At 45.4% G+C, this 144,179-nt stretch overlaps 1 protein-coding gene across 1 annotated transcript; it reads left to right on the forward strand.

Moving 5' to 3' along the window:
• The first annotated feature begins 50,182 nt into the window (after positions 1–50,182).
• Positions 50,183–117,318, forward strand: LOC136573467 (vomeronasal type-2 receptor 26-like). The gene is made up of 4 exons (XM_066574758.1): positions 50,183–50,221; positions 70,197–71,213; positions 72,464–72,587; positions 116,387–117,318. Exons 1-4 carry the CDS (start codon positions 50,183–50,185, stop codon positions 117,316–117,318), a joined length of 2,112 nt encoding a protein of 703 aa, XP_066430855.1.
• The last annotated feature ends 26,861 nt before the right edge of the window (positions 117,319–144,179 follow it).

Here is a 144,179-nt window from a genome sequence, read left to right on the forward strand (position 1 = left end):
CATGGATACCTGAAAAACATAGCCCGGGGGGATCCATGTCCTCCTTCTGAGGTGAGGTAGGGATTACACTCATCCTAAGAGTAGGGCCTTGCGGGCGACGGGGAAGCTAGAGGGATGACCAAGGAGTAGGTCTTGGGCAGAGCTGTCATGAGAGTAAACTAGCTACGTTCTCCCTAAAAATCCTGTCTCTCTGTCTCTTCCATTCTGTGTTAGAGAAAGGAGGGGCTGTCATGGGAGGGGGAATTTAAAAAAAAGGAAGTTCTATAAAGAGAAATCATTAGTACTACAGCGCCCAGCCAGGGTGGATAAACTAGCAGATAGAATAAGATCACATAGATTACAGATATTAACCTGAGGAGCTAAGAATTGGAAACAAGCCAAGTAGCAATAGGGGCCGGCGGGCATGCGATCTAGTAGGGGAGAGGGAAGGGAAGCACTGCTCTAGTAAATGGACCCAGTTAAGCACAGTAGGTGGCTGGGAGCCCAGCCCTGGTGGGCGGTTACAAGCGGAACGGTGGGGGGTCTTGATAAAGGACAAGCGAGGAATGCTACAAGACAAAAATTTACTCTCCGCTGCAGAAGGCTGGTATCGCGTAGCTAGGACTATGCTCAAGGATGGCTGGGTAGAAGAGGAGAGGGTTTGTGAAAAATATAAATGTTATGTGTATCATGCAAATTCTGTGAACCCACTCCTTAAGTCCCCGTCAGCACCTCCCCTACACCCAGGAAGCTTAGCATATTGGATGTGCCTAGTCTGTCGTGTGCAGAACCCGGAGCAAAGGGAAACATGCCTGAGCTGTGGTGCTCCTCGCCCACGGGGTGATGTGAATGAGCTCACACTTCCTGTATTCAATGCAGAACAGGCGTTTCCAACATCCGGAGCTGCCTTGCGTTCTAACACTGCAGTTTCCTGTGATTATGTCACAGGAACTACTGGGCGTTCCAATATGCGTTCCACAGCCACTTCCTCAATGGCCACTTCCTCTGGTGGCCATCTTAATACACCCCAGAGGCCTAGTGCACAGTCATCCACTCCCTACGGTGTCCATCTTGGTACACCCCAAAGGCCTAGTACTCAGCCGTCCACTCATAAAGGCAGCCATATTGCTACACCTCAGAGGCACAATACACCTGCCATATCTCCACTATATCCAGTGATAGATCCTCACATGTTACGGGCACAAAGACAAGCTGTTCCCCTGTTCCCAGATTAACCAATCGCAGGGGATCAACCAATTACAGGGGATCAGCTAATCGCAGGACCTATAGAATGTGAGGGTGGAGCTCAGGGGGGCCTTGATCTACCCCCACCCAGGGAGGAAGATGAAGATCAATGGGAAAACAGTGATGAAGATGGGGGAACAGGAGTCACCAGGTCTGGAGAAAAGTTCTGAGGCCGACCACCTCCTCAGAAACCAGTGCGCCGCCGGGATACTGGCATTTTAGCTGAAAAGAAATATGGTGCAAGGCCAAAGCAACCCCCAGCAGTGACCTCAGGGGGGGGGGGGAGCAGTAGAACAGTTCTCACTGATGAAGCCCAGCTTACGTAAGAGCCAAGCAGCTTGCACAAGTATACAAGAACAACTTAACTTTGCACCTCCCAATATGTCTACCCCCAAGGTCCATTTCATGTCTCCACAAGAAGATGACCCTTATGGATCTCAAGACTCCCTCACACCAGATGAACACCAATCCCTGGCACCCCAAATCACACCTCAGCTGGCACCGCACAGGATGCCTTTTGTGGCGGCAGACGCCCCACTCCTATTCGTCAGCTTCACTCCAAGCCAAGCCACCACCCTCCAGGCCGGACTGCCAGATCCAGAAAAACAACCCATGCCTTTCTTCCGGAAGTTGGTCCAGTACCAGCGTAATTATTCGGCCACCTGGAAGGATTTACAAGCCTTGACAGAAGTAACGGCAGGAGATACGTACTGGCCAGTCATCCAGAAATCCCTTGACCCGGCTAATGCCAATGCTACTCCAGAAACAACCTATGCTTCTGGAAGGGAATTCTGCAGACAAGTGAGAGCCTGGGCACAAGACAGGCTGGCGGATCAAGCTATCACACTGCAGGATGTGACTCAAGAAAAAGGGGAATCCGTAGACAAATTCTACGGTCGCCTCATTCAACTCTTTGACGATCTCAGATTCTCCTCACAAATCAGGACACATCAACTGATGCTTTCCGCTGCTTTTGTTTCTGGTTTACGGGACCCAATCAGAAAGGGACTGATGGCCGCAAAACCTAAATACAAAATCTTGACTATCGACATCCTGCTGCCCGTCGCAAAGGGAGTAGCAGGCAACGGACCTACCCGGGTCATGGTAGCGATGGGAGCTCCACATAATCATATTCAGGATGAGCCTGCACCAAGAAGGTGTTATAAATGTAACAGAATAGGGCACTTCGAGAAGGATTGCAACGTGGACAATTAAATCAGACCAGAACACTAACCAAACCAACCATTTCTGATGGCTTTCTGCCTCCACCTCCACCACCTCCAATATCTTACCATGGCCCATCCCACTAGGATACTGGCAAGCCGATGTCCAGTATGGCCTCTTTCCAGCAGAATCCTGCAGTGGATAATACTGGACCTCAGGCCCAAGTGACTCTTTCCATCGCAGGGAAACCAACTACCTTTCTACTGGACACCAGTGCAGCCTGGAGCATCATTTGTGCTGATAATTTTCCTTTAAAACACCTGCTGGATGATAAGACCATACTGACTGTAGGAGTAGGTGGAAGGCCCTCTGAAAACACACTAAGCAAGCCACTTCCTGTCGGCATACAGAATATCCTGGCTAGATTTGTGATCCACAAGACTTCACCTCTCAAGCTATTGGGAGCAGACCTTCTATCAAGACTTCAAGCTACAATTTCCTACACTGAAGATGGTGGCATAACGGTTACCTCTCCTCTATCCGAAGACGACCAGATGACACTTGCCTCAGAACCATTCCTCATGGCCTGCCAAGAAGTGCAGAAGACAATACCTGAGGAAGTGAAAGCAAGAATCCCTGATACGCTATGGTTAAAAGGACCTGAGGACATTGGTCGTCGCGAGTTCCCCCAGTGATGGTGAAGATGAAGCCCGGAATGCCGTTCCCAAGAAGACCACAGTATCCACTAAAACACTCAGTCTCAATAGCCATTGATGACCAGATCAAGACGTTGGTCCAGAATGGAGCCCTTTTCCCTTGTGAATCACCATGCAACACCCCCTTGTTCCCAGTCAAGAAGAAGACACCAAAGGGCGAGCCAAGCAAATACCGTATGGTTCAATACCTCCGGGCAGTGAACCAGGCTACCATAATGGAGACTCCTTTGGTGTCGAATCCACACACTCTACTGTCTGGAATTCCACCCACAGCGAAGTACTTCACAGTCGTTGATTTGACAAACTCTTTTTTCAGCATTCCGCTAGACCCATCATGCCAGTTCCTGTTCGCCTTCACGCACAATGGAGGCCAACTCACATGGACTGTAATGCCTCAAGGTGCACAGAATTCACCCAGCCAGTTTGCCAAGACAATGTCTCTAATTTTAAACCCATGGATGGAGGGGCACCCCACAGTTGTCTTTCTCCAATACGTGGATGACCTGTTACTTTGTGCAGATGATCAGGACACGGCCTTCTCCTCCTCCGAAAATCTTCTGTGCTATCTGGCGGATCAGGGATGTAAAGTCTCAGAAACCAAATTGCAGTGGTGCTGCACCACTGTCATCTTCCTTGGCCACTGCATTTCCCAAGGAGTACGACACTTGACAGAAGACCGAATTGCAGCCATTCAACGAGTACCTCTTCCTCGGACTGAGATGGCTCTACAGGCTTTCCTGGTACTAATCTCATACTGCAGAGTCTAGATTCCAGAGGCTTCTTTGTTGATGCAGCCCCTTTAAGAGGATGTTAGAAGAATCAGCGAAGAAGGCAGGAAGGCCAAGGCCTCTTGTACGCTCTCAGAAGACTTGACAAGAGAGTTCAGTACGCTCAAGGCCCTGATCTCTAAAGCACCTGCATTAGGACTGCCAGACTACGACAAACCATTTGCTCTATTTGTGTCTGAAAATCAGGGACACGCATCCGGTGTCCTTATGCAGAAACATGCTGGAAAATCGCGGCCCATCGGCTATTTCTCGGCCAGGCTCGATCCAGTGGCCAGAGCGGAGCCTTCTTGCCTACGAGCAGTCTTTGCAGCCCATGTCTTGCTGGACAAAACTTCAGATCTCGTGTTGGGCTACCCTCTGACTGTCCTAGCTCCTCATGATATTGCTGCCGTACTCAACCAGACTCAGCCGAAACACCTGTCAGCAACAAGACATCTACATTTGCAATGCTCACTACTGATTCCAGATAATGTCACGCTGCAGCGTTGTAATGTCCTCAAGCATTCCACCCTCTTACCAATTCTTCAGGGGGGGTGTGGGGATGAAGAGGAAGATGATGCTGAGGAGAAGCCAAATGGTTCTGACTCCTACTACAACATTCCACGTCCTTCACATGACTGCGTCAAGATGATGCAACAGGAAATCTCTCATCTACCATCAGTCTATGACAAACCACTGGAACCTGTAGACTACACACTGTTCGTGGACGGCTCCAGATTTGCCGATGAGATGGGTCGGTACCATACCAGTTACGCAGTTACCACCGCCACAAAGATAATCCAAGGACAACAACTCCCTCCCACCATATCAGCACAGGAAGCCGAACTACAGGCCCTCACATGGGCATGTGAGGTGGCCCAGGATCGTACAGCCAACATCTACACAGATTCACGGTACACCCATGGAGTGGCACACAACTTCGGGATGATCTGGAAAGTTAGAGGATTCCTCACAGCTGCAGGCACCCCAGTCAAGCATCATCAAGCCATCAGGCTGGATGCCCTCCAACTGCCACGGAAGGTGACCTTACTGAAGGTGAAAGCTCATAGCAATAAGAACACGGAAGAAGCCGTTGGTAATCACACAGGGGACCAGGCAGCAAAAAGAGCTGCAAGGGGGGAGTTTGGAAGAATTGGAATTCAGGTGGAATCGCAACCGGTAGGTGTGGAATCAGCAGAGAAGCCAGACCCGTCCATGATGGTCAGTGTGGATGAGAAAATACAACCAGACTACCTTACAGAAGCACAGAAGAGAGCAAGCAAGGAAGAAAAAGAAGAATGGACAAAGAAGGGAGCAAAAAAGGACGAACAAGGACTGTTCACAGTGACAGGCCGCCCATGTTTTCCTAGAAGCTTTTACCCAGCAGTGGTACAGTGGGCACATGGCCCAACCCATTTGTCCAAAATGCTCATGAACTCGTTGATCCAGAAATATTATCTGGCGCCTGGCATCTCAACATTGGTGGACAAGTACTGCAAATCCTGCGCTATTTGCGCCCAATGTAATCCAGGAAAAATGGAGGAGACACCTGGAAAACACCTGGCCAAGCCACTGTATCCATTTCAACGTATTCAGATTGACCACATCCCAATGCCAAAATCAGGATGTTTCAAATACGCCCTAATAGTGGCAGATCTGTTCTCGGGGTGGCCAGAAGGATACCCTAGTACTAATATGACTGCCAAAAGTACAGCCAAGAAACTCATGACCGAGTTGGTTTGCCGTTTTGGAATACCAGAAGTCATTGAAAGTGATCAAGGCCCAGCGTTTACCGCCAATGTCACCAAGGAGATATGGCAGGCGTTAGGCAGCAGTCTTTTGTTTCACACACCCTATCACCCCCAGTGTAGTGGTAAGGTGGAAAGATTAAATGGTACCTTGAAAGCATGTCACGATGTCACGAGAAACTAGAATGCCCTAGGCAGAAATCCTTCCCATATAACTGTATAGCGTGAGGTACATGCCAAGGGGAAAGCCTCAATTACCACCTTATGAGATTCTTTTTGGGATCGCCCCCAGACTAGGGTGTTATTTTCCTCAACAGTTACAGTTGCATTCAGATGTTCTGACCAAGTATGTTATGTCTCTTGCAAAAGAAATAACTAAAGTCCATGCACAAGTGTTCTCTTTCATTCCAGATCCAGACCAAGACACAGGCACCCATTCCATACAACCCGGGGATTGGGTAAACATAAGAAGTTCCTGAGGAAGCACACTCTTGAGCCCAGATTTGACGGTCCATTCCAGGTGTTGTTGACTACCGCCACCTCAGTGAAGTTAGAGGTTTTTCAACAGAGCTGCCTCCAGGCTCTGTTACAAATTAAGCAACAGTGAGCTGGATCTTTAAAAAAATGTTTATGGGTTTCACCTGCCCTCTCGGTTGATAAATTTTTCTGAGGTACACTTGCACTTTTGGTACACTTATTTTTTGGGCCCACGCTTACATTCTTATCAAACTGATTTTTCCGGCCTTCGCCTTTGCTCATGGTATCCCAATGTTTCAGAGGTTGGCCTATACTATTACAACAAAAATTTTGCTGGGGTCTGCCTGCCTATACTTCTGCTACAAGAAAGTTACAGTGGTCTGCCTATACTGCTGCCACTTACATGTTACAGGGGTCTGCCTATACTGCTGCCACTTAAATGTTACAGGGGTCTGCTATACTTCTGCCACGTAAATGTCACAGGGGTATGCTTATACTGCTGCCACAAGGATGTTACTGAGGTCTGCCTATACTTCTGCTACAGAAATGTTACTGGGATCTATCTATACTGTTACTACAGGAATGGTACTGGGGTCTGCCTATACTTCTGCTACAAAAATGGTACTGGGGTCTGCCATTGCTTCTGCTACATAAATGCTTCAGGGGTCTGCTTATACTACTGCTACAGAAATGTTACTTGGGTCTGCCTATACTCCTACAACAGACATGTTACAGGAGTCTGCCTATACTGCTGCTACATAAATGTTACTCGGCTCTGTCTATACTATTACTACAGAAATGTTACTGGGGTCTGTCTATACTGTTACTACTGAAATGTTACAAATACTGGGCTCTACCGGTACTGCTGCTACACAAATGTTACAGGGGTCTGCCTATACTGCTGCTACAGAAATGTTACAGGTGTCTGCCTATACTTATGCTAATGAAATGTTACTAGGGGGTCTGCGTATACTTCTGCTACTAAAATGTTACTGGGGTCTGCCTATACTTCTGGCACGTAAATGTTATAGGGGTCTGTCTATACTTCTGCTACAGAAATGTTACAGGGGTCTGCCTATACTTCTGCTAATGAAATGTTACTGGGGTCTGTCTATATTGTTACTACAGAAATGTTACTGGGGTGTCCCTAGACTTCTGCAACATAACTGTTACTGGGGTCAGCTTATACCTTTGCTACAGGAATATTACAGGGGTGTTCTACCTATCTCCCCCCTCCCCCCAAAAGCCCTGACTGACTAGGGCATGGATTGTGGGCCGAGGCCAACATGTATTTTCTCTCACGTTACCACAGCTATCCGGGGCACTGCGATGGAATTTCTTTATGTACCGTCTGTGGGTTCCTGCTAGCCACCCATGCTGTGGTTGCGCACAGACTTGCCATAGCGGAGTTGTACCTGCCTGGCACTTAAAAAAAAACCCAGACTGACTAGGGCATGGAGTGTGGGCTGAAGCCAACATGTATTTTCTCTCACGTTACTTCAGCTATCTGGGGCACTGCAATGGGATTTCTTTATGTACTGTCTGTGGGTTCCTGCTAGCCATCCATGCTGTGGGTGCACAAAGACTTCCCATTAAGGTGTTTTAACTGTCCGTCCCCAAAACACTGACAGACTTGGGGAGGGTGCAGAGTGCAGATGGTTTACCCCTTGTGTTGTTAATGAGTAGAGATGAGCGAACGTACTCGTCCGAGCTTGATACTCGTTCGAGTATTAGCGTGTTCGAGATGCTCGTTACTAGAGGCGAGCACCACGCGATGTTCGAGTTACTTTCACTTTCATCTCTGATACGTTAGCGCGCTTTTCTGGCCAATAGAAAGACAGGGAAGGCATTACAACTTCCCCCTGCGATGTTCAAGCCCTATACCACCCCCCTGCAGTGAGTGGCTGGCGAGATCAGGTGTCACCCGAGTATATAAATCAGCCCCTCCCGCGGCTCGCCACAGATGCATTCTGACATAGTTCAGGGAAAGTGCTGTCTTGCTGGAGTTGCTATAGGGAGAGTGTTAGGAGTTATTTTAGGCTTCAAGAACCCCAACGGTCCTTCTTAGGGCCACATCTGACCGTGTGCAGTACTGTTGAAGCTGCTTTTTGCAGTGTTGCACTTTTTTTTTTTTTTGTATATCGGCCGTGCAGAGCATTGCGTCCTCAGTCTGCAGTAATCTTACATAGTATAGGGCCAGTAGTGCTGAGCCAGGGACAGTGAAAAAGGTGAAAGACATATACTGTCTATACAGGCAGTGGGCTTTTCCAAAAAAATTTGGGAAAAAACATTCTATTTGGGCTGCCTGTGACTGTCCTGAGTGTACTGCGTCTCTGCTGGGGGTAGTAGTCCTAATTAATACGCAGCCAGCTAAGTGTTACAGCAGGCTTGCGCAAAATTCTTTCCTGGCTCTGCGTTGGCCGTTACATCACCGCTGTCTTCCTGTCCAGAGGGAAACAGTCTGCAGTAATTTTACATAGTCCAGGGCCAGTAGTGGTGAGGCAGGGACAGTGAAAGAGATATACTGTCTATATAGGCAGTGGGCTTTTCCAAAAAAATTTGGGAAAAAACATTCTATTTGGGCTGCCTGTGACCGTCCTGAGTGTACTGCGTCTCTGTTGGGGGTAGTAGTCCTAATTATTACGCAGCCAGCTAAGTGTTACAGCAGGCTTGCGCAAAATTCTTTCCTGGCTTTGCGTTGGCCGTTACATCACCGCTGTCATCCTGTCCAGAGGGAAACAGTCTGCAGTAATTTTACATAGTCCAGGGCCAGTAGTGGTGAGGCAGGGACAGTGAAAGAGATATACTGTCTATATAGGCAGTGGGCTTTTCCAAAAAAATTTGGGAAAAAACATTCTATTTGGGCTGCCTGTGACCGTCCTGAGTGTACTGCGTCTTTGCTGGGGGTAGTAGTCCTAATAATTACGCAGCCAGCTAAGTGTTACAGCAGGCTTGCGCAAAATTCTTTCCTGGCTCTGCGTTGCCCGTTACATCACCGCTGTCTTCCTGTCCAGAGGGAAACAGTCTGCAGTAATTTTACATAGTCCAGGGCCAGTAGTGGTGAGGCAGGGACAGTGAAAGAGATATACTGTCTATATAGGCAGTGGGCTTTTCCAAAAAAATTTGGGAAAAAACATTCTATTTGGGCTGCCTGTGACTGTCCTGAGTGTACTGCGTCTCTGCTGGGGGTAGTAGTCCTAATTAATACGCAGCCAGCTAAGTGTTACAGCAGGCTTGCGCAAAATTCTTTCCTGGCACTGCGTTGGCCGTTACATCACCGCTGTCTTCCTGTCCAGAGGGAAACAGTCTGCAGTAATTTTACATAGTCCAGGGCCAGTAGTGGTGAGGCAGGGACAGTGAAAGAGATATACTGTCTATATAGGCAGTGGGCTTTTCCAAAAAAATTTGGGAAAAAACATTCTATTTGGGCTGCCTGTGACCGTCCTGAGTGTACTGCGTCTCTGCTGGGGGTAGTAGTCCTAATTAATACGCAGCCAGCTAAGTGTTACAGCAGGCTTGCGCAAAATTCTTTCCTGGCTCTGCGTTGCCCGTTACATCACCGCTGTCATCCTGTCCAGAGGGAAACAGTCTGCAGTAATTTTACATAGTATAGGGCCAGTAGTGCTGAGGCAGGGACAGTGAAAAAGGTGAAAGACGTATACTGTCTATATAGGCAGTGGGCTTTTCCAAAAAAATTTGGGAAAAAACATTCTATTTGGGCTGCCTGTGACCGTCCTGAGTGTACTGCGTCTCTGCTGGGGGTAGTTGTCCTAATAAATACGCAGCCAGCTAAGTGTTACAGCAGGCTTGCGCAAAATTCTTTCTGGCTCTGCTGTGCGTTCCGTAAGCGAAGTCAGCCTCCAACCACAGGCCAATAAGCGGTAAATTTAATTACAGCGTTCTGTTTCTGCACTACTGGTAATACACCATGCTGAGGGGTTGGGGTAGGCCTAGAGGACGTGGACGCGGGCGAGGACGCGGAGGCCCAAGTCAGGGTGCGGCCACAGGCCGAGCTCCTGATCCAGGTGTATCGCAGCCGACTGCTGTGGGATTAGGAGAGAGGCACGTTTCTGGCGTCCCCAGATTAATCTCACAATTAATGGGTCCATGCGGTAGACCTTTTTTAGAAAATAAGCAGTGTGAGCAGGTCCTGTCGTGGATGGCAGAAAGTGCATCCAGCAATCTATCGACCACCCAGAGTTCTGCGCCGTCCACTGCTGCAACTCTGAATCCTCTGGCTGCTGCTCCTCCCTCCTCCCAGCCTCCTCACTCCATTACAATGACACATTCTGAGGAGCAGGCAGACTCCCAGGAACTGTTCTCGGGCCCCTGCCCAGAATGGGCAGCAATGGTTCCGAATCCTCTCCAACTGGAGGAGTTTGTCGTGACCGATGCCCAACCTTTGGAAAGTTCCCGGGGTCCAGGGGATGAGGCTGGGGACTTCCGGCAACTGTCTCAAGAGCTTTCAGTGGGTGAGGAGGACGATGACGATGAGACACAGTTGTCTATCACTCAGGTAGTAGTAATTGGAGTAAGTCCGGGGGAGGAGCGCACAGAGGATTCGGAGGAAGAGCAGCAGGACGATGAGGTGACTGACCCCACCTGGTTTGCTACGCCTACTGAGAACAGGTCTTCAGAGAGGGAGGCAAGTGCAGCAGCAGGGCAGTTTGGAAGAGGCAGTGCGGTGGCCAGGGGTAGAGGCAGGGCCAGACCGAATAATACACCAACTGTTTCCCAAAGCGCCCCCTCACGCCATGCCACCCTGCAGAGGCTGAGGTGCTCAAAGGTCTGGCAGTTTTTCACTGAGAGTGCAGACGACCGACGAACAGTGGTGTGCAACCTTTGTCGCGCCAAAATCAGCCAGGGAGCCACCACCACCAGACTCACCACCACCAGCATGCGCAGACATATGATGGCCAAGCACCCCACAAGGTGGGACGAAGGCCGTTCACCGCCTCCGGTTTGCACCGCTGCCTCTCCCCCTGTGCCCCAACCTGCCACTGAGATCCAACCCCCCTCTCAGGACACAGGCACGACCGTCTCCCGGCCTGCACCCACACCCTCACCTCCGCTGTCCTCGGCCCCATCCACCAATGTCTCTCAGCGCACCGTCCAGCCGTCGCTAGCGCAAGTGTAGGAGCGCAAGCGCAAGTACGCCGCCACGCACCCGCACGCTCAAGCATTAAACGTGCACATAGCCAAATTTATCAGCCTGGAGATGCTGCCGTATAGGGTTGTGGAAACGGAGGCTTTCAAAGGTATGATGGCGGCGGCGGCCCCGCGCTACTCAGTTCCCAGTCGCCACTACTTTTCCCGATGTGCCGTCCCAGCCCTGCACGACCACGTCTCCCGCAACATTGTACGCGCCCTCACCAACGCGGTTACTGCCAAGGTCCACTTAACAACGGACACGTGGACAAGAACAGGCGGGCAGGGCCACTATATCTCCCTGACGGCACATTGGGTGAATTTAGTGGAGGCTGGGACAGCTGCTGCTGCTGGGTAGGACAGAGCAGACCCACCTCTGGCTTTTGCCGCTGAGCCTCCAACCGGGCATGGTCGTGTGTGACAACGGCCGTAACCTGGTGGCGGCTCTGCAGCTCGGCAGCCTCACGCACGTGCCATGCCTGGCCCACGTCTTTAATTTGGTGGTTCAGCGCTTTCTGAAAAGCTACCCACGCTTGTCAGACCTGCTCGGAAAGGTGCGTCGGCTCTGCGCATATTTCCACAAGTCCCACACGGACGCTGCCACCCTGCGCACCCTGCAACATCAGTTTAATCTGCCAGTGCACCGACTGCTGTGCGACGTGCCCACACGGTGGAACTCTACGCTCCACATGTTGGCCAGGCTCTATGAGCAACGTAGAGCTATAGTGGAATACCAACTCCAACATGGGCGGCGCAGTGGGAGTCAGCCTCCTCAATTCTTTACAGAAGAGTAGGCCTGGCTGCCAGGTCCTTGGAAACTTTGAGGAGTCTACCCAGATGGTGAGCGGCGATGCTGCAATCATTAGTGTCACCATTACTCTGCTATGCCTCTTGAGAAGTTCCCTGCAAAGCATAAAGGCAGACGCTTTGCGCTCGGAAACGGAGGCGGGGGAAGACAGTATGTCGCTGGATAGTCAGAGCACCCTCCTGTCTATATCTCAGCGCGTTGAGGAGGAGGAGGAGGAGGGGAAAGAGACAGCTTGGCCCACTGCTGAGGGTACCCATGCAGCTTGCCTGTCATCCTTTCAGCGTGTATGGCCTGAGGAGGAGGAGGAGGATCCTGAAAGTGATCTCCCTAGTGAGGACAGCCATGTGTTGCATACAGGTACCCTGGCACACATGGATGGCTTCATGATAGGATGCCTTTCTCGTGACCCTCACGTTACACGCATTCTGGCCACTACGGATTACTGGGTGTACACACTGCTCGACCCACGGTATAAGGAGAACCTTTCCACTCTCATACCCGAAGAGGAAAGGGGTTCGAGAGTAATGCTATACCACAGGACCCTGGCGGACAAACTGATGGTAAAATTCCCATCCGACAGCGCTAGTGGCCGAAGGCGCAGTTCCGAGGGCCAGGTAGCAGGGGAGGCGCGGAGATCAGGCAGCATGTACAGCACAGGCAGGGGAACACTCTCTAAGGCCTTTGACAGCTTTCTGGCTCCCCAGCAAGACTGTGTCACCGCTCCCCAGTCAAGGCTGAGTCGGCGGGAGCACTCTAAAAGGATGGTGAGGGAGTACATAGCCGATCGCACGACCGTCCTCCGTGACGCCTCTGCCCCCTACAACTACTGGGTGTCGAAGCTGGACACGTGGACTGAACTCGCGCTGTATGCCCTGGAGGTGCTTGCTTGTCCTGCGGCTAGCGTCTTGTCAGAGAGGGTGTTTAGTGCGGCTGGGGGAATCATCACGGATAAGCGTACCCGCCTGTCAACCGACAGTGCCAACAGGCTTACACTCATCAAGATGAACAAAGCCTGGATTTCCCCAGACTTCTCTTCTCCACCAGCGGACAGCAGCGATACCTAAACAATACGTAGGCTGCACCCGCGGATGGAAGCATCGTTCTCTATCACCATCAAAAACGGGGACCTTTTAGCTTCATCAATCTGTGTATTCTATTCATCCTGCTCCTCCTCCTGAAACCTCACGTAATCACGCCGAACGGGCAATTTTTCTTAGGCCCACAAGGCTCAGTCATATAATTTTTGTAAACAATTTTTATACGTTTCAATGCTCATTAAAGCGTTGAAACTTGCACCTGAACCAATTTTTATTTTAACTGGGCTGCCTCCAGGCCTAGTTAAAAATTAAGCCACATTAACCAAAGCGATTAATGGGATTCACCCACCCTCTTGGTTGGGCATGGGCAATTTTTCTGAGGTACATTAGTACTGTTGGTACACCAATTTTTTGGGCCCTTGCCTACAGTGTAATCCTAGTAATTTTTAGCCCACCTGCATTAAAGCTGACGTTACCTCAGCTGTGCTGGGCACTGCAATGGGATATATTTATGTACCGCCGGTGGGTTCCAGGGAGCCACCCATGCTGTGGGTCCACAGGGAGTTGTAACTCCATGTGTCCACTTCTAAAGAACCCCAGTCTGACTGGGGCATGCAGTGTGGGCCGAAGCCCACCTGCATTAAACCTGACATTACCTCAGCTGTGATGGGCACTGCAATGGGATATATTTATGTACCACCGGTAGCTTCCTGGGACCCACTCATGCTGTCCGTCCACACGGAGTTGTAACTCCATGTGTCCACTTCTAAAGAACCCCAGTCTGACTGGGGCATGCAGTGTGGGCCGAAGCCCACCTGCATTAAACCTGACGTTACCTCAGCTGTGATGGGCAATGCAATGGGATATATTTATGTACCGCCGGTGGCTTCCTTGGATCCACCCATGTTGTCGGTCCACACAGAGTTGTAACTCCATGTGTCCACTTCTAAAGAACCCCAGTCTGACTGGGGCATGCAGTGTGGGCCGAAGCCCACCTGCATTAAACCTGACGTTACCTCAGCTGTGATGGGCACTGCAATGGGATATATTTATGTACCGCCGCTGGGTTCTAGGGAGCCACCCATGCTGTGGGTCCAAAGGGACTTCACATTAGGGATTTGTACCTGCCAGTGTCTATGTATTAAAAACCCCGGTCAGACTGGGGCATGCAGTGTGGGCCGAAGCCCACCTGCATTAAACCTGACGTTACCTCAGCTGTGATGGGCAATGCAATGGGATATATTTATCTACCGCCGGTGGCTTCCTGGGACCCACCCATGCTGTCGGTCCACACGGACTTGTAGTTCCATGTGTCCACTTCTAAAGAACCCCAGTCTGACTGGGGCATGCAGTGTGGGCCGAAGCCCACCTGCATTAAACCTGACGCTACCTCAGCTGTGATGGGCAATGCAATGGGATATATTTATGTACCGCCGGTGGCTTCCTGGGACCCACTCATGCTGTCGGTCCACACGGAGTTGTAGTTCCATGTGTCCACTTCTAAAGAACCCCGGTCTGACTGGGGCATGCAGTGTGGGCTGAAGCCCACCTGCATTAATCCTGACGTTACCTCAGCTGTGATGGGCACTGCAATGGGATATATTTATGTACCGCCGCTGGGTTCCAGGGAGCCACCCATGCTGTGGGTCCACAGGGACTTCACATTAGGGATTTGTACCTGCCAGTGTCTATGTATTAAAAACCCTGGTCAGACTAGGGCATGCAGTGTGGGCCAAAGCCCACCTGCATTAAAACTGACGTTACCTCAGCTGTGATGGGCAATGCAATGGGATATATTTATGTACCGCCGGTGGCTTCCTGGGACCCACCCATGCTGTCGGTCCACACGGAGTTGTAACTCCATGTGTCCACTTCTAAAGAACCCCAGTCTGACTGGGGCATGCAGTGTGGGCCGAAGCCCACCTGCATTAAACCTGATGTTACCTCAGCTGTGATGGGCAATGCAATGGGATATATTTTTGTACTGCCGGTGGCTTCCAGGGAGCCACCCATGCTGTGTGTCCACAGGGACTTCACATTAGGGATTTGTACCTGCTAGTGTTTATGCATTAAAAACCCCGGTCAGACTGGGGCATGCAGTGTGGGCCGAAGCCCACCTGCATTTAATTGGACGGTACCTCAGCTGTGCTGGGCACTGCAACGGGATACATTTATTTACAGCCGGTGGGTTCCAGGGAGCCACCCATGCTGTGGGTGCACACGGAATTCCCATTGTGGAGTTGTACCTGCCTGTGACTTTTTATAAAAAACCCTGGTCTGACTGGGGCATGCAGACACCTTGACAGAATGACTAGTGTGTGGCACATGGGTTCCCCATTGCTATGGCCACGTTTGCAGCTCCTGATGGAGGTGGCACAGAATTGGATTTCTCATTGCTTCTGTACAGCATTATGGGCTATTGCCCCGCCCCTTTTAAAGAGGGTCGCTGCCTGGCCATGCCAACCCTCTGCAGTGTGTGCCTGCGGTTCCTCCTCATGGCAGACGCACTTATAAATAGACATGAGGGTGGTGTGGCTATGAGGCCAGTGTGTGGCATGAGGGCAGCTGAAGGCTGCGCAGGGACACTTTGGTGTGCGCTGTGGACACTGGGTCGTGCGCGCGCGGGGGGGGGGGCAGCATGTAACCCAGGAGAAGTGGCAGCGGAGTGTGATGCAGGCAGTGATTGTACTTTGTTGGAGGTAGTGTGGTGCTTAGCTAAGGTATGCCTTGCTAATGAGGGTTTTTCAGAAGTAAAAATTGTTGGGAGGGGGGGGGCACTCTTGCCGCTATTGTGGCTTAATAGTGGGACCTGGGAACTTGAGATGCAGCCCAGCATGTAGCCCCTCGCCTGCCCTATCCGTTGCTGTGTCGTTCCCATCACTTTCTTGAATTGCCCAGATTTTCACAAATGAAATCCTTAGCGAGCATCGGGGATATACAAAAATGCTCGAGTCGCCCATTGACTTCAATGGGGTTCGTTACTCGAAACGAACCCTCGAGCATCGCGAAAATTTTGTCTCGAGTAACGAGCACCCGAGCATTTTGGTGCTCACTCATCTCTAATAATTTGCCCAGCTGGAAGAAGATACTAAATATTATGTTATAATTGTAAGTTCTATAGAAGGTGTATTTAAGCTGGCAAAAGCTCTTATCTCTTACTGTTTTATTAATTGACACTTTTTTATGCCATAATTGTTGCAGAGGAAATAATCTAACCATTTTCTCCCACTTTCCCTTTCCCCAGCTACAAATAAAGATTTGTTAAAAAAAAAAAAGAAAAGAGAGTGCCCAAACATGGGAGAGTTTCACCCCGTCCAGGACCTCGGCCCACACTTTTGCCCGAGTTAATCCCCGTATTTGTGCCAGATAGGTAAAACACTGCAATGGGAAAGCTGTCTGCACCCTACCCAATCAGTAAGTGTATTTGTGCCAGACAGGTAAAACACCGCAAGGGGAAGTCTTTGTGCATCCACAGCATAGACGAGCCCAAGGAACTCAAAGACGGTATTACACATAAAGAAATCAGAGTACCAAAACATGGCAGAGTTTCACCCAGCCCAGGACCTCGGCCCACACTTCTGTCCTAGTCAGTCAGTGTATTTGTGCCAGAAAGGTAAAACACCGCAATGGGAAAGCCATCTGCACCCTACCCAAGTCAGTCAGTGTATTTCTGCCAGATAGGTAAAACACCGCAATGGGAAGTCTTTGTGCACCCACAGCATAGGCAAGCCCATGAATGTCCAAGATGGTATTACACATAAAGAAATCAGAGTGCCCAAACATATCAGAGTTTATACACGCCCAAGACCACGGCCCACACTTCTGTCCTAGTCAGTCAGTGTATTTGTACCAGATAGGTAAAACATCGGAAGGGGAAGTCTTTGGGCACCCACAGCATAGGCAAGCCCATGAATGTCAAAGACGGTATTACACATAAAAAAATCAGAGTGCCCAAACATTGCAGAGTTTCCCCCGCCAAGGACCTTGGCTTCGGCCCACACCGTCAGTAATCGTGGGCATAAAGCGGACTCAGATGCTAGTACAGCTGTGAACGTCTCAATAAATCATTTACGGTTGCTTTCATCACTCCAAAGACTGGATGAACCACCAAGAAGTTCCACAGGCCAAACCTGGCGCAGTTGATTCTTCTCCCCCAGGAACTGGGCCTCTGCCCACAACCACAGTAATCGTGGGCCAAAAGCGGACTCGGATGCTAGTACAGCTGTAAACGTCTCATTAATTCAGTAACGTTCCTTCTGTTTGGCCCAAACCAGTGTCTCAAATAACTTTAGTAACACGAGAGAAAATACATGTTGCCCAGTGCTGATCCCCAGACCCCAAGCAGGAAGACGACATGGCATAATAAGCCGGAGAAACCATGACCAAGGTAGGACCCGCAATACTCTGTGTGGGAAGTACGTGACCCAAGGTGCCGTGAGTTACATAGCTATGGGAAATCCATGTGTCCCCACACACTTGAGTCTGTGTGTCAGGAAGCTGAACACCGCTATGGGAAACCTTTGTGCATTCACTGTATAGGCGGACCCCTAAAACTTTTTGGTTGCAAGAGTATAGGCGAACCCCTCAAACCTTTCTTTAGCAAGTGTATAGTCGAAACCCTGTAACATTTATGTAGAAAAACTGTAGGCAAACACCTCAAACCTTACAGTAGCAAGTGTATAGGCGGACCCCAGTAACATTTATGTAGCAAGAGAATAGGCGGACCCCTGTAATATTTATGTAGCAAGAGTATAGGCGGACCCCTGTAACATGTATGTAGCAAGAGAATAGGCGAATCCCAGTAACATTTCTGAAGCAAGAGTATAGGCGGACCGCAGGAACATTTATGTAGCAAGAGTATAGGCGAGCCCCTCAAACCTTTCAGTAGCAAGTGTATAGGCGGACCCCTGTAACATTTATGTAGCAAGAGTATAGGTGGACCCCTGTAACATTTATGTAGCAAGAGAATAGGCGAATCCCAATTACATTTCTGAAGCAAGAGTATAGGCGGACCCCAGCAACATTTATGTAGCAAGAGTATAGTCGAACCCCTCAAACCTTTCAGTAGCAAGTCTACAGGCGGACTCCAGTAACATTTATGTAGAAAGAGTATAGGCGGACCCCAGCAACAATTATGTAGCAAGAGTATAGGCGGACCCTAGTAACATTTCTGTAGCAAGAGTATAGGCGGACCCCAGCAACATTTATGTAGCAAGAGTATAGGCGGACCCCAGCAACATTTCTGTAGCAAGAGTATAGACGAACCCCTCAAACCATTCAGTAGCAAGAGTATAGGTGGACCCCAGCAACATTTATGTAGCAAGAGTATAGGCGGTTACCAAGAGTGTAAGCGAAGGCTGGAAAAATTAGTTAGATAACAGTATAGGCAAGGGCCTGAAAAATTGGTGTACCAAGAGTACAAGTGTACCCCTGAAAAATTGCTCAACCGCGAGGGCAGGTGAACCCCATAACAGCTCGCTGTTGCTTAATTTGTAACAGAGAATAGAGACGGCGCTCCGAAATACATGGTTGCAGTTAAAGTACACAAACTTTTGAAACCTTTAGGAATTGTAAAAAACTTTTAAACAGAGCCTTTTGGGCCGCAGAAAAATTGGCAGTTCAGCGTGATGACATGCGGTTTTAGGAGGAGGAGGAGTAATAATATCCGAGAGGGATTGACAAGCTAATCCCCCCTTTTGTGGTGATAGAGGATGCATTTTTCTCCTGTTGCAGCGAAAAGAATTATTAGGTTCTGCTGCTTTCCGCTGGTGGAGAAGAGAAGTCGGGGGAAATCCAGCCTTAGTTCATCTTAATCAGTGTAAGCATGACGGCATTGGGAGTTGACAGGCAGGTACGCTTATCCGTGATGATTCCCTAGCTGCACATTGCTTCCTCCGACTCAGCCTTGACTGGTGAGTAGTCACACAGTCTTGCTGGGAAGCCATAAAACGGCAAAGGCCTTGGAGAGTGTTCCCCTGCCTGCGCTGGACATGCTGCCTGATCCCCTGTGCCTCACCTGCCAGTTGGCCCTCGGAACTGCATCTTCTGCCGCTATCATTGTCAGATGGGAACCTTAGCATCACTTTTTTCACCAGGGCCCTCTGCTATTGCATCATTCTCTAACCCCTTTCCTCTTCGGGAATGAGAGTGGAAAGGTTCTCCTTATACCGTGGGTCTAGAAGGGTGTACACCCAGTAATCTGTGTTGACCAGAATGCGTCTAACGCAAGGGTCATGGGAAAGGCAGCCTAACATCATGTCAGCCATGTGTGCCAGGCTCCCAGTACGCAACACATCGCTGTCCTCACTAGGAGGATGACTTTCAGGATCCTCCACTTCAGCCCATACACACTGAACAGATGAGAGGCAAGCAGCATGGGTACCCTCTGCAGTGTGGCCAGCAGTCTCTTTCCCCTCCTCCTCCTTCTCCTCCTTCAAAACGCGCTAAGATATAGACATGAGGGTGGTCCGGCTAGCAAGCGTCATACTGTCTTCCCCCATCTCCTGTTCTAACCGCAAGGCGTCGGCCTTAATGCAAAGCAGCGGGATGGTAACGCTAATGATGGCCGCTCACCATTTGGGTTGACTCCTCAAAGTTTCCGAGGACCTGGCAGATCTCTGCCATCCATGTCCACTACTCAATAAAGAATTGCGGAGGCTGACTACCACTCCGCCGCCCATGTTGCAGCTGATATTCCACAATTGCTTTTTGCTGCTCGTACTCCCTGGCCAACATGTGCAGCGAAGAATTCCAGTGTGTGAACACGTCGCACAGGAGTCGGTGCTCCGGCAGCTGAAACCAACGTTGCAGGGTCCTGAGGGTGGCAGCGTCCGTGGTGGACTTGCGGAAATGTGCGCAGACGCGGCGCACCTTGCCGAGCAGGTTAGACAGTATTTTTTCAGAAACCACTGAACCACCAGATTGAAGACATGGGCCAGGCATGGCACGTGTGTGAGGATGCCGAGCTGCAGAGCCGCCACCAGGTTACGGCCGTTGTCACACACGACCATGGTCGGTTGGAGGCTCAGCAGTGAAAGCCAGAGGTCGGACTGCTCTGTCAGACCCTGCAACAGCTCGGGGGCCATGTGCCTATTGTCACCTAAGCTGATTAGTTTCAGCACGGCTTGCTGACGCTTGCCCACCGCTGTGCTACCGCGCACTACCGACTGCTGCCGACTTGCTCATACTTCTTAATTGAGAGGTGGAGGTGGCGGAGGAGAAGGATGGGGGGTTTGGAGGAGGTGGCATAAAACACTGCAGATACCAGCACCAAGGAAGGACCCGCTATTCTGGGTGTGGGTAGAACGTGCGCAGTCCGAGACTTTGGCTCGGTCCCAGCCTCCACCAAGTTCACCCATTGTGCCGTTAGTTAAGTGCACCTTCCCAGTAACCATGTTAATGAGGGCACACTTTATGTTGCAGGAATCGTGCTGGTGTAGGGCAGGGACTGCACAGCGGGAAAAATAGTGGTGATTGGGGACCGAGTAGCGCGGGACAGCCGCCGCCATTATGTTTTTGAAAGCCTCCGTTTTCACAAGCCTGTACGGCAGCATCTCCAGACTGATTAATTTGGCAATGTGCACATTAAAAGCTTGTGCATGCAGGTGGGTGGCTGCGTATTTGTGCTTTTGCTCCAATGCTTGTGTTAGCGACAGCTGAACGCTGCGCTGAGAGACATTGCTGGATGGAGAGGAGGACCGTGGAGGTGAGGGTGTGGGTGCAGGCCACAAGGCGCTTGTGCCTGCATCCTGGGAGGGGGATTGGATCTGTGTGGCAGGTTGTAGCACAGGGGAAGAGGCAGTGGTGTGACCCAGAGGCAGGGAATATCCTTCGTCCCACTTTGTGGGGTGCTTGGCTATCATATGCCTGCGCATGCTGGTGGTGGTGAGGCTGGCAGTGGTAGCTCCCCGGCTGATCTGGGTGCGACACAGTTTGCACACCACTGTCCATCAGTCGTCCACGCTCTCACTAAAAAATATCCACACCTTTGAAGACCTAGCCCTCTGCACAGAGGCTTGCCACGAGGGGGTGCTTTGGGAAACAGTTGGGATATTCTTCGCTCTGGCCCTGCCTCTACCCCTGGCCACTCCGCTGCCTCTTCCAACCTGTCCTGCTGCTACACCTGCCTCCCCCTCTGAAGTCCTATCTTCAATAGGCTTAGCAAGCCAGGTGGGGTCAGTCACCTCATCGTACAGCAGCTCTTCCTCCGAATCCTCTGTGCGCTCCTCCCTCGGACTTACTTCCCCTTACTACTACCTCACTGACAGACAACTGTGTCTCATCATCCTCATCCACAAAAAGCTCTTGAGACAGTTGCCAGAAGTCCCCAGCCTCATCACCTGGACTCCTGGAACTTTCCAAAGGTTGGGCATCAGTCAGGACAAACTCCTCAGGTGAGAGAGGAAAAGTTTTTTCCCACTCAGGGCAGAGACCCGAGAACAGTTCCTGGGAGTCTGCCTGCTCAGAATATGTCATTTTCATGGAGTGAGGAGGATGGGAGGAAAAAGGAGCAGCCAGAGAATTCAGAGTTGCAATCCCTAGGCCGGGAGTAGTGGACTGCGTAGAAGACTGGGTGGTCGATACACTCTGGACGCGTTTTCTGCCATCCATGACAGGACCTGCTCACACTGCTCTGTTTGTAATAAAGGTCTACCACGTGGCCACAAATTGTGATATGAAGCAGGGGAGCCCAGAAACTTGCCTCTCTCCTAATCCCTCCATAGCCGGCTGTGATTCACCACGCCCAGGAACTCGGACTGTGCCCACACCCTCACTTGGATGCCTGCATCCGCGTCCTCGACCTTTACCCCAACTCCTCATCATGGCGGATTAAGGATAGAGCAGGGCCTAAATAAATTACCCCAGTGTACAGCGCTGACAACTGTGGCTAATTCACCGCATACAGAGACTTGGAGATAGCAGAGGCTCTATGCTGTGACTTGAAAAAATTAACTTGCTGTCTTGCGCTGATACCTAGGGGTAATTTACCACTCACAGAGACTTGTAGATAAGAGAGGCTGTATGTAGTGGGAGAAAACTCTAAAGCCAGTGGATAGTGCTAGTAACTGCGGCTATCTCAATCCCCCAAGGCAAGGGTATTGTGAGATGCTCTGCACAGTGGCAGAGCTGAAATACTTTGCAGTGGCATAGGAAATATTAGAGTACTGTTTTACATTGAGACCTCGGTCTAATGCACTGCAGACATATAACGGTATAACTGAAAGGCTTTACAGTGGCCTAGTAAATATTAGAGTACTGTTTAGCGGTGAGACCTCTGTCTAATGCACTGCAGACATAGAATGATATAACTGAAATAGTTCGCAGTGGCCCAGGAAATATTAGAGTACTGTTTAGCTGTGAAACTTCTGTCTAATGCACTGCAGACATAGAACAGTATAACTGAAAGGCTTTGCAGTGGCCTAGGAAATATTACAGTACTGTTTTGCGGTGAGACCTCAGTCTAATGCACTGCAGACTGCACGCAGTGAGAAGTAGCCCTAAGAAGGACCGTTGGGGTTCTTGTAGAGAGGATCACAACTGTAAAACTTCCCCTATCTTAGCAGCTCTGTCCCTAAACTCTGCCTAGTGCACTGCAGACTGAGATTGCTATAGCTGAAATAGCCTGCACAGCCCTAGATGATAAAAAAAAAAATTGGTGCATTACTGCTCCCAGCCAGCCGCAACTGTAATGCACACAATGAGGAGTAGCCCTAAGAAGGACTGTTGGGGTTTTTGACAAGATGATCCTACGCTAACACTATCCCTGTATAAGCATCAGCACTTTCCCTAGCCACTGCCAGCATGCATCTGAGGCAAATCACGGGCGGTACCAGTTTAATTACTCGGCGGTCACCTGATCGGCCCAGCCACTCACTGCTGTTGGTGGGCAGAGGGCTGGCACGTCACAGCAGGAAGTGTTAATGCCTACCCCGCATGTTTATTGGCTAGAAAATGGCACTAAACATGCAGGGAAGGGAAATGCAATTGACTTGAGTACTGCGTGGTGTTCGTCTCGAGTAACGAGCATCTCGAGTACCCTAATACTCGAACGAGTAGCAAGATCAGAAAAGCATGCTCGCTCATGTCTATTAAAAAGTATATTTGAGAAGCAAAAATCTAGGGAGGTCATCTCCAACCTAGAAACTTCTAGAAATGTATGTTTTTTTTTGTTTACAAATATATAAAACATAAAAAAGTTTCTTTAAAGATTTCTTATAAACCTGAGAAATTTGCTACTCTTGTCTCTATACGCTGGGGTCCAGGTACTTACATTTGACCAAGTGTAACATCTACAAGGAAATTACTTGGGTTTTTCCAGGTTTTCCAGTTTATTCCCCACCCCCCACTCCCCAAATCCACAGACTTCCTGAGAGGTTAAAGGGTTTTTCCAGTTAGCAAACAACCTCCCTTTACACTGCAGCCCCGCTGTGATTCTGATGGTAGTTGTAAATGTTCCCCTTTACCTGAAGTCAGGTGACTGCTGCAGCCAATGAGAGGCTGCAGTGGACCACTAATTATTTGGGCATTAGTGCTCACATCCTGGGCACCATGATGCCAGAAGTTATGGAACGTGGTGCTACAGCCTCTGATAGGCTGCAGCAGTCACCTGATTTCCTGTAACATCTTCTGTCACAGCAAACTCTCAGATCAAAGTGGGACTCCAGCACTGTATCCCGATGGTGGTGGAGGCATAGGTTTAGCTTAGTTTTTTTTTATTTTAATACAGGCAGCCCTACTGAGGGGAAAGAATGTGTTATAACTAGAGATGAGCGAGCATTCTCGTCCGAGCTTGATGCTCGTTCGAGTATGAGGGTGCTTGAGATGCTCGTTACTCAAGATGAGCACCACGCGGTACTCGTCTCGATTAAACAAGCATTGACCATTGATTTCAATGGAGCTGCCGGCGATCTCAGGATGAATTTTCGGGAAGGGCTTAAAAATATAAGCCCTTACCTGAAAATCATCCTAAAATGTGTAAAAATAAAAAAAAATGTATACTCACCTTTCCGCTGCAGCCGGAGTTCAGCCGCGTCTGGCCGGCAGTTCTCCTGAACTGCTTTCTGTAGTATTCAGCAGGTGGGGATTTAAAATCCCCGTCTGCTGAATGAGCTGCCTCTGATTGGTCACTGCCTCACCAATCAGAGGCAGCTCTCACTCACACCCATTTATGAATTCATGAATGGGTGAGTGCTGCCTCTAATTGGCTCAGCGCAGGGACCAATCAGGGGCAGCTCTCAGCTGTCAATCAGAGGCAGCACTCACCCATTCATGAATTCATGAATGGGTGTGAGTGAGAGCTGCCTCTGATTGGTGAGGCTGTGACCAATCAGAGGCAGCTCATTCAGCAGGCGGGGATTTTAAATCCCCGGCTGCTGAATACTACAGAGAGCAGTTCAGGAGAACTGCTGGCCAGGCGCGGCTGAACTCCGGCTTCAGCGGAAAGGTGAGTATACATTTTTTTTTTTTTTTTTTTACACATTTTAGGATGATTTTCAGGTAAGGGCTTATATTTTTAAGCCCTTCCCAAAAATTCATCCCGCGCTCGCCGGCAGCCCATTGCTTTCAATGGAGCCGGCTGTATTGCCAGCTCCATTAAATTGAATGGGCTAACATCGTTCTTCTCTGCCACAGCTGTTACAGCTGTGGCAGAGGAGAACAATCTTTATGCTGACAGTGCGGGGGGGGGGGGCACTCTTGCCGCTATTGTGGCTTAATAGTGGGACTTGGGAACTTGAGATGCAGCCCAACATGTAGCCCCTCGCCTGCCCTATCCGTTTCTGTGTCGTTCCCATCACTTTCGTGAATTTCCGAGATTTTTTCAAATGAAAACCTTAGCGAGCATCGGCGATATACAAAAATGCTCGAGTCGCCCATTGACTTTAATGGGGTTCGTTACTCGAAACGAACCTTCAAGCATCGCGGAAAGCTCGACTCGAGTAACGAGCACTCGAGCATTTTGGTGCTCGCTCATCTCTAGTTATAACCAGATAACCACTTTATTTGTCTTTTTCTAAAATTACCCCGATGTGTGTGTGTCCTTTTAAATGAACATTAGATTGTCAGCTTCACCGGTTAATGTGTTAGTGAGTTAATGGGATTGATGACAATCTTTATACAACACTGCAAAATATATGTGATAAAGTTACAGGAAAGAAATAAATCTGTATAACACAAGGACGGCTGACTGGTTGTTTCTATTTCTTTATCTTGTTCTGTAATTCTCTAATGTAAAGCCGGTTCAGGCCACAATCATCGGGGAGCGGATCCCGAATGATGTGTGATGAGAGCAGACAATGTAAAATATATCCCATCATACTGTATAAAAAGAGGGGAGATGATAGCAGTCAGCATAATGTCACTGATCCTGTGAGCTCTCTGTGTCGCTGCTGTTCTTGCTGCTTCCATTCATCATGTATTACTTATAATACTATATACTCATCACCATCCCATTCCTACAAGGAGATGTTGAGTTTTCTCATTGTATTGATTCTTCCATGGCTTCCTGTAACACAATTATTCTGTGATCTCAAGATAAGAGAATTTCATCAGACAACCTTAAAACCTTACCAGGATGGAGACCTCATCATTGGTGGCTTGTTGACACAGGTCAAAAATGCAAAACGTGTAAAATATCCAGGGGACAATACCACGGTTATACAGTGTGCATAGTAAGTCAGTTTCATCTACATATTCTTCATGAGAAGAGGGGGGAGCATAGTGTGACCGCTGCAGACATCACTTCACCGATCTACTGATACAGTACAAGCTTCTGTGTATGCTATTCCCAGTAATGGTGACTACCCACTGCAGTGCTTTTTCACTGCAAAATATGCAGCATTTTTTTTTTTCCAGGTGTCTATGGGACTTGGTAATGTTAAAATCGCATCGTGCATAATTGCAATTTCACGGTAAATTGCGATGTTGCCGCGATGCGTTTTTAACATTAGAAAGTCCCATAGACACCTGGAAAAAAAAAACGCAGCAAATTCGCAAACGCTAGTGGGTAGTTACCCTAATGAATGATGAGGATTATGGGCGTCCAGAATTGATAAATATCTGTAAATTACTAGAAAATGCAAAAAATAGAGACTTTTAAGTGCTCTTAAAAAACTGATGTATCTATGATTTATTAGAAGCTAGAGGATTAGAGATGAGCGAGCGTACTCGGTTCGGGTGTTTTTGCACTCGAGCACTGCTTTTTCCGAGTAACTGACTCCTCAGATGAAAAGATTCGGGGGGCATCGGGGGTGAGCGGGGGGTTGCAGAGGAAAGTGGTGGGGGGGGAGGGGAAGAGAGCGTGCTACCCCCCGCTCCACCACGCCACCCCTCCCCCCCCCCCCCGAATCTTTTCGTCCGAGTAGTCAGTTACTCAGAAAAAGCAGTGCTCGAGTGCAGAAACACCCGAACCGAGTACGCTCGCTCATCTCTACAGAGGATCTTGTGCCGGTTATTGTGATTACTATCATATTAGAGGTCATAGTAAATGCTGCTGATGTATTCATATCACTATTCTGAGCCATAGAAACATATCTATATATATAAAGACGAAAGCCCTCACTGACTGACTCACTCACTCACTCACTCACTCACTGACTGACTCGCCAAAGGTTCTCCAACTTCCCGATATCGTAGACACATTTTTTTTTCACGAGCATAGAATATCTCCAAAATAGGAAAAGTAATTGGGTCCCAACTCCATTATTCAATTCTAGTCCAAAAGAATTAGCGTTGAAATTTAACGTACATAATCTAAATCTCTCACTTCCTAATGCCATAGAAAATTAAAATTTGGCACGGCATTGAATATGTCATAAATAGGAAAAGTTAATGGGTCCCAACTCGATTATTCAATTCTATGCGCAAAAGAATTAGCGTCCAAATTTTACGTACGGAATGTATTTTTCTTACTTTTCAGTGTCATAGAAATGTGAAATTTGGCACGAGCATTGATTATATCATAAATAGGAAAAGCTAATGGGTCCCAACTTGATTATTCAATTCTATGCGCAAAAGAATTAACATCCAAATTTTACGTACGGAATGTATTTTTCTCACTTTCCGGTATCATAGAAACGTGAAGTTTGGCACGAGCATTGATTATGTCATAAATAGGAAAAGCTAATAGGTCCCAAATCCATTATTCAATTCTATGCGCAAAAGAATTAGCGTCCAAATTTTACGTACGGAATGTAATTTTCCCATTTTCCGGTGTCATAGAACCATGACATTTGACACGAGCATTATGTCATAAATAGAAAAAGTTAATGGGTCCCAACTCGATTATTCAATTCTAGCTCAAAAGAATTAGCGTTGAAATTTAACGTACATATCTATATCTCCCACTTCCTGATGTCATAGAAACTTAAAATTTGGCAGGGGCATTGAATATGTCATAAATAGGAAAAGCTAATGGCTCCCAACTCGATTATTCAATTCTATGCGCAAAAGAATTAGCGTCCAAATTTTATGTACGGAATGTAATTTTCTCACATAGAAACTTAAAATTTGGCAGGGGCATTGAATATGTCATAAATAGGAAAAGTTAATGGGTCCCAACTCGATTGTTCAATTCTATGCGCAAAAGAATTAGCGTCCAAATTTTACGTACGGAATGTAATTTTCTCACTTTCCAGTGTCATAGAACCATGACATTTGACAAGAGCATTGATTATGTCATAAATAGGAAAAGCTAATGGGTCTCAACTCGATTATTCAATTCTAGCTCAAAAGAATTAGCGTTGAAATTTAACGTACATAATCTAAATCTCTTACTTCCTAATGCCATAGAAACTTAACATTTGGCACGGGCATTGAATATGTCATAAATAGGAAAAGTTAATAGGTCCAAACTCGATTATTCCATTCTATGCGCAAAAGTATTACCGTCCAAATTTTACGTACGGAATGTAATTTTCTCACTTTCCGGTGTCATAGAAACAGGAAATTTGGCACGAGCATTGAATATGTCATAAATAGGAAAAGTTAATGGGTCCCAACTCGATTGTTCAATTCTATGCGCAAAAGAATTAACGTCCAAATTTTACGTACGGAATGTAATTTTCTCACTTTCCGGTGTCATATAAATGTGAAATTTGGCACGAGCATTGATTATGTCATAAATAGGAAAAGCTAATGGTTCCCAACTTGAATATTCAATTCTATGCACAAAAAAATTTGCGTCCAACTTCTATGTACGGAATGTAATTTTCTCACTTTCCGGTGTCATAGAAACGTGACATTTCGCACGAGCATTGATTATGTCATAAATAGGAAAAGCTAATGGGTCCCAACTCGATTATTCAATTCTATGCGGAAAGAATTAGCTATCAAATTTTACGTACGGAATGTAATTTTCTTATTTTACGGTGTCATGGAAACGTGAAATTTGGCACGAGCATTGATTATGTCATAAATAGGAAAAGCTAATGGGTCCTATCTCGAATATTCAATTCTAGCGCAAAAGAATTAGCGTCCAAATTTTATGTACGGAATGTAATTTTCTCACTTTCCGGTGTCATAGAAATGTGAAATTTGGCAGAAGCATTGATAATGTCATAAATAGGAAAAGCTAATGGGTCCCAACTCGATTATTCAATTCTGTGCACAAAAGAATTAGTGTACAAATTTTATGTGCGTAATGTAATTTTCTCACTTTCCGGTGTCATAGAAACGTGAAATTCGGCACAAGCATTGATTATGTCATAAATAGGAAAAGTTAATGGGTCCCAACTCGATTATTTAATTCTATGCGCAAAAGAATTAGCGTCCAAATTTTACATACGGAATGTAATTTTCTCACTTTCCGGTGTCATAGAAACGTGAAATTTGTCAGGAGCATTGATCTATATATATAAAGACGAAAGCCCTCACTGACTCACTCACTCACTCACTCACTCACTGACTCGCCAAAAGTTCTCGAACTTCCCGATGTCGTAGAAGCATGAAATGTGGCACACGCATAGATTATCTCCAAAATAGGAAAAGTAATTGGGTCCCAACTCGATTATTCAATTGTAGCGCAAAAGAATTGTCTTCGATATTTTACGTACGTATTCTAAATCTGTCACTTTCCAATGTCATAGAAACTTAAAATTTGGCCCGAGCATTGATTATGTCATAAATGGGAAAAGTTAATGGGTCCCAACACGATTATTCAATTCTATGCGCAAAAGAATTAGCGTCCAAATTTTACGTACGGAATCTTATTCTCTCACTTCCCGGTGTTATAGAAACTCGAAATTTGGCAGGAGCATTGATTATGCCATAATTAGGAAAAGTTAATGGGTCCGAACTCGATTATTCAATTCTATGCGCAAAAGGATTAGCGTCCAAATTTTACGTACGGAATCTAATTTTCTCACTTCCCGATGTCATAGAAACAGGAAATTTGGCACAAGCATTGATTATGTCATAAATAGGAAAAGCTAATGGGTCCCAACTCGATTATTCAATTCTAGCGCAAAAGAATTGACATCAAAATTTTACGTGCGGAATATAATTTTTTCACTTTCCGGTGTCATAGAAATGGGAGATTTGGCACGAGCATTGATTATGTCATTAATAGGAAAAGCTAATGGGTCCCAACTCGATTATTCAAGTCTAAGCACAAAAGAATGGGCGTCGAAATTTTACGTACGGAATCTAATTTTCTCACTTTCCGGTGTCATAGAAATGTGAAATTTAGCAGGAGCATTGATAATGTCATAAATAGGAAAAGCTAATGGGTCCCAACTCGATTATTCAATTATGTGCACAAAAGAATTAGTGTCCAAATTTTATGTGTGGAATGTAATTTTCTCACTTTCCGGTGTCATAGAAACGTGAAATTCGGCACGAGCATTGATTATGTCATAAATAGGAAAAGCTAATTGGTCCCAACTCCATTATTCAATTCTATGCGCAAAAGAATTAGCGGCCAAATTTTACGTACGGAATGTAATTTACTCACTTTCCGGTGTCATAGAAACATGAAATTTGTCAGGAGCATTGATCTATATATATAAAGACGAAAGCCCTCACTGACTCAATGACTCACTGTCTCACTCACTGACTGACTGACTCACCAAAAGTTCTCCAACTTCCAGATGTTGTAGAAACATGAAATTTGGCACACGCATAGATTATCTCCAAAATAGGAAAAGTAATTGGGTCCCAACTTGATTATTCAATTCTAGCGCAAAAGAATTGGCGTCGAAATTTTATGTAAGTAATCTAAATCTGTCACTTTCCAATGTCATAAAAACTTAAAATTTGGCCCGAGCATTGATTATGTCATAAATAGGAAAAGTTAATGGGTTCCAACACGATTATTCCATTCTATGCGCAAAAGAATTAGCGTCCAAATTTTACGTACGGAATCTAATTATCTCACTTTCCGGTGTCATAGAAACGTGAAATTTGGCACGAGCATTGATTATGTCATAAATAGGAAACGCTAATGGGTCCCAACTCCATTATTTAATTCTATGTGCAAAAGAATTAGCGTCCAAATTTTACGTGCGGAATGCAATTTTTTCACTTTCCGGTGTCATAGAAACGGGAGATTTGGCACGAGCATTGATTATGTCATAAATAGGAAAAGTTCATAGGTCCCAACTCGATTATTCAATTCTAGCGCAAAAGAATTAGCGTCCAAATTTTACGTGCAGAATGTAATTTCTTCACTTTCCGGTGTCATAGAAATAGGAAATTTGGCAGGAGCATTGATTATGCCATAAATAGGGAAAGCTAATGGGTCCTATCTCGAATATTCAATTCTAGCGCAAAAGAATTAGCGTCCAAATTTAATGTACGGAATGTAATTTTCTCACTTTCCGGTATCATACAAATGTGAAATTTGGCAGGAGCATTGATAATGTCATAAATAGGAAAAGCTAATGGGTCCCAACTCGATTATTCAATTATGTGCACAAAAGAATTAGTGTCCAAATTTTATGTGCGGAATGTAATTTTTTCACTTTCCGGTGTCATAGAAACGTGAAATTTGGCACGAGCATTGATTATGTCATAAATAGAAAAAGTTAATGGGTCTCAACTTGATTATTCAATTCTATGCGCAAAAGAATTAATGTCCAAATTTTATGTACGAAATCTAATTCTCTCACTTCCTGATGTCATCTATATATATATAAAGACGAAAGCCCTCACTGACTGACTCACTCACTCACTCACTCACTGACTCGCCAAAAGTTCTCCAACTTCCCGATGTCGTAGAAACATTAAATTTGGCACAAGCATAGATTATCTCCAAAATAGGAAAAGTAATTGGGTCCCAACTCGATTATTCAATTCTAGCGCAAAAGAAATTTTACGTACATAATCTAAATCTGTCACTTCCCAATGTCATAGAAACTTAAAACTTGGCAGGAGCATTGACTATGTCATAAATGGGAAAAGTTAATGGGTTCCAACTCGATTATTCAATACTATGCGCAAAAGAATTAGCGTCCAAATTTACGTACGGAATCTAATTATTTCACTTTCCGGTGTCATAGAAACGTGAAATTTGGCACGCGCATTGATTATGTCATAAATAGGAAAAGCTAATGGGTCCCAACTCGATTATTCAATTGTATGCGCAAAAGAATTAGCGTCCAAATTTTACGTACGTAATCTAATTTTCTCACTTTCCGGTATCATAGAAACGTGAAATCTGGCACGAGCATTGATTATGTCATATATAGGAAAAGTTCTTAGGTCCCAACTCGATTATTCAATTCTAGCGCAAAAGAATTGGCGTCGAAATTTTACGTACGAAATGTAATTTTCTCACTTCCCAATGTCATAGAAGCATGAAATTTGGCACAAGCATTGATTGTGTCCTAAGTATAAAAAGTTAATGGTTCCCAACTCGATTATTCAATTCTAAGCGCAAAAGAATTAGTGTCCAAATTTTATGTACGTAATCTAATTCTCTCACTTCCTGATGTCATTTTATATAAAGGAAACGTTGCATGGTTGCCTCCACGTGGGGTGTCCTGGGTAACGCAGAGAACTATGCAAAATGGTGAACATATGTTTTTCCTCAGTATCTCTAAAGTAACCACGACTTCATAAGATTTTCCGTGTGAACACCAGATAAACACCAATACCAAATTAACTCGGGCGAAGCCGGGTATATCAGCTAGTTTTATAGAAAGTAAACGTCACATGTTTACCTCCACATGGTGTTTCCTGGGTAACGCAGAGAATTATGCAAAATGGTGAACATATGTTTTTCCGGTATCTCTAAAGTAAACACAACTTCATAAGATTTTCCGTGTGAACACCAGATAAACACCAGTACCAAATTAACTCGGGCGAAGCCGGGTTTATCAGCTAGTTATGTCATAAATAGGAAAAGCTAATAGGTCCAAACTCGATTATTTAATTGTAGCGCAAAAGAATTAGGGTCGAAATTTTACATACATAATCTAAATCTGTCACTTCCCAATGTCATAGAAACATGAAATTTGCCATAAGCATTGAATATGTCATAAATAGGAAAACCTAATGTGTCCCAACTCGATTATTCAATTCTAGCATAAAAGAACTAGCGTCCAAATTTTACGTTCGGAATCTAATTCTCTCACTTCTTGGTTTTATAGAAACATGAAATATGGAACGGGCATTGATTATGTCATAATTAGGAAAAGTTAATGGGTCCCACCTCGATTGTTCAATTCTAAGCCCAAAAGAACTAGCGTCCCCATTTTACGTGTGAAATCTAATTCTTTCACTTCCCGATGTCATAGAAACTTGAAATTTGGCACGGGCATTGATTATGTCATAAATAGGAAACGTTAATGGGTCCCAACTAGAGATGAGCGAGCACCAAAATGCTCGGGTGCTCGTTACTTGAGTCGAACTTCCCGCAATGCTCGAGGGTTCGTTTCGAGTAACGAACCCCATTGAAGTCAATGGGCGACACAAGCATTTTTGTATATCGCCGATGCTCGCTAAGGTTTTCATTTGTGAAAATCTGGGAAATTCAAGAAAGTGATGGGAGCGACACAGAAATGGATAGGGCAGGCGAGGTGCTACATGTTGGGCTGCATCTCAAGTTCCCAGGTCCCACTATTAAGCCACAATAGTGGCAAGAGTGCCCCCCCCCAACAATTTTTACTTCTGAAAAACCCTCATTAGCAAGGCATACCTTAGCTAAGCACAACATTACCTCCAACAAAGCACAATCACTGCCTGCATGACACTCCGCTGCCACTTCTCCTGGGTAACATGCTGCCCAGCCGCCCATTTCAGTAATAGTAGCAGTCAAGACAGGCCCCAGTAACAATTCTAAAGCAGCAGAATAGGGGGAGCACAGTATTAGTTCCATTTCAGTAGTAGTTGCAGTCTAGACAGGCCCCGGTAACATATCACTAGCAGCAGTATAGGGGGAGCACAGTATTAGTTCCATTTCAGTAGTAGTAGCAGTCAAGACAGGCCACAGTAACATTCCCGTTGCAGCAGTTTAGGGAGATAACAGTCTCTTTCACATTTCAGTAGCTGCAGTATAGACAAGGCCCCAGTTACATTTATATAGCAAAAGCGTAGGCCAACCCCACACACCTTGCTGTACCATGAGTGCAGGCGAAGCCCATAAAAATTACTAGGATTACACTGTAGGCGAAGGCCCAAAAAATTGGTGTACCAACAGTACTAATGTACCTTAGAAAAATTGCCCATGCCCAACCAAGAGGGCAGGTGAAACTCATTAATCGCTTAGCGTACTGTGGCTTAATTTGTAACTTAGCATGGAGGCAGCCCAGTTAAAATAAAAATTGGTTCAGGTGCAAGTTTCAACGCTTAAATGAGAATTGAAACATATAAACATTGTTTACAAAAGTAATATGACTGAGCCTTGTGGGCCTAAGAAAAATTGCCTGTTCGGCGTGATTACGTGAGGTTTCAGGAGGAGGAGCAGGAGGAGGAGGATGAATATAATACACAGATTGATGAAGCAAAAAGGTCCCCATTTTTTAATGGTGATAGAGAACGATGCTTCCATCCGCGGGTGCAGCCTACGTATTGTTTAGGTACCGCTGCTGTCCGCTGGTGGAGAAGAGAAGTCAGGGGAAATCCAGGCTTTGTTCATCTTTATGAGTGTAAGCCTGTCGGCACTGTCGGTTGACAGGCGGGTACGCTTATCCGTGATGATTCCCCCAGCCGTACTAAACAAGACGCTAGCCGCAGGGCAAGCAAGCACCTCCAGAGCATACAGTGCGAGTTCAGGCCACGTGTCCAGCTTCGACACCCAGTAGTTGTAGGGGGCAGAGGCGTCACGGAGGACAGTCGTGCGATCGGCTACGTACTCCCTCACCATCCTTTTACAGTGCTCCCGCCAACTCAGCCTTGACTGGGGAGCGGTGACACGGTCTTGCTGGGGAGCCATAAAGCTGTCAAAGGCCTTGGACAGTGTTCCCCTGCCTGTGCTGTACATGCTGCCTGATCTCCGCACCTCCCCTGCTACCTGGCCCTCGGAACTGCGCCTTCTGCCACTAACGCTGTCGGATGGGAATTTTACTATCAGTTTGTCCGCCAGGGTCCTGTGGTATAGCATCACTCTCGAACCCCTTTCCTCTTCGGGTATGAGAGTGGAAAGGTTCTCCTTATACCGTGGGTCAAGCAGTGTGTACACCCAGTAATCCGTAGTGGCCAGAATGCGTGTAACGCGTGGGTCACGAGAAAGGCATCCTAACATGAAGTCAGCCATGTGTGCCAGGGTACCTGTACGCAACACATGGCTGTCTTCACTAGGAAGATCACTTTCAGGATCCTCCTCCCCCTCCTCCTCCTCAGGCCAAACACGCTGAAAGGATGATAGGCAAGCAGCATGGGTACCGTCAGCAGTGGGCCCGGCTGTCTCTTCCCTCTCCTCCTCATGCTCCTCCATCTCCTCCTCCTCCTCCAAAACGCGCTGAGATATAGACATGACGGTGCTCTGACTATCCAGCGACATACTGTCTTCCCCCACCTCCGTTTCCAAGCGCAAAGCGTCTGCCTTTATGCTTTGCAGGGAACTTCTCAAGAGGCATAGCAGAGGAATGGTGATGCTAATGATTGCAGCATCGCCGCTCACCATCTGGGTAGACTCCTCAAAGTTTCCAAGTGTGATAGACATGATGATTATTTTGTATAAAATGTCTATGGATTTGTATAACGTAAATGTATTTTGCTATTGTAATGACTTTTAGCTCTGAGGAGTTTAAAGGACACACACACAATCTAATCATGGTATTTGCTAGACAATGGATGTGTGATGTAATGTTAGTTAAGTACATAGAAGTTACACAAGAAGCCTCTAAGAGTTAAGGGCCATAGTGTTGTGTAGATCTGTGTTCAATACTGAGTGTTTACCTAGGCCCCCTTCCACTCCTCACACAAGCTAGTTAAACAATGATTTGTCAACTACACAGAATTCCTTAAGGCTGTCCGCATGCTAAAGCAGACAAAGTCCACACTATGGCGGACGTGAGGAAGGGTGGGCAGAGAGGTGGGAGATTCTATATAACCCAGCGAATAAGAATATATATATGTTACTGATGTAATCTGTTAAACGCCCATAAAGGGCAGGTGTTATGCTGAACAATAAAAGGCCCTGTCTGGCTGTTTCTGGGCAGAGAGCCATTTTGGATATGAGATTGATCAGCTCGTGTCTCAATCTGCTCTACGATGTGTGCACACGATATAATTCGGAAGCGACAAAATACCCCGAAGCCTGCTGGAGAAAACCGTAATCCAGCACAATTGGCGTCCCTGGGTGGGCCGAGTTAAGAGATTTTGATTTCTTTCATTCTGGAAAAATACAGAGATCGGCAGACAGCACGCAGAACTCAGGGGCCCGAAAATCTACAGAACACGGTAAGATTGCTTTATGTAAATGTACCGATGTGATCTGGGTTCTGACTGCTTTTCTGCCTGTTCCTGATCCAGAGTGATAAATCAATGAAAGGCAGGTAATATAGTTATTTCTTACTCGGAAAAAAGACCACCGTTTTAACCTGCTTAAGGGGTATTTTGTATGCTGTGACTGTTGTGTCTGAGACGGTTAAAAATTGTGTATACAAGACCAAGAGATAAATTCTGTGAGGGTTAATGTGTCGGGAGGGCGGACTCGGCTGTTTAAGTCTGAGGGAACACGCCAGACACTTGCTCCTAGGTAACTAGTGTGAGGTTAGGAAGATTTATGATACGTACATTTACATTTTATGATTGAGCGTGTTATGTTCTCATATGTGGAAAGGTATATACGTGTGAATATAGCCGTGGTGTGACGGCTGATGTCTCCAGAAAACTCTTGGTCATTTAAAATAATCGTCAGTCTCTGTGTATAGCTAAAATGTCCTGTCCAGACGGATTACTAGTAGGGTTGATATAAAGGTAGATGAGATATATACCTTGAGCCGTTGTGGGTATTCTCCAGTAATCCTGTCTGTTTGGTATTATAGAAAGAATGTGCAGTGTTTATTATTGGGGGGGAGGGTGCTGATAAGAGAGTGGACTGAAGTTAAGCCACTGAGAGCATTTCTCAATTAACCCTTTCTGTTTACTTTGTCTTTCCCTGTGTTTTGTAGAATTAATGTGCATTGTAATCTGAGTGGGAAAGAGAGGTTATATTGGAAGGATTTGAAGAAAGCAGATTTTACAAGAGAAACACTACTGTGTCCAGAAACTTCGAATAGAATAGAGTTGAGCAGATTGAGAAGGTTAGGCATAGACGCAGGTTGTTTAGAGAATGGGGAGCAAAGTGAGCAAGGGCAAAGGTCATAGAGCTTGTGATCTGGTTGCTGAAGGGAAGGGAGCAGAGTTTACTGAACAATGGGAAAGGACCAGGAAAAGTTGCAGAAAGAAATGTCAGGTCATGGACAGATAAGCAGAAATGAATATGGACAGATAAGATAGGCTGTAGAAAGTTTTCAGAAGATGAGCAGGAAGCCTAGCAGAAAGAAAGGCGTTTTTAGCTAGTTTTTTTTGGTATAACGTAGTTAAGAGATTGAAGAGGGGAAAGCATGTAGGGGGGGTATGTGTATTGCTTATGAACAATGTAATGCCTTTGTGTTGACTACAGCCCCTCCCTGTAATGGCGGCCGCACTTGCAATGTTTACAATCCAACATAGTGTGACTCTGCAGTAAATGTAGTGAGGCCTGCCCCCACCCTGAAGTTACTTCCCCCCATGTGCTCACTTTCAGGGTGTGTGATGCTACTTCCGGTCCCTCCCCATCTGGGACAGGACCTGGCCCCGCCCCTTCCTCCTCCAGCGGCCATTTTGCCTCACCTGGAAGTGCTGCTGCCCCTGGCCCCGCCCCTTCTTCCGGCAGCCATTTTGCCTCACCTGGGAGATCTGTAGCCCCGCCCCTTTCTGCCTCTGGCGGCCATTTTGCTGCACTTGGGAGGCCTATATTTCCCAATGCCACTGTATCCAGTGCTAACATCATGATTGTCTGAAGTAAGGTTTTGTTTGACCGGCCTTTGTTACACTCCAAGATGTGGCCACTTTGGATGTGTGATAAGTTCAGGGAAACAAACCTTTGTGAAGATGCAGCTTGGGACATAGTAGATGACTAAGCTGGTTTATAGTGCATGGAAGATTGGAGTTGATGCATGGGGGGCAGAGACCAGGAATACATGACAGGGGACGCTCTCTCATGTTCCCAGGGGCTCTGTTTTCCACTGCCCGCTTCTCCAGTGGATGCTCAGACAGATGATGTTATGGAAGGCTCCTACAGATGGAATAATTTCCCTATAGTCACCCAGCAAACTTTTTCATGCAATTTGGTGAAGTAATTTTACTTTTTATGTGAAGAAAGAGGGACTGAATTGCCCAGAGTAGGATGTTAATTCATCCGTATTCTTTAGTTTTTCTTTAAGTCTTTGGTATATTCTAGTGTCAGTCTACACTGAAGCTATAATTATATTCCGACAGGAGAGTAAAAGCTAAACGTGGCCATTCCCTGAAATACTATTACACTGGGTGACGTAAAATTTGAATTGTGTGGCGCCCCCTTGTGTTAAAAAATGCTAACTGCAACCTGAAAAAAAAAAAAAATCTAAAGGATATTTTCGCTCAGACTTCGCTGCATACAATGTCATCTTGACCTACAAAGTGCTTGTTTTTGTGCCTCTTGGTTTACTAGTTTGAACGCAATGACTCTTTTTCCATTGAGTATTCCGGTTCAAAAGGGGGGAGGCATAGATGATCTGGATCATAGATGAGCTAGGTGTTGTAGATCAGCTATTGGGCTTTTAAAAAAAAAAAAATAAATAAATGATTTTGTGCTACAAGATTCTGAGCCATGTGAAATAGAACATCAGCACGATTATTTAGTACTAATACAGTAAGAAACTGCAGATATGCAAACAGTAACCAGAACCTCTGTTGATAATGCATATGTTGAGCTTTTTACAGATAGTACCAGGGTGAGGATTGATGACTCCACATCGGATATGCAGTGGTCACACAACAAGATGTCCTAGAAGCAGAAGCTCTGCCTCCGCATGTCTCAGTACAAGAAGCGGAATTAAAGGCCATCACTAAGGCGTGTAGAGTAGCGAGAGGTAAGACGGCAACCATTTACACTGACTCCTGGTATGCATTTGGCATAGCTCATGATTACGGCCCAATATGGAAGGCCAGACAGTTTTTACCTTAGCAGGACAACCAATTGAGAATGGTGCAGCGGTACAGAGTCGCATGGAGGCCCTACTTCTACCTGACAAAGTTGAGAGTTCGCACCGATTCCTACACTGGAGAGGCGAGAGACGACACCCTCGCTGACAGCATAGCAAAGGCAGCGGCCCTCAAGCCGTGGAAGAAAGAAGAAAAAGATACTGACGGCATGAGTCAGTGGTAAAAAACTTTGGACATTGACAAAAATTTGGACTTTGATATGCTAAAGACTTTTTACAGTTACAAGCCAGCAAGGAAGAAAAGAATAAATGGACTAATATGGGAGCAGCAGAAACAGGACAGCGTGTGGTGAACGGTCAACAGCACTTGCCCACCACAGTTCCTGTATCCCATGATGGCCCAGCTGATGGACGGAAAGACCCACCTAGTAAACCAGCAATAACGACGACGCTTGAAAGACGATGGGCGACTTCTGGGTTCTCTGTAGCTGCTGCATCATTTGTCCGGTTTAGCATGATCTATGCCATAGGTGAGTCAGGGCAGAAGTAAATTTGCCACATCACACTTGCCGGGACCACTCTACCCATTTCAGGGATTGCAAATTGACTACGTTCAGCTCCCACTTGTTGGGAAGTATGAATACGTGCTTGTTGTTGTTGATGTCTTTGCAGGTTGGAGGCCAACCCTGTTACCAAGGCAAACAAGTAGGTAACCGCAAAGAAGCTCATGAACGAGGTAAACTGTGAATATGGGGTACCAGAAGTGATTCAGAGTCAGACAGAGGTATAAACTTTGCAGGTGAATGTAACAGGTCATGTCTGCTCTGGGTGTATCCCAGGCCTTTTACATACTCTACCATCTTTAGAGTAGTGGAAAGGTGGAGAGACGTAGTGGCACGCTAAAAAGTAAGATACTTAAAAATGATGCCACTTTGGAAAGACTGTCATCCAATAGCCTTATACAGTGTTAGATATGAACCCAGGGGGGATTATACATTATCTCCCTACGAGATTGTTTGGGCTAGCCCCAAGGCTAGGTCGTTACTATCCTCAGTAGTCACAATTACAATCTTATGTGTTGACTGAGTATGTGATTTCCGTTGTTAAAGAACTAACCAAAGCCTATGCACAGGTGTTCTCTTCCAGACTCAGAGGCAGACACTGGGACACATATCTTGCAGCCTGGGGATTGGGTGCGCATCAAGAAGTTCCCCAGGAAGCACCCTCCTGAGCCCCGATTTGATGGCCCCTACCAGGTGCTTCTGACTACTGCCACAGCTGTTAAACTAGCCGAAAGACTTACATGGATCCATGCTTCATACTGTAAGAAAGCTTCAGATCCGGGAGACCAGTCTTAGTTGTGCCAAAGACATTACTCTGGTTAGGGCTAGTGAGAGAGGAGGGTGGCAACTGTAATCCTTAGTCGGAAGAATATGAGGGTATGGTTACCTTCTGGTATAACTCGTTCAATGCTCAAGTAGCCGCATATTCCTTCGACTATTGTACTGTGGTCCCGTGTCTAGGCGCAAGATCCCACCGCAGGCCAGATTTAGCTCAGTCCAGCTGGTTATATGACTTATATACCCGGGGAATACAATATGTTTGCGCCACTGATAACGTCTGGGGAGAAGACTGACGTTATTGGGGATTAGTGGGATGTAACACAGGAATAGACTGGTCCTATAAACCGCGAAGTGCCTTAAATAAGAAAGATAGGAGCGGGAAATCCCTAATTAGTCGTATAACCCTCCTTGAGAATAATAAGGACAGCAGGTATTGGAAGGCTGAACTTAGTATGTTGCTTGGTTTTAATGCGGTTTTTACATTAACCATGGGAGATCCAAGCCCGGGGGACGGAGGGACTTATAGTCTGGGGACATACCGGTACGGGAGGACAGATCCCTTAGGGAAGTTTAAAATAAGGGGTATGGTAGATGCAGCCGAATGGAAGCCTTCACTTAGTCCCGTGCCCATAATTAACCCCCTCCGCCGTAAGATAAAGACCTTGACGAACATGATGATCATAGCCGACCCTACCTTTTGAGGACACCTTGACAGTAGCGACTGGCCACTCTGACCAGAATCTCTGGTTGGAGTTGATGAGGTACAATGCTAACAGGAGCAACAAGTCTAACTGTTGCGTGTGCGGTAGTGCCCGACCACACTCGGGGATGGTCTCCCTGTAGATGCTGAAGAGTGGTTTATTAGTCTCTTCACGAACATTTCCGCTAATTACACTGTCCGTGAGAAGTGGAAGAAGGAATACTCTATAACTACTTAAGTGTTTGCACCGGAGAGAGTATTACTGACTACCCTGGAAACTACACCTGCCGGGCAAATAGGCAGGGTGGAGGGAGATTTTTGGGGAACTCACCAACGGGTATTGCTCCTCCTACGGTACGATAGGAGGGGAATGGACACAGAATCAGGTTCAGTCCTTAGGAGACGTTTACTGGCTTTGTAGTGACATGAGGTAGAGGACCCGCCTGGAGGGTAATTGGACAGGGGAGTGTGCCTTAGTAAAGCCCTTATGCTCCTCCACACCCTTTCGGACAACATTGAGGATAATGAGGTTACCCCCAATAGTTACTTTATCTCGATCCAACTCAGTCTGTGTTTTGTGGTTATCCTGTCATGTTGGTCTATCCTTGTTTTCCGCATAGGTACGGCGGTTCCTTCCAGTCTTGTCACTAGGTAGTGTAGGGTCAGGGTGAGGCGACCTGGACGTGTTCACCATTAGGACTATCTCCAGGAGGGACATTGGTGTGGGTGAAGATTAGGGAGTCCCACGCCGTGCGTACCTGTGCACGCTACTAGTATTGTAATATTATGCTAGAGCGAGAAGAGAGACCCCTGGTGGTAGTTTTGATCTACACGTGTACATTGACATCATAGGATAGCCAAGGGGGGTACCTGACAAGTTTTAAAAATTAGAGACCAAGTTAAAACTAGATTCGAGTCCATTTTCCTGATCATTATGGTAAATAAACGTTGACTGGATTAATTATGTTTATTATAATTAACAGCGGTTTATAAATTATACTAGAGACGCCTTATAGGGACGAGTCGACCAATAGGACCTACCTCGACTATGACCTTTTTTTAAAATAGAGTGACCTTAGATATGACTTTAGCTCAAAAGGGGAGTGTCTGTAAGATGATATGGGAGACTTGTTGTACCTACATCCTAGACGACACGTGACCCGCGGGTAAAGACGCAGTTGCCATTAAGAAGCTGACCGCGCTAACTAAAAAGAGCTAACTTTTGGGACCAGCACTCGCCATGGATGAGCGGGTGGTAAAGAATCCTGGCACACATGGGCGTCGCTGTTGTATGTGTACTGATTATCTTTTCTGTTCTAGTCTGCTGTGTTATCCCCTGTGTCAGAGAGAAATGTGAAACTGATGCTGGAAAAGCCGCTCCCACCATGAGTTTGCTGGATGCATCCCCAGAAGGAGTGGACAAGTCCTACACCCCCTTGAAGACCCTAAAACGAACCTTCAACGCTCTCCTGTTATAGGCTCATGCGCAGAGAACTGTGAAAAATTAGATAGAGAATTAGAGGATAGACATTTTAAGGGGGGATTGTGATAGACATGATGATTATTTTGTATAAAATGTCTATGGATTTGTATAATGTAAATGTATTTTGCTATTGTAATGACTTTTAGCTCTGAGGAGTTTAAAGGACACACACACAATCTAATCATGGTATTTGCTAGACAATGGATGTGTGATGTAATGTTAGTTAAGTACATAGAAGTTACACAAGAAGCCTCTAAGAGGTAAGGGCCATAGTGTTGTGTAGATCTGTGTTCAATACTGAGTGTTTACCTAGTCCCCCTTCCACTCCTCACACAAGCTAGTTAAACAATGATTTGTCAACTACACAGAATTCCTTAAGGCTGTCCGCATGCTAAAGCAGACAAAGTCCACACTATGGCGGACGTGAGGAAGGGTGGGCAGAGAGGTGGGAGATTCTATATAACCCAGCGAATAAGAATATATATATGTTACTGATGTAATCTGTTAAACGCCCATAAAGGGCAGGTGTTATGCTGAACAATAAAAGGCCCTGTCTGGCTGTTTCTGGGCAGAGAGCCATTTTGGATATGAGATTGATCAGCTCGTGTCTCAATTTGCTCTACGATGTGTGCACACGATATAATTCGGAAGCGACAAAATACCCCGAAGCCTGCTGGAGAAAACCGTAATCCAGCACACAAGGACCTGGCAGATGTCTGCCAACCAGGCCCACTCTTCTGTAAAGAATTGAGGAGGCTGACTCCCACTACGCCGCCCATGTTGGAGTTGGTATTCCACTATAGCTCTACGCTGCTCATAGAGCCTGGCCAACATGTGGAGCATAGAGTTCCACCGTGTGGGCACGTCACACAGCAGTCGGTGCACTGGCAGATGAAACCGATGTTGCAGGGTCCGCAGGGTGGCAGCGTCCGTGTTGGACTTGCGGAAATGTGCACTGAGCCGGCACACCTTTTCGAGCCGGTCGGACAAGCGTGGGTAGCTTTTCAGAAAGCGCTGAACCACCAAATTAAAGACGTGGGCCAGGCATGGCACGTGCGTGAGGCTGCCGAGCTGCAGAGCCGCCACCAGGTTGCGGCCGTTGTTACACACGACCATGCCTGGTTGGAGGCTCAGCGGCGAAAGCCAGCGGTCGGTCTGCTCTGTCAGACCCTGCAGCAGTTCGTGGGCCGTGTGCCTCTTCTCTCCTAAGCTGAGTAGTTTCAGCACGGCCTGCTTTCACTTGGCCACCGCTGTGCTGCCATGCCGCGTGACACCGACTGCTGGCGACGTGCTGCTGCTGACACATCTTGATTGCGAGACAGAGGTTGCGTAGGAGGAGGAGGAGGAGGAGGAGGAGGGTGGTTTAATGGAGGAAGCATACACCGCCGCAGATACCAGCACGGAGCTGGGGCCCGCAATTCTGGGGGTGGGTAGGACGTGAGCGGTCCCAGGCTCTGACTCTGTCCCAGCCTCCACTAAATTCACCCAATGTGCCGTCAGGGAGATATAGTGGCCCTGCCTGCCTGTGCTTGTCCACGTGTCCGTTGTTAAGTTGACCTTGCCAGTAACCGCGTTGGTGAGGGCACGTACAATGTTGCGGGAGACGTGGTCATGCAGGGGTGGGATGGCACATCGGGAAAAGTAGTGGCGAGTGGGAACCGAGTAGCGCGGGGCCGCCGCCGCCATCATGTTTTTGAAAGCCTCCGTTTCCACAAGGCTATACGGCAGCATCTCCAGGCTGATCAATTTGGCTATGTGCACGTTTAACGCTTGAGCGTGCGGGTGCGTGGCAGCGTACTTGCGCTCAAACAGTTGCACTAGTGACGGCTAGATGCTGCGCTGAGAGACATTGCTGGATGGGGCCAAGGACAGCGGAGGTGAGGGTGTGGGTGCAGGCCGGGAGACGGTCGTGCCTGTGTCCTCAGAAGGGGGTTGGATCTCAGTGGCAGGTTGGGGCACAGGGGGAGAGGCAGTGGTGCAAACCGGAGGTGGTGAACGGCCTTCGTCCCACCTTGTGGGGTGCTTGGCCATCATATGCCTGCGCATGCTGGTGGTGGCGAGGCTGGTGGTGGTGGCTCCCCGGCTGATCTTGGTGCGACAAACCTTGCACACCACAGTTCGTCGGTCGTCTGCACTCTCAGTAAAAAACTGCCACACCTTTGAGCACCTCGGCCTCTGGAGGGGGGCATGACGCGAGGGGGCTCTTTGGGAAACAGTTGGTGGATTATTCGGTCTGGCCCTGCCTCTACCCCTGGCCACCGCACTGCCTCTTCCAACCTGCCCTGCTGCCACACTTGCCTCCCCTTCTGAAGACCTGTCCTCAGTAGGCTTAGCAAACCAGGTGGGGTCAATCACCTCATCGTCCAGCTGCTCTTCCTCTGAATCCTCTGTGCGCTCCTCCCTCAGACTTACTGCAATTACTACTACAACAGTGTCTCATCGTCATTGTCCTCCTCACCCACTGAAAGCTCTTGAGACAGTTGCCGGAAGTCCCCAGTCTCCTCACCCGGATCCCGGGAACTTTCCAAAGGTTGGGCATCGGTCACGACAAACTCCTCCGGTGGGAGAGGAACCATTGCTGCCCAATCTCGGCAGGGGCCCAAGAACAGTTCCTGGGAGTCTGCCTGCTCCTCAGAATGTGTCATTGTAATGGAGTGAGGAGGCTGGGAGGAAGGAGGAGCAGCAGCCAGAGGATTCAGAGTGCAGCTGTTGACGGCGTAGAAGACTGGGTGGTCGATAGATTGCTGGATGCACTTTCTGCCATCCACGACAGAACCTGCTCACACTGCTCAGTTTCTAATAAAGGTCTACCGCGTGGACCCATTAATTGTGAGATGAATCTGGGGACCCCAGAAACGTGCCTCTCTCCTAATCCCGCAGCAGTCGGCTGCGATATACCTGGACCAGGAGCTCGGCCTGTGCCCACACCCTGACTTGAGCCTACGTGTCCTCGCCCCCGTCCACATCCTCTAGGCCTACCCCTACCCCTCAGCATGGTGTATTACAAGTAGAGCAGAAGCAGAACGCTGTAATTAAATGTGCCGCTTATTGGCCTGTGGTTGGAGGCTGACTTCGCTTACGGAACGCACAGCAGAGCCAGGAAACAATTATGCGCAATGCTGGGTATTAATCACCGACTACTCCCCCCAGCAGACACGCAGTAAGCTGAAGACAGTCACAGGCAGGCCAAATATAGGGGTTTTTTTCCACTTTTTGGGAAAAAGCCCACTGCCTATATAGCCAGTATACCTCTTTCCCTGCCCCACCAGTTCTGCCCCTATACTCTGTAAAATGACTGCAGACTGAGGACACTATGGTCTGCACGCCCGATATACAAAAAAAAAAAATTGTGCAACACTGCTAAAAGCAGCCTCAACAGTATTGCACATGGTCAGATGCGGCCCTAAGAAGGACCGTTGGGGTTCTTGAAGACAAATATAACACCTAACACTCTCCCTATAGCAGCTACAGCAAGACAGCACTTTCCCTGATATCTCTCAGCGTGCATCTGTGGCGAGCCACGGGCGGGGCAGATTTAAATACTCGGGTGTCATATGATCTCCCCAGCCACTCACTGCAGGGTAGTGGGATAGGGCTGGAATGTCACAGGAGGAAGTTGTAATGCCTTCCCTGTGTTTCTATTGGCCAGAAAAGCGTGCAAATTTCTCAGGGAAGGAAATGTAATGGAGTCGAGCACCGCATGGTGCTTGTCTCGAGTAACGAGCATCTCGAACACTCTAATACTCGAACGAGTATCAAGCTCAGATGAGTACGCTCGCTCATTTCTATTAATTACATGTTACAATCTTCCAAAACTATTAACCTATAAAACAGATACCGAAAGCATTTCTGCATAACCTACGGTTTCAAGAAAAGAAGAGGGAAAAAGAAAAAAAAAAAGAGGGGGAATAAGATGAAGATGAGAGAAGATTAGGACGAGGGAGGGGGGGGGGAGGGGAGACCGACCTGTTCCGCTTCTATTAGTTTTAAATGGTTAAGGGTGACTACCCACTAGCGTTTGTTTTACTGTAAAATTCGCAGCATTTTTTTTTCTGCAGGGCTCTTTGGGCTATGGGAGTTGTAAAGCTAAAATCGTGATTTTGCGGTAAATCGCGATTTTGTGCGATTGCGATTTTAACATTACAAGTCCCATAGACCCCTGCAGAAAAAAAAACGCTGCGAATTTCGCAGTGAAAAAAAACGCTAGTGGGTAGTCACCCTTAGGTGGAAGCTCTCTCAATCCTGAGGGCCCGCGGCAACCAGTTGTGGACATGGTCGGGGAAGTGGAGTAGTTCCATTTGCCACCCATGCGGCCACCTCCTGTGAGTCTCGGAGTTGGTTCCAGGTGTACCAGACAGCCAGAAATTTGTTATATTTCATTTCGTCTCTAGCATATAGCTCCTCTAGATGCCTGATGTTATCTAATGCTTCTAGCCACATTGTTCGAGAGGGCGAATCTGTGGATTTCCATTTTCTAGGAATCACCTGTCGCGCTGCTAATATGAAGAATCTCAATAGTGAGCTTTTGGCCTGTGCAAGTGACCCGGGAAACATGGATAGTAGTGCTAGTTCCGGGGTTAGGTGTGTTTGGTTGCCACTGACCCACGCGTGGAGAGCCCCCACCTCTCGCCACAAAGGACCTATCAACGTGCATGTCCACCATATGTGAGTAAAGGTACCTTTCTCAGATAGGCATCTCCAGCAGACATCCGGACATTGGGGGCAAAATCTGGCCAGTCTCTCCGGGGTCCTGTACCATCTCGTAATGACCCTGTAATTAAGCTCTTGTAATTTACTCGAGATGTTTATTTTGAAAGTCAGTATGTAGGCCTTCTTCCATGACTCCTCTGTGTATGTGACTCCCAGCTCTCTCTCCCATGCCCTCTCTAAGTCCTTTCCTTTATCCCATGTGTCCTCTTCTAACAGGAATTTATATAGTTCTGAGATTTTTTTTTTTTTCCGATTATGGATAAACTGCTTCTCAAATGGTGTCAAGGGCATATTTAGCTCTTCGGGCCTCCCTAGGGATCTTATATAATGGCTTAATTGGAGGTACTGGTACCATGCTCCAGCCGGGGGTCCCCGATCTCCAATTACCTCCTTCAGGGGATTAAGTCCCCCCGTTCCCAGCATGTCCCCCACCCTGGGAATCTCTGTTGGCTCTTATGTCGGTCATTATCTTTGTAAGAGATGAGCCTTTGAATAATAGTGAGATATCTGTGTTACCTACCAGGGGTGTCAAAGGGCCCGGTCTCGTTATTAGTTTTATTTCTGTGGCTGGGCCTATCCAGGTCATCATGATATTTTCCACGAAGGGCGACAGTCCCAGATTTCTCAAACCCTTATATCCCGGTATCCATATCAGGCCCTGTCCTTTATATGGCACCACATCCTGCTCCATTCTCACCCAACGCTTTTGAGGGTTCTTGTTTGTTAGTTCTAGGATGCATCGAGATAAGGTGGCCCTGTAGTATAGTGCTATGTTTGGAATTCCCATCCCTCCGCGCTCACGCGGGCCAGTGAGTGCCCTCCAATTGTGTTCAGGTTGTCTGCCCCCCCATATAAACCACATCATCACCTTCCTAATTCGGTATAGATATGCTCCCGGTAGCTGAATCGGGACGGTTTGGAGGGTATATAATATTCTGGGTAGTATGTTCATTTTTATTGTGCTTATTTTGCTGAACCAGGAGAGGGGTACCGTCCGCCATTTGTCCAAGTCCTCCTCTACTTTAGTTAGTAATGGCTTATAATTTTTCGGAAACAGGTCAGCTATATCGGGTGTAATTGTAATTCCCAGATACTTGATGCTGTCTTTATTCCATGTAAATGGGAAAGCGGACCTTATTGCCTCTATTTCGTCTTCTGGGATGTTTATATTAAGGATCTCGGACTTGCTCAGATTCACCTTAAAATTTGAAAGTCGGCCGAATAGTTGAAATTCCTTTAATATGTTTGGGAGGGCAATTCTAGGGTTGGTTATGTAGATTAACAGATCATCGGCATATAAAGCCGCTTTCTGCTCATCATTATTCAGCTGTACTCCCTTAATGTTCTCGTTTGCCCGCAGGGCGCTTGCCAGGGTCTCCATAACAATGATGTATAGATAAGGGGACAGTGGACACCCCTGACGCGTGCCGTTTTTGATCTGTAGTTGTTGTGATAGCCTTCCATTTACTCTAATCCGGGCCGAGGGACAAGCATATAGTGCCATTACCCATCCTAAGAACCGTGGGCCTAACCCGATTTGCTCGAGGGCCGCCTCCAGAAACCCCCACCCTACCCTGTCAAACGCTTTCTCTGCGTCGACCGTTAAGAGGCATAATGGTTCTCCTGTGTTCCTAGCCCTGGACAGAAGTGATAGGATTCTAATTGTGTTATCTGCGGCTTCCCTGCCAGGGACAAATCCCACCTAGTCCCCATGTATCAGGCTGGGGATATTGGGCCGGAGGCGGCCCACGAGCATCTTAGAAAATAATTTTGTGTCGATGTTCAACAACAAAATTGGCCTATAACTTCCGCATTGGGCAGGGTCTTTCCCGGGCTTGGGCAAGACCGTGATTACTGCCTGTAGGGCCTGTTTCAGGAAGGGGCGGTCCCTGGAGATGGCATTAAAGGCTTCTAACATCATGGGAGCAAGTTGGTGGTAAAATACTTTAAAGAAGCGGGGTGTGAAGCCATCTGGGCCTGGACTCTTACCTATCTTTAGTGATCTTACTGCCTCCTTCAATTCCTGTGGTGTAAAGTCGCCTTCAAGGGCCTGTTTGTCGGGATCCTGAATCTGATTGGCAGTATGTTTTGCTATGTATGTGTTCCTCTCGGTTATCCGTTCCTGCCCCTGTTCTCCCTGTTTCTCCTCCAGGCTATATAGATCCTGATAGAACGTTTGGAAACTTTCTAGTATGCCGGTATTATGGTGAGCCAACCCCTCTCCTGGTTTATCAATTTTGAATATGTACGACTGCTGTGTCCTAGGGTTCAGGGCTTTTGCTAATCCCTTTCCGCACTTATTCCCAAATTCGTAGAACCACCCTTTTGATTTGTCTCGCTGACAGAGAGATGCTTGGTCTAATATGCGGAGTATTTCCATCCGCTTAGAGGATATTTCTGAGGCGATGTTATCTATCGGCAGTGACTTGTTGGTGGTCTCTAATTTATTGAGGTCCGCCATTAATTCCTTGAGCTTGGCCGTTCTAATTTTCTTAAGTCTCGCTCCATGTGCTATGAATATTCCCCGTAAGACGCACTTGAGGGCCTCCCATTTAATAGGGGTTGGAGTGGGATCTGTTTCGTGATTAGTTCTAAATTCGTCTAATGTTTGCTGTACCTCCTGTTTACAGGCTGCGTCATCCAGTAGGTTGTCGTTCAGATGCCAACTGAATGGCGCACTGTCCCTCCTGCCTATCCCCAGGGAACCCCAGACTGGAGCATGGTCCGACCATATGAACGAACCCATTGTTGAGGAGGGGGATCTATCTAGTAACCCATGCGAAATGTACAGATAATCTAATCTGTGATAGCTATTGTGTGCACCTGAGTGGTAGCTATAGTCTTTCTCCCCTGGATGTAGTGTCCTCCACATATCTATCAGTCTGAGGTTTGCTAGCTTTGTTCTGAGTTTGTGTGTGGATGTTGGGGAAGTCCCCGACTTACTCCCGGATGAATCTCGTACTGGGTCCATGCTGAGGTTCAAATCGCCTCCCAGGATGGTACTGGATCTGTCTGCGAAGTCCGCCAATGCCCCCAACATCCGGATGCCGAACTGCTGCTGACCCTGGTTAGGAAAGTAAGCATTTGCCACCGTTAAGACTTCATTATGAACCAGTATCTTTATGAATACAAATCTCCCAGTTTTGTCCCCCTTTGAGGATAAAAGTTTGTGAGATAGACTTTTATGGATAGCGATTGAGGTGCCACCCGCTTTTTTAGTTGGGTGTGGGCTGTGAAACCATGTGGTATAATGTCGGTGCTTGCATTTGGGGATTTTCGTATCCTGAAAGTGAGTTTCCTGTAGGAGAACTATCATTGTTTTTTCCTTATGCAAGTGGTCAAGGATTTGCCCTCTCTTGGCCGGTTTATTCAGGCCCCTTGTGTTACACGAGCAGAATATTAGGTCTGTCATCTAGGTTCGGGATGGGTGGCATTTCTTGCAAGTCGGTCTGAAGAATTAGATGGGTGTTTGGAGGAAGGGTAGGGAGATATGGCAGAAAGAAGGGAAAATAAAAGATGGGGGTGTGGGGAAAAGAGGGGGGCCGTGAGGCGGCCCCTGTGCAGCATTAGACCGCTGCACGTATAGAGTAGGTGAGCTACTGGCCTAACATTTGCCAGTATGTGCACTGAGTGCATTTGGTCACCTAGGATGTGAGGCATGAAGGGATGGCTGTGTGAGCTGCACTCTCCCACATCCCACCCCAGGCGTAATAGTTTTTAATATGCAATAGGCCTCTGCTCTGGGCCTTCTTTGCTAACTCTTGAGGCACCTATGTTAATGTTAACGTCATCTCTATCTACAACAACATTTTAACGATAACTGAACAGTTTCTTGCTCCACGGGCTTGGATTGCAAAGGTTCGGTGGTACTTAGGCTGTCGTGTCGTTATCCTGACAGATGGGGGGGAGGGGGAGGGGGGCGAGCCCCGCGATATTCCCTGTCCATTGCTGGTTCCTCCTTTTTCCCCACCACCGGCCCCATTGTGTCTCCTCTCCCTGAGCCACTACTTAAAGGGTGGCACAAAATAAAACAAAGGGGAGAAGAACTTTGCTACTGTAAATACTGAACCGTAGCATGTGTGGAAAGTTAATAAACTAGGAAGCAACTACTTCTTGTGACTCCCGTGGTGGGGGTTGTTTCAATAGGGTCTGAGGATCTTAAGTCAGGTGGTGTCATTTGCTGGTGTTCGCCTTTCTCGACGTGATCTTGTTGGGATGGTTTGCCACTGTTCCTGGGCGGTGGGCGCTACTACTGTCGGTGTTTCAGGCCACTCTGGTAACACTATCATTGGCAGGTTCAATGTGCCTAAGATATTTGGTAAATCCCCTAGGGAGCGGAACGTGGCCGTCTTCCCATCTTTCCTGGCCGTTAGAGAAAAGGGGAACCCCCATCTATATGGGATTCCTTGGTTTTTCAGGGCTGTTAGAATCGGTCTTAAGGCCCCCCTTAAACGTAGGGTATGTCTAGCCAGATCCTGCAGAAGCATGATCGGTTTGCCTTTGTAGTTTAAGTCCCTTTTTTTCTGGCTTTACGGAGAATAATATCCTTTATTTTGAAAAAGTGGATCCTACAAATAATGTCTCTCGGCCTATTGGGGTCCGTTGGCTTGGGGCCCAGGGCTCTATGAATGCAGTCGATATCGATATGGCGCTCTGCTGGGTAGTCTATTAACTGCTGGAAAAATGATTGCGCCCAAGCATCTAGATGTTGCCCTTCTATTTTTTCTGGCAGGCTGCGTATTCTTAAATTATTCCTGCGGTTCCTGTTTTCCAGGTCGTCAATATGCATGATAATGCTTGTTATCTGATCGGCTTGTGCCTGTATAGCTTGTCTATGTGTTTCTAAAATGGCCACCATGCTTTCTTGTGTTTCCTCAACCTACATGATTCTATGGCCCAGGTGCTGCATATCTGCATGCATTTGTTCCATGACTTGTTTATTGTAGGCTTCCAGCCTCTGAAAAAGACTGTCCAGCTCTGACCGTGTGGGTATTGCCATGATGCGGCTTTTCCACACCCCTCTCCCTCTGCTGCTGGAGGGGTTCGCACCCCTTTTTTTGGAGTGGTGCTTGTTGTGTGGGATTCAGGAGTCTGCAGGGCCTGAGACCATGTTTTGAGGTTTTGGTTCTCCCCCTCCATGTGGGCTGGGGCTAGGGGAGAGAGTGCGCTATGTGGGATGCTTGGGCTGCTGCCCGAACTACTCACGCGTCCCCTGCCTGCGAGGGGGGGGGGGTGGTTGGTGGAGCTTCCCTCTCTGACTCAGCTTCACTCCTGTGGCTTTCCGGATCCTTTGCTCTGCCTCCCAGCGGCCTGCTGCTGTTGGAGATCTTCCTCAGCACATCCTCCACACCCCTCCAGAAGGGCGCCAAAAAAAAAGGCATTTCCACCATATATGAAGATAGGAGCCCTCTTCTCCATCTCATCTCCAACATCTCCCATGAGGGGCTAGTTTGTATGCAAAAAGCCATTGTGGTGTTTTGTACCATTTAACTAGGAGTTTGTAATTGGACTCCTGCGATAGAATGCACGGGGAGAGGCCAGAGGACGTACATACAATTAATTTTGTGCCACTCTGTGATAGAGAGATACCCAATTCCTTCTTCCAGGAGGTAATAAAAGCAGGTTTAAATGGTATCATCAGGAGATAAATTGCTTACATAGAGAGGATATCTTTCTACTATTAGGGTTAATTTCCCTCAATCATTTTTCATAAGGCAATCTCGGTCTCCTCTGCCTTCATACGAAGCCCGTAAAAGCAGAGCGAAGGTCCTTAAAGAAAGCCAGCCGCAGATTAATAGGGTGCAACCAGATCTTGTAAGTTACAATCGGAAGAATATTTTGTTTTCAAAATATTTTTCCTGCCAAACCATGAGATAACCCCCCAAAAAACAAACAAAAAAACATATTAACTAAGACTTGTGCCTCCCTTAACACAGAAACCTTTGCAACAAAGTGTGGCTTATTATTAGGCATTAATGCATGTAAGGAATCTTAACAGCTACATAGTTAGCCTTTTTTTTCTTTTTAACATAACATTGGCTGAGTAGACAATAATCTATTCAAAAGATTTGCAGATAAACATCAACATCATCTTCATGTCACATTGATGTGGAAAAGGAAAGAATGGGTCCACATCTAATTAGCCAATGAGTCTGAGAGAAAAAAAAAAGAATACGATTTAATTGCTGGAAACATTGCTGAAGACACAAAGAAGCCTCAATAAAATACTCTAAACAAAAGGGAGGGAAGAAATATGATGGGGGGGGGGGGGGGGGAAGAGGGAAACGGCATAGGGGTGGTGAGGGACAGGGCAACCCGTAGGTACCTCCTTAAAAAAATAGCAATTACATCTCACCACATGAAAACATCCAGAAGCCTCAAACTCAACCAGGGACACCAGGTCCGTAGAAATTTAGAGTGAGAATTTTTACTCCAGCTAGAAACTCTTCCAGATTGTAGAGCATATTAACTTTTTCCTTCCACTGAGACAGAGAAGGTGGAGTGCTCTGTTGCCATAGCAAAAGGGATTACCGTTTTAGCAGCATCCAGAAGGAAGGCGATCAGCTTATTTTTAAGCGGATGAAAGACCGCCGGCGGTTTCCAGAGAAAAATCATCTTGGGTGAAAGAGAGAGATTTGGCGAGGTCTTCCTCAGCACATCCTCCACACCCCTCCAGAAGGGCGCCCCAAAAAAAGCATTTCCACCATATATGAAGATAGGAGCCCTCTTCTCCATCTCATCTCCAACATCTCCCATGAGGGGCTAGTTTGTATGCAAAAAGCCATTGTGGTGTTTTGTACCATTTAACTAGGAGTTTGTAATGGGACTCCTGCAATAGAATGCACGGGGAGAGGCCAGAGGACGTACATACAATTAATTTTGTGTCACTCTGTGATAGAGAGATACCCAATTCCTTCTCCCAGGAGGTAATAAAAGCGGGTTTAAATGGTCTCATCAGGAGATAAATTGCTTACGTAGAGAGGATATCTTTCTACTATTAGGGTTAATTTCCCTCAATAATTTTTCAAACTGCTTCTGTGGTCTAGTTGATTTATATGTCCCAAGAAAATCCCTGAACACCCTATACACAAGAGCACCATGTAGAAAGGAGGGTCCTAGGCGGGAAGCATTGAGTTCAGTATCTCCGGTGGAGACAAGTGCACTAACTCTTGCAAGTTACTCAGACTAAGATTTCTGAAATTTCCTCCAAACCGATGCGGATCCCGGTTCAGGAGAAGATCCGAGCTTCTTATATGAGCTACATAATGGTAACAACGACGAGGGCAGAGGAGCCAAAACTCCCCTCAAACCATCCCACACCTCACAGGGTCCTCTCAGGAGGAGATTGAAACCTTTAGACCCATATTGGGACCTATTGGGAAGCCAAAGATCATAGGTAAGGGTGTAACCACTATACCCCACAATCAGAGAGACAAGTAATTTATCCTTAATTGGATGGATTAAGTCCATCCAGTAGCCCAATTGGGAGGCTCGATAGAAATCAGAGACATTAGGGAGATCAATGCCCCCTTCTAATTCTCTCATCAGGCTATAAGGCAATCTCGGTCTCCTCTGCCTTCATACGAAGGCCGTAAAAGCAGAGCGAAGTTCCTTAAAGAAAGCCAGCCGCAGTTTATTAGGGTGCAACCAGATCTTGTAAATTACAATCGGAAGAATATTTTGTTTTCGAAATATTTTTCCTGCCAAACCTTGAGATAACCGGCATGTCATATGCCCTCAGCAGATTTCTAACTTGACCAAGCAAGGGTGCAAAAATAGCTGCATAAAGATCCTCCACTCTCTTAGTAAGCTTAACTCTTAAATAGTCCAGTGAAGTCTCTGACCCCACAAAGGGAGAGATAGCTTTAAGGGCGCTGCATCTCTTAATATGGATGGAGATGTTTAGAACTGTGGACTTTAAAGGGGTTGTCCAGCGGCAACAAGTGGGTCTATACACTTCTGTATGGCCATATTAATGCACTTTGTAATGTACATTGTGCATTAATTATGAGCCATACAGAAGTTATAAAAAGTTTTTTACTTACCTGCTCCGTTGCTAGCGTCCTCGTTTCCATGGAGCCGACTAATTTTCGCCGTCTGATGGCCAAATTAGCCGCGCTTGCGCAGTCCGGGTCTTCTGCTTTCTTCAATGGGGCTCCGTGTAGCTCCGCGTAGCTCCGCCCCGTCACGTGCCGATTCCAGCCAATCAGGAGGCTGGAATCGGCAATGGACCGCACAGAAGAGCTGCGGTCCACGGAGGGAGAGGATCCCGGCGGCCATCTTCCGCAGGTAAGTATGAAGTCACCGGAGCGCGGGGATTCAGGTAAGCGCTCTCCGGTGTTCTTTTTTAACCCCTGCATCGGGGTTGTCTCGCGCCGAACGGGGGGGGGGGGGTTGAAAAAAAAAAAAACCCGTTTCGGGACAACCCCTTTAAGTAATTGTTTTTAAAATTAGAAAATCTGAAGCTCTCCAACAACTCAGTGAGTCTGGGCAACCCCCTCTTAGGGTCTGTTATTAGGAACACAATGTTGACAGCAAAAGCTGCTGTGGACAACGAGTCATTAGAGAGATCTACTCCTTTGATAGCTGGGTCCTATCTGACCTTTAAGAGAAGGGACTCCTTTGTCTAGTTAAAGAGAGATGGGAAGAGAGGGCAGCTTTGGCGGGTGCCGTTTCTAGTATTGAATGGTGGGGATAAAATATTGTTTATTTTTAATCTGGCATAAGTATTTGCATATAGAGAGAAAATGGCAGAGACAAAACTGACAGGAAAATTGTAGTGTGGTAATACTTTTTCCATATAGCACGAGTCGACCCTGTCAAACACCTTTTCGGCATCTGTTCCAACAAGGGCTAGTGGAATATTATTATGTTGAGCATAGCACGCGGCATGAAGTAATCTGTGACAATTATCTCTCCCCTCCCTACCCGAGACAAAACTGGCCTGTTCTCCATTGATCAGTGATGGAATAAAGTCCTCAAGTCTCTTGGCCAGAAGTTTTGCCCAAAGTTTAGTATCAAAATTAATTAGGGAAATAGGCCTATAGCTGCCACAAAGTTCAGGGTCTTTATTTTCTTTATGGATGAGGGTAATGTAAGCTTCCTGCGCCTGTTTGGGCAAGGAAGCACCCAAAAGAAGAGCGTTAAATAATTCTGTTAATTTAGGGGCCAAAATTTAATTGAATGATTTGTAATAAGGTAGAGACAGGCCATCTGGGCCAGGACTTCTGTTAGGGGGGCAGTAGGCTAACAGCTTCTCGACGTCACTCTGTGAGACTGGTGACATTAAGGAGGACGCTTCATTGTCACCCAATTTGGGCAGTATAATCTGATGCAAAAAGGAATCTATCTGATGGTTAATTTTTGCAGTGTCTCCAGGCAATGATTGGCTGTTGAGATTATATAAATTAGAGTAGAGTTGTTGAAACTCATAGGCCTTATCTTTGGAAGTGGTGACCTTTACGCCAGAATAGGTTTTTATAGAGTTAATAGTGTTCTTAGCCCCTGCTTTTTTGATAAGTGAGGACATGTATTTGCTCCCTTTGTTGCCCTGTGCATAAACTATGTGTTTCAAATGTAAATGCTTCTTATTAAAGCTAGATTCAAGGTAGGTCTTTCCTCATTTCTGTCAGCTTATCCATGTTCGATTTTATTTGAGAGAGCTTAACCGCTTGCTCTAGTTTGGCCATCTGACAGAGTTTCTCGTTGATCTCTTTTTGTAAGCGTTTTTTGGCACTAGAGCCAAGAGCAATCAACAACCCTCTAACAAAGGTTTTATGGGCCTCCCCTACAATCGAAATATCAGTGTCTCCTCTGGAATAAAGCTGAAAGTATTCCTCAATGGATTTGGACAGAGAATCTCGCTCTTCTTTAGAGTCTAAAAGGGACGCATTAAGTTTTCATCTCCATTCTTTTGGGGATGCTTTGAGGGGATGGAGGTGTACGTGAACTGGGGCATGGTCAGAGACGGTCACCGGATCTATCCAGGCTCTTTTAAGCTGAGTGAGGAGGCTAGAGGAAATAAATATGTAGTCTAAACTCTGAAAAGAGGAATGGACTTGGGAAAAGATGGAAAATCCTTAGATGCAGGATGTAGAGAGCGCCAGGCGTCAATGACCCCCAACTCCTGTAGGGAACGATTGAGTTTACTCAGCCTGATTTGAGAGATCTGGGTGCGACCCACTGAAGAATCGAGCAGAGGATAAAGAGCAACATTTAGATCACCCCCTAGAATAATCTGTTCTACAGCAAAATGTTTCAGAACCTCCAATTGTTTAAGTATCCAGGGAACCTTGTCTATATTTGGGACATAAAGGTTTGCAATGGTCATTTTCATGTTGTTGAGTGTCCCTTAAAGAAAAAAGTACCCTTCCCTCCTCAACCTTATATTGGGCCTTGCATATGAAGTTGACAAACTTATGGAAGAGGATTGATACCCCCTCTGGGAAGCAGATGTGAAGTGTGCACTGTGAAAACTCAATGGAAAGCATTTGCCTGGATTGCAGGAAATACTTTCTTTGTGTTCACCATTGCCAGGATCTCTGAGGCACATGCTTTGGCTGCTCAACATCACTGTAGCACACTCCACAAAACACGGAGCATACTCTGAGCATCCCAGCTGTGCTCCATCCAAAAGAAGGGTTGAAAGCAAAGCATCAAAATGGCGGCACCTTGTGCAATGACTGATCTGATTTCTCTGTGCAGCTACAGACAATATGTTCAGCTTATAACTATCAATAGGCAAATAATTCACAGTAAGTAGGTTACATCTGCTTTAAGCGTCTGGTCCCATGATGTGTGATCTGACTGCTGGTACTTGATATGTTCATCATTACATGTGCTGGGGCCTAAGTGATCTTCACTCCAGTAGGTCACATGATTCACTCTATGATGTCACTTATTACTCTGCTAATATATATATATATATATATATATATATATATATATATATATATATATATATGATTGTGCATAATACCAGACTTACTCATCTGTACATTTATCTATTTACAGTATCCGGTTGGAGGGAATCATACAACCTCTGATTTTTCTCTTTGCCATTTATAATATTAACCAGAATCCTGACATCTTACCCAATATTACACTGGGATACCATCTTTATGACACATGCTTGGATGGACAATTGGCAATACGCCATGTTTTACATCTTCTGTCTGGCCGTGATAAGATGATACCTAATTACTCGTATATAGGCCGTGGCCAGCTGGCCGGTGTTATCGGAGATCACCACTCATCTACCACTATTGCAGCAGCACAAGTCCTTGGCCTATATGGATATCCTCAGGTATTATATACTCTAGACATTGGGACCCATTTATCATCTGGATTGCTCTAAGGCTTCTTTCACACAACCACATGTATATTTACGCTGGCTGCATCGCGGCCAAAAAATATGTGAAAAGGAAAAAGCTGTCCATTCACACAGGCGGCTCTGGTGTATCTGTAAAAATATATGCTGCGCCTGGAAATTCCTCGGTGGGCAGAAATCCTCAGAATAACATGTAATGGTTAAACTGAGGCAGCTATAATGTTTTCCCAGCGTTGGACGCTGTTAAACTCCCTCCTCCTCCCTTTTTTTTAGCTCCCATAGAAGCCTATGAGATCTTCCAGCATATCTCATCAAAACCTAGGGGAACACCTATCTTTTCACACATCGTATATAATCGGGTGCCGCTATCAGTCACCAATGTTCTATTCTTCCCAGCACAATTTTTTTACGTAGCTAAAAAATCACCAATGTGAATGAATACATATGTATGTATATGCTTGTGTAAATAAGGCCTAAAATTGTTATGTCAAAAAGTTGCAATTTGATACTGAAAATTATGATTTACTTTTAAGGTATATTTTTTCCAAAAGTGGGCAGGGTTAGTGCTGGACAATGTCATATTTATTACATGAAGCAAGAAGCTGGTGTAAATTCTAGCTGAACTATATGCCAGTTCATAGCGGCCGTAGATCTCAGATTCCATTGGACACACATATGAACCCAGCCTGTAAAACGGTAGGGGCAGAACCATATCTATATATATAAAGACGAAAGCCCTCAATGACTCACTGACCTGACTGACTGACTGACTCGCCACTAATTCTCCAACTTCCCAATGCCGTAGAAACATGAATTTTGGCACAAGCATAGATTATGTCCAAAATAGGAAAAGTAATTGGGTCCCAACTCGATTATTCAATTCCAGTGCAAAAGAACTAGCGTCCAAATTTTACGTACATAATCTAAATCTCTCACTTCCCAATGTCATAGAAACTTAAAATTTGGCACGAGCATTGATTATGTCATAAACAGGAAACGCTAATGGGTCCCAACTCGATTATTCAATTCTAGCGCAAAAGAACTAGCATTCAAATTTTACGTACGGAATCTAATTCTCCAACGTCCCAATGTCATAGAAATTTCAAATTTTGCACGGGCATTGATTATGTCATAAATAGGAAATGTTAATGGGTCCCAACTCAATTATTCAATTCTAAGCGCAAAACAATTAGCATCCAAATTTTACGTACGGAATCTAATTCTCTCACTTTCTGGTGTAATAGAAAGTTGAAATTTACCACGAGCATTGATTATGTCATAAATAGGAAAAGTTAATGGCTCCCAACTCGATTGTTCAATTCTAAGCGCAAAAGAATTAGCATCCACATTTTACGTACAAAATCTAATTCTCTCACTTCTTGGTGTGATACAAACGTAAAATTTGGCACGGGCATTGATTATGTCATAAATTGGAAAAGTTAATGGGTCCCAACTCGATTATTCAATTCTAAGCGCAAAACAATTAGCGTCCAAATTTTACGTATGTAATCTAATTCTCTCACTTCCTGATGTCATTTTAGTTAAAGGAAACGTTGAATGGTTACCTCCACATGGTGTTTCCTAGGTAACGCAAAGAACCATGCAAAATGGTGAACATATTTTTTCCCGGTATTTCTAAAGTAACCACGACTTCATAAGATTTTCTGTGTGAACAGCAGATAAACACCAGTACCAAATTAACTCGGGTAAAGCCCGGTATATCAGCTAGTTAACATATATGTGTACACACACTGTGTTATGTTATATGGGCTTGAGAAAAGGGAAACTTTGAGATCTCTCAAACATATTGTGTATTTGTAAAATTTTTGTTTATTAACCCCTTACTGACTGGCCTCTTTTGCACCTTAATGACCAATATATTTTCTTAGCTTTTCATTGTCATGTTAATAGATGCATAACTTTTTTATTCTTTCATGTAACTAGCCAGTGAGTGCTCATTTTTTTCGTTGGGCAAGTTGTATTTTTAATGGCACCACTTTGGGGTACATAGCATTTTTGATAAAACATGTATTAATTTTTTGCAGAGGGGAATTAGAAAAAGAGGAAAAAAAAACTGAAATTCCATCACTGATTTTTGGGTTTTGTTTTATTGTTATTAATTGTCATTAATTGTTCTTTGAAAAAAAATGGCAACAGTATTCTCTGTACAGGTGCGTATGACTGAGCTACTGGAATTCACAGCGCAGAACCAGTCAAGTGGCCAAAGGCCAGTGGTAGGCCTTAAGTATTTTGCTTCAATTTTTTTAAATGGTGAGGTGAGAAACCAGACAGATACCGTATGCAGCGTATATATGTATACTGTTTCCCTCTGGCAGGATGACAGCGATCATGTAACGGACACAGCAGAGCCAGGAAACAATTATGCGCAAGCCTGCTGTAACGCTTAGCTGGGTAATAATAAGCGACTACTAGGACCCCCAGCAGACATGCAGTAAACTGAAGACGGTCACAGGCAGCCCAAATATTGTATTTTTTTCCAATTTTTGGGAAAAAGCACACTGCCTATATAGCCTGTATATGGATTTCCCTGTTGGAGGATGACTGTGGTTATTGAAAGCACAGTGCAGCCAGAAAAAATTATGCGCAAGGCTGCAGTAACACCTAGCTGGGTAATAAGTGAGCGACTACTACCCCCAGCAGACATGCAGTAAACTGAAGATGGTCACAGGCAGCCCAAAGATTTTTTTTTCCAATTTTTTTGAAAAAGCCCACTGCCTATATAGCCAGTATACCTCTTTCCCTGTACCACTGTCCCTGCCTCACCAGTACTGCCCCTATACTCAGTAAAATGACTGCAGACTGAGGACACTAAATTCGCCTTCTTGCAGTTCCAGGAGCAGCTTGTTGAGCGCCTTCTCTGTGAGACCGCCGCACCGCAGCAAAATTACAAAGAATCACAGAGCGCCACTTTTTACACCCCATACCCGCCGCTGAGGTTACGAAATACCCCCCAAAATACATGAGGAGGGGGGGATACCCGGTTTTCTTGCCCCATGTGCCCATCCCAAGCAGCCTCCATAATTACCCCTGTCTTCGGACATAAAACGCAGTTTATATTATTACCTTTATCTAATATTTAGGAAATGCCAAAAAAATGGGGATGGCGGGGGGAGGGATTATTTTTTAGGAAGTCAATTTTTTTTCTGTATAAGTGGGCAATGGGGCCTGGAATTTATTCAGTTCTGCCCTGAAATCCAGCGGGCATTCCCTCCATTATGGGCCTAGCCATGTGTCCTGTAAGTAGATTAGGGCCACAATGGGTATGTTTCTGAACACAGGACAAATGAGGGTATCCATTTTGGGGTGAACGTCTTCATTCCTATGTACACTGTACAAAAAAAATAGTTTTTAAATTGACAAAATTGCCAAACAAATGAAAATCATAATTTTTTCCTTTTGCTTTGCTTAGATTCATTCAAATACTTTGGGGTCAAAATACGCAGTACACCCCTAGATGAATTTGTTAAGGGGTCTAGTTTTCATAATGGGGTCATTTGTGGGGGTTCTCTATCGTTTTGGCCGCTCAATGGCTCTACAAGTGGGCAATGGGGACTGGAATTTATTCCGTTGTACCCTGAAATCCAATGGGTGCTCCTTCCATTATAGGCCTAGCTATGTTTCCTTTAAGTAGATTAGGGCCACAATAGGTATGTTTCTGAACACGGGACAAACGGGGGTATCCATTTTGGGGTGAAACGTCTTCATTCCTTTGTACACTGTCCAAAAAAAACAATTTTTAATTTGACACAATTGCCAAAAAAATGAAAATCATAATTTTTTCCTCCTGCTTGGCTTAGATTCATTCAAAAACTGTGAAGTCAAAAAAGTCATCGTACCCCTAGATAAATTCGTTAGGGGGTCTACTTTTCAAAATGGGGTCACTTGTGGGGATTCTCCATCGTTTTGGTCACTCAATGGCTCTACAAGTGGGCAATGGGGACTAAATCTCCTTCAAGCAAAATTTCTGTTCCGAAAGCCACCGGTTGCTCCTTTCATTTTGGGCCCCATTGTGCATCCAGACATACGATTAGGGCCACAATGGGTATGTTTCTGAGCACGGGAGAAACAGGGGTATCCATTTTGGGGTGCAAGTCTTTATTCATATATGTGCTGTACAAAAAAAACGCTTTTAAAATGACAGAATTACCAAAAAAATGAAAATCGTATTTTTTTTCCTTCGGCTTGGCTTAGATTCATTCAAAAACTGTGAAGTCAAAAAAGTCATCCTACCCCTAGATAAATTCGTTAAGGGGTCTACTTTTCAAAATGGGGTCACTTGTGGGCATTCTCCATCGTTTTAGTCACTCAATCGCTCTACAAGTGTGCAATAGGGCCTAAATCTCCTTCAAGCAAAATTTCTGTTCCGAAAGCCACCGGTTGCTCCTTTCATTTTGGGCCCCATTGTGCATCCAGACGTAAGATTAGGGCCACAATGGGTATGTTTCTGAGCACGGGACAAACAGGGGTATCCATTTTGGGGTGCAAATCCTAATTTTCATGTGTACTATAGAAAAAAGTCCTGTCTTTAAAATGACATATTTGCAAAAATATGAAATTTTAGTTTTTCTCTTCTAAATTGCATTGACTCCTAAAAAAAACCTGTGTGGTTAAAATACTCATGACACCCCTCAGTGAATACGTTAAAGGGTGTAGTTTTTAAAATGGGGTCACTTGTGGGGGTATCTATCATTTTGACTCCTATGAGCCTTTCCAATCTTGGATTGGTGTAGGAAAACAAAGTGTTCCTCAAAATGCTGAAAAGTAATGTTATATTTGTACGTCTCCTAAATGGTTAAAAAAAAAACGAAAGTTTTTCCAATGTGCGCCCAAAATAAAGTAAACGGATGGAAATATAAATCTTAGCAAAAATTTCTATATTATGTTTACACATATTTGAGATATTGCAGTTGGAAATGTGAAAAACATGACGATTTTTTTCAACATTTTCCCAATTTTGGCGCTTTTAATAAATAAACACAAATTCTATCGGTCTTTTTTTTCCACCTAAATGAAGTACAACATGTGTTGAAAAAACAATGTCAGAATCGCTTGTATATGCAAAACCTTTCTGGTGTTTTTCCATGCTAAAGTGACACGTGTCAGATTTTCAAAATTTGGCCTGGTCATTAAGGCGCAAACAGGCTTGGTCACTAAGGGGTTAATTAAAAATTTTCTTTGGGTTGACTGTGGACCAGATTGTCTATTGTTTATTCAATTATATTTAACTGTGTAAGCAGCGCAGAACTTTTACATATATATCCTTTTTCTCCATATTTTTGTGGGTCTTTGTCTTCTGTATCCTGATAGGGAGAGTTAGTCCTGAGATGAAGACTATTGGGCTAGTCAGGACAACTAGCTTGCTTCTAGGCAGATTCTTTCTCATTTTCTATTAGGCCGAGGGTGAGTTTTCCCATCTTATATTTCAAGGTTGATGTCATCTGTCCTAGATTGCACTATGTGTATCTTAGCACTAGTCCCTGCTCACAGGTCTGTTAGTTGCACAGTGCCTTACGTTTCCTCTTAGTCTTCTTTTTTTACAAGCTAAATATTGCCAGATACTTTAATCATGCCTTATAACGGTGACTACCCACTACAGTTTTTTTTTACTACAAGTCCCATTTACCCCTGCAAAAAAAAAAAAAAGCTTCAAATTTCACAGTGGAAAAAAACTGTAGTGGGTAGTGACCCTAGGACTTAATTTGCAGACCACTCACCATCTTGGTAACTCTTCTTTGAACTTGCTCCAATTTGTCTATTTATTTTTTAAATTGGGTTCCCCAGATCTGGACACAGTATTCCAGAGGAGGTCTTATTAAGGAATAGTAGAGGGTGATAATTACCTCACATGATCTAGACTCTATGCTTCTCTTAATACCTCCCAGAATTGTGTTTGCTTTTTTGGCTGCTGCATCACATTGCTAACTCATATTCAGTCTATGATCTATTAGTACACCCACGTCTTTTTCACATGTGCTGCTTCCTTGCCCAATTCCTCCAATTCTGTATGTGTTTTTTTCATTTTCTTGCCCAGATGTAGGACTTTGCATTTCTCCTTGTTAACTACCATTATTTTAGTTGACACCCACTGTTCAAGCTTATCTAGATGTTTTTAAATTCTCTTTCTGTCTTGTCTAGTGTTATTTATATTTCTCCTAGCTTTCTGTTGTCAGCAAATTTCATCAGTGTCCCCTCAATTCCTTGCTCCAGATCATTATAAAAATCATTTATAAAAATGTTGAACAACCCGAGGAGTAGACAATATCCACTTTATGGTGGCAAAAAATCAGAAATTTGCTGAATTTAAGTAGTAATCCGATGAATTTGATAACCAAGCCCTAGTAAACTGTATTTTAAATGCAAATCACTGTGGCAATAAGGCGCTTGAGCAAATAGGACCTTATCACTGGAAGGCCTTAGGACTAAAATAAACTTTATTGATATTATAATTTATTAAAAACCACTAACCTTGAGGGAGGTGGTTAAACTAAACAGACATACAAATACAGACAAGGATACAAATATCGATCGTCAAGAGGACGAGATAAAGGGTAGATTATTATTGGGGAAAGGTATGTTGATATATAAAGCACGATTTTCCTATATGAGAAACAAAGGCAAACAAAATGTCCGCTTGATGGCAACCAAATTTCTATGCCACAATGGGCGAATAGTTATATTGTGTGGACACTATGCTGATAATACGTGTCCAAAAATAAGAAAAATACCCCAATCATAAAGTATGTAATATGATGCGATTGTGGGCTGTGCTTTATTGCTTTCACCAATAGTTTAAACCCTTATTGCTTTACCATTTAGGTCTATTCATGACGCTACTGAGTGTGTTCTATGACAATGCAATACTCTTTGTTATTGATTAGCCACTGCGCGTGAGATAGTCTACAGCCGTGGTCACAGGACGAATAACCTGCTAATAATGCAGAGCTGAATGAAAATCAATCAGAACTGCAGATATATGATTGATTAAGATTAGGCGTCAGATCATCCACATTATTCATAGGATTAGGCGCCTGATCGTCGACGCGTTTCCACAGTGTCCCGTTACCACGGGGCACTGCTTCATCAGGACGAATAAGGTAAGTTTTAATTAGTTGTCAGAAAATTATTGACACCAGTTGTCAATGACACCAAAAGTAGGAACAGTAATTTGTAAATCGTTCCAATATTACTGTTCAATAGTGGCTGTAATATCATACAGCCAGCACATATCATTTGTTTCGTTTATTTGAATGTATCTGATTCATACGTCAGCAAAAATTTTTCAAATAATGTCAAAAAGTGTTGCAATATGGTTTAAACTAGTGGTTATAGATGCATGTTTTAAGTTATTTTAGGATCAAGTTCACACAATGGATCCACTATTATCATACGTGGAACGTAAAACACTTACCTTGATGGTCCAATACTAATTAATATCTAAGCAATTCGCTCCCGGTTGCTGTTCCAGAGGATAGATGATGCTTCAAATGTATCGTATTTTTCTCTATCACCAGTGTCCAGGCATCAATTATATCCATGGTTTATTTATTGAAAAATTATTTATAACGGTGTATCAATAGTTGCATTTAGCTCCTATCACTGTATATTGATAACTGCAGACTGATGGCAATGTTGTTTTTTATACAAAACATGGTGTGCATAATATGGGTTACAACACATCATAGCCCTTATTAATAAACATAATTATGCCTTTTTTGTTTCTAATATATTTACTTCTTAACAACCTCATGCAGTTATCCTTTTATTATGGTGTTTGTTGTTATGGCTCAAACACAGAACGATATCATCCATTCCTTTCTATCACATACATTGGGTATTCTGTAGTCTAACACTGGCATTGCTTTGCTATAGTGCTGAGGTCACGTGGGGCTCCCGCCCATGTGACTGAGTGTCATCATGGCCACACCTACCCCACGGTCAGCTGGGTTATCGGGTGCCCCTCACGTCATCTTGAGGGATCACCCTGCGTCATCCTCCGGCGTCGGAGGTCACGTGGTGTGCCGCTCGGTATACTCCTAACACACCACGTGACCTGCACTATGTGCTATTACACTCTGGGACCCCCAGTAGAGTGATCTCATTGGCTGGGTGCCGTTTTGCTCCTCTCCAAGAGGTGGTGCTTATCCCATATAAACAGCACTTCTACAGACAGTTACCAGGTCTGTCTGAGTGAGGTGCTACCCGTTTGGGCTTTGCTGCCTTTAGTACTGGCTAGCTAGGGCAACGTTTAGTATCAGTATAATCACCTAAGCTAGTTCTAACACTTTGCAGTCATCAGCCCTCCTGGCACCTCACCGCGTCAGGGGTTACTTAGGCAAACACAGAGCTATTCTTGATATCATAATCACCTGTGCTCTGCTGCCCCCTGGTGCTGGCTGTATGATATTACAGCCACTATTGAACAGTAATATTGGAACGATTTACAAATTACTGTTCCTACTTTTGGTGTCATTGACAACTGGTGTCAATAATTTTCTGACAACTAATTAAAACTTACCTTATTCGTCCTGATGAAGCAGTGCCCCGTGGTAACGGGACACTGTGGAAACGCGTCGACGATCAGGCGCCTAATCCTATGAATAATGTGGATGATCTGACGCCTAATCTTAATCAATCATATATCTGCAGTTCTGATTGATTTTCATTCAGCTCTGCATTATTAGCAGGTTATTTGTCCTGTGACCACGGCTGTAGACTATCTCACGCGCAGTGGCTAATCAATAACAAAGAGTATTGCATTGTCATAGAACACACTCAGTAGCGTCATGAATAGACCTAAATGGTAAAGCAATAAGGGTTTAAACTATTGGTGAAAGCAATAAAGCACAGCCCACAATCGCATCATATTACATACTTTATGATTGGGGTATTTTTCTTATTTTTGGACACGTATTATCAGCATAGTGTCCACACAATATAACTATTTGCCCATTGTGGCATAGAAATTTGGTTGCCATCAAGCGGACATTTTGTTTGCCTTTGTTTCTCATATAGGAAAATCGTGCTTTATATATCAACATACCTTTCCCCAATAATAATCTACCCTTTATCTCGTCCTCTTGACGATCGATATTTGTATCCTTGTCTGTATTTGTATGTCTGTTTAGTTTAACCACCTCCCTCAAGGTTAGTGGTTTTTAATAAATTATAATATCAATAAAGTTTATTTTAGTCCTAAGGCCTTCCAGTGATAAAGTATTTTAAATGCATGCCTATTAAAATATATGGTTTCCTATCTTATAAATAAAAACAGGAACAACCCCTTAACACAACAAATAATATATAGTACTGGTGGGTGTATTACTGAGCCATACAAAATGTGATACAAGCTTAGATACAAGATGCGATACAGGCGGGCATACATGCTATGTACGATATCCTGGGACATATCAGTAGTTTCTATAACTGAGCCTCTAGATTGTGAAAACTCATAGGCTGTCAAAGTTGCATCCCAGATGGTCCTATACTTGTTCTATTGGTGATAAATATGGTTACTGGTCAGGCATTGAAAAAGTGGCAATGTTGTGAAGGCATTCCTATAACATCTCTGCTGTGTGGGGTCAAGCATTATCCCGCTGGGAAATGACCCTTGAAAGCCCTGCCTGGAGTGGCAACACATGTGGCTGCAGGATGTGCTGATCATATCTCTGAGCTGTCATTGTCCCTTGTACCACTACTAGGTGTGATTGGCCATCACACTAGCTGTGAGGGCAGAATGCCCTTTCACTGAAAAGTAAGATTGAAATGCTCACCCCTAGGTCTCCACACACTAACACAGCTATCGTCAATGTCCAAACTAAACCTGGATTCAACGCTGAAGGCAACCCAGCTCCATTCTATAACAGTTGAGTTTCGACATTCAGGACACCACTGCAAACAGAGGCGATGGTGCATGGGTTTCAAAGGTAGTACATGCATTGAGTGAAATTATATCAAATTCTCTTCAGCCAAGCACCTGGAAGTGATTCCAACAGACATAGGGGCCTGTGAAAATGGTGCCACCTGTGTCTAAGCTGGTGGACAACAAAACATTTAGAGCTACTCATACTTGTCAGATGATTAGACAATCCTCCCTACTGGTGGTCTGTTGATCTCCTGAGCCCTGTCACCTTTCTGTGCTTTCAAGATATGTACTTTCTCTGCACAAATGCACAGTAAAATAGAACATGCTACTGAAATGTGCTTGTGTGAATCCAGCCTTAGAACTTCTTCACACAAACATAATTTTAGCGCTCCGACAGCTATGCTAAAAAATCACAGCTATTGGAGCACTAAATCACATAAATGAAGAATAGCTGTGACCAAGTCACGGCTATTCCCTGCATGTTTTCAGCACTAGCTGTGGTGTCTTACAGCGCACTGACACCACAGTGCAGAAATCCCTTGACTGCAAGAACAAAGAAGGGAAGCCTCATGTAGATGAAGGGCATCTCTGCAGGGATTTCCTTCATGTTTCTAGTGCTCTCTTCCCCTTTCTTTTTCTGCTGGCAGGGAGGGAGTTTTGCAGCAGGCGGCACCTATCACTGTTTAGCAGCTCTCGGTGTGGCCAAACTCACTACCTACAACCCATGTGAAGACAATTTAAAAAATCTCCCTCAGATAAAGCGGAAACTGTACTGATTCTGCATAATTTTGAAAGCCTCTATGGATCCTAAATCCACAGCACATCTATTTATGCAGCAGATTTCAACTCTTGAAATACAATGATTACAACTCACAGATGACCTGCAAGAAAATCTTATGCAAAATCAGCGCCATTTAGGAGTAGATTTGCCCAATGTGGAGTTTTTATATATTTGCTCTGGGTTTTCTGCTGCAGAATTTTGCAATGAATACACTATATGTGAAGATCCCCCTACAGCGTACCAATTATAAGATAAAACAAGAAGGGAGACATTTTCTGTTGCTTTGTTTAGTGAAGTTCTCATTGAAGATCAGAATATCAAAACTAAATTCTGTTATGATAAAAAATACCCTGTAATTTTCGTTGTCTCTTATTGTTCTGTGATTTTCTAAATAAGGCCTAATTCGCAGAGCAGATATTCTTACACAAGATCTGCCAGTCTCCCTCATGGACTGATCTCTTACAGAAAAGGAACCTATTCATTTGACTAAGCTCATTGACATGAGCAATGTTTCACTTAGACCAAGAGTCCGAGTTCTAAAAAAATCGCTGCATGCCATATTTTCATGTGAATCTCGCTAAACAATGGGACAGGTAATGTGCGGTTTCCATCATCTCGCACAGCACACAGAGTGTCCATGTTTTGTGCGATGCAAGCTACCTCCATGATTCTCAGGCACAACCTTCTGTAGCACATCTTAATACAGCCTAAGGCATCCTTCACACAAGCATTTTTACGTGGCTAATTCAGCAGTAGCAAAAAAAAAAAAAATCCCGACCATCTGAGCATTGGGTTCCAATGTATTCATTCGGATGAGCGACTTTTAGCCATGCAAAAACATTGTGTTGGGAATAATAGGACATTAGTGACCAAAAATCACGACCGATTTTATACGTGTCCAGAAAATATAGGTCTTGCCCTATCTTTTGGCTGAGATACGCTGAAGGATACTTCTATGGGAGCTGTAAAAAAGGGAGAAGAGAGTTTAGCCATGTCCAACGCTGCAAAAGTTTACAGGTGCCTCTATTTAGCCATCAGAAGTTACTCAGAGGAATTAAGCCAACCAAGGGACTTCCACACTGCGGCATATATTTTACCTTTTACTTTTCCCATGTTTTTTGGCCAGCATGAAAATGCATCGGTTGTGTGAAAGCAGCCTAACAGAATTGTTTTTTTCATGTGATGCTATAGATTACCGAGGATGTCCTATTAACTAATTAACTAAGAACAGTCTATAGAAAATGATTTTAGTTTTCTTCTGTGTTTTGCAGATCAGTTATGGAGCCTCTGACCCCTCATTATCTGATAGACTTCTATATCCACATGTTTTCCGAATGGTCCAAAATAACCACATCCAAAATATGGTGATCACAGAACTGCTGGAGCACTTTGGCTGGACTTGGATTGGGATTTTAGTATTGGATGATGAAACTGGAGAGAATGAGCTGCAAATACTAACAAAGTACATGAGAGAGCGCGGGATCTGTGCGGCCTTCACCATAACACTTAGAGAGGAAAATTATAACAGGATTTTAAAAACTCTAAGCAATCCACAAGTCACCATCATTATAATGTGCGGGACCTACTTTTTTGATATATATAAGTTATTAATGTCATATGAATTTAAATTTTTAGACAAAACCCTCATCCTTACACCATCCTGGATCTCTAAATCTGTCTATCTAGAGGAAGAGCGCTCAGTATTTAATGGAAGTCTAGCAGTGCAGTTTTCATCCCCTTTTCCAGGTCTGGAGAATTTTGTAAAAATATACAGGAAGTATGATGATATCACTGAAAAACCAACCTATTGGATATTGTTAGATTATATATACACAAATAATGATATAGTTTCCTTTCTATCAAACTATAGAATCAATAAAGAGCACAACTACACTCCCAATGATACTGCACCAAATCTCAGGAATGTCCTCTCATCGGGGGTCACCACAAGACTATATGCTGCAGTAGAAGTTCTGGCAAAAGCTCTACATGAAATATTTCTATTTATAAAGGACAAATATGAAGGAAACTCAATAACTGGATTTATACACTACAGACAGAAGTTACAGCGCTACATACAAATGATGGCGTCCTCACCGGATCCAATGAGACCTTCATATTACTTTAATGAGCAGGGGGAAGCCGTACATCCATATACGGTCATAAACTGGTTATTTATAGAAGAGGCCATACGTGAGGTTGAAGTAGGAAATTTTACTCCGTGGGCCGTCAGTGGTGAAAAGCTTCACATAAATCGGCAGTCTATAACATGGAAACACACAAAGGAGGTGAGAAGAGTTATATTATGTAGGTGATTATTAGAGATGAGTGAGCACCAAAATGCTCGAGTGCTCGTTACTCGAGTCGAACTTTCAGTGATGCTCGAGAGTTCGTTTCGAGTAACGAACCCCATTGAAGTCAATGAGCGACTCGAGCATTTTTGTATATCGCTGATGCTCGCTAAGGTTTTCATTGGTGAAAATCTGCGAAACCCAAGAAAGTGCTGGAAACGACACAGAAACGGATAGGGCAGGCGAGGGGCAACATGCTGGGCTGCATTTCAGGTTCCCAGGTCCCACTATTCAGCCACAATAGCGGCAAGAGTGAGACCCCCCCACCAGCACTGTCAGCATAAAGATCGTTCTCCTCTGCCGCAGCTGTGACAGCTGAGGCAGAGAAGAATGATGTTAGCCCATTGAAAGCAATGGGCTGCCGGCGAGCGCGGGATGAATTTTCGGGAAGGGCTTAAAAATATAAGCCCTTCCCTGAAATTCATCCAGAAATGTGTAAAAACAAAATATATATATATACTCACCCGGTCCCGGCAGACGGAGTTCAGCCGTGGCCGGTGGCAGTTCTCCTGAACTGCTCTGAGTAGTATTCAGCAGCCGGGGATTTAAAATCCCTGCCTGCTGAATGAGCTGCCTCTGATTGGTCACAGCATGACCAATCAGAGGCAGCTCTCACTCACACCCATTCATGAATTCATGAATGGGTGAGTGAGTGCTGCCTCTGATTGGCTCAGAGCAGGGACGAATCAGGGGCAGCTCTCATCTGTCATTCATGAATTCATGAATCCCCGGCTGCTGAATACTACTCAGAGCAGTTCAGGAGAACTGCTGCCGGCCGCGGCTGAACTCCGTCTGCCGGGACTGGGTGAGTATTTTTTTTTTTTTATACACATTTCTGGATGAATTTCGGGGAAGGGCTTATATTTTTAAGCCCTTCCCGAAAATTCATTCTGCGCTCGCCGGCAGCCCATTGCTTTCAATGGAGCCGGCTGTATTGCCAGCTCCATTGAATTCAATGGTCAGTGCTCGTTTAATCGAGACGAGTACCGCGTGGTGCTCGTCTCGAGTACCGAACATCTCGAGCACCCTAATACTCGAATGAGCATCAAGCTCAGATGAGTATGCTCGCTCATCTCTAGTGATTATGTAAATCTTGTCCGCCCTTTAACATCATTGTATAGTTTACATCCTCTTATCATACATGTGTGTTTTATCTTTGCAGTAAAGGTTTTTGTCTTTTCCTACAGATCCCAGTATCCCGCTGCTCGGACCAATGTTCACCTGGAAGCAGGAAAAAGACAAGACAGATAATCCATGCCTGCTGCTATGACTGCGTCCCGTGTTCAGAAGGGGAGATATCCAATATAACCGGTATATGGTAGCATGAGCAGTAGGACTGAGTTATCAGTGGTGATAATGACAATGATTTACTAAAGGGTCTACAAATGAAACAAAAATATGTAAACCCTTTGGAATTACCTGTATTAATACATACATTACTAATAACATGTGTTCGGTAAATCATAATTATAAGCAAACATAGTCAAACTGAACTTCAAATCTTTTATTGAACACTTTAAATAATCATCCAAAATGCAGGGGAAAAGAATGTGATCCTATTTAACCCCTAAGACGGGACTCACTTAACCGTATTTGAATTGCGGATTCCGTGGACACCCTTAGAGCGTATGATATGCCGTAATATGCGGACAATCAAATGTAATGTCTAATGCAGTTTCGCTCACACTTGTGTGTAGGAATTGCGCATAAGGCTAATGGAATGAAAGAAAACAGCAATTTCTACTTAACATTGGATTCCATACGTATAGACCCCATTGATTTCTATAAATGTGTTTGCAACACAGTGCATACGCAATTAGATTGTGTATAGATGCAGGATTGTATGTTGTTAGGAGCCCAGATAACAAATGGTTTAAAGAAAGCAGGTATTTGTAGGCAGACAATGCAGGGCAGAGTCTGGGGAGCAACACACCCATGCAACCTATTGTCTGCAACCTTCACTTGTTGTTCTGCGCTCTTCCTCAATAAGAAAGTGTTTTTGTTTATTGTTTTTTTTTTGGGGGGGGGGGGGGGGGTTGCCTTTTTTTAAAGCAGTTTATACTATTTTCAATTTTAGAGAGCAGTATCCCGTCCTGAAGGCATAGTTCTCACAACAAAAATATTTTATTTTTTTATTCTTTAAAGCTGTTTTCTGCCACATCTTCTGACAACCATAACATTTTTATTTTTATGTCAAATATAGGGCTCATTTTTGTACGACTTCCTGTAGTTTTTATTGGTACCAATTTTTTTGTATATATGAATTTTTAATCGCCTTTTGTTACATTTTTTTTTCTTCAAGATAGGATGAAGCATACTTATGGTGGCGTTTTTTTTTTTTCATCTGCTGACGTTCACAGCATTATTTTGACAGATCAGACTTTTATGGATGCAGCCATACTAAATATGTTTTTAAATTTAGATTTTTAGATTTTTTATAAGAATGGTATTTTTTTTTGTTTAACTTTCGTTACCTTTTATTTTTTTAATCGCCAGTCACAGAGGCAGAAACATCTAATATATTCGAATAAAGCCCTTCACAGTTTAGACAGAAAAATTATAAAAACAAATCTTTTTATTAGATAATTTTTAAAAATATTAAGCACAAAAATAGGGCACTACACAAAAACCTCCAAGTTTATAGAGGTGTACAGGTCTCAAAGAGAGAGACTTACTACCACTTGTTATCTATACTTTTTACCTCTTCTTGATAGGCAAAAGAGGGAACTTAGTATGTTATATTGAAGAGAGATCAATGTGGTAGGCTAGTGGGTCTAAAAAAGTTCATAAACTCAGAAATCATATCCATCCCTGTTAATGGTTTGTTAGCAGATCACTGTACGTCAGTCCACTCAGTATCTGTTTTAGATTGTTAAAGGAGATGTCTCGAGGCAGGAGTGGATTTTTTTTTTGCCCAGTCCCCCTAATTAAGCATACATTACTAAGCCCCCCCCTGTAAATGACGTTTCTAGCTGGTCTGTACTTACCGTTCCAGCATTTCAGCAACTTATAAAAATTTTCCCAAGATGGCCGCCGGCTCTTTTCCCTTCGCTTGCTGCAGCCCGACGTGCGCGCTCCCGAGACGCTACCAGCTGTGTCTCCATGACAACCAGACGCCCTGCAGCCGCCGACCGGACCCCTGGAGTGAACACGGCCGACCAGTCACCCACCGCCAGGCAGCAGGTAACCGACACAGCCCCCCCCCCGGCACAGCGGCAGCCCCCCCATCGCAGCGGCAGCCCCCCATCGCAGCGACAGCCCCCCCATCACAGCGACAGTCCCCCCCGGAACAGCGACAGTCCCCCCGACGCAGCGACAGCCCCCCCCATCGCAGCGACAGCCCCCCCATCGCACCGACAGCCCCCCCCCGGCACAGCAGCAGCCCCCCCATCGCAGCGACAGCCCCCCCCCATCGCAGCGACAGCCCCCCCCGGCACAGCGGCAGCCCCCCCATCGCAGCGACAGCCCCCCCCCCATCGCAGCGACAGCCCCCCCGGCGCAGCGACAGCCCCCCCATCGCAGCGACAGCCCCCCCATCGCAGCGACAGCCCCCCATCACAGCGGCAGCCCCCCCCCCGGCGCAGCCCGCCCCCGGCGCAGCGGCAGCCCCCCCGGCCCATCACTTACCAGGACGGCGGGACAGCTGGACGGCGGGACAGCTGGGCGGCTTCTCCGGACAGCTCGGCAGCTCTGCACCTTCCTCTAACAGAGGATGGTACAGAATGGCCGCTCCAGCGCGCTCCCGAGCAGTGACAGCTCGTCTGCGCATGCGCAGAAGAGCTGTAGCGGGGAGCACACTGAAGCGGCTCGTGCTGAAAGGAGAAGACCGGACTGCGCAAGCGCGTCTAAAAAAGCAAGCTGCCAGCGAATTTAGACGGAACCATGGAGACGGGGACGCTAGCAACGGAGCAGGTAAGTGAATAACTTCTGTATGGCTCATATTTAATGCACGATGTACATTACAAAGTGCATTATTATGGCCATACAGAAGTGTATACCCCCACTTGATTTCGCGAGACAACCCCTTTAAATGACAATAATAAACATCCCACGCTATAGGATTAAACCTTGCATAGGGGTGTAGGCAAAGGTTCACTAGATACGTGGGGATATTAGAGCCTTCGGAAAAACACGAGTCGCAGATGATTATTGTAGCTTCTCATCTGTCAAGTGACTCAAAGTTTCCCAAACGTTCTTTTATCACAGGGAGGGAGTTTCAAGTAGACGCCTGTTTAAGGTATATGGCGGGCGATTCTGCTTGTTTTAACCTCTTGTTGATTTCGTCAGTCATGCTAATGTCTAGGCCAAAAGTGTATTTGTGGGGGTTTTTATCACAATTTTAGATGGTACTTTTTTATCTTTAATTGATGCATTCAAGCATTCAATAGTTTTATCGGTATTACAATCTCGACGCGTTTCTCCGCTTAGTGATGGCGGGTCATCAGGAGATTTTTTAGCATAGTACCAAAGATAAGCAAGCTCTATTGTTTCCTATATGTTAGGGACAACAAAAGTTCTTTACATCAATATCAATCTAAAGATCTAAGACTCAAACTCAAGAGTTGACATCATGTTATAATATCTTTGGTACTATGCTAAAAAATCTCCTGATGACCCGCCATCACTAAGCGGAGAAACGCGTCGAGATTGTAATACCGATAAAACTATTGGATGCTTGAATGCATCAATTAAAGATAAAAAAGTACCATCTAAAATTGTGAAAAAAAAACCCCACAAATACACTTTTGGCCTAGACATTCGCATGACTGACAAAATCAACAAGAGATTAAAACAAGCAGAATCGCCCGCCATATACCTTAAACGGGTGTCTACTTGAAACTCCCTCCCTGTGATAAAAGAACGTTTGGGAAACTTTGAGTCACTTGACAGATGAGAAGCTACAATAATCATCTGCGACTCGTGTTTTTCCGAAGGCTCTAATATCCCCACGTATCTAGTGAACCTTTGGCTACACCCCTATGCAAGGTTTAATCCTATAGCGTGGGATGTTTATTATTGTCATTTAACAATCTAAAACAGATACTGAGTGGACTGACGTACAGTGATCTGCTAACAAACCATTAACAGGGATGGATATGAGTTCTGAGTTTATGAACTTTTTTAGACCCACTAGCCTACCACATTGATCTCTCTTCAATATAACATACTAAGTTCCCTCTTTTGCCTATCAAGAAGAGGTAAAAAGTATAGATAACAAGTGGTAGTAAGTCTCTCTCTTTGAGACCTGTACACCTCTATAAACTTGGAGGTTTTTGTGTAGTGCCCTATTTTTGTGCTTAAAGGGGTTGTCCCGCGAAACAAAGTGGGGTTATACACTTCTGTATGGCCATATTAATGCACTTTGTAATGTACATTGTGCATTAATTATGAGCCATACAGAAGTTATTCACTTACCTGCTCCGTTGCTGGCGTCCCCATCTCCATGGTGCCGTCTAATCTTCAGCGTCTAATCGCCCGATTAGACGCGCTTGCGCAGTCCGGTCTTCTCCCTTCTGAATGGGGCCGCTCGTGCCAAAGAGCGGCTCCTCGTAGCTCCGCCCCGTCACGTGTGCCGATTCCAGCCAATCAGGAGGCTCGAATCGGCAATGGACCGCACAGAAGACCTGCGGTCCACCGAGGGTGAAGATCCCGGCGGCCATCTTCACAAGGTAAGTAAGAAGTCACCGGAGCGCGGGGATTCGGGTAAGTAGTACCCGTTTTTGTTTTTTTTATCCCTGCATCGGGTTTGTCTCGCGCCGAACGGGGGGGCTATTGAAAAAAAAAAAAAACGTTTCGGCGCGGGACAACCCCTTTAATATTTTTAAAAATTATTTAATAAAAAGATTTGTTTTTATAATTTTTCTGTCTAAACTGTGAAGGGCTTTTATTTTTTTAATAATTAATAAGGCTTTTTAAAACTGATGTTTTTTTTATTTTTTTTAAGAACAAGAACTCGCAATGGTTTGATTATTATTGCAATATGATGTAATGCCATAGAATTACATTACAACGTGATCTGCTGGGCAATCTCTTAAGCCGCATCACAGTCATGATTGCAGAAGCAATCTACAATGGCAGCCCTGGGAGCTTTCAGAAGGCCCCTGGCTGCCATGGCAAGTGCATGGCACCCCACAATCCCATCGCAAGTGACCTTTTGGTTGACCACGGCATTTAAATTGTTAACAGCTTCAAACATCTTGAGTACTGATTGTGGTTATTGGTGGTCGTCAGATGTGAGAAACAGCCAGCATCCACATTGTATGGAGTGGGATCAATCCCCAATCCTACTTCATATAAATCCTGAACCTCCAAGTTGTAAATGTATGCCCTGTAGCATTAAAGGGTTAAAGAGAGCCTGTTACTTCTCTATAGCACCATAAACTAAGTCATGGTCCTTTTAGGGGTGGTGATATGGTGCCGGTCGATATATTTTTTTTTACTCATGCGCTCCCTGGTCCCTTCAATGCTCTCCACTGAAGTCCATGTGATCCACTGAAATCTGCCTTTTTTCAGATTACGTTGTGCACATTCTTCTACTAAAATCTATGGCAGAGCACAGCGTGACAATAAAAAAAGTCATATTATCATGTGGTGCATTGACTCCAGAGATGAGAACCAGAGAGTAAGTGTGTATAAAAAAAATACATCACCTGGTTCCCTGCTACCTCACCTAACAGCATAATAACCTACTGCATAGTGTTGTAGGGCAGTAACAGGTTCCCATTAATAATATATCAATCCTTCTTTAACAGAAATCACCACTAAACATGTCCTGGAGGTGCAAATAAGATTTAGACATCATTGATCTAGAACTTTGGATCATTCCATCCTGTAAATGTATTTGAATACATTAATATTTCTGAGATGACGCATACAATCATGTCATGGACTGAATTTCCCTGTAAGATTTTTTTATCTAAATGTAAAATTCATTGTTCCCTTAATGATCACAAGGTGTCCATTCCCTGAGTAGCAAAGCAGCCCAAATTCAAGCGGCGAATAAGAAATGTGATGCACAGTTAGAAAAAGAAAGGGCTAACTTGTGTCTGCTTAGAGAAGAGGTCAAGAAGAAAATGCTACTGATAGAGGAGCAGACAGAGATAACTCAGAGAGAAAGAGAGAATGCTCTCAAAGAAGCTGCTCAGGTGAAAGCAGAAAATGTAACACTCAAACTAGAAGAGCGCTTTAGGAGATTAGCTAAAGAGAAATCTGATCACAGGTTGTTGTTGGAAGAGAAAACTATGCAGTGTGAATTAGTCATGAAAGAAATGAGAAGTTAGAATACAAAATATGAGGGATATCTTTTAAAAGCTGATGAAAAGGTATACAACCTTAGAAATGTAGCCAGAGATGAAGCTGATCGCAAAGTACATCTGGAAGCAATAGCTGAGCAGTATGAGCATTACAGTAAGAAAACTGCAAACGAGAACCCAAGACTGGCAAATGACGTGCTGCAAGTTAGAAAGTGCTTCTGCAGATACACAGAATCCAACTGCAGGTTTGCATAATTAAATTGCAGAGTTGAAAATGCAGCTAGCAAAGAGAAATGGTGAATGGGAGTTGCAGATAACTGAGCTAAGGGAAAGCCTGGAAATAGAGTAAGGCATAAAAGCAAGCAGAGACATACTTGAAAGACATACTGAGTTACAAGGAAAACCAGGAAGCACTCCTTGAGTGGCTGGTATCCCAGCTACAGATGAGTTTAGATGAGAAAGCAGAATATGAAGCTCAAATCCAGGAGCTTAAACAGAATCATGCGCTAGTTATGGGGAACTGTCCAAACTTTTAGAGCAAACTGAAAAGGAGAAATTAACCTTGGAAAAGACCAAGTGGGCTTTGGAGGAGGAGTTTAGTGAGCTGACTCATGAGGAGAAGGTATTATTAGAATACGTGAGTCTGAATGCAAGAAAAATGCAGCTTCAAGACATATCAGTAAAAATCACTGACAGTAACAGAGTTCAGGCAGAGCTGTCTGAGAAGATGAACAGATAGCGGGTGGAGTTTGTAGCTCATATTGAAAAGTCTCAGAAGCTGTCATAAGATAAGATGCACCAGAAGCACTAGCTTAGCCTTAGTACACACCTGAAGAGCATGGGAGATGAGAGAAATGTGTTCCTCAAGCAGTTAGAGGAAGATGCAGAAACATAGAGAAACCTGGCAAAGCATATTTCACCACTTCAGGCTCAGGTGTCAGATACAGAGAGGAAGCAGGATAAGTGTGAACAGTGGCTTTCTAAGGAGAAAATTCATTGTCTGAATTGCTTAACAAGCAGGTGCTCACAGTAATACAGGACTGGATTAGCACCACGTTGGTTGACGAAAAGAGAACTCTGGTATGAGAAAAGATCAAAAGCATGTTCCAACAACTGGTAGAAGTAATGGAAACCCTGTTGGAGAATTTTAAGAAAGAGACTGAAGCACTAACGTTGACAAGAACCCTTAAAGTGATGTCAGAGAAAGGGGCTGTGTTTCAAAAGTTTGCTAAGAAGTTAATTGCAAAGGCGATTGCAAAGGTTAATAATGGTATAGAACATGAAGAAAGTGTCAGTGATATCCCCACACAGAGATCCCAGAGCCTGGTGTTTTGACCCCAGAGGGGAAAATCTGTAATTAGGCCTATGGCCTTCATCAGGGAGGGGATATGTGGGAGTGCAATATCAGAATGGCCTGCAGAGGGTGCTAGACAGGCATTCTAATACCTTAAATAAAAAGAAACCAGAGTGTTAACACCCTGGGTGTAGCAGGAGTTAGACAAAGGTCAGTTCCTGCCACACTCAAGAAGGAGAAGTGATAGCTTAGTGGAGCTGAGAGGGTTGCTAGTGGAAGAACCTGTGCAGATCTGTTTATGTCTGTCAAGCGTCTAACAGAGGAAGGCTACCTCCAGACACCCTGGGCGGGGTTGGTGACAGTGACCCATTGAGTTGTGAACCCAGGATTATATATGAACTATATTTTATGCTGTACAAGTTTTGTTCTTGTGGAAAAAATGCTGGCAGGTGACAGTTTTTAAAAGAAATTCAAGTCTCCTGGAGCCTGCTTACACATGAGCTGCACTATTTCCCTGATGGAGAGGCTGGCTATGCATAGGTCTAAAACCCCCTTGCCACAGCATATGCAGGAACGTTATATCCTTCTCAGTATATACACATAAAGGTGAGGTAGGTTCTCCTCAGTAGTATACAAGTCATGTCACCAGGCTTAATCTTTTCTGAGAAAGAGCTATGTAATGCATGCACAGTTTTTAATGCTTATAACTAAATAGTTTTCCTTCAATAAATTTTTATTGTAACGGGAGTCATAAAATATATGTATTCAACATTTACATCTTAGTGATAATATAACACTAATATACAATTACAGCTTTTAAGTTGAAAAACAGAGTTATAATATTATGTTAATTTTTCTGTATTATATGAAACAAGGGGGGAAAGGTGAGGAGAGAGAGGAAAAGAAGAGGAGAAATGTTGTGGAGAGTAGAAATTGAACTTAAAATTTAACACAGATAAAATTAAAAATTTGACATCATGACAGGAACAATGTATTCCAATGATTCTACATATTCTCATAGTTGCCACAGCTGGTTTTTTTTTTGGAAGTGGTTGACCTACCAGTTTATTTAGTATATTATAAACTTCTGTCCAGAAGCTTAAAATCCGTGGGCAAATTCAGAAAATATGTGTAAGCAAACTTTCTTAACCTTAGTGTCTCCAACAAAAGGCTTCTGGGATTAGATGTCTAATTTTAAGTTGTAACGGAGTAAAGTACCATCTTAATAACACTTTCATCTGTACTTCTGAGATTTGTGGATCTCGAGGCTTGTTTTGCCCATCTGAAAGATTTTAGCCAGGCTTCCAGCGAAAATTTCAAGCCTAAATCTCTATCTTAATTCAAAAGATGACACTTTTTCCCTTACTTCAGATCTCCTGCCATTATATCATACAATTTCCTTATTTTAAAAATTTTATTTTGTTTGGGTGTTTTAAAAATTGCAGAGATAGATTTTGGGAGAATGATTGTGTGAATAGGAGTCTTTTGAAGAAACTACCTTATTTGAAAAGCTCCACTTTTGGAAGTCCAAATTCCCTCATCGAAGACCCTTAAGGGTATCTCCCTCAAAAAGATCCTCTGCAAATTTTACTCTTGATTTGACCCAGGATTTATTTTGTAAAAAAATTTCCAACGTCTCCATGGGAATATGATTTAGTTGGCAAGATACCTTGGCATCTGAGGACTTTAACCCTTTAGTGACGAATAGAGATGAGCGAGCACCAAAATGCTCGAGTGCTCGTTACTCGAGTCGAACTTTCAGTGATGCTCGAGAGTTCGTTTCGTGTAACGAACCCTATTGAAGTCAATGGGCGACTCGAGCATTTTTGTATATGACTGGTGCTCCGCTAAGGTTTTCATTGGTGAAAATCTTAGCAAGTCACCAAAGTCATGTAAAAAAACACAGAAATGGATAGGGCAGGCGAGGAGCAACATGCAGGGCTGCATTTCGGGTTCTGAGGTCTCACTATTAAGCCCCAATAGTGGCAAGAGTGAGACCCCCCTTCCCCCCCCCCTGCACTGTCAGCATAAAGATCGTTCTCCTCTGCCACAGCTGTAACAGCTGTGGCACAGAAGAACGATGTTAGCCCATTGAATTCAGTGGAGCCGGCAATACAGCCGGCTCCATTGAAAGCAATGGGCTGCCGGCGAGCGCGGGATGAATTTTTGGGAAGGGCTTAAAAATATAAGCCCTTACCTGAAAATCATCAAAAATGCGTAAAAATAAAAAAAAATGTATACTCACCTTTCCACTGCAGCCGGAGTTCAGCCGCGTCTGGTCGGCAGTTCTCCTGAACTGCTTTCTGTAGTATTCAGTAGGTGGGGATTTAAAATCCCCACCTGCTGAATGAGCTGCCTCTGATTGGTCACAGCCTCACCAATCAGAGGCAGCTCTCACTCACCCATTCATGAATTCATGAATGGGTGAGTGATTGCTGCCTCTGATTGGCTCAGCGCAGGGACCAATCAGGGGCAGCTCATTAAGCAGGTGGGGATTTTAAATCCCCACCTGCTGAATACTACTCACAGCAGTTCAGGAGAACTGCCGGCCGGCCGCGGCTGAACTCCGTCTGCCGGGACAAGGTGAGTATTTTTTTTTTTTTACTTTTTACACATTTCTGGATGAATTGCAGGGAAGGGCTTATATATTTAAGCCCTTCCCGAAAATTCATCCCGCGCTCGCCGGCAGCCCATTGCTTGCAATGGAGCCGGCTGAATTGCCGGCTCCATTGAATTCAATGGTCAGTGCTCATTTAATCGAGACGAGTACCGCGTGGTGCTCGTCTCGAGTAACGAGCACCTCGAGCACCCTAATACTCGAACGAGCATCAAGCTCGGACGAGTATGCTCGCTCATCTCTAGTGACGAAGCCTGTTTGCGCCTTAGTGACGGAGCCAAATTTTGAAAATCTGACATGTGTCACTTAACATAGCATAACTCCATAAGGGCTTTACATATCCAAGTGATTCTGACATTGTTTTTTCACTACATGTTGTACTTCATATAGGTGGAAAAAATAGACTGATAGAATTTATAAATGTTTATGAAAAGTGCCAATATTGGAAACATTTTGAAAAAAATTGTCATTTTTTCACATTTTCAACTGTAATTACATAAATAGAGCCCTTCACAGAACTAGACAATTAAAATATAACTTTTATTCTATAGCTAAATAAAACGTATTCTTTCAGACGTGGGCTGACAGACAAACATAAAAACATAAAGTGACGACAGAGGATGTATAGGTCAAGGTTGGTGCAGTAGACGGATGATTGGACTCAGGCGTGACCTAGAACTAATACAACTATCTATACTAGGTAAATAGATAGTAAGACATCTACTGGGCTCAATAAATGGTCCTTGATATGAGGTAGATATCAAGAGTTTCAATTGACACTTTGTTGTTATGTCCCCTGATATAATGATACTTAAATATCAAGGTCTCAATAAGGGAGCAAGTATAAGGTGTATAGTGACATTATTGTCACAATTGAATACTCTAACACTCAAAGATGTCGTGTTAAGAGTAATGAGACGATGGAAGCTCAAATATGGGCTAGATGTCAAAAAATGCAACTTTGGGCAGATGGAGAAAATATGCCTCTGAAAGATGGAATATCTCGAATGTTGGAATAGCTCGACGCGTTTCTCTACTGATGTAAACAGTAGTTCATCAGGAGCTGAAAGTTACTCATTGATAAGTACATTAGCTGAATTGCCCATTACAGAGTGCTCAGAATAAAGCGTGTCAAACCTCTGTCGAATTATTTGTGTGGTATCTATAGATAGTATAGAGTAACTTATATGCGGTGTATAAGCTCGGTGGAGGAATGTCTTCTGCTTAAGTCAATAGGGTAGATCAAAACTCTAGGATAAGAGTGATCAATGCATACTAGTTTCTTTAGAGGAATATCGCATAATAGCGACGGTGAATAGATCTAGCCTATTTGTTATTATAGAGAAAGCAATATGGCAAGTCAAGCCTCGTGCCTCCTCTTTATGAGGTACAAGAGGGTGATCTAAGCCGTAATAGCCGAGACAACCGTGCTAGTATAGCGATTAGTGAGGTTTAGACTCCAATTGAAGAGTTACATTTTGGATCCCAAAGTGGTCCAAAATACACTGATCGCAATTGAACGCTCTGTATACTAACTAAAGTAGTTAGATATGCTGAGCTATCTTCTCAGATAAAACGGTTTGAGATAGAACCGGAGAGCAAAGATACCAAACAAAATTAAAGCTGGTGAAAGGACAGAGTGATAGAGCCTATAACTCTGATGGTGAGTATAAGGCATATGGCTGCAAGATTGCAAATTGTCAACCTGTCCAATTATCGTCTAAGTAAATTAGAGACGGAACTACTGGAGAGGGGGCTGTCCTTCGTCCCCACGACCCGATTTGATCCGTTCGTGTGGACGAAGGACATCTCCCTCTTCACCCGCAAACTTCGTTGGAGGAAGTACTTCATCATCAAAAACAGGGAAGAAATGAGAGAATTAGGCCTAGATCTCACCGACCTACCAGGGATACAAACACTACAGGATCTAGAATCTGAAAACGAAAGACCTATTGGCACCGGACCCTTCACCAACCTAATACCAACTAGTCGGGCCAATCCACCATCTCTCAACTGCCCTGAAATAGATATTTTTGAAAAGTTAGTTTCTAAAGATCTAAAAGCATTAAATCCATCACAAAATGCTCGCCCCAACTTAACCAAAGGAGAATCACAAGCATTACGGAATCTTGAAAATAACAAAGCAATTGTGATAAAAGCCGCCAATAAAGGTGGTAATATTGTAGTAATGGACCGTGACCAATATGTGTCCATGTGTAAAAAAACTACTCAGCGATACATCTACTTATGGCACACTACCGAGTGATCCTACAGATAAGTTCCAATGTGACTTAAATAAAATTTTACTACGTGCTTTGGATATGGGTTGTATAGACAGGACAGAATACCAGTTCATATACCCGAAAAAAACAACAATTGCAACTTTTTACGCACTTCCCAAAGTACATAAAGGTGTCAATCCATTAAAGGGATGTCCAATCATTTCAGGAGTCGGAAACCTTACACAAAATCTCAGCACATACATCGATAGAATTTTAAGACCATTTGTTTCATCTCTACGGTCTTATGTCCAAGACACCATGGATGTGTTACGTATCCTTGATGGCTTAACAGTTGACCCAGACACAATAATGGCCTCTCTGGATATCGATTCCCTTTATAGCTCGATTCCACACGAGGGTGGCTTAAAGGCAACCGAATTCTTCTTAAACCAGAGAGGTCCTCTATATCATGCGCACAATCAATGTGTTCTGGAGTTCTTAAAATTCACTTTAAGCCACAATTTTTTCCTGTTCGAAGCCAAGTACTTCCACCAGCTCAGGGGCACTGCGATGGGGACGCCATGTGCCCCATCGTATGCCAACCTGTACCTGGGCTGGTGGGAGGAACGGACTATCTTCAACAGTGATACTGGTTCTGATAACATCTTATTGTGGATACGCTACATCGATGATGTGCTCCTATTTTGGAAAGGCAACAGAGAGTCCCTGGATACCTTTATCGACAACTTAAACCATAACGATCTCAACCTTCGTATCACATCTGAGATTTACACCTCTGTACTACCCCTTTCTGGATCTCCTAATTCAGAAAGATACCCGGGGCCAGATTTCATATCTCTATTTCGTAAGTCTACTGCGACGAATAGTCTGTTAACCTGGACTAGTTTCTATCCATTACCTGTTAAACGAGGTATACCGAAAGGTCAATTCCTTCGCCTTCGCCGAAATTGCTCAGACAATCACACTTTCGAAATAGAAAGTAAGAAACTATACAGATGCTTCAAGAATAGAAATTATCCGGAGAGTATTATTAATGAAGCATATACCTTTGCATCGGCCCAAAATAGGTCCCAACTTCTGCAACCTAAAGCACGTCCCTCGGATCAGATAGTAAGAGTTATTGGAACCTATGACACCGGTTCCACACAAGTGAGGAACATTTTACAGTATTATTGGGATATTCTCAAACGTGACAAAGATCTCCAAGACCATCTTCCTGCCAATCCCGCTATAACATTTCGCCGTGGTCATAACCTACGGGATCATTTAGTCAAAAGCCATCTATCTCCAAGTAAGTCCCAGGCAACCTAGCTCAATTCCAACAAACCCGTAGGAAGTTTTCCTTGTCAAGGATGTCTAGCGTGTCCATATATTTTGCGCGGCAATACTTTCACAGCATCCTCTACCAATAAGGTATACTCTTGCAGGGACTTCATTAACTGTAAGACACATAATTTGGTTTATCTTGCCCCTTGTTCTTGCCCTATGAGTTACGTAGGCAAGACAATACAACAATTTTGTCGAAGAATTCTGTCCCACTTAGGTAATATCAGACGTCATGAGTCCACTCCTTTGGCAGACCACATGTGGAATTTTCATAATGGTGACACACAATCCTTAAAATTTCAAGGAATTGAAGTCCTGAGGACCCAAGGTAGACGCGGTGATGTGGACAAAAAATTACTATGTAAGGAGGCCTCTTTGATATACCACTTGAATACTGTTAATCCCAATGGACTAAATGCAAACCTCTGTTTCAATTGCTTTTTATAACTTGGCTCTCTATGGTTACCTTTCAACGCCTTCTGAGTTTATAACCGGCATCAAGTCTTACCCTTTCTCTATTATGAGATCATCCAATTATCAATTTTCACAACAATGCTGGAATCTAAAATTAATATATATTCATTTTTTCATTTTATTAAAGGAGATGTCTCGAGGAAGCAGTGAATTTTTTTTTTTGCCCAGTCCCCCTAATTAAGCATACATTATTAAGCCCCCCTGTAAATGACTTTTCTAGCTGGTTCGTACTTACCGTTCCAGCGTTTCAGCAACTTATAAAAGTTTCCCCAAGATGGCCGCCGGCTCTTTTCCCGTCGCTTGCTGCAGCCCGACGTGCGCGCTCCCGAGACGCTACCAGCTGTGTCTCCATGGCAACCAGACGCCCCGCAGCCGCCGACCAGTCACCCACCGCCAGGCAGCAGGTAACCGGCGCTAGCCCCCAGCTCCCCAGCGCTACGCTCCCGGCTCCCCAGCGCTAGACCCTGACAACAGACGAAGGCCCTGGAGCCCAGCGCTAGGTTCCGGAGCCCAGGTGAAGGCCCCGGAGCCCAGCGCTAGGCCCCGGAGCCCAGCGCTAGGTTCCGGAGCCTAGCGCTAGGTTCCGGGGCCCAGCGCTAGGTTCCGGAGCCCAGGTGAAGGCCCCGGAGCCCAGCGCTAGGCCCCGGGGCCTTCACCTGGGCTCCGGAACCTAGCGCTGGGCTCCAGAACCTAGCGCTGTGGCCCGGGACCTTCACCTGTTAGAGAAGATCACCCCCCGACCCATCACTTACCTGGGCGGCTTCTCGGGGCTGCTGGGCTGGGCTGGGCTTCTCCGCTGGGCAGCTCCAGTTTCTGCACCTTCCTCTAACAGAGGATGGTACAGAATGGCCGCTCCAGCGCGCTCCAGAGCAGTGACAGCTCGTCTGCGCATGCGCAGAAGAGCTGTAGCGGGGAGCACACTGAAGCGGCTCGTACTGAAAGGAGAAGACCGGACTGCGCAAGCGTGTCTAAAAAAGCAAGCTGCCAGCGAATTTAGACGGAACCATGGAGACGAGGACGCTAGCAACGGAGCTGGTAAGTGGAATAACTTCTGTATGGCTCATATTTAATGCACGATGTATTTTACAAAGTGCATTAATATGGCCATACGGAAGTGTATAACCCCACTTGGTTTCGCGAGACAACCCCTTTAATCTTTTCAGGTAAAGTATCCTATCAGCTTATTGATACCCATAAGGATGACCAGCCTCCCTGTTGACACTTCTGACTGATTAAACATCAATTTTTTTCAATGCATATTGCATTGCTTGTGTATGCATCCAGCGACTTGAGGCACTAACACCCATAAATTTACTATTAAAAGACTCTTGAGTCGGCCTTACAATGGCTACTCTATGATAAACCAACAAGGACACTGTTTATTCTAATTATTACACATCTATCTCTTAATCTAAATTGCATCCCATCTAATGAGTCACATGATCGGGCTGCCACTGTGTCATGTGACCAACTCTCCATGACAACGAGCAACACATACCTCTATGTACCGCCCAGACAAGCAGCGGCTCACATGATCTCTCTCCTACGTCATCCAGCGCCGCGCCGCGGTCACGTGATCGACACGGTGACGTCACACGGTGACGCGCGCATGCGCGATTGCTAGCGCACAGTGGTTGTTTTCATGTACTTAATCCTTTAGTATACCTCATATCGGAGCGATCAGATACTACAGGTGGATGTCAACACGTGTTCTTGTGGGATCATTTCCCTCTCGCCTTATAGGTTATCTTGTTGGCGTGTTCTTTGGCATCTCATGATCTGAGACCATAACTTCTCCCATCCAAACAGTACATTGGTCTATTCTTGTTACCCACCCATTTAGGGGTTGGTCTATAGGGTATATAGCTAGCACTACCTTGGGCTTGCACCCATATGCTTTATACTCACCATCAGAGTTATAGGCTCTATCACTCTGTCCTTTCAGCATCTTTAATTTTGTTTGGTATCTTTGCTCTCCGGTTCTATCTCAAACCGTTTTATCTGAGAAGATAGCTCAGCATATCTAACTACTTTAGTTAGTATACGGAGCGTCCACTTGCGATCAGTGTATTTTGGACCACTTTGGGATCCAAAATTTAACTCTTCAATTGGAGTCTAAACCTCACTAATCACTATACTAGCACGGTTGTCTCGGATATTACGGCTTAGATCACCCTCTTGTACCTCATAAAGAGGAGGCAAGAAGCTTGACTTGCCATATTGCTTTCTCTATAATAACAAATAGGCTAGATCTATTCACCGTCGCTATTATGCGATATTCCTCTAAAGAAACTAGTATGCATTGATCACTCTTATCCTAGAGTTTTGATCTACCCTATTGACTTAAGCGGAAGACATTCCTCCACCGAGCTTATACACCGCATATAAGTTACTCTATACTATCTATAGATACCACACAAATAATTCGACAGAGGTTTGACACGCTTTATTCTGAGCACTCTGTTATGGGCAATTCAGCTAATGTACTTATCAATAAGTAACTTTCAGCTCCTGATGAACTACTGTTTACATCAGTAGAGAAACGCGTCGAGCTATTCCAACATTCGAGATATTTCATCTTTCAGAGGCATATTTTCTCCATCTGCCCAAAGTTGCATTTTATGACATCTAGCACATATTTGAGCCTCCATCGTCTCATTACTCTTAACACGACATCTTTGAGTGTTAGAGTATTCAATTGTGACAATAATGTCACTATACACCTTATACTTGCTCCCTTATTGAGACCTTGATATTTAAGTATCATTATATCAGGGGACATAACAACAAAGTGTCAATTGAAACTCTTGATATCTACCTCATATCAAGGACCATTTATTGAGTCCAGTAGATGTCTTACTATCTATTTACCTAGTATAGATACTTGTATTAGTTCTAGGTCACGCCTGAGTCCAATCATCCGTCTACTGGACCAACCTTGACCTATACATCCTCTGTCGTCACTTTATGTTTTTATGTTTGTCTGTCAGCCCACGTCTGAAAGAATAAGTTTTATTTAGCTATAGAATAAAAGTTATATTTTAATTGTCTAGTTCTGTGAAGGGCTCTTATAAACACTCAAATACTTAGACATACTTCTGCCCCTGTGATTCTCCGTAATTACACAAATATGTGCAAACATACTGTACAAATTTTTGCTAAGGTATATATTTCCATCAGTTTACTTTATTCTGGAGACACATTTGAAAAACTTTCGTTTTTTTTAACCATTTAGGAGACGTACAAATTTAATATTACTTTTCAGAATTGTGAGAAACACTTTGTTTTCCTGCACCAAGCCAAGATTGCAAAGGCTCATAGGAATTAGAATGATAGATACCACCACAAATGACCCCATTTTAAAAACTACACCCCTTAATGTATTCACTGAGGGGGATCAGGAATATTTTGACTGCACAGTTTTTTTTTCAGGAGTTAATGCAATTTAGAAGAGGAAAAATAAAAATTCACATTTTTGCAAATATGTCATTTTAAAGACATATTTTTTTCTATAGTGCAAATGAGAATAAGGAGTGACACCCCAAAATGGATACCACTGTTAGTCCTGTTTTCAGAAACATACCCATTGTGGCCCTAATATTAAGTTTGTATGCACAACGGGGCCCAAAATGAAAGGAGTAGTCTGTGACTTTCAGAGCAGAAATTTTCCTTGAAGGCCTTTTAGGCCCCATAGCACACTTGTAGAGCTCTTGAGCGGCCAAAACCATTGAGGACCCCCACAAATGACCCCATTTTGAAAACAAGACCCTTTAACGAATTTATCTAGGGCCGTACTGACTAGGGATGAGCGAGTATACTCACTAAGGCACTACTCACTCGAGTAATGTGCCTTAGCCGAGTATCTCACCGCTCGTCCCGAAAGATTCGGGTGCCGCCGCGGGGCGGGGAGCTGCGGGGGAGAGCAGGGAGGAACGGAAGGGAGATCTCTCTCTCCCTCTCTCCCGCCCGCTCTGCCCCGCTCCCCGCCGCAACTCACCTGTCAGCTGCGGCGGCCCCCGAATCTTTATGGACGAGCGGGGAGATACTCGGCTAAGGCACATTACTCGAGCGAGTAGTGCCTTAGCGAGTATACTCGCTCATCTCTAGTACTGACCATTTTGACCCCACAGTTTTTGAATGAATTCAAGCAAAGCAGAAGGAATAAATTGTGATTTTCATTTTTTCGGCAATTTTGTCATTTTAAAAGCAGCTTTTTTTTCTTCAGCACACATATGAATGAAGACTTGCACCCCAAAATACATACCCCTGTTTCTCCCATGTTCAGAAACATACCCATTGTGGCCCTAATCTTATGTCTCGATGCACAGCGGGGCCCAAAATGAAAGGAGTAGTCTGTGGCTTTCAGAGCAGAAATTTTCCTTGAAGGCCTTTTAGGCCCCATAGCACACTTGTACAGCTCTTGAGCAGCCAAAACCATAGAGGAACCCCACGAATGACCCATTTTGAAAACTAGACCCCTTAACGAATTCATCTAGGGGTGTACTGTGTAATTTAATTCCACAATTTTTGAATGAATTTGAGTAAAGCAGAAGGGAAAAAAAATCCCAATTTTCATTTTTTAGCTAATTGTATCATTTTAATAGAAAGGTTTTTTGTACAGTGCACATATGAATGACGACTTGCACCCCAAAATTGATACCCCCATTTGTTCTGTGTTCAGAAACATAGCCTAAGTGGGCCGAGTCTTAGGTCTGGATACACAATGGGGCCGATAATAAAAGGAGTAGTCGGTGGCTTTCAGAACATAAATTTTCCTTGAAGGCCTTTTAGGCTCTATAGCACACTAGTAGAGCCCTTGAGCGGCCAAAACCATAGAGGAACCCCACAAATGACCCCATTTTAAAAACTAGACCCCTTAACAAATTCATCTAGGGGTGTACTGAGTTTTCTGACTTCACATTTTTTTGCAAAAATTATTATAAAGCAAGTGAAAAATAAATAAAATTTCATTTTTTTCATAAATTTGTCATTTTTATGATAGTTTTCTTTGTTTTAAGCAGGGAAAACTGGGGAGACGCACCCAAAATTTTATAGCAATAGTTCTTCTTTGTTCAGCAATACCCCCATTATAGCCCCAACCTGCATAAAGGACACATTGCTAGGCCTATAATTGAGGGACCACCTATTGGATTACAGGGGGGCAGCAAAAATAAAAATGACTCCCTAAAAAGAATACTTCCCCCCACCCCCCTCCTTTTGGCGTTTCTGGACAATAAGTTATAAGATGGCATCAGTGATAAATAAATTTAAAAAATACAATTAATAATTTAAAACGGTATGGTATGTTTCGAAGCAGGGGTAATTACAAAGGCCTGGGTGGGATGGGCACATGGGGCAATAAAATCGTGTATCCCTCCTCCCTTGTTTGGTGCAGATGCAACACTTTTTTTTAGGGTATTCTTTACCCGGAGTTTCAGGGATGGGATGCAGAAAATGGGGCTCTGTGAGCCTTTGCACCTCCTCCGATTGTAATGCATCCTGAGGTGCGGTGGTCTAAAATAGAAGATGTTCAATAAGCTCCTCCTGGAACTGGAGGAAGCTCAGCGTGCCTCCATAGCATTTATAAATTACATGCGCGTTATAGGTAGCGATCTGTATTAGGTAGATCGCTACCTTCTTATTCCAGGCTCTCGTCTTGCGCTTGACGAGATATGGCTGTAGAGCCTGGTGGGACAAATCGACCCCCTCCCCCCCCCATAAATTCATTGTAGTCCGTGACACAGACCGGTTTTCTTTTCTGCGTTGCAGCCCCCCTCTCTTTTACTGCAACGCAGGTGTCAGTGTGCACAGTTGACAACATGTATACGTCTTTTTTGTCATGCCACTTTATGGCAAGTAAGGGGTCGTTGGCCAGCGCGTAAGACTCTCCTTTGTCTACGCGTCTGGACACCAGGGGTTGTGGGAATCCCACCCAATTTTTACCTGTGTCTGCGTCATGTAATGCCTTATAAAGGAGGATGCTGGTGTAGTAATTATCTGTGTAAATGTGGTACCCTTTATTTAAAAATTGGCCCACAAGCTCCCACACGATTCTTCCACTTATGCCGATATTTTGGGGACAGTTAGGGGGATTTAGATGTCGGTCTCTGCCCTCATAAATAAAAAAATCGGATGCATTTCCTGTCACGCTCTCACAAATTTTATAAAGCTTGACACCATATCTAGCGCGTTTGGAGGGAATACATTGGCGAAAGGATAGACGGCCCTTAAAGCTCATGAGCGACTCGTCCACCGTCAAATTTTTGTCTGGGGTATAAATGTTTTTTATAAGAATATTTTATTAAAATAAGGGGCCTCAACTTGCACAATCGATCGTATGCTGGGTCATTTCTGGGGGGAACTTGTGCGTTATCAGGGAGTAGGAAAAATCGCATGGTATTTTCAAATTGCTGGCGGGGCATTACAGACACAAACACAGGTATCGCGTGAACGGCGCTAGCGGACCAGTAGGACCGTATGGACAATTTTTTAGTAAGTCCCATTAAAAGGACAATTTCCAGGAATTTTTTTAGTCCTGGGATATTTATGGGGGTCCATGTCCTAGAATACACCGACATGGGGTGCGCGGTAATATACTGTCCGGCGTAGGTGTTAGTCTGCTGGACAATAAGCTCCAGGACGGCATCAGTGATAAATAAATAAATAAAATTAAAAGGGGTAAAATTTGCGACGTCTGCATTGATGCCATGCGTGGCGGTAAATTGAGGGATGCGGGGCAAAAATAAATCTACGGAACTCCCCGCAGTGGCAGGTGCCGCATTACTTGGCACTGCTGCCCCAACTCCTTCCTCAACCTCCATGACGCTAGAGGCTGAGTCGTCGCTATTAGAAAAAACCTCCTCGTCTGCCTCAGTTGTGGTATCACTACCAGAAGTGGAAGCGTAGAGCAGCGCGTACGCATGTTCAGCGCTGTAGCTCCTACGCTCAATTTTAGAATTTTTTTTTAATGGAGGTAGACAAAATGAAAAAATAATGTAACCCCCGAAAAAAAAACGGACGTGGGTATAGTGGGGGTAATTAGGGTGTGAGGGGCGGCAAAGACGGGGTGATGAGATATAATCCCCCCCCCAAAAAAACGTGTCCGATATTTATTAAACAAATGACATGAATGGCTTTGATTGGTCCCTGCTGACATGGGTGGCTGTGATACACCTATCACTTTGGTCCCTGCAATTTACTATGCCAAAGGCAACTTTGGCATTAGATTCTACTGCGCATGCGCCACCATTTTGGCGGAGCATGCGCAGTTCGGCCGTTATTATCGGCACTTTTGGGGGCTTTGGGGACTATTTTCATCTCCCCTCGTGAAGCCGATCCATGAGGGGAGATGAAAATTTACAACTTTGCTCTTTTTTAAAACTTTTTCGTTTTCCCATGGATAGCGGCGATCCCCGAAAAGGGGACAGCTCACTGCGGTCCCCGCTGACATCTACTGGCACCCGGCTATCTGTAGATAGCCGGGAGCCAGGATATTTTAAATCTCCCGGGCGACCCGGGCTTCTGTGCATGCGCCGCCATTTTTCCTTGGCGTGCATGCGCAGAAGCCCGCGGCAAGGGCAGATCACCGCGGGACATCTTGGAGGACGGGGGTGAATATTTTCACCTCCCCTCATGGATCCGATCCATGAGGGGAGGTGAAACTTTTACTTTTTTGAACTTTTAAAAACATTTTCTTGAACGCCGTTTACCACCGGTAAACGGCGATCACGGGTCCGGGGACCGGTCACTGCGGTCCCCGGTGACATCGCCCATCTCTTGGCTACCTGCATGTAGCCGGGAGATGGGTAATTTTAAATTTCTCGGGTGCTGATGGCTTCTGCGTATGAGCAGCCATTTTTCTCCTGGCGGGCATGCGCAGAATATGGCATAGGGTCCACCGGGGACAGCTGGGGACCGCCGGGACCTAGGTGAGTAGTTTCAGCGCCCCTCATGATTGTGATCCATGAGGTTAGCTGAAACTCCTTCTTTTTTAACTTTTTATTTACTTTATTGCGATCGGCGCTATCTATTAGATAGCACCGATCGCATTGCCGGGGGGGACTGCCCGCAGCCCAGGATGACAGCTACCTGCTGGCACTGGCAGTACGGAGCGGTCACGTCCAGAGCCTGAGGGGCTTTAATCCAAAGAGGATGCAAATCTCTATGTCCTCAAGGATTAAAGCCCACTTAGGCAGGACGTAAATGAGGGCCGTCATTAAGGGGTTAAGAGTCTACACGAGGCTTCCAAGGTTGCCTTTAGAAATGAGCGCGCACCAAAATGCTTGGGTGCTCGTTGCTCGAGTCGAACATTTTGTAACGCTCGAGAGCTTGTTTCGAGTAACGAACCCCATTGAAGTCAACAGTCAACTCAAGCATTTTTGTATCAGACCGATGCTCCGCATAAGTGATGACTTGTCAAACACCAGAAAACATCAGAAAGTCATGGAAACACCACAGAAATGGATAGGGAAGGGCAGGGGCAGCTTGCATGGCTGCATCTGAGGCTCCCAGGTCCCACTATTAAGCAAAAATGGGGGCAAGAGTCAGGTTTCACACCCCTAACAATTTACATTACTCTGGCACATCTTAGCTAAACACCACAATACCTGCAACCATTGACAATCACTGCCTGCGGGTGACACTACTGCCTCTTCTCCGGGGTTACATGCTGGCATTGCTGTCCAACCCCCCCGCACAACCCTGCATCCACAGCGCACACAAAAGTTTTCCTGCGCAGCGTTCAGTTGCCCTCATGCCACACGCTCGCTTCATTAACAACACCACTCTCATGTCTATTTATAAGTGTGTACTGGATGAGGAGGAACCGGAGACACACACTGCAGAGGGTTGGCTGGGCCAGGCAGCGACCCTCTTTGAAAGTGTGGGCGATAGCCTACAATGCTGTTGAGAATTGATGATAAAGTGACGTACAATCATTATTCCAATCCCGTGCCACCTCCGTCACAAAAGTGTCAGGAGCCGCAAACATGGGCATAAATTGGACTCAGGTGCCAGCACTTCTACACATCTCCATAATGCAGCAATACTCTGTGTAGGAAGCACGTGAGCAGGCCCAGGGTCAGGCTCGGTCCCAGCCTCTACCCTGTGTGACCCACGGTGCCACGTGTTACGTAGCAATGTGAAATCCATGTGTCTCCACACAATTCATTCTGTATAGGTGTCAGATAGCTTAACACCGCAATGGGAAGTCTTTGAGTTCCTTGGGCTCACCTATGCTGTCGGTGCACAAAGATGGTATTACACATGCAATGGAAAGTCTTTGTGCACCCACAGCATAGGCGAGCCCCTAGTACCCGAGGAAAGTATTACACAAGGAATTCAGAGCGCCCAAACATGGCAGTTTCACCCTGCCAAAGACCTCAGCCTCAGCTCACACCCGCATTAATGGTGGGCATAAAGCAGACTCGGATGCTAGTGCAGCTATGAACGTCTCATTAATGCAGTAACGCTCCTTTAGTTTGGCCCAAACCAGTGTCACAGATAACTGTGGTAACATGAGAGAAAATACATGTTGCCCAGCTCTGATCCCAAGACCCCAAGCAGGAGGTGGCATAGTAAGGTGGAGAAACCATGACCAAGGTAGGACCCGCAATAGTCTGTGTGGGAAGTACATGAGTGGGCCCTGGGTTAGGCTCGGTCCCAGTCTCCACCTTGTGTGACCCAAGGTGCTGTGAGCTAAATAGCTATGGGAAATCCATGGGTCCCCAAACACTTCATTCTGTGCAAGTGTCAGATAGCTCAACACCACAATGGGAAGTCTTTGAGTTCCTTGGGCTCGCCTATGCTGTCGGTGCACAAAGATGGCATTACACAGGAAGAAATCAAAGTGCCCAAACATAGCAGTGTTTCACCCTGCCAAGGACCTCAGCCTTGGCTTACATATCTGCCCAAGTCAGTCAGTGTGTTTGTGCCAGATAGGTAAAACACCGCGATGGGAAGTCTTTGTGCACCCACAGCATAAGCAGACCCCAGTAACATTACTGTAGCAAGAGAATAAGCGGACCCCTGTAACTTTATTTAAAGCAAGAGTATAGGCGGACCCCAGTAACATTTCTGTAGCAAGAGTATAGGCAGACATTTCAAACCATTCAGTAGAAAAGGTATAGGCAGATCCCAGTAGCATTTCTGTAGCAAGAGTATAGGCGAACCCCAGTAACATTTCCGTAGCAAGAGTATAGGTGAACCCCTCAAACCATTCAGTAGAAACTGCATAATTGGACCCCAGTAACATTTCTATAGCAAGAGATTAGGCGGACCCCAGTAATATTTCTGTAACAAAAGTAAAGATGAACCCCTGTAACATTTTTCGTAGCAAGAGTATAGGCAGACCCCTCAAACCATTCAGTAGAAACGGTATAGGCGGACCCCAGTAACATTTCTATAGCAACAGTATAGGCGAACCCCTCAAACCATTCAGTAGAAACTGCATAGGCAGACCCCAGTAACATTTCTATAGCAAGAGTATAGGTGGACCCCAGTAACAATTCTGTAGCAAAAGTATAGACAAACCCCTGTAACATTTTCGTAGCAAGAGTATAGGCGAACCCCCCAAACCATTCAGTACAAGAGATATAGGTGGACCCCATTAACGTTTCTGTAGCAAAAGTACAGGCGAACCCCTGTAACATTTCCATAGGAAAAGTATAGCTGGACCCCTGTAACATTTCTGTAGCAAGAGTATAGCTGGACCCCTGTAACATTTCTGTAGCAACAGTATTGGTGGACCCCAGTAACATTTCTATAGCAAGAGTATAGACAAAACCCAGTAACATTTCTGTAGAAAAAGTATAGTCAGACCCCTTAAACTATTCAGTAGAAAAGGTATAGGCAGAACCCAGTAACATTTCTGTAGCAAGAGTATAGACGAACCCCTGTAACTTTTTCGTAGGTAGAGTATTGGCGGACCACAGTAACCATTCCGTTGCAAGAGTATAGGTGAACCCCTCAAACCATTCATTAGAAACTGCATAGGCGGACCACAGTAACATTTCTATAGAAAGAGAATAGGCGTACCCCAGTAATATTTCCAAAGCAAGAGTATAGGCAAACCACTCAGAACATTCAGTAGAAAAGGTATAGGCAGACCCCAGTAACATTTCTGTAGAAGAGTATAGGCGGACCCCAGTAGCATTTCTGTTGCAAGCGTATAGGCGGACCCCAGTAATATTACTCTAGAAAGAGTATAGGCGGACCCCAGTAACATTTTTGTAGCAAAAGTATAGAAAGAACCCTCAAACCATTCAGTAGAAAAGGTAAAGGCAGACCATAGTAACATTTCTATGGCAAGAGTATAGGCAGACCCCAGTAACTTTTCTGTAACAAGAGAATAGGCGGACCCCAGTAATATTTCTGTAGCAAAAGTATAGACGAACCCCTGTAACATTTCCGTAGCAAGAGTATAGGCGGACTCCAGAAACATTTCCATAGCAAGAGTATAGGCGGACCCCAGAAACATTTCCGTAGCCAGAGTTTAGGCAAACCCCTCAAACCATTCAATAGAAAAGGTATAGGCGGACCCCAGTAACATTTCTGTAGCAAAAGTATAGGCGAAACCCTCAAACCATTTAGTAGAAAAGGTCTAGGCAGATCCCTGTAACATTTCTGTAGCAAGAGCATAGGTAGATCCCAGTAACATTTTGTAGCAAGAGTATAGTCGGACCCCAGTAACATTTCTGTAGCAAGAGTATAGGCAGATCCCTGTAACATTTCCGTAGCAAGAGAATAGGCAAACCCCTCAAACCATTCAGTAGATAAGGTATGGGTGGACCCCATTATCATTTCTGCAGCAAGAGTATAAGCGGACCCCAGTAACATTTCTCTAGCAAGATTACAGGCGGACCCCAGTAACATTTCTCTAGCAAGATTACAGGCGGACCCCAGTAACATTTCTGTAGCAAAAGTATAGGCGAACCCCTGTAAGATTTCCGTAGCAAGAGTATAGGCAAACACCTCAAACCATTCAGTAGATAAGGTATGGGTGGACCCCAGTATCATTTCTGCAGCACGAGTATAGGCAGACCCCAATTACATTTCTGTAGCAAGAGTATAGGTGGACCCTAGTAACATATCCATAGCAAAAGTATAGACGATCCTCTGTAACATTTTCGTAGCAAGAGTATAGGCCTACCCCAGTAACATTTCTCTAGCAAGAGTATAGGCAGACCCCAGTTACATTTCTGTAGCAGGGTAGAGGTGGACCCCAGTAACATTTCCGTAGCAAGAGTATAGGCGAACTCCTCAAACCATTCAGTAGAAAAGGTATAGCAAGTATAGCAGTTGATCACAACTTTGGCATTCAGGCTGTAACGTATTTTCTGTCATCAAGAGGTAGTCATTTTTCTGCCCATAATGAATTTGTCATTCGTTTGCTTAGATATCTTCTCTTACATAATTACTTTTTATTTGATAATGCTTTTTATTTACAATTACAAGGGACTGCTATGGGGGTGATCTGTGCCCCAACTTATGCAAATCTCTATTCAGCTTGCTGGGAGCCCATGCATATTTTTTCAGATTATATGGAAGAAATTGACAAACACATTCTTTTCTTGGGTCATTACATTGAAGATATGCTTTTAATTTGGGAGGGTGAATGTGCTGATCTCATTTCCTTTTTGTAGAGATTTAATAATATCTTGATCGGTATGAAGTTCACCTATGAGATTGGTGGTCGTCATGCTAATTTATTTTACCTTGCTATCAAACTTAAAGATAAAGGGTCTATTCATACTAATATCTATCATAAATCAACATCAACAAATAGCTTTGCAGAAAGGGATACCTGTTGGCAAATATTTGAAAACTTTGAGAAATTACTTGGATTTGGTTTCTTTTCAAGCTGAATGCAATTCTCTATGTGCTAGATTTAAAGCTAGAGGATATTCTACTAACATTCTGAAGAAAGCATATAAGCATGCTTGCTTGGATGATAGGTCTCAATTTTTTTTCTCTTTTTCAAATACACAAATGGAATCCAAACAAATCAGATATATTGGCACATTTGATGGATGCATCGCACAGATTACCAAAATCCTCTGTAATTATTGACCTATGCTACTCGCTGATCCCACTTGAAGGACGTATTACCTGAACATCCTAGCATTACATTCAGAAGGGGTGTGTGTTTGAGATTTATTAGTCAAGAGCAACTTTGTGTCTGAAAATGATAGAAAGAAAAATGGCCCCAGCGCTCGCTGGAGAAAAATATTCCAATGTATATGGAAATAACTCGCTTATTTTGCAACGCGTTTCAGCCACTATACGTGGCCTTTTTCAAGCATAAAAATCATTCATACACAAACAGTATATATAAGTAAAACAAAACTTACAATCAAGAAGTTCATAGGTGCCTGCTGAAGCTGTGCATGTGTCCTCAGGCAGCGGCCATTTTGGAGGTGGGGACAGCTGTGAATTACACACCCCCTCATAAAACTTTTGTTCCATAAGCAGAGATTCATATACATGTCCCCCTATCATTAGAGGATGATCCCTCTCCAACATAGATACCCTCATAGGGTGAAAGATGTGTAATATAATAAACATTAGCACTATAGCCAAAGAATTCATGTGTCATGTGACATATGGACACATGATTAAACTATACGTCACCACGCTAGTGTGTACCGACACTCTGAGATGACAAAACTCCACTTTTACTATGGAAACTGAGGAGAGGTCATGTGATCTGCATCTCCGGCGTACGTGACGCCGGCGTCATTATATCATGCGTCATAGCGCTTACAGTGAGAGAGGAGGCAAAGTACTCACCAAGCCCTACGTCACCACGTTCCCAGGCGTCGCCGCGCAACGTCTCACAGCACTCACCCAGGAGACGCGGAGCAACCACAGAGAACAGGGGGGCGGGACCAACTCCGGAGCTCCGATCATGTGACCCGAGCTTTGGTTGCTAAGTTACATATATAGCAGTGCATAGTACTGCTCCTTCATAGGTACAATGCCTTGCTGCCAGCTATGCTCCATAGAAGCTAAAGGAAAGGGGAAGGGGAAAAGAAAAACAGGGGGACTGTGGAAAAAAATCTCTAAATAAAATTCTCCATCATGCTAATTGCATATAAAACCTCCATTAAAATTACTACAGAGGTTATAATAAAAATGAATAACTTGTTAATAGCCTCTAGGAGGTATGTGTGAATATTTCATGTAGGGATATATGTATATGTGTATATATGAATAATAAATATAAGCAATTACTGGATCAAATTAATATAAATACAAATCAAATATATGTAACCATGGCACATCTGCATTATCATTAAAACCTTAAATAAGTAATTGAATAAATATTTAAAAATATCTAACATATAAACTCCATACAAACATACCACATAATAATATGCATAAATTATATAAAAATTAATAAAATACTATAAAACGTACATATTAAATGCTTACTATTTAAGTTGCAAAAAATCAATTAAATTTTTTCTAAGACCTCATTTAATCCAGCGGGCATTAATGTATTTAATTTAAAAATCCAAAACATTTCTTTGTTCCGCAACTCTGAAATGGATTTATTAAATATACATTCTAGGGGGGTAACTCTAAGACCAGAAGGATCACACGCATGTTCAGTGCAGAAGTGCCGGGAAATACTATGTTTCAAGTACCCCTTCTTAATGTTGCACCTATGTTGCGTTACCCGAATTCTCAGCGCATTGCTGGTGCGTCCAACATATCGCTTGGCGCACGGGCACTCTAATAGATAAATCACATACGTGGTACTACATGTGAGATGTTTAATCTCAATGTACTCGTTCATATTGAACTGTATCCCATAGGTTTTATGTGATATATACGCACAACATTTGCATTTTTTTACACCACACCTATACACTCCCTTTTTTGATGATATAAATCCCTTGTTGGTTTTACTTGTTTCTTTTTTAGGGCGTGAAGGGGCCAATATATTTTTTAAGGTTTTGTTTTTCCGGAATATACATACCGGGTTATTAGACATATTCTTGTTCAGATACGGATCCTCTTTTAGGATGGACCAATTTTTGCGGAGAATTTATGGCTATGATGAGAACTATATTTAGTTATAAATGCTGTATTATACTGCATACTTAATGAGGGTTCCTTCACATGAGTTTGTTTTCACCTCCCTTCCCATCCACTCTCACTGTAATTTTATTACCATTGATCTTCTTCCTTTCAATCTGATCATCTGTGCCATCGAATGCTTTATCATAAGCTGATTTAACAATAGATGGAGGATATCCCTTTTCTTGAAATCTAGTGGAAATAATTTTAGCCTGTTCAACAAAATCCGAGTCTTTGGTACAGTTTCCCCTGACTCTCTTGAACTGACTATATGGAACATTTATCTTCCACCTTTTATAATGACAGCTATTAATTGATTTTTTGCAACTTAAATAGTAAGCATTTAATATGTACGTTTTATAGTATTTTATTAATTTTTATATAATTTATGCATATTATTATGTGGTATGTTTGTATGGAGTTTATATGTTAGATATTTTTAAATATTTATTCAATTACTTATTTATGGTTTTAATGATAATGCAGATGTGCCAAGGTTACATATATTTGATTTGTATTTATATTAATTTGATCCAGTAATTGATTATATTTATTATTCATATATACACATATACATATATCCCTACATGAAACATTCACACATACCTCCTAGAGGCTATTAATAAGTTATTCATTTTTATTATAACCTCTGTAGTAATTTTAATGGAGGTTTTATATGCAATTAGCATGATGGAGAATTTTATTTAGAGATTTTTTTCCACAGTCCCCCTGTTTTTCTTTTCCCCTTCCCCTTTCCTTTAGCTTCTATGGAGCATAGCTGGCAGCAAGGCATTGTGCCTATGAAGGAGCAGTACTATGCACTGCTATATATGTAACTTAGCAACCAAAGCTCGGGTCACATGATCGGAGCTCTGGAGTTGGTCCCGCCCCCCTGTTCTCTGTGGTTGCTCCGCGTCTCCTGGGTGAGTGCTGTGAGACGTTGCGCAGCGACGCCTGAGAACGTGGTGACGTAGGGCTTAGTGAGTACTTTGCCTCCTCTCTCACTGTAAGCGCTATGACGCATGATATAATGACGCCGGCGTCACGTACGCCGGAGATGCAGATCACATGACCTCTCCTCAGTTTCCATAGTAAAAGTGGAGTTTTGTCATCTCAGAGGGTCGGTACACACTAGCGTGGTGACGTATGGTTTAATCATGTGTCCATATGTCACATGACACATGAATTCTTTGGCTATAGTGCTAATGTTTATTATATTACAAATCTTTCACCCTATGAGGGTATCTATGTTGGAGAGGGATCATCCTCTAATGATAGGGGGACATGTATATGAATCTCTGCTTATGGAACAAAAGTTTTATGAGGGGGTGTGTAATTCACAGCTGTCCCCACCTCCAAAATGGCCGCTGCCTGAGGACACATGCACAGCTTCAGCAGGCACCTATGAACTTCTTGATTGTAAGTTTTGTTTTACTTATATATACTGTTTGTGTATGAATGATTTTTATGCTTGAAAAAGGCCACGTATAGTGGCTGAAACGCGTTGCAAAATAAGCTAGTTATTTCCATATACATTGGAATATTTTTCTCCAGCGAGCGCTGGGGCCATTTTTCTTTCTATCATTTTCCTGAATTTATTGGGTCTCCTTCTTGGGGCACTCAAGGAACCCTGCAGCTCTCCCAATCTGTGGATGTGGAGGAAGAATTTTCATCAAAAATTTTAAGGCGATCTTGGACCGAGAGGTGCTGGCAGGGCCTGTCTTGGAATAAGACCCTGCGCAGTACCGGGTAAGTCCTCATTAAAAATCTTTTATATCTCACTATAATGACCGCAGGAGCGCTACGCTGACCTCTGTATATTTAACTTTGTGTCTGAGTATTCTGACATAAATGGCATACAATGTAATGAGCAGACTGGATATTCACTTTGTGGAAAATGCATCTTTTGCCACATGTTGATTTGACCCAAATCTTTGTGAACCCTATTGATGGCAAACTATATCATATTAAACAGTCCATAAAATATTGTAGCAAGGGCATTATTTATAGTGTCTACTGTAGCTGCCCAAAAAGTTACATTGAAAAAACTATCCAAGAAATCAGGAAAAGAATGTCAGAACATCTTTGTACTATCCAGACTAAAAAGATACATCAGTGGCTCAACATGTTAATATAATTCATGGTGGTGACCTCAATTACCTGAGATTCATAGGCCTCAGTCACATTTGAATGGGAGTGCATGGTGGTAATTTAGATCTCTGACATGACGAACCTGGTTCATAGTAAGGTTGAAATCCATGAGTCTTACTGATCTTAATGAAGATTTTCCATTGTCCATTGTCTCCATTTATATAATCCTTCTGGCTGATATTAATTTTCTATATATAGATTGACCAACTAATATAACCAGTTCCGCCTGAGTTAATTTCATACACGTGTTTACGTGTTGTGTGCATAGAAAATTTTATGACGTCAATGTATACATATAGAAGACCATTAGGTTCTCCTCAGGCTGCATGTACTGATGTCCCTCTGCAGTACGTGCCACCAATCCCATTCTCCTCATTTAGGAACTAAAGAATGCTTGCACAAAATTTCACGCGTGTACGACACTTACATTACATAGGGGTGCACTTACTTTTGAAATTAGCATTAAATAATCAAGTTGTGACCTCCTTACTTTTCCTATTTAGGACCTTACTTTATCTACTTTGGACCTAAAAAAAATGCTTGTGCAAAATTTCATGTGTGTATGACACCAGGAAGTAAAATTACATAGAAGTGAATTTACTTTTTCAATTATCATTGAATAATCGAGTTGCAACTCCTTTACTTTTCCTATTTAGTACCTAAAGAATGGTGGTGCTAAATTCCATGCATGTACAACACCAGGAAGTTAGAGAATTAGATTAGGTACATCACATGGGTGTGCCAATACTTTTGAACATAGCATTGAATAATAGTGTTATGGCTACTTTTCTTTTTTCTATTTAGGACCTAAAGAATGCTTGTGCCAAATTTTACGCTTCTGTGACACCAGGAAGTTACATTACATAGAGGTGCACTTACTCTTGCAATTAATATTGAATAATTGAGTTGTGACCCCTATAATTTTCCTATTTAGGACCTAAAGAATGGTTGTGCTGAATTTCATATTTGTACAACACCAGGAAGTTAGAGAATTCCATTAGGCACATTACATGGGGGTGCCAATACTTTTGCACTTAGCATTGAATAATCGTATTGTGGCCACTTGACTTTTCCTATTTAGGACCTAAAGAATAGTTGTGCCAAATTTCACGCTTGTACGACATCGAGAAGTTACATTACATAGGGGTGCACTTACTTTTGCAGTTAGCATTGAATAATCAAGTTATGACACCGTTACTTTTACTATTTAGGGCCTAAAGAATGGTTATGCCAAATTTCATGTTTGTAAGGCACCGGTTTGGCTTTGGGCTAAACCTGAGGGGGTTATCCTTCCCCATATGCACCCTTTAACCCCTTTACTCCTGTACAGGGATCTGGCATTTGCTACGAAGAACCAACCAGACTGCTACCTCCAGGAGTAGTCCTGGTGTAGTTGGCAGCTGACCCAAGGGTCGGCAACACTAGTGCAATGCCCCATGAGACATGCCAAAGCATACTGTCTGGATATGGACCTTATATCGGAGCAGGACAGATATACACGAAATCTGGGTCAGAAGTCCGAAAGTCAAGGCAGGCAGAGTTCTAGCAAGTCTAGGTCACAAGTCCAAGGATCAAGTCATGTAGAGTTAAGGCCAGTTTGGTAAACAGGTCAAAGGGTCTATATATGGTTGCTCAAGATCAGAATAGCTAGCTGGGAACAAGAAACAAACAACAGCAATACTTGGGCAAGGGGTAAGGAACCACAGTGCAGCTAAATAGGGAGCTAATGGCCAACACCCTGCAGCTAGATGAGAGCATTCGGGTTTACTCCTGCAATGTGCTGATGGAAAACATGCAACTTTGGGGAGGATTCAGTCCTGCAGTGCTGATGGAATGCATAAGACTATTCTTACAGAATAAGGTAAGTAAAGGTAATGCTGCCCTTACAGAAGTAGTGTTCCACAAGACTTTATTCTTAGGAAGTGTTATATAACAACCAGTCCGTCAGACGCTAGACAGAACGCGTTTCTACTCCACAAAAGAGTCTTGAGCACCTGATCTTAGGAAGTTGCATCACTGAATTATCCATTAAATATCCTGCAAATGAAAAATTATGTTCAATATTGCAAAATTGCATAATATAAGAATAATTTTAAATAGATATGTCTTAGAATGATCCAAGTAATGATATAGCAAAAAAAAAAAAAAAAACCTTTTTAAAAAACCAACCTCCTTTTTTTTCTTCCTTTTCTCCTTTTCTTCCTTCTTTTCTCCTTATCTCATTCCTTTCCCATGATCTAAAATTGAGACCATTAGGGTGCCTGGTACCCAATTTGAGCATCCAATGTGCCTCTCTTTTCAGTAATGTGTTATGATCTACTTTGAGTTTTCTGCCTCTCTTCACCACCTCAATACCGTAACAAATCAGTGTATCAATATTCTGGTTATGTACCTCCATAAAATGTTTGGCTACACCTGAAAAATTTTTCCTTGTTCTTAACATATCCCAGGTGTTCTTGGATAAGTGTTTTAAATTTCTTCCCGATGCAACCAATGTATTTCACATTGCAACTGACACACTCAATGATGTATATGACGTTAATACTGTCACAATTAATATATTGTTCTATGGGGAATTTCACTGTTCCAGTATAGTCAGAGATTCCTGTTTGTTTTTAACTTTGGTGCAGATTCCACATTTGGGCTTTCTGCACCGAAAAAACACTTTCTGCTCTAACCAATTTGATGTTGACATAGTATTGGATATAAACATACTTGTAGACAATATATTGCCAATAGAGATGAGCAGGCACACTCATCTGAGCTTGATGCTCGTTTGAGCATTAGGGTACTCGAGATACTCGTTACTCGAGTCGAACACAACGCGGTACTCGAGTCAATTCCATTTCCTTCACCGCATGTTTAGCGCCATTTTCTAGCCAATAGACATACGGGGAAGGCATTAACACTTCCTCCTGTGACGTGCAAGCCCTATCCCACCCCCCAGCAGTAAGTGGCTGGCGAGATCAAGTGACAGCCGAGAACTTAAAGCGGTCCCGCCCGCGGCTCGCCTCAGGCACACGCTGGCAGAGGTTAGGGAAAGTGCGGCTGCTGATATAGGGAAAGTGTTAGCGTAGGTCCTGTCTTCAAGAACCCCAACGGTCCTTCTTAGGGCTACATCTGACCGTGTGCATTACTGTTATGGCTGGCTGGGAGCAGTAGTGCACCATTTTTTTTAAATCTCGGGCTGTGCAGGCTACTTCTCAGTCTGCAGTGTATTACACAGAGTATAGGGAAAGTGCTGTTGCTGATATAGGGAAAGTGTTAGAGTAGGATCCTGTCTTCAAAAACCCCAAAGCTCCTTCGTTGGGCGACATCTGACCGTGTGCATTTTAGTTGGGGCCTGCTGGAAGTTGTAGTGCTTCCTTTTTTGTATTACGCAGCTAGGCCTGTTTGCAGCCTCTTAGTAATAGTTTTTTCAGGCTGCAGTGCCGTACAATCCTGCTCTCACCATGAAAGTGCACTCAGATAATTCCTAGCCTGCTGCGAATTACCTCATTTATACCGTTCTCTGTTTGCAATGAATTAGGCACAGAGTGTTGGGGCACAGCCACTTCTATAGGGAAAGTTATATACACTATACAGTCCGTATCCTACGTGCAAAAACCCCAAAGCTCCTTCGTTGGGCGACATCTGACCGTGTGCATTTTAGTTGGGGCCTGCTGGGAGTTGTAGTGCTTCCATTTTTGTATTATGCAGCTAGGCCTGTTTGCAGCCTTTCAGTAATAGTTTTTCTGGCTGCAGTGCCGTACAATACCTCTCTCAAATATTTCCTGGCCTGCTGCAAATGACCTCATTTATACCGTTCTGTGTCTGCAGTGCATTAGACAGAGGTCTCACCGCTAAACAGTACTGTAATATTACCGGGGCCACTGCAAAGTATTTCAGCTCTGCCGCTGTGCAGAGCGTCTCACAATACCCTTTCCTTGGTGAGGTTGAGATAGCTGCAGTTACCAGCACTATCCACTGCCTTTAGAGTCTTTTCCCACTCCACACAGCCTCTATTATCTACAAGTTTCTGCGAGCAGTAAATTACCCCTAGGTATCAGCGCAAGACAGCAGGTTACTTTTTTCAAGTCACAGCATAGAGCCTCCGCTATGTACAAGTCTCTGTGTGCGGTAAATTAAGCCACAGTTGTCAGTGCTGTACAATGGGGTAATTAATTTGCCTAATCTTAATCCGCCAAGATGAGGAGTAGGGGTAAGGGTCGAGGACGTGGACGTGAACGCGGATGAGGACGCGGATGACCGAGCGAGGGTGTGGGCACAGGCCGAGTTCCTGGTCCAGGTGAATCACAGCCGGCTGCTGCGGTATTAGAGAGGCAAGTTCCTGGGGTTCCCATCTTCATATCCCAATTTATGGATCTGTGTGGTAGACCTTTATTACAAACAGAGCAGTGGGAGCAGGTCCTGTCGTGGATGGCAGAAAATGCATCCAGCAATGCAGCGACCACCCAGTCTTCTACGCAGTCCTCTACTCCTGGACTAGGGACTGCAACTCTGAATCCTCTGACTGCTGCTCCTCCTTCCTCCCAGCCTCCTCACTCCATGAAAATGACATATTCTGAGCAGACAGACTCCCAGGAACTGTTCTCGGGTCCCTGCCATGAGTGGGAAAAAATGGTTCCTCTCTCACCTGAGGAGTTTGTCGTGACCGATGCCCAACCTTTGGAAAGTTCCCCGAGTCTGGGTGATGAGGCTGGGGACTTCCGGCAACTGTATCAAAAGCTTTTTGTGCATGAGGAGGATGATGATGAGACACAGTTGTCTGTCAGTGAGGTAGTAGTAAGGGCACTAAGTCCGAGGGAGAAACGCACAAAGGATTCGGAGGAAGAGCACTTGGACAATGAGGTTACTAACCCCACCTGGTTTTCTAAGCCTACTGAGGACAGGGCTTCAGAGGGGGAGGCAAGTGTAGCCGCAGGACAGGTTGGAAGAGGCAGTGGGGTGGCCAGGGGGAGAGGCAGGGCCAGAGCGAATAATCCCCCAACTGTTTCCCAAAGCACCCCCTCGCGGCAAGCCTCCATGCAGAGGCCAAGATCAGCCAGGGGGCCACCACTACCAGGCTCACCACCACCAGCATCCACAGGCATATGATGGCCAAGCACCCCACAAGGTGAGACGAAGGCCGTTCACCGCCTCCGAGTCACACCACTGCCTCTTCCACTGTGCCGCAACCTGCCACACAGATCCAATCCCCCTCCCAGGACACAGGCACGAGCGCCTCCCGGTCTGCACCCACACCCTCACCTCCACTGTCCTCCACTACATCCAGCAATGTCTCTCAGCACAGCGTTTAGCTGTCACTAACAGAAGCGTTGCAGTGAAAGCGCAAATACACCGCCACGCACCCGCACGCACGAGCTTTAAACGTGCACATTGCCAAATTAATCAGCCAGGAGATGCTGCTGTACAGGCTTGTGGAAACGGAGGCTTTCAAAAACACGGATTACTGGATGTAAACCCTTCTCGACCAACGGTAAAAGGAGAAACTCTCCACTCTCATTTCCGAAGAGGAAAGGGGTATGAGAGTGATGCAATACTACAGGGCCCGGGTGGAAAAAGTGATGCTAAACTTCCCATCTGACAGCGCTAGTGGAAGAAGACGCAGACAAGGGCCAACTAGCAGGGGAGGCGCGGGGATCAGGCAGCATGTCCAGCGCAGGCAGGGGAACACTATCCAAGGCCTTTGCCAGCTTTATGGCTCCCCAGCAAGACTGTCTCACCACTCCCCAGTCAAGGCTGAGTCGGAGGGAGCACGTAGCTGATCGCACCACCGTCCTCAGTGATGCCTCTGCTCCACACAACTATTGGGTTTCAAATCTAGACACGTGGCACGAACCTGCGTGGTACGCTCTGCAGGTGCTGGCTTGCCCTGCTGCTAGCATCTTGTCAGAGAGGGTGTTTAGTGCAGCTGGGGGAATAATCACGGATAAGCTACCCGCCTGTCAACTGCCAGTGCCGACATGCTTACACTCTTAAAAGATGAACAAAGGCTGGATTTCCCAGACTTCTGTTCTCCACCAGCAGAGGAACCTAAAGATTCTTTTCGCTGCAACCGCAGAAAAAAAGCTTTCTCTATCACCGCAAAAAAAGGGGGGATTAGCTTTGTCAATCACTCTCGGATATTATTATTCCTCCTACTCCTAAAACAGCATGTCATCAGGCTGAACCGCCAATTTTTCTGCAGCCCAAAAGGCTCTGCTTATAATTTTTTTTACAATTTTTTCAAAGTTTCAAAAGTATTGATACTTTAACAGAAACCAATTTTTTTCACAGTGCTGCCTCCAGGCTCTGTTACAAATGTAACTCGCGGCACCTTGGGTCACACAAGGTGTTTGCTGGAACCGAGCCTGACCCAGGACCCGCTCACATACTTCCCACACAGACTATAGCGGGTCCTGGTTTCTTGGTCTTGTAATGCCACCTCCTCCTCCTGCTTGGAGTCAGGGGATCAGCACTGGGCAACATGTATTTTCTCTTGTGTTAGCACAGTTATCTGAGACACTGGTTTGGGCCAAGCAAGAGGAGCGTTACTGCATTAATGAGACGTTCACTGCTGTACTAGCATCGAAGTCCGCTTTATGCCCAAGATTGCTGAGGGTGTGTGCAGAGGTCGAGGTCCTCGGCGGAGTGAAAGTCTGCCATGTTTGGGCACTGTAATTTCTTCATGTTTATTACTTTCCCTAGGTTCCTTTGGGTCACCTATGCTGTCGGTGCACAAAGACTTCCAATAGCGGTGTTTTACCTGTCTGGCACAAATACACTGAATGACTTGGGTAGGGCACAGATGGCTTTCCTAGCGCATCGTTCAGCAATCTGACACCTATACAGGATGGATTGTGTGGGGACACATGGATTTACCATTGCTAGATAACTCACGGCACCTTGGGTCACACAAGGTGGAGGCTAGTACGTCAATCTATCATCAATTCTCAACACCATTGTGGGTCATCGCCCACACTTTCAAAGAGGGTCGCTGCCTAGCCCTACCAACCCTCTGCAGTGTGTGCCTCCGGTTTCTCCTCATCCAGTACGCACTTATAACAAGACATGTGGGGGGTGTGGCTATGAAGCGAGCGTGTGGCATGACGGCAGCTGAACGCTGCGTAGGGAAACTTTTGTGTGCGCTGTGGACGCAGGGTCGTGCTGGGGGTTGGATAGCAATGTCAGTATGTAACCCAGGAGAAGAGGCAGCGGTGTCACCCGCAAGCAGTGTTTGTCCTTGGTTGCAGGTAGCGTTGTGCTTTGACTAAGATGTGCCAGCGCGTGTGCCTTGCTAATGAGGGTTTGTCCAAAGTAAATTGTTAGGGAGGTGACGCCAGACTCTTGCCCCCATTTTGGCTTAATAGTGGGACCTGAGTGCCTCAGATGCAGCTATGCATGCTGCCCCTGCCCTTCCTTATCCGTTTCTGTAGTGTTTCCATGACTTTCAGATGTTTTCTGGAGTTTGAGAAGTCATCAGCTATGCGGTGCATCGGTCCCATACAAAAATGCTCGAGTCGCCCATTGACTTTAATGGGGTTCGTTACTCAAAACGAGCTCTCGAGCGTTACGAAAAGTTTGACTCAAGTACTGAGCACACAAGCATTTTGGTGCTCGCTCACCTCTAATTGCCAAGACACCTGCTCTTAGGAGCTACAAAGTGTTAACCTTTGCTTAAGATGGTGTCCATTGAAATATCCTGTTGTAATATTGGGAGGTTTCTCAAAACTATCCTTTTAAGTGAATAAAAATCTTTACTATACTCCGTAGAGAAAATTATTTTGTCATCATATTGGGTTTGTTAACTTTTAGATTTAACATTTAGCAAGGAATCACGACTTTTTGCATCAACCTTAGATATAGCTCTTTTTAGGATCTGATTGTTATATCCTTGTTTGGACAACCTATGAAAAATTTAACTTTTATGTGATCCATAACTTTCTTCTTTAGAGAAAATTCTCTTTGCCCTTGTCATTTCACCTATTGGAACCACCTCTATAGTGTGTCTTGAGTTAGCACTAGAGGCGTGTAGTATTAGATTACAAGCAATAAGTTTTCTATACATGTCTACTATTTCCTTTCCTGACCCGACATCACCAGTTAATTTGAGGTCCAAAAAGGGCACACTACTTTTGTCTGTACTCAACAGTTGTAATCTACGGTTTACAATTTTCATTAATGAATCCACTGTATTTTCCGCGACGTCACAGTCTGTATCTTTCCAAATGATGACAATGTCATCTATATATCTGTGATACGGCACCATACGGCCATGGAATGAATTAGATATAGAAAATGAAAAATTCCTCCCACCAACTCTTAAATAAATCTGAAATGGTGGGGGAAAATCTGGAACGCATGGGGGCTCCAGTTATCTGTAAATAATATCTGCCATCAAAAAAAAAAAAAATATGTTTTAATAAAAATATGTGCTATCCAAAATGAAAGAAATTAAATTAGAATAATATTGACTATGTTTCTGTAAATTATATTAAATAGCCTCCATCGCCAGATGGTGTGGAATACATGAATACAGACTCTGAACGTCGCATAGGACCCATCTGTACCCTCTTTTCCAGACCACCTTATCCATAAGTCGTGTAGTATGTTTACTGTCTATGAGATAGCCTGGTGTCCTCTTCACCAAAGGTTGCCGGGATCGCACGCACTAAGGCGCTTGCAAGGTGAACCGATCCCGACAACTATAGGGTGAAGGGGGGGACCCCTTTGTGAACTTTAGGAAGGCTGCCACCACCACCCCAGGTGCCAAGATATTCTCGGAGGCCACTGTCTCACTTTCCGGCGAACCGAAACTCTGTGAGAGGGTGTCTGCCTTCACGTTCTTCTCCCCTGGAATATATGTAACTACAAGGTTAAACCTGGCAAAAAACAATGCCCACCTGGCCTGACGAGCTGGGAGTCTCTTAGCATTGGCAAGATATACTAAGTTTTTATGATCAGTATACACGGTAATGGGATGCCTTGCCCCCTCAAGATGGTGACGCCACTCTTCTAGAGAGCACTTAATCTCCAATAACTCACGATTACCCATGTCATAGTTATGTTCCGCCGAACTGAACTTCTGCGAGAAGAAAGCACATGGACTATACCCGGATCTCCCGCTGACTTGGCACCCTTCTTGGTAAGATCGGTCAGGGGTTGAGCAATAACAGAATCATTCTTAATGAATTTACGGTAAAAATTTGCGAAACCTAAAAAACGCTGGAGAGCTTTCAGGTTATCTGGTCTGACCCATTGGGAGATTGCTGCCACTTTAGCAGAGTCCATCTGAATCTCCGTGGGTGAAATCACATAACCCAGGAAAGACACTTGTTTAGTACCAAAAATGCATTTCTGCAACTTGACAAAAAGTTGGTACTCACGCAAACGGGTCAGAACCAGCCTCAGGTGCCGCACATGTGAATCCCAGTCTGGGGAATACACTAGAATGTCATCGAGATATATGACCAAAAATACCCCCAGGAAGTCGTGGAAGACCGCGTTCATAAATCCTTGGAACACAGCGGGGGCATTACAAAGTCCGAAGGGCATGACTAGACATTCAAAACGTCCGAACGAGGTGTTGAATGCGATCTTCCACTCATCTCCCTTTCCTGTGTGAATAAAATTGTAAGCCCCCCGTAAGTCCAATTTGGAAAACCAGTGGGCCCCTACCACCTAATTCAATAAATCAAGGGCAAGGAGCACTGGTTCTTCACTGTAATTTTATTCAAAGCCGGATAATCCACACAAGGCCTCAATGTCTCATCCGTCTTCTCTACAAAGAAGAGAGCTGCCCCGGCAGGGGACCTGGATGGCCTGATATGTCGTTTGGCCATAGACTCTGAGATATAGGACTCAAGGGCTTTGTGCTCACACCCAGACAAATTGAAAATGCCTCACTTAGGGATGGGACTGTCGGGGATCAAATCAATACCACGGTCCCACTCCCTATGGGGAGGCAAAGTCTCAGACAGTTTCTTGGAAAATACATCATGAAAACAAGCCGGGGGACGCGCCCCAACCGCGGGACCCCACACACCGCCGCCCCGGGAGAACCAGCAACCGCCGCATGATAACAATTACCATTTGTCACCATTTGTAAGCCAGTCACTATAGAGAATACAGAACATTAAAATAAACTAGAATGTAGTAAAGGATCATTACTGGGAGTGAAACTACAGTCATTAGGCAGACAAACCAGAAGATGCGAATGGAGTGTGGTCAGGGGGAAGACTAAGGTCTGCACCAAACCAGGAGTAGAGCTATAGATACTAGGCAGATGTTCAGAGGATGAGGTTTAAGAATGATCAGGAACATGGCCAGGCTTGGATTGGCCTACCAAGGAGCTGGTGAATCTCTTGATGGGCCCCTGAGGCAGATGCATTGTTAGAGTACAATGAAGTGCATTTATTACACTATAATATGTTGAGCGATTGCCAGGGCCTGAAGAATGGAAGAGGACAAGATGTTAGTAAAATCTGTGGTGATTCAGTGGGTTATAGGAGTGATAGTGTGAGGAGCTGCATTGGTAAGTTTTCTCTTAGACTCACGAAGTGTCATGTCAACTCTGGGACCATTAATTTCAGGACCCAGACACAGCTGCTGATTGGCTAAATATCACACAGCAGCCTGTAAACATAAGCCCGGTGTCAGGGATGGAGCTGCGGCGTGGATAGATGGGTATATGACAGTTTATTATTTTCTATCAAGAGCAACCAATTAAAAAAAATAAATGAAGATGGACAACGCTCTTAAGTGTAGTTGTGACTGCATGCATACGCAATTAACTTGTCTTTGAAGCATTTAGAGTATATGGCAGCTGGAAATTTGCAATCGGGGGTCAGATAATATTTCTATGTAGCTGTACAGTAGGGCCGCAGAATCAATTTTACTGGTGGTCTATAAATAAAGCTTATGTTAGTATCACGACTGAGCAATAGTCAATAGCAAGGGATGCTGTGCACCTAGGAGAAAGAGCAGAAACTCAGCACTGAGTGAGGGTTTGGCTGGGTTTAAAAACAGAATTTATCAAGCAATCATGGGTGAGAGGGGATTAGCTGTACCAATGTTGCAGCCACCAGCAAATGGGAATGGATACACCAAAATGGTTATTCTATTCTGTTTTCGTAACATCATATATTTGTCTATCAGAGATGCAGAAGTCACGAAGAACACATAGATGGAGATAAGCCAGGATTTGGTTGGGGAACTCCATTATGTAGATACAGTTGGTCCAGAAGGTCTTCTGACTTTTTCTCTTTTTTATATTTTATTATGTAGTGGACTTGTACAAATAAAAAAAGAAAAAAAATCATTCTGCCCTCGATACTCCATAAGAACAATGTGTAAACAGAATGTTACAAATCTCGTATTTTTTTTTTTAATGGAAAACCACCATTTTGCATTCACATATGCATTCACACCCTCGTCTCAGTAGTTAGTTAAAGCAGCTCTGGCAGCAACTACAACCTCCAGTATGGGCTGTGTGCTTGTCTTGTTGGAAGGTAAACCTTCTGCACAGTCCGAAAGTCCCTTGCGTTCTGAATCAGGTTTTTATTAAGAAAATCTCTGTCCTTCTCTCCATTCAGCTTTCCATCAACCCTGACTAGTCTAACTGCCCCATCTGCTGAAAAACAGGCATTAAAAGAATAACAATGTTGTAGAGGTATTCCTATGACACCCTTGCTGTGTTTGGTTGAGCAATATCCTGCAGGAAAATGCCTCTTGAATGCCCTGCCATCAGAGGCAAAATTAATAGCTGCAGGTTATCTTGAAGATATCGCTAAACTATAATTGTCCTTCATACCACTACTAAGGGTGACAGACTGTCATATGCAATGGCCCCCAAACCATCACACCAATAGAGGGGGAAGTGTGGTGCTCCACAGCAAAGACAGGACTAAAGCGATCACCTCTAAGCCTCCAGACATGAAGCTGGCCATGGTCAGTGCTCAAACTAAACTTTGATTGAAGGCAATCCAGTTCCAATCTAAAAGCGACTCAGTTTCTTCATTCACTACACCACTGCAAACAAAGGTGATGGTGAGTGGGTGTCAAAGGCAGTATACGCACTGGGTGCGGTGAGATCAATTTTTTTTCAACCAAAAACCTGGAAATAGTTTCGACAGACACAAGAGACTGTAACAATGGTGCCACCTGCCTCTGGATTGCAGACAACAAAACAATTGGAGCTGTTCATGCCTGTCAGATGATCAAATGCTCCTCACTACTGGTGGCATGTCAACACTGGCCTGAGCCTGGTTGCCTTGGGTGTGTGCTCTCAGGCATTCACTGTTCCCAACAGCTCCAAACAGTTTTGTAAGAAAGGCCCAGTTGGTGGGCAATTTGTCGATATGACCACCCATTTTCTCGTATTCCAGCAATGCACCCTCTCTCCAACTCTGTTAACTCAGTGAATTCTCTTCAAATGGTCAACAAGCTCTACACAAGTAGACAAAGGGGTCACTACACACAAGTAGCCTTTGAGAGCCTTTTTATAGGCCAAAGCTAGAACCACTTTTAGCGCCTCAAGTAGCAAAACCTTTCATCTAATCATGCCACAACTCTAATCAGCTCCATAACTGCCTGAAAAGTAACTGCATGTCCAGTTAGAGGTAGAGAACACAGAAAGATAGATAGATAGATAGTAACATTTAATATGTTATGAAATATCTCTACAGATGCTGATAACTGTTTAAAATGCCAAAGTGATGAATGGCCAAATGAGAAGAGAGACCGATGCCTGCCCAAAGGCCTGGAATTCATCTCTTACCAGAATGACACAATAGCTGCTATATTTTCCAGTGTCTCGGTCTTCGGATGTCTTGTAACTGGCTTCATCTTTGGAATATTTATCTCCTACCGGGACACTCCTATTGTTAAAGCTAATAACCGAAACCTGAGTTATCTCCTCCTGGTCTCCATCATCCTCAGCTTCCTCTCTGTCTTCTTGTTTCTCGGTTATCCCAGTGATATTACTTGTAGTTTACGTGAAACTAGTTTTGGAATTTTTTTCTCAGTAGCCATCTCTTCACTTCTTGCCAAGACTGTTATGGTTTGTGTTGCTTTTAAGTCCACCAAGCCTGGAAGCTCCTGGAGAAAATGGATGAATGTAAAGCTGCCTTATACCATAGTGCTGTTGTGCTCATCTATACAAGTTGTCATCTGTGTTAGCTGGTTGTCTCTTTCTCCCCCATTTCAGGACCTGGACACTCAATCTTATCCTGGGAAGATCATCATTCAGTGTAATGAAGGATCAAATATCTGCTTCTACTCCATGTTGGGTTATATGGGGTTCCTGGCAGCGGTGAGCTTTGTTCTGGCTTTCATGGTGAGGACATTACCGGACAGTTTTAATGAAGCCAAGTACATCACCTTCAGCATGCTGCTGTTCTGCAGTGTCTGGATCTCCATGATCCCAGCCTATATAAGCACCAAAGGGAAATACATGGTGGCGGTGGAGATATTTGCAGTGATGGCGTCCAGCGCTGGACTTTTAGGTTGTGTGTTTTTCCCAAAATGTTTTATCATTCTGTTTAATTCTGAAATGAATAGAAAAACTAATCTGCTAGGGAAAAGGAATGACTCACACCAAAATAGTGTCTCCTATTAACTCTGAACTTTATACATATAGACTAGTATTTATTAAGAAATTATTTAGTACCAGTGCCTCTGCTGGTATAATTTGCCATACAGCAGTGCTGAATTTTCAACACATACAGCTCTGCTACATACATTATTCATAAAACAGGGTCAAAAGCAGCACAGCGGAGGTCTGCACACAAATCAACTCCTGGTCAAATGACTCTGGACTTCTCCCACACAGGTGACTGATCACATAATGGTGACTTCATCACAGGTCCTGTAAGCATGCCGCTGCTTTAGGTGCTCATTAGTATTCCATCCCCTACAAACCTACGTGGCCACAGATGCTATGGAATACTAACAAACAACTACATTGTTAGGCCTGGCAGACATGGGCATCATTCTCTGAATCTGTGATTGCCTTTTTTCTAGCATATTCATGGTTAAATTGGTTTTGTCTCTTCTACCCAGCCACAGATTGTTTGTCATCTCTTCACCACTACATAAGAAGCCTCAGACCTGACAGCCTGTGCTGCAGTGTTGTTGTATGAGTCCTCTCATGTATGCACTTATAGCAGCTGCTCCTGTTGTTCCTGTATCTGGAGTTGGTGCTTGGTCTTCAGTTTGTTCAGTAGTTTTTGCTTGGTCCTGAACTTGCTCACTCCTTGGTTATGCAAACAGCATGGTGTTATCCAACTTCCTGGCTTTCTGGTGATCAGTCCTGACAGGGTTAATCAGCGCAGAGGTTCCCACGCAAGGCTGCCCATGTCAGGGTGAGTTCTCTGCTGTTGATAGGCAGAGACTTTCAATGTCCTGCTTCCAGCATTGGGCTGGATTCCCTGGTCCCCTTTGCATTTCAAGCCACGCCTCCAGTGGTAAGCATCCGTTATTTCAGAGTCGGCTGTCTGCCCTGCTGGTCCAATCCATCTACTGGTTGGGTAACACAGTGGACAAACATTAAATCCCTAACAGACGTCAACATAATGTAATTAGAGGCAGAGTATGTAACTCACGTACACCCAGATGGACAGACAGGTGGTCGTTAGTATTTTGACTTTCTTAATTATAAAGAAATTATAGGACTAGTGTTTCTGGTGGCACAATATAGTCCATCCATGATCTAATATAGTGAATGGGATTAGAGTTGTAGGCACATGGCTGCTGTTTTGGGATCTGCTGGTTTAGGACCTGTGATGATGTCACCATCATTGTGTTTCTAGGGTGTTTAATAGATAATAGACAGCTCTGCTACATGCATGCATCACAAACACACACACAGCTCTGCTATCTGCACGAATCAGACAAAGTTCTGCTATATGTGCCCTTCACACACACAGAGCACAGCTGCATGCACACATCATACACACAGCTCTGCTAAGTGCATGCATCACACACAGATCTGCTACATGCGTTCATCATACACACAGCTCTGCTACATACTTATGTCACACAAACACACATCTCTGCTACATGCGTGCATCACACACGCACACCCCTTTGCTACATGCATGCCCCTCACACGCAGCTCTGCTACATGCGCATTTTTCACACACACACAGCTCTGCTACATGTGCACATCACACACAAAGCTCTGCTACATGCACACTTCACACATGTACACACATCTCTGCTTCATGTGCAAGTCACACAGCACACATAGCTCTGCTATATGCGCACGTCACACACACAATTGAGCTGTTCAACATGCACGCGTCACACACAGCACTACTACATGTATTGTTCATCCCATACAACAGGGATCAGAAGCAGTACAGCAATGGAGATTAAGGATCTATGATGACGTCCCCATCATGCTCTGCCCCTGATCACATGACGATGGTGTTATCAAATGTCCTTCATCTTTCTGCAGATTATGGATAAACTACAAACCCTGTGTAGTCTTAGTTGCTGTTGAATACTAACGAACACACAGTTGTATAGCAGCTGTGTGCATACAGGACCTGCGATTATGCCACCGTAATTTGATTAGTGGCGGAACATATAATTCCTTCACTAGGGATGAAACATCTTTGAAGACGTCACCGTCATGTGATCCAAGGTGGAGTATGTAAGTCAAACACAAACCCACAAACTCACTTACGCATGGACAGATGAACAGGTTGTAGTTAGTAGTTTGACTAGTAATTATTATGAAATTTAGTACCAGTGTTTCTGGTGGTGCAATGTGCCAAACAGCTCTACTATGCACGCCACACATACAGCACTGCTACATACTTTGTTCATCCCATACAATAGGAATCAGAAGCAGCACAGCACTGGAGATGAAGGATATATGATGACATTACTATCATCCTCTGCCCTGCTCACATGACAGTGATGCTCATCCCGAATGAATGACTTACTTGCTCCACTCCATAGCATATGGTAATGATGTAATCAAAGGTCCTTCATTGCCAGTGAGGGAGTTAAGTGCTCTGCCCCTTTTCACTTGATGGTGACATCATCAAAGATCCTGCATCCTTGTGCATATCACAGGTGGACTACAAACCTCCTACGGCATCAGTTGCTATGGAATACCAACAAACTCCTCGCCAGACAGCAGCTGTGTGCATTCAGGACCTGTGATGTCACTGTCGTGTGATCCAAGGTGGAGTATATAACTCGTTCACGGAGGACAAAGGACCTGTGTTGATGGCACCATCATGTGAACAGGGGTGGAACATTTAAGTCACTTGCAAACCCACTCACTCACATATGGATGGACAGGTTGTCATTAGTAGTTTGATACTATCCCCATATAGTTCTTAAGATCAATGTACTTATACATATGAATTTAACCTTGTAAGTCTTGACTAATTAACGCCTGGTAAAAATTAACAACAATGCCTATGCACTGACCAACAAAAGATTTTAGAGATAGATAACAACTATGTAGTATGTGACAAGAAATAGCATTTACTCAGAAAAAATGTATACATTAGGGAACAAGCGTAGAAATAGTTAGGCTTGAGGGACCTGAGGAAAGTTCAACCTAGAGAATGACATCACTGCACTTGCTAAGTTTTAATAACCAGTGGTAAGAAATTAATTATAATAAACAATCCATATGTATAAGTAAGGCATCGCAGAAGTTTCCTTTTCAATGACTTTATCTAAAAACTGCTTAAATACTACAACTTTAAAAAAAAAAAAGAGAATCTGTTTATTACAAAAATGCCGTGTAAACAGTCTTTGATTCTTTGAGCAGTTCAAACTTAAAGGAATTTTCTGTGGAAATACTCTTTATGACCTATCCTCAGGATAGGTCATCGATTGTTGATCAACCAGGGTCTGCTGCTCAGGACCCTGACCGATCAGCTGTTCGAGCGCATGCTATCAGCTCCACAATAACAGATGCCGGAGCGTAAGCCTCTGCTTCCGACTTTCAATGTAGTGGCTGGTGCTTTTTTCAAGGAGAGACCTGCCTGCAGTTATAAGCACCAACCACCACGTGGAAGGTCAGCGCAGACGCTTCATTTCCGACTTCTTTTATTGCGGGACTGACAGAATGCGCCTGCACAGCTGATCGGCGTACTATGGCCAATCAACTATTGATGACCTATCCTGGGGATAGATCATCAATAGTATTACCATGGAAAACCCCTTTATCCATTTTGAAGTTAGAGCACAATACTATACATGGAGCGCTCAACTGCACTAACAAACGTGGCACCCAAATATGGGGCGAGGGCAGGATCATTTTTCTACTCACCTTAACCCACACTACTGTATCAAGACTGACAGATGAATTTCATTCCATTAATTTCATTAACTTATATCTGTCCTACTTAGTCAGTGACAGTGGGCAGGGAAAGACACTACTGGCGTTTTTGTGCCTTTGCCCAAAGTACCAGACGGAGGTATATTATTGTTTTACTTTTGTGTAAATGTAAGTTCTATAGTTGGTTTGGAGTGCATATTGTCATTGGTGGATTAGTGTTACTGTTTTGTTTACTGTGTGATAGTGTCAAAAAAGGGAAATAAGTTAATGTTTGGACAGGAAAACCTGTTGAGTGGTTCTATTACTAGAGAGGGTTAATGATTAGGAATGAGCGAGTATACTTGCTAAGGCACTACTCGCTCGAGTAATGTGCCTTAGCCGAGTATCTCCTTGCTCGTCCCTAAAGATTCGGGGGCCGCCGCAGCTGACAGGTGAGTTGCGGCGGGGAGCAGGGGAGAGCGGGCGGGTGAGAGGGAAAGAGAGATCTCCCCTCCGTTCCTCCCCGCTCTCCCCCGCAGCTCCCCGCCCCGCGCCAGCCCCCGAATCTTTAGGGATGAGCAGGGAGATACTCGGCTAAGGCACATTACTCGAGCGAGTAGTGCCTTAGCGAGTATACTCGCTCATCCCTATTAATGATTCTTCACTTTCCTCAAGGATTAAAATAATTCGAAGCAGGTGGTTGTCAGAGAACTGTGTGATAGTTTGTGTTAGAGTCTGTTTTATTGTTCAGAACTAGAAGTGGCAGATGAGTGAGGTAGTTGTAATTGAGTGAGCTTGAATGCCGCACTGTGGACATTGTGTGTGTAGTGTGGTGATCAGTAGAGGATTGTATGGTTACTACTCTTTAAAGCAAATTAATGAGCCAGTAGCCACAAATCCATCAGGTCGACAACAGACTAGAAAGTACAGACGCATTTATGCCGTGAACCTACATGTTAAGCAAGGTCTGTGGTACATAGGAAAACTTTGGGGGCGGGTTATAAGAGTATAAGCAACGGTGGCCCAATCAGAGTATGAACCATTAATTACCACCCTCTGCTTTCTATCCGCAAGCCAGTTTTTTACCCAGCTATACACATTTTCTACAACATTGTGCCAAGCGTTAGGTAAGTTCCCCTAAAAGGGTTCAGGTTTTTTTTATTGATCTGCTTGTCTATTGTAGAACCCTGTCTGGGATTTCACTGTACTGTGTTGCTATGTGCTTGTAAATTGTTGTTAGACATCAAATAGCTTTTATCATCATCAGTAATGTGCCCTGGTTCCAAGTTTCAAGAGGGACTTTATGGATATTTGAGAAATAGAGACTTGTCTTCTCAATGTTATATTTGAGAAATAGAGACAGTTTGCTGCTGGCATAATGTCTGTATGGAAACCTGATCTCAATGTTGTATTAACTATTTCAAGGATTGGTTTACGTCCTTGCTAAATAATTGATGAAAAAGCCCGTTTATAGGCATTTACAAATTGTGTATCAACAGTAGGAATGATGAAGATAGAATGTTCACAGCATAGAGGTAGGACAACATGTAGAAGGCAAAAAGTATGTAGAAGGCAAGAAAATTAAAAGACTGATGGAAATTATGTAATGTCACACAAATCATTTAGATGAGCCGTTTTGGAAAAACGTGTCAGATGATAGTACAAGGACTTTATCCAATGAAGGACTGCTCAAATCTGCAGAGGCTTGGTGGAGAATGTCTAGGCAGGTGACAAAGGGAAAGATAGTTGAGATTAAGGGCTCCCACTCACTGTGACAGCTGTGGCAGGAGTTCCTTTCATCCCCGCGGGGACCGGGGATTGCTCCTAGACACCCCCATCCTTACCAGCGCCCAGTCATGCTATGCCCCCCGCGGCCTATTTGAAACTGCTATAACAATAGTGGCCATTTTAGCTCCTCAGCACAGTCTGGTTTCTCACCTCCCGTAGATGTACTTTTACCTGGCATTCCAATGCTTGCCCCAGTAGTAGTCTCTGACACATCCACACTGTAGGCAGCACAACAGCACCAATTGATGAGTCCCTTCTCTAAATTGATGAGGAATATTCAGAATCCATTCATTCCAACCTAACCTCAGACTATCTGCCCCACGACCTGTTATATTACCAACCCCCTGCCGTTTGCCTAGCATTGTGCCCAAATTGTTGGCACATTTGGTTGTTGCTGGAAAAATCTGGAGGACTTTGTCTGCTCCATAGAGGGGAGGGATAATCTTTCTACTTTATCATTCATGCAGTCTGCAGTCTGTTCATGTATCTATGACATGAAGCAAGTTAATGCAGAATTTGCAAGAAAATTCTCATTAAGGGTGGCTTCACACGAGCGTGTTTTTTTTGCGTGCATATGCACGCACATAAACAAGCTTTTATTTGCAACAATGCATTCCCTATGGTGTGTTCACATGTCCGTGCTTTACAGGCGTGTGCCTGCAAAGATATGACATGCGTGCACCATAGGGAATGCACGCATTGTTTTCAAAACAATGGTCTGCTGGCACCCCTGCATTCTTTTTCAGAGAAGGGCTTTACATATAAGTCCCTCCCTGAAATAGAAAAATTTTAGTGTAAAAAAAAAAAATATATATATATATTTACCTGTCCGTCGCTGCCGTGACCCCCGCTGGGATGAAGAACACATCTGCTGCATGCGGCATATGTTTCCTTCATCCCCACTAGTTAAAAGAATGCTCTGCTGCTACATCTGTGACAGGTGCAGCAGAGGAATTCTTCAATTTTGCACTGCAGCTGTCACACATGTCAGCTGTGGTAGAGGATTCTGCTGCCAACAATTGATTTCAGGGAAGGGCTTTAAATATAAGCTCTTCCCTGAAAATCAAGTAAAAGTGGTTTAAAAAACAAAAAAAATGATCCTAACCTTGCTTCAATTGCCAGGGCGTCTTCCCCTGCTGTCCCCTGCACTGTGGTGCTGATCTATTAGCAGGCGGGGATTTTCCCCGCCTGCTGAAAGAGCTGAATGTGATTGGCTGAGGTGCTCAGCCAATCACTGGCAGCTCTCGCCCATCATTTATTTGGGTAGAGCTGCTTGTGATTAGCTGAGCACCTCAGCCAATCACATTCAGTTCTTTCAGCAGGCTGATAGATCAGCATTACAGTGCAGGGGACAGCAGTAGAAGACGTGGCTGAGCCCTGGCAGCTGAAGCAAGGTCCCTGAAAAGCACAGGTCCTAGTTCTATAGGATCAAGATCTAATATCTATGTCTTGATCACTATAAGTTGCTAATGACACGCTATCACGCACACACATAACACAGACGCACGCTATCACGCACACACATAACATAGACGCACGCTATCACGCACACACATAACACAGACGCACGCTATCACGCACACACATAACACAGACGCACGCTATCACGCACACACATAACACAGACGCACGCTATCACGCACACACATAATACAGACGCACGCTATCACGCACACACATAACACAGACGCACGCTATCACGCACATATAGCAGAAAAGGTGGCAGCATATAGTGATGCACAAAAAAAACTCCTTGTCTAAAGGAACATGCTTTATTGTTTCATAGTTAAAAAATAGGCGACGTTTCGACCTGTAGAGGTCTTTTTCAAGCCTATAAAGACAATAACAAAAGTGTATAAACACTAAACAAATATCTCAACGTACAACATAACACAGACGCACGCTATCACGCACACATATAACACAGCCGCACACATATAACACAGTCGCACGCTATCACACACAACACAGACGCACACCGTCACGCACACGTATAACACAGACGCACACCATCACGCACACGTATAACACAGACGCACACTGTCACGCACACGTATAACACAGACGCACACCGTCACGCACACGTATAACACAGACGCACACCGTCATGCACACGTATAACACAGACGCACACGTATAACAAAGACGCACACCGTCACGCACACGTATAACACAGATGCACACGTATAACACAGACGGACACCATCATGCACACGTATAACACAGACGCACACATTATATATAGATATATATTATACATATACACAGGGACACTTCTGCATTTTTATACTCACCTGCATGCAATATGGTCCCAATGGCAGGTGTACTGGCTGCTCTCAGTCCTTCTTGGGGCTCTGATGTCTCCCAGGCCTGCAGCCATGAACAGAGGAAGGGCCCGTTAGGGGAGGTCAGCGTTGAGCGCTCTCACTCTGCAGCTGCTCCTCCTCAGCGTCGCTCTCATGTTCTCTGCAGTCTTCTTCTCTCCTCGCGGCCGTTGTCAGTCTGCTATTGGCACTCCTCTATTACTGTCTGCACTAGACAGTACAAGCCGATAGCAGATCGCCTACTGACAGCAGCAAGGAGGTGAGGGAACTCACTGCACAGCCGGCGGGCCACAGAAAATGAGATGGCGGGCCGGATTCGGCCCGCGGGCCTTCTGTTTGACACCTGAGACTTAATGGGTGCAATACCCGAACCCCGGTGAAATATAGCGACCATCCACAATTAACCCCTTCAGTGTCTCACATACCCTCCCCCTCTGTTCGAACCTGTGGAAGCGAACACTTTTAGTCACCAAATAGTGGATTCTGGACAACGTGTCAGCATTCCCCTGTAGCTTGCCAGCTCTGTGCTCTATGGAGAACTTGTAGTTCTGTAGAGTTAGAAACCACATTGTTACCCGTGCATTTCGCTCCTTAGCCTGGCTCATCCAGGTGAGAGGGAAGTGGTCCGTCACTAACCTGAAGTGACGATCACACAGGTAGTACCTCAGTGACTCAAGAGCCCACTTTACTGCCAGTCACTTATATTGCACGATGCTGTAGTTTCTTTCTCTGCAGGTGTAAGCTTCCTACTCAGATAGGACTGGGTGCTCCTCACCTCCAACCTCTTGGGAAAGGACAGCCCCTAAACCCACATTGGAAGCATCTGTCTGTACTACAAACACTATGGTGAAGTCAGGAGTAATTAGGGCTGGCTCTCTGCAAAGTACTGACTTCAGCTTCTGGAATGCCTATTCGGCCTCTTCATCCCACTTTACTATGACGGATCTACCTCCCTTGGTTAGATCTGTCAGGAGCGCTGCAATAGTGGCAAAGTTAAGTATGAATCTGCGGTAGTATCCCACAATACCCAGAAACGCTCTCACTTGCTTCTTGGTCACTGGCTAGGGGCAGTTTTGGATGGCCTCCACTTTATTCACCTGAGGCTTTATGACACCTCTGCCTATAACGTACCCCAGATAACGGGCCTCTAGAGATGAGCGAGCATACTTATCCGAGCTTGATGCTCATTCGAGTATTAGGGTACTCGAGATGCTCGTTACTCGAGACGAGAACCACACGGTACTCGGGCAAATTCCATTTCCTTCCCTGCATGTTTAGCACCATTTACCGGCCAATAGAAATGCAGGGAAGGCATTACAACTTCCTCCTGTGACGTTCCAGCCCTATCCCACCCCCCTGCAGTGAGTGGCTGGTAAGATCAAGTGACCGCTGAGTACTTAAAGCGGTCCCGCCTGCGGCTCACCTCAGACACACACCGGGAGAGATCAGGGAGAGTGCTGCTGCTGATATAGGGAAAGTGGTAGGGTAGGTTCCTGTCTTCAAGAACCCCAATGGTCCTTCTTAGGGCCACATCTGACCGTGTGCATTACTGTTGTGGCTGCTGGGAGCAGTTTTGCACCAAATTATTTTTTTTTTCATCTCGGGCTGTGCAGGCTATTACAGCTACAGCGTTCTCAGTCTGCAGTCACTTAGACAGAGTATAGGGACAGTGTTGGTGAGACAGGGACAGTGGTAGTGTAGAATCCTGTCTACAAAAACCCAACGGTCCTTCTTACGGCTACCTCTGACTGTGTGCATTTTACAGGTTGTCTGGTGGGAGTTGTAGTGCATCACTATTGCAGAGCCAGACCTTTTGGCAGCCTTCCGTATAATTTTTTTCAGGCTGCAGCTTGCGTTACCTTACCGCTGTCAGCCTCCATCTGTACGCCAATAATTCCATAATTTTTTACACCGGTCTGTGTCTGCCGTGAACTTCACGCACAGCGTACGGCCACAGTCACTGATAGAGGGAAAATCATATACACGCTATATAGCCTGTATTTTTTTTACAAAATTTTTTTTTTTAAAAAGCTCCTTCTTACGGCTACCTCTGACCGTGTGCATTTTACAGGTTGTCTGGTGGGAGTTGTAGTGCATCACTATTGCAGAGCCGGACCTTTTTGCATCCTTCTGTATAATTTTTTTCTGGCTACAGTTTGCGTTACATTACCGCTGTCAGCCTCCAACTGTACGCCAATAATTCCATAATTTCTTACACCAGTCTGTGTCTGCCGTGAACTTCAAGCACAGCGTACGGCCACAGCCACTGATACAGGGAAAGTCATATAACGCTATATAGCCGGTATTCTTTTTCAAAGGATTTTTTAAAAAGCTCCTTCTTATGGCTACCTCTGACCGTGTGCATTTTACAGGTTGTCTGGGGGGAGTTGTAGTGCATCAGTATTGCACAGCTAGGCCTGTTTGCAGCCTTCCGTATTCTTTGTTTCTGCCTGGAGTTAACGTTACAATATGCTGTCAACCTCCAACTGTACGCAAATAGTTCCATAATTATTTACACTGCTTTGTGTCTGCTCTATTCGTAATCCACCATGCTGAGGGGTAGGGCTAGAGGATGTGGATGTTGACGGGGGCGAGGACGCGGAGGTCCAAGTGAGGGTGTGGGCACAGGCCGAGTTCCTAGTCCAGGTGAATCGCAGCCTGCTGCTGCGGGATTAGGAGAGAGGCAGGCTTCTGGGGTCCCCAGCTTCATATTACAATTTATGGGTCCACGAGGTAGACCTTTATTACAAACAGAGCAGTGTGAGCAGGTCCTGTCATGGATGGCAGAAAATATATCCAGCAATGTATCGACAACCCAGTCTTCTACGCCATCCACTGCTGCAACTCTGAATCCTCTGGCTGCTGCTCCTCTTTCACCCCAGCCTCCTCACTCCATGAAAATGACACATTCTGATGAGCAGACAGACTCCCAGGAACTGTTCTCGGGCCCCAGCCTTGATTGGGAAAAAATGGTTCCTCTCTCACTGGAGGAGTTTGTCGTGACCGATGCCCAACCTTTGGAAAGTTCCCGGGGTCCGGGTGATGAGGCTGGGGACTTCCGGCAACTGTCTCAAGAGCTTTCAGTGGGTGAGGACGATGATGATGAGACACAGCTGTGTAACAGTGAGGTAGTAGTAAGGGCAGTAAGTCCGAGGGAGGAGCGCACAGAGGATTCGGAGGAAGAGCTGCTGGACGATGAGGTGACTGACCCCACCTGGTTTGCTAAGCCAACTGAGGACAGGTCTTCAGAGGGGGAGGCAAGTGCAGCAGCAGGACAGGTTGGAAGTGGCAGAGGGGGTGGGGGGCAGGGGTAGAGGCAGGACCAGAGCGAAGAATCCCCCAAATGTTTCCCAAAGCACCCCCTCGCAGCAAGCCACCAAGCAGAGGCCTAGGTGTTCAAAGGTGTGGATGTTTTTCAATGAGAGCATGGACGACCGACGAACAGTGGTGTACAACCTGTGTCACGCCAAGATCAGCCGGGGAGCCACCACTACCAGCCTCACCACCACCAGCATGCGCAGATATATGATGGCCAAGCACCCCAAAAGGTGGGACGAAGGCGGTTTACCGCCGCCGGGTCGTACCACTGCCTCTCCCTCTGTGCCCCAACCTGCCACTCAGATCCAACCCCCCTCTCAGGACACAGGCACGAGCGCCTCCCGACCAGCATCCACACCCTCACCTCGGCTGTCCTCGACCCTATCCAGCAATGTCTCACAGCGCAGCGTCCAGCTGTCGCTAGCGCAAGCGTTGGAGCAAAAGCGCAAATACGCCGCCACGCACCCGCACGCTCAAGCTTTAAACGTGCACATTGCCAAATTGATCAGCCTGGAGATGCTGCCGTACAGGCTTGTGGAAACGGAGGCTTTCAAAAACATGATGGCGGCGGCAGTCCCACGCTACTTGGTCCCCAGTCGCCACTATTTTTCCAAGTGTGCCGTCCCAGACCTACACCAGCACGTCTCCTGCAACATCAATCGTGCCCTCACCAATGTGGTTACTGGGAAGGTCCACTTAACCACGGACACATGGACAAGTACTGGCGGGCAGGGCCACTATATCTCCCTGACGGCGCATTGGGTGAATTTGGTGGAGGCTGGGACTGAGTCAGAGCCTGGGACCGCACACGTCCTACTCGCACCCAGAATAGCGGGTCCTTCCTCGGTTCTGGTATCTGCGGCGGTCTATGCCACCTCCTCTAAACCCTCCCCCTCCTCCTTCTCGTACGCAACCTCTACCTCTCAATTAAGAAATGTGAGCAGCACGTCGCCAGCAGTCTGTGTGGCGCGGCAGCACAGCGGTGGGCCATTCGTCAGCAGGCCGTGCTGAAACTACTCAGCCTAGGTGACAAGAGGCACACAGCCCCCAAACTGTTGCAGTTCACCATGGACGCTGCCACCCTGAGGACCCTGCAACATCGCTTTAATCTGCAAGAGCACCGACTGCTGTGCGATGTGCCCACACGGTGGAATTCTACGCTGCACATATTGGCCAGGCTCTATGAGCAGCGTAGAGCAATAGTGGAATACCAACTCCAACATGGGTGTCGTAGTGGTAGTCAGCCTCCCCAATTCTTTACCGAGGAGTGGGCCTGGATGGCAGACATCTGCCAGGTCCTCGGAAACTTTGAGGAGTCTACCCAGATGGTGGGCGGCAATGCTGCAATCATTAGCGTAACCATCCCGCTGCTATGCCTGCTGAGGAGTTCGCTGCAAGGCATAAAGGCTGACGCTTTGCGGTTAGAACAGGAGACGGGGGATGACAGTATGTCGCTTGATAGCCAGACCACCCTCATGTCTATATCTCAGCGCGTTTTGGAGAAGGAGGAGGAGGGGAAGGAGCAGGAGGAGGGGGAAGAGACAGCTGGGCACACTGCAGAGGGTTTCCATGCTGCTTGCCTCTCATCTGTTCAGCGTGTATGGCCTGTGGAGGTGGAGGAGGAGGAGGAGCCTGAAAGTCATCTTCCTAGTGAGGGCAGCCATGTCTTGCGTACAGGCACCCTGGCACCCATGGCTGATTTCATGTTAGGCTGCCTTTCTTGTGACCCTCGCGTTACACGCATTCTGGCCACTATGGATTACTGGGTGTACACCCTTCTCGACCCACGGTATAAGGAGAACCTTTCCACTCTCATTCTTGAAGAGGAAAGGGATTCGAGAGTGATGCAATACCACAGGGCCCTGGTAGACAAAGTGATGCTAAACTTCCCATCTGACAGCGCTAGCGGCAGAAGGCGCAGTTCCGAGGGCCAAGTAGCAGGTGAGGCACAGAGATCAGGCAGCATGTTCAGCGCAGGTAGGGGAACACTCTCCAAGGACTTTGCCAGCTTTATGGCTCCCCAGCAAGACTGCGTCACCACTCCCCTGTCAAGGCTGAGTCAGAGGGAGCACTGAAAAAAGATGGTGAGGGAGTACGTAGCCGATCATACCACCGTCCTCCATGATGCCTCTACTCCATACAACTATTGGGTGTCAAAGCTGGACACGTGGCACAAACTTGCGCTGTATGCCCTGGAGGTGCTGGCTTGCCCTGCTGCTAGCGTCTTGTCAGAGAGGGTGTTTAGTACAGCTGGGGGAATCATCACGGACAAGCGTACCCGCCTGTCAACTGCCAGTGCAGACATGCTTACACTTAAAGTTGAACAAAGCCTGGATTTCCCCAGACTTCTCTTCTCCACCGGCGGAGAGCAGCAGAACCTAAAGATTCTTTTCGCTGCAACCGCAGATAAAAGCACTCTTCTCTATCATCGGTAAAATGGGGAATTTATCTTTGTCAATCTGTCTCTGACATTAGTCGTCCTCCTACTACTCCTCCTCCAGAAACAACATGTCATCGCGCTGAACGGCCAATTTTTCTTCTGCCCAAAAGGCTCATCTACATCTACCAATGTTTTTACAATTTTTCTAAGTTTCAAAAGTATTGAGACTGTAACATAAACCAATTTTTCAACAGGTCTGCCTCCAGGCTCTGTTACAAATTAGGCAACAGTGAGCTGTATCTTTAAAAAAATGTTTATGGGTTTCACCAGCCCTCTCGGTTGATACATTTTTCAGAGGTACACTTGTACTCTTGGTACACTTATTTTTGGGGCCCACGCCTACACTCTTATCCAATTAATTTCTCCAGCCTTCGCCTACGCTCATGGTACACCAATGTTTCATAGGTTGGCGTATACTATTACTACAGAAATTTTACTGGGGTCTGCCGATACTGCGGCTACATAACTGTTACTGGGGTCTGCCTATACTTCTGCCACACAAATGTTACATGGGTCTGCCTATACTGCTGCCACGTAAATGTTACAGGAGTCTGCCTATACTTCTACTACAAGAATGTTACTGGGCTCTGCCTATACTTCTGCCACGTAAATGTTACAGGGGTCTGCTTATACTTCTACTACAGACATGTTACAGGGGTCTGCCTATGCTACTGCAACAAAAATGTTACAGGGGTCTGCTTATACTGCTGCTACATAAATGTTACTGGGGTCTGCCTATACTGTTACTACAGAAATGTTACTCGGCTCTGTCTATACTGATACTACTGAAATGTTACAAATACTGGGCTCTGCCTGTACTGCTGCTACTGAAATGTTTCAGGGGTCTGCATATACCGCTGCTACACAAATGTTACAAGGGGCTGCCAATACTGCTGTAAAATAAATGTTACAGGGGTCTGCCTATACTTCTGCTAATGAAATGTTACTGGATCTGTCTATACTGTTACTACAGAATTGTTAATGGGGGTCTCCCTAGACTTCTGCAACATAACTGTTCCTGGGGTCAGCTTATACCTTTGCTACAGAAATATTACAGTGGTCTGTCTATTCTATGGGTGCACTAAGTTTTCCCATCACGGTGTTCTACCTATCTAGCCCCCCAAAAAAACCCGACCGACTAGGGGATGGATTGTGGGCCGCAGCCAACATGTATTTTCTCTCACGTAACCTCAGCTATCCGGGGCACTGCAATGGGATTTCTTTATGTACCGTCTATGTGTTCCTGCTAGCCACCCATGATGTGGGTGCACACAGACTTGCCACAGTGGAGTTGTACCTGCCTGGCACTTTAAAAAAAAACACAAATGTCTAGGGCATAGCTGTGGGCCGCAGCCAACATGTATTTCCTCTCACGTAACCTCAGCTATCCGGGGTACTGCAATGGGATTTCTTTATGTACCGTCTATGTGTTCCTGCTAGCCACCCATGCTGTGGGTGCACACAAACTTGCCACAGCGAAGTTGTACCTGCCTGGCACTTTTAAAAAAACATGAATGTCTAAGGCATGGACTGTGGGCCGCAGCCAACATGTATTTCCTCTCACGTTACCTCAGCTATCCGGGGCACTGCGATAGGATTTTCTTATGTACCGTCTGTGGGTTCCTGCTATCACCCGTGCTGTGGGTGCACACAGACTACCCATTGAGGTGTTTTACCTGTCTGTCCCCAAAACACTGACAAACTTGAGTAGGGTGCAGGGTGCAGATGGTTTACCCCTTGCGTTTTCAATGAGGTATCCGACATCCAAACAGAATGAGTAGTGTGTGGACACATGGAGTCCCCATTGCTATGTCACTCGCAGCACCTTGGGCCACACAAGGTGTTTGCTGGGATAGAGGCTTACCCAGGGCCCGCTCACATACTTCCCACACCGAGTATTGCTGCATTGTGGAGATGTGTAGAAGTGCTGGGCTGGCAGCAGAGTCCCCTTTATGCCCACATTTGCAGCTCCTGACGGAGGTGTCAAAGGATTGGAATGAAGATCGAACGTCAATCTATTATCAATTCTCAACGTCATTGTGGGCTATCGCCCCCCCCCCCTCTTCAAAGAGGGTCGCTACCTGGCCCTGTCAACCCTTTGCAGTGTGTGTCTCTGGTTCCTCCTCATCGCAGACGCACGTGGAAATAAACATGAGGGTGGTGTAGCTATGAGGCCAGCGTGTGGCATGAGGGCAGTTGAAGGCTGCGCAGGGACACTTTTGTGTGCGCTGCGGACGCAGGGTTGTGCGGGGGGGGGGGGGGGGGGGGAAGGGTTGGGCAGCATGTAACCCAGGAGAAGAGGCAGCGATGTGTCCCGCAGGCAGTGATTGTGTTTGGTTGGATGTAGTGTGGTGCTTAGCTAAGGTGTGCCTTGCTAATGAGGGTTTGTCCAAAGTAAAAATTGTTAGGGGGGGGGGCACTCTTGCCGCTATTGTGGCTTAATAGTGAGACCTGGGAACCTGAGATGCAGCCCTGCGTGTTGCCCCTCGCCTGCCCTATCCATTTTTTTGTGTCGTTTCTATCACTTTCGTAGGTTTTGCAGATTTTCACAAATGAAAACCTTAGCGAGCATCGGTCATATACAAAAATGCTACAGTCGCCCATTGACTTCAATGGGGTTCATTACTCGAAACGAACTCTCGAGCATCGCGGAAAGCTCGACTCGAGCAACGAGCACCCGAGCATTTTGGTGCTCGCTCATCTCTAATAATTAGCAAAATAATTTAATGTTCTACTATTATTTATGTTTGCCAAATTCAATTCACAATGTCTTTTAAAAACAGGAATGTCAGATGAGTAAAAAGGGCAGTGAAACCTCAATAAATACCCACGCATTCCAAAGAAAACAGGGTTTCTAACAATTTTAAGACCAACCGTTAATTTTTTTATCCCAGTACAATATATAACAATATGCAGTGATACCTTGGGTTAAGAATGACTCATCTTACAAGCTTTTTGACTTGACAGCAGGCTCTCTCCCGAATTTGTGCTCTGAGTTAACAGCAAAATCTTGGGTTAAGAGTCTTGTTCTCTATGGGGCCGCCGCTGCTGCCAGTGGCCCCATTGAAAGCAATGGCCTGCCGGCAACCCCTACAGTGATTTTCAGGGAAGGGCTTTAAATATAAACCCTTCTCTGAAAATCATCCCTAGCTGTAGTAAAAAACATATACTCACCTTTCCACTGCCGCCAGGGCTCAGGCGTGTCTAGCCACCGTTTGTTCTCCCTGCATTTCTAACTCCTTCCTGCTGAAAAGCTTTAGAGCAGTGCAGGGAGAACAAGCAGAGGCTAGATGCGCCTGAGCCCCAGCAGACAGGTGAGTATATATATATTTTTTATTTATTTACTACAGCTAGGGATGATTTGCAGGGAAGGGCTTATATTTAAAACCCTTCCCCAAAAATCACTGTGGGGGTGCTGGCATCCTATTGCTTTCAATGGGGCAATGCCATGCCCATTGAAATGAGTGGGAGGGCTTCGCGATCTGGAACGGATTAAAGGCTTTTTGATTCATTTTAATGGGGAAAATTGATTTGACTTATGGGTGTTTTGGGTTAAGAGCTCCATCATGGAATGAATTAAACTCTTAACCGAAGGCACCACTGTAATCACATATTTTAACACAAGAGTACATACACTCTCCTAACTAAGTTTCTTAATTTTTCCTTGGTGTAAAAATCATACACATTCACAGGCTTCCACTACACACACACACTCCAGACAGCAGAAGTTAACCATTTATAGATTTATAAGTAGATTTCTTACCCCAAAACATACAATCTGTCGGATACCAAAGCATGACAGTAGTGCCGTCCATCCCCAGAGAAGAGGATAATCTTAGCCTCTGGGGAATACAGATAATGTTGTAAGAAATAAGGTTCCTAATTTTTTTTTTATAGAACTCTCTATCTATCGTTCCTGGAGAGGAGAAAATTACTGCAATTTTTGCTGGTATCTGAGGTAAGTATCTGCCCCAGTTGGGCACCAAACATTAAGGCCTATTTATACTGGACGAGTGTCAGGCAAACGATGCCCGAAACTTATCCCTGTGTCTCTGCACTCCCATGCTCCTGCACGGTAGCCAGCACAGCTGACTTGCACATGCTGCAGCCAGAAGAGGGGCAGGGTAGTGCAGGAGGTTTCTCTCCCTCGCTGCCCCTCCTCTTTCCATTGAAATACACAGCGGTCGTTCACTATAGAACAGTGGCTGTTTAAACTGCACGATGAGCAATGATCTTCAAAAACTCATCTTTTATGCTGCATTGTCCAGTGTAAATGGGCCTTTAGTGTAGCCATAAAGATTGCTAAAAGGTATGTCTGTAATTTCCAAATTAATTGTTTATATTCGAGCTTGAAGCAAACCACACACATCTTGGATGGGATTAGAAGTCATCTATTTATTCCAACGACAAATAGCAGTATATATACAAAATACACTTGCTATAAGGCTAGAGCATGCTTCACTTGTAATAATTATATTTTTTTTATTATTCAGTTATGATTAATAGTTAGTAAATAGAGATGAGCGAGCACCAAAATGCTCGGGTGCTCGTTACTCGGGACGAACTTTTCGCGATGCTCGAGGGTTCGTTGCGAGTAACGAACCCCATTGAAGTCAATGGGCGACCCGAGCATTTTTGAATATCGCCGATGCTCGCTAAGGTTTCCATTTGTGAAAATCTGGGCAATTCAAGAAAGTGATGGGAACGACACAGCAACGGATAGGGCAGGCGAGGGGCTACATGTTGGGCTGCATCTCAAGTTCCCAGGTCCCACTATTAAGCCACAATAGCGGCAAGAGTGGGCCCCCCCTCCCAAAAACTTTTACTTCTGAAAAGCCCTCTTTAGCATGGCATACCTTAGCTAAGCACCACACTACCTCCAACAAAGGACAATCACTGCCTGCATGACACTCCGCTGCCACCTCTCCTGGGTTACATGCTGCCCAACCGCCCCCCCTCCCCCCACAGCGCACACCAAAGTGTCCCTGCGCAGCCTTCAGCTGCCCTCATGCCACACCACCCTCATGTCTATTTAGAAGTGCGTCTGCCATGAGGAGGAACCGAAGGCACACACTGCAGAGGTTGGCATGGCTAGGCAGCGACCCTCTTTAAAAGGGGCGGGGCGATAGCCCACAATGCTGTACAGAAGCAATGAGAAATACAATCCTGTGCCACCGCCATCAGGAGCTGCACACGTGGGCATAGCAATGGGGAACCTATGTGCCACACACTATTCATTCTGTCAAGGTGTCTCTGCATGCCCCAGTCAGACCGGGCTTTTTAATTCATAGACACAGGCAGGTACAACTCCCTATTGTGAAGTCCCTGTCGACCGACAGCATGGGTGGCTCCCTGGAACCCACCGGCGGTACATAAAAATATCCCATTGCATTGCCCAACACAGCTGAGGTAGTAATGTCGTGCTTAATGCAGGTGGGCTTCGGCCCACACTGCATGCCCCAGTCAGACTAGGGTTCTTTACAAGTGGAAACAGAAGCATTTATAATTCCCTGTGGACCCACAGCATGGGTGGGTGCCAGGAAGCCACCGGCGGTACACAGAAATATCCCATTGCATTGCCCAACACAGCTGAGGTAGTAATGTCGTGCTTAATGCAGGTGGGCTTCGGCCCACACTGCATGCCCCAGTCAGACTGGGGTTCTTTACAAGTGGACACATGTAGGTTAAACTCTGTGTGCACCTACAGCATGGGTGGCTCCCTGGAACCCACCGGCGATACACAAAAATATCCCATTGCATTGCCCAACACAGCTGAGGTAGTAATGTCGTGCTTAATGCTGGTGGGCTTCGGCCCACACTGCATGCCCCAGTCAGACTGGGGTTCTTTACAAGTGGAAACAGAAGCATTTATAATTCCCTGTGGACCCACAGCATGGGTGGCTCCCTGGAACCCACCGGCGATACACAAAAATATCCCATTGCATTGCCCAACACAGCGGATGAAACGTCAGCTGTAATGCAGGTGGGCTAAAAATTCATTTGATTACACTGTAGGCGAGGGCCCACAAAAATTGCTGTATCAACAGTACTAATGTACATCCCAAAAATTGGCCATGGCCAACCAAGAGGGCAGGTGAAACCCATTAATCGCTTTGGTTAATGTGGCTTAAGTGGTAACTAGGCCTGGAGGCAGCCCAGTTTAACTAAAAATTGGTTCAAGTTAAAGTTTCAACGCTTTTAAGAGCATTGAAACATATAAAAATTGTTTAGAAAAATTATGAGTGAGCCTTGTGGCCCTAAGAAAAATTGCCCGTTCAGCGTGATTACGTGAGGTTTCAGGAGGAGGAGCAGGAGGAGGAGGAGGAATATTAGACACAGATTGATGAAGCAGAAATGTCCCCGTTTTGGATGGTGAGAGAGAACGTAGCTTCCATTCGCGGGTGCAGCCTACGTATTGCTTACGTATCGCTGCTGTCCGCTGGTGGAGAAGAGAAGTCTGGGGAAATCCAGGCTTTGTTCATCTTGATGAGTGTTAGCCTGTCGGCACTGTCGGTTGACAGGCGGGTACGCTTATCTGTGATGATTCCCCCAGCCGCACTAAACACCCTTTCCGACAAGACGCTAGCCGCAGGACAAGCAAGCACCTCCAGGGCATACAGCGCTAGTTCAGGCCACGTGTCCAGCTTCGACACCCAGTAGTTGTAGGGGGCAGAGGCGTCACGGAGGACGGTCGTGCGATCGGCTACGTACTCCCTCACCATCCTTTTACAGTGCTCCCGCCGACTCAGCCTTGACTGGGGAGCGGTGACACAGTCTTGCTGGGGAGCCATAAAGCTGTCCAGGCCCTTAAAGACTGTTGCACTGTCTGGGCTGTACATGCTGCTCGATCTACGCACCTCCCCTGCTTCCTGGCCCTCGGAACTGCGCCTTCTGCCACTAGCGCTGTCGGATGGGAATTTTACCATCAGCTTGTCCACCAGGGTCCTGTGGTATAGCAACACTCTCGAACCCCTTTCCTCTTCGGGAATGAGACTGGGAAGGTTCTCCTTATAGCGTGGGTCGAGCAGTGTGTACACCCAGTAATCCGTAGTGGCCAGAATGCGTTGAATGCGAGGGTCACGAGAAAGGCATCCTAACATGAAGTCAGCCATGTGTGCCAGGGTGCCTGTACGCAACACATGGCTGTCCGCACTAGGAAGATCACTTTCAGGATCCTCCTCCTCCTCCTCCTCCTCAGGCCATACACGCTGAAATGATGACAGGCAAGCAGCATGGGTACCGTCAGCAGTGGGCCAAGCTGTCTCTTCCCCCTCCTCCTCATCCTCCTCATCCTCCTCCTCCTCCTCCTCCTGAACGCGCTGAGATATAGACAGGAGGGTGCTCTGACTATCCAGCGACATACTGTCTTCCCCCGTCTCTGTTTCCGAGCGCAAAGCGGCTGCCTTTATGGTTTGCAGGGAAGTTCTCAAGATGCATAGCAGAGGAATGGTGACGCTAATGATTGCAGCATCGCCGCTCACCACCTGGGTAGACTGATCAAAGTTTCGAAGGACCTGGCAGATGTCTGCCAACCAGGCCCACTCTTCTGAAAAGAATTGAGGAGGCTGACTCCCACTGCGCCGACCATGTTGGAGTTGGTATTCCACTATAGCTCTACGCTGCTCATAGAGCCTAGCCAACATGTGGAGCGTAGAGTTCCACCGTGTGGGCACGTCGCACAGCAGTCGGTGCACTGGCAGATTAAAGCGATGTTGCAGGGTGCGCAGGGTGGCAGCGTCCGTGTGGGACTTGCGGAAATGTGCGCAGAGCCGGCGCACCTTTACGAGCAGGTCTGACAAGTGTGGGTAGCTTTTCAGAAAGCGCTGGACCACCAAATTAAAGACGTGGGCCAGGCATGGCACGTGCGTGAGGCTGCCGAGCTGCAGAGCCGCCACCAGGTTACGGCCGTTGTCACACACGACCATGCCCGGTTGGAGGCTCAGCGGCGCAAGCCAACGGTCGGTCTGCTCTGTCAGACCCTGCAGCAGTTCATGGGCCGTGTGCCTCCTATCTCCTAAGCTGAGTAGTTTCAGCACGGCCTGCTGACGCTTGCCCACCGCTGTGCTGCCACGCCGCGTGACACCGACTGCTGGCGACGTCCTGCTGCTGCTGACACATCTAGATTGCGAGACAGAGGTTGAGGAGGAGGAGGAGGAGGAGGGTGCTTTAGTGCAAGAAGCATACACCGCCGAACATACCACCACCGAGCTGGGGCCCGCAATTCTGGGGGTGGGTAGGACGTGAGCGGTCCCAGGCTCTGACTCTGTCCCAGCCTCCACTAAATTCACCCAATGTGCCGTCAGGGAGATGTAGTGGCCCTGCCCGCCTGTGCTTGTCCACGTGTCCGTAGTTAAGTGGACCGTGGCAGTAACCGCGTTGGTGAGGGCGCGTACAATGTTGCGGGAGACGTGGTCGTGCAGGGCTGGGACGGCACATCGGGAAAAGTAGTGGCGACTGGGAACTGAGTAGCGCGGGGCCGCCGCCGCCATCATAGCTTTGAAGGACTCCGTTTCCACAACCCTATACGGCAGCATCTCAAGGCTGATAAATTTGGCTATATGGACGGTTAACGATTGAGCGTGCGGGTGCGTGGCGGCGTACTTGCGCTTGCGCTCCAACACTTGCGCTAGCGACGGCTGGACTGTGCGGTGCGAGACATTGGTGGATGGGGCCGAGGACAGCGGAGGTGAGGGTGTGGGTGCAGGCCAGGAGACGGTAGTGCCTGTGTCCTGAGAGGGGGGTTCGATCTCAGTGGCAGGTTGGGGCACAGGGGGAGAGGCAGCGGTGCAAACCGGAGGCGGTGAACGGCCTTCGTCCCACCTTGTGGGGTGCTTGGCCATCATATGTCTGCGCATGCTGGTGGTGGTGAGGCTTTTGGTGGTGGCTCCCCGGCTGTTCTTGGCGCGACAAAGGTTGCACACCACTGTTCGTCGGTCGTCAGGCGTCTCGGTGAAAAACTGCCAGACCTTAGAGCACCTCGGCCTCTGCAGGGTGGCATGGCGCGAGGGGGCGCTTTGGGAAACACTTGGTGGATTATTCGGTCTGGCCCTGCCTCTACCCCTGGCCACCGCACTGCCTCTTGCAACCTGCCCTGCTGCTGCCCGTGCCTCCCCCTCTGAAGACCTGTCCTGTGTAGGCGTTGCACACCAGGTGGGGTCAGTCACCTCATCGTCCTGCTGCTCTTCCTCCGAATCCTCTGTGCGCTGCTCCCTCGGACTTACTGCCCTTACTACTACCTCACTGCAAGACAACTGTGTCTCATCGTCATCGTCCTCCTCACCCACAGAAAGTTCTTGAGACAGTTGGCGGAAGTCCCAAGCCTCTTCCCCCGGACCCCGGGAACTTTCGAATGGTTGGGCATCAGTGACGATAAACTCCTCTGGTGAGAGAGGAACCACTGCTGCCCAATCTGAGCAGGGGCCCGAGAACAGTTCCTGGGAGTGTTCCCGCTCCTGAGTATGTGTCATTGTAGTGGAGTGAGGAGGCTGGGAGGAAGGAGGAGCAGCAGACGGAGGATTCGGATTTGCAGCAGTGGACGGCGCAGAACTGTGGCTGGACGATAGGTTGCTCGAAGCACTTTCTGCCATCCAGGACAGGACCTGCTCACACTGCTCATTTTCTAATAAAGGTCTCCCGCGTGGACCCATTAATTGGGCGATGAATGTGGGGACGCCAGAAACGTGCCTCTCTCCTAATCGCGCAGCAGTCGGCTGCGACACACCTGGATCAGGAGCTCGGCCTGTGCCCACACCCTCACTTGGGCCTCCGTGTCCTCGGCCACGTCCACGTCCACGTCCTCTAGGCTTACCCCTACCCCTCAGCATGCTGTATTACCAGTGATTTGATTTCCCAGGCAGGAAATAAATTGGCGCAAGCCTGCAGGCCAAATATAATGTTTTCGCTTTTTTGCAAAGGGAAGGACCCACTGCGTATATTCAATGAACAATAACTTTTAGAACTGTAGTGTGGCCCTGAAAAAGTCACACACAACTTTAGTGTAGCAGAGTTATTAACTCTAGCAGAGCAGGTATTTGCCAGTCAGGAAAGACAATGGCGCAAGCCTGCAGTAAACCGTAGCTGGTTGCGTCTGATTTTTGTACGTTGTCCATGCAGCACACACGTACACGGAGACCTTAGGACTGACACAGGCAGGCCAAATATAATTTCTTTTCGCTTTTTTGCAAAGGGAAGGACCCACTGCGTATATTCAATGAACAATAACTTTTAGAACTGTAGTGTGGCCCTGAAAAAGTCACACACAACTTTAGTGTAGCAGAGTTATTAACTCTAGCAGAGCAGGTATTTGCCAGTCAGGAAAGACAATGGCGCAAGCCTGCAGTAAACCGTAGCTGGTTGCGTCTGATTTTTGTACGTTGTCCACGCAGCACACACGTACACGGAGACCTTAGGACTGACACAGGCAGGCCAAATATAATTTCTTTTCGCTTTTTTGCAAAGGGAAGGACCCACTGCGTATATTCAATGAACAATAACTTTTAGAACTGTAGTGTGGCCCTGAAAAAGTCACACACAACTTTAGTGTAGCAGAGTTATTAACTCTAGCAGAGCAGGTATTTGCCAGTCAGGAAAGACAATGGCGCAAGCCTGCAGTAAACCGTAGCTGGTTGCGTCTGATTTTTGTACGTTGTCCACGCAGCACACACGTACACGGAGACCTTAGGACTGACACAGGCAGGCCAAATATAATTTCTTTTCGCTTTTTTGCAAAGGGAAGGACCCACTGCGTATATTCAATGAACAATAACTTTTAGAACTGTAGTGTGGCCCTGAAAAAGTCACACACAACTTTAGTGTAGCAGAGTTATTAACTCTAGCAGAGCAGGTATTTGCCAGTCAGGAAAGATAATGGCGCAAGCCTGCAGTAAACCGTAGCTGGTTGCGTCTGATTTTTGTACATTGTCCACGCAGCACACACGTACACGGAGACCTTAGGACTGACACAGGCAGGCCAAATATAATTTCTTTTCGCTTTTTTGCAAAGGGAAGGACCCACTGCGTATATTCACTGAACAATAACTTTTAGAACTGTAGTGTGGCCCTGAAAAAGTCACACACAACTTTAGTGTAGCAGAGTTATTAACTCTAGCAGAGCAGGTATTTGCCAGTCAGGAAAGACAATGGCGCAAGCCTGTAGTAAACCGTAGCTGGTTGCGTCTGATTTTTGTACGTTGTCCACGCAGCACACACGTACACGGAGACCTTAGGACTGACACAGGCAGGCCAAATATAATTTCTTTTCGCTTTTTTGCAAAGGGAAGGACCCACTGCGTATATTCACTGAACAATAACTTTTAGAACTGTAGTGTGGCCCTGAAAAAGTCACACACAACTTTAGTGTAGCAGAGTTATTAACTCTAGCAGAGCAGGTATTTGCCAGTCAGGAAAGACAATGGCGCAAGCCTGCAGTAAACCGTAGCTGGTTGCGTCTGATATTTGTACGTTGTCCACGCAGCACACACGTACACGGAGACCTTAGGACTGACACAGGCAGGCCAAATATAATTTCTTTTCGCTTTTTTGCAAAGGGAAGGACCCACTGCGTATATTCAATGAACAATAACTTTTAGAACTGTAGTGTGGCCCTGAAAAAGTCACACACAACTTTAGTGTAGCAGAGTTATTAACTCTAGCAGAGCAGGTATTTGCCAGTCAGGAAAGACAATGGCGCAAGCCTGCAGTAAACCGTAGCTGGTTGCGTCTGATTTTTGTACGTTGTCCACGCAGCACACACGTACACGGAGACCTTAGGACTGACACAGGCAGGCCAAATATAATTTCTTTTCGCTTTTTTGCAAAGGGAAGGACCCACTGCGTATATTCAATGAACAATAACTTTTAGAACTGTAGTGTGGCCCTGAAAAAGTCACACACAACTTTAGTGTAGCAGAGTTATTAACTCTAGCAGAGCAGGTATTTGCCAGTCAGGAAAGACAATGGCGCAAGCCTGCAGTAAACCGTAGCTGGTTGCGTCTGATTTTTGTACGTTGTCCACGCAGCACACACGTACACGGAGACCTTAGGACTGACACAGGCAGGCCAAATATAATTTTTCCGCTTTTTTGCAAAGGGAAGGCCCTACTGCGTATATTCAATGAACAATAACTGTGTTGTGGCCCTGCCTACACAATTCTGTCCCTGTAGTATCAATGGAGGGTGCAATGCTCTGCACAGACGATTTTTAGAAAAAATAAAATATGCAACACTGCTAACAGCAGCCAGCACAGTACTGCACACGCTTAAATTTGGCCCTAGAAAGGACCGTTGAGGTTCTTGAAGGCTACACTCACTCCTAACACTCTCCCTGCCTATGCACCACTTCTGTCCCTAATGCCGGGTGCAATGCTCTGCACTGCCGATTTTGAGAAAAAAAAAAAAAACACTGCTAGCAGCAGCCTGCACACAGGTAGTTGTGGCCCTAAGAAGGACCTTTGGGGTTCTTGAAGCCTACACTGACTCCTAACGCTCTCGCTACAGCAGCACCAGCACGATAGTACTTTCCCTCAGCTAACTCACAAGGCATGTGTGGCGAGCCGCGGGAGGGGCCGACTTTTATACTCGGGTGACATCTGATCGCCCCAGCCACTCACAGCAGGGGGGTGGTATAGGGCTTGAACGTCACAGGGGGAAGTTGTAATGCCTTCCCTGTCTTTCAATTGGCCAGAAAAGCGCGCTAACGTCTCAGAGAGGAAACTGAAAGTAACCGGAACACCGCGTGGTACTCGTTATGAGTAACGAGCATCCCGAACACCCTAATATTCGCACGAATATCAAGCTCGGACGAGTACGTTCGCTCATCTCTACTGTATAAGCATCAGCACTTTCCCTAGCCACTGCCAGCATGCATCTGAGGCAAATCACGGGCGGTACCAGTTTAATTACTCGGCGGTCACCTGATCGGCCCAGCCACTCACTGCTGTTGGTGGGCAGAGGGCTGGCACGTCACAGCAGGAAGTGTTAATGCCTACCCCGCATGTTTATTGGCTAGAAAATGGCACTAAATATGCGGGGAAGGGAAATGCAATTGACTTGAGTACTGCGTGGTGTTCGTCTCGAGTAACGAGCATCTCGAGTACCCTAATACTCGAACGAGTAGCAAGATCAGAAGAGCATGCTCGCTCATGTCTATTAAAAAGTATATTTGAGAAGCAAAAATCTAGGGAGGTCATCTCCAACCTAGAAACTTCTAGAAATGTATGTTTTTTTTGTTTACAAATATATAAAACATAAAAAAGTTTCTTTAAAGATTTCTTATAAACCTGAGAAATTTGCTACTCTTGTCTCTATACGCTGGGGTCCAG

Source organism: Eleutherodactylus coqui, chromosome 7 (genome assembly GCF_035609145.1).
Source record: "Eleutherodactylus coqui strain aEleCoq1 chromosome 7, aEleCoq1.hap1, whole genome shotgun sequence".
Lineage (NCBI taxonomy): Eukaryota > Metazoa > Chordata > Amphibia > Anura > Eleutherodactylidae > Eleutherodactylus > Eleutherodactylus coqui.

Bases quoted from the DNA above. Each gene is read 5' to 3' on its own strand.
- LOC136573467 (XM_066574758.1), top strand. From the start codon at position 50,183: ATGTCGGTGCTTGCATTTGGGGATTTTCGTATCCTGAAA. The intron at 71,214-72,463 runs GTGAGAAGAGTT...CTTTTCCTACAG, and splicing joins CATGGAAACACACAAAGGAG to ATCCCAGTATCCCGCTGCTC. The intron at 72,588-116,386 runs GTATATGGTAGC...ATATCTCTACAG, and splicing joins GGAGATATCCAATATAACCG to ATGCTGATAACTGTTTAAAA.